Below are 129,581 nucleotides of genomic sequence, written 5' to 3' on the forward strand. Positions count from 1 at the left end.
CAACTTATATCCTCCTTTTCCACGCGCATGTTTTTCAATCTACTAAATGGTGTGCTTTTTAAAAAGAAATCTATAGAAAAATTACTTTAAAAATCATATTAATCATTTTTAAGTTAGTTTTAGCTAATAATTTATTAATCATGTACTAATGAACTGTCCCCTTTTTCGTGCCAAAGGGAAGGTTCTCAACTCAGAGCAACAAACGTGCAGCCTTAGGGCATGCCCAACGCTCCACCGTGGAGCGTGGTCTCACACCTCCCAAAGCGAATATTCGCGCCACGTTGGAAGGAGCTGCGCGCCTGCAGGGGTGTGCAATATTGCAGGAGGTCCGCGCACCTTTGTCAAAGGCACCGCACTTTTGCCCGGAGGAATCGACGAGGATGCGCGTTGGGTAGCTGTGTCGCCCCATGCCGTCGCTTCAGCTCGCCATCAACTCAAGCTCCCGCGCCATTGCCATCACAGTCAAGGTCGAGGTCATCGCTGCCGTGCGGATCCGGCGAGCTCGAGGCCAATCGGTGGGGGAGAAGAAGCACGACTGCGCATCGGTCCCGGCCATTGCCGCGTCGAGACCGGCCGCCGCCTCGTCAATCCCCGCCATCGCCGCATGGATCCCGGCGGCCGCCGCCGAGTGGATCCGCGGCCGTCGCGTCGATCTCGGCCACTGCCAAGTGGATCCGCGGCCGCCGCGTCGGTCCCAGTCGCTGCCGCTGCTCGATCCGCCACCGCGCCGCTTGATATGCCACCTCCTCCTCCTCGATTCGCCACCGCACGGCTCGATCTGTTGCTTCCTCCTCGATCCGCCACCACCGCCGCTCGATCCGGCGGTGGGGAGAGCGTCCAGGCCGAGGAGAGGCGGCGCCGCCTCCGGATAGAGAGGAGGCACTGAAGAGATTGGGGAGATGGGGGAGGAGAGAGGGGTTGATGTTTATATATGTCAGTGATTTATAGGGTATACTGTAAATAATGAACGTATATGCAAATAAAAATAATCCAAGGGTTTAAATGTAAAATGTGACTGACTGACAGGTGCTGCAGTGTAAAAGTGAGATGAGGGTATGGCTTGCGCTGTGTGAGACATATCTCTAGATGGGTGCTTGATCACTTTTGCTTATGTGGATGATGGGGTTGTATCCTGTATTGGGCATCCCTTCGGATCCTACCCAATCCTCGAAATTCGTGGGACCCTGGCGCTCTCACCCGCGAATGAGAATTCTTCACCGCCCCATGTATAGATGATCCCAGCCTCGTCATCAGCCCTAACATGAAAATTGCCACCTCTAATCGGTCGGACAATAAAGTTAAGTTTTCATTTTGTGTGTTCTACACAGAAAATGCAGCAAAGCTGCTATTGTAGTCTTGCGTGCAAGCTACCATAGATACGTAAATTCAAATCGGTACAAAGAGTAAGGGCCCCTTTGAATCAAAGAAATAAAAAAACAGAGGAATAGAAAAAACATAGGATTCTGATAGGAATATAGGTATAAAACAGAGGATTGCAAAACACAGAAAAAATATAGGAATGACCGTTTGATTGAGCCGCAGGAAAAACACAGGAATTTAAGGAGAGATAAAGACTCAATGGATTCTTAACATGAGGTAGAACCTCATACTAAATTTCCTGCAAAACTTACATGGGAAGAGGCATTCCATAGAAATTTTATGGGATTACATAGGATTCATTCCTTTAATTCAAAGAGCTATATAGGAAAAATTTCTATAGAAATAAAATCCTTTAAAATTTTTATGAATTTTCTTTGAATAAAAGGGGGGCCTAAAGAGAGCGTGCAAGAAAAAACCCAGTAAACACAACACACGTCAAAGAACAAACACGGTAGCACACCGACACCAAACAGGCCCGTTGCCACTCGCCCACTCCCCAACGGCCTTTAGAACAAGCAAACCAGGCATCTCTCACCCCAAAAGCCCGGCCGACCCGCTGATGCCCACAGGTTGTCGCTGTCATGCTATTTTTCTCTTTCTTTTTTTTTTCACCCCCACCCAAACTGTCCCTTTGCAGTGCTAACACGCATCGAGATTCGCGACACGGCACGGTACAGTCATTAACAAGGCCAGGAAAACGATGGCATTCTCGTGGTTATCGTGAACAATCAGGGGCTTTGTTACAAACACCGTAGGTGCCCCTGCCTCCCTGCCAGATCTCGCTGCCTGCCATAGTGCCATGCCACTACTACTACAACTACAACAACTACATAGAGCCAGGCAGGCCAAGCTGAGCTGCGGCGCCCCACCACCATACCTCTCCGACTCCGCGCGAGCATCGCCACCAGCCCACCACCGCACCAGTAGTAGTGAGTGCTCAGTGCGTTCCACTCCACTCCGAGCTAAGCAGCGAACAGCTCGCCGCCGACGCTCTTTCTCTCTCTGTAGATATGGAGCTGCTGCTGCGGCGGCTGGCGGTGGTGGTGGCGGTGGTGGCGTTGACGGCGGCGACGGCGGCGGAGGGGTACAACATCACCAAGATCCTCGGGGACCACCCGGAGTACTCGCAGTTCAACAAGCTGCTGACAGAGACGCGGCTGGCCGGCGACATCAACCGCCGCCGCACCATCACGGTGCTGGTGGTGGCCAACGGCGACATGGGCGCGCTCTCCGGCGGCCACTACACCCTCCCCACGCTCCGCCACATCCTCGAGATGCACATCCTCGTCGACTACTACGGCGCCAAGAAGCTCCACCAGCTCGCCCGCGGCGACACCGCCTCCTCCTCCATGTTCCAGGTCAGGGTCACCTGCCTCTTTCCGTTTCCTATCCTAATCCTTGCCGGACTTATATTTTCCTACTGTAGTAGATCTGCTTGCCTCGCTACTCAGCTTCAGCTCTCAACCTCACTTTCATCGTTGATGGTTTTTCTTTTCATATAAAAGAAATTATATACACCTCAAGTTGGAATTATATGCCTATAATTACGGGTTGAAATGGGAAGTTCCTTTTTCTTCTTGGTGTTCCGGACCTCTGCATAATTGTTCGTAATAATTGCATGCCAACACACTGAACACAGGCACTGCCAAAGTAGGTGGGTCTCGGATAGGATAGTGAAGCTTCCATTGCAGGGAAAAAAAAACTTTACTACTTTTTACCTGATTACTTTTCCTTTTTAAAAAAGCAAAAAAGCAAACTAGAGTATATATCCTCCATCGAAAAATCAGTAACTAGTAAATTCACGCTAGTAATGAGAGCTCAATTCATTTCAAAATGCGTCGCTTTCGAAGGGAGGCCCCAGTTAAGTGAGTGAGTGCACATGCATATGTCTGCCACGGCCTACTTTCTCAGTTGGCAAAAAAATAAATAAATAACACTAATAATAATTGCTGACTGTGCGATTATGTGTTGTTGTCCACACGGTTATGTATGCTTGGTCGTTGATGTAAACTTGTGTCGGTGGCTCGGTGCCTCTTTTATCTGCTCTAAATTGACAAATTTGGACTGTTTTGAGAAAAAATTAGTTATGGAATCCCTCGATTTCTGGGTCATTTGAAATTCCCAAGGCAAGATCTCGGCGAGTTTAAAAATTCTATACCTTCATCTAAACTTTGGATTCACATCACGTTTAGGGGGACTCATGTAGTACCATAAACCCAATTTGCCCCACGCGAAGAAATTAAAAAACAAATGCCAATTTGCTATTTTGTATATACTCGTATGGTCAACAAACCCTCTCTGTTTCTGTTTTCTTTTTTGTGGGAAGTGTACTATTTGATTAGCTGTTAAGCAGATGAATTTGGTACGGGAATTCATTATCTTTAAGACTGGTTAAACGTTGCTTGAGTGTAATACAGGCATGATTTGAGCCGTGCAACATTGAAGGCATGTCCTGTCTGTACAGATTTTGTGCGGTACAGTAAAAATTTGCAAAACCTTGTCAACAAAATGAGGCATAAATATAATTATTAATCTCGTGTGAATTTCAAAAAGTTCTTGCATTTTTTTTAAATTAAATCAACCATTTTGCAGGAGTCCGGGTCGGCCCCCGGCACGACGGGGTACGTGAACATCACGCAGCACCGCGGCGGGCGCGTGTCGTTCACGGCGGAGGACGCGGCGGACAGCGCGACGCCGTCGAGCTTCGTCAAGTCCGTGAAGGAGATCCCCTACGACCTCGCCGTGCTCCAGATCAGCAAGCCGCTGTCCTCCCCTGAGGCGGAGGCGCCCGTGGCCCCGCCGGCGCCGGTGAATCTCACCGAGCTCCTCTCCAAGAAGTACTGCAAGAACTTCGCCGGCCTCCTCGCCTCGAACGCCGACGTGTACAGCAACATCAACGCGACCAAGGACAACGGGCTCACGCTCTTCTGCCCCGTGGACGCCGCCGTCGACGCCTTCATGCCCAAGTACAAGAACCTGACGGCCAAGGGGAAGGCGGCCATCCTCCTCTACCACGCCGTGCCGGACTACTACTCGCTCCAGCTGCTCAAGTCCAACAGCGGCAAGGTCAGCACGCTCGCCACCGCCAGCGTCGCCAAGAAGGACTACAGCTACGACGTCTCCAACGACCGCGACAGCGTCCTGCTCGACACCAAGGTCAACTCGGCCTCCGTCACCGCCACCGTCAAGGACGCCGACCCGCTCGCCGTCTACGCCATCTCCAAGTTCCTGCAGCCCAAGGAGCTCTTCAAGGTCACCGAGGACCTGGCACCGGCGCCCGCGCCGGAGGGCCCCAAGAAGAAGACCAAGAAGAAGAAGCCGTCCACCACCTCCGCCGCTGCCGCCCCCTCCGACGACTCCTCCGCCGCCGACTCGCCCGACGGCACCCCCGCGGACGACGTCGCAGACAAGGCCGCCGCCGCGCCGTCCGTGCTCGCCAGGTGGGTTACCGCCGCCGCCACGGTCGCCGCGGCGTTGGCGTTGGCAGCTTGAGGTGGTGGTTTGAGCTTAGTGCATTTTGTGTTGAGTTCTTCAGCTCCTCTCCCTCTTCTTCTTTTGTCCAATTCGTGTCCCTCGTTGGTGCAAAAAATAAGAAGGGCTATTTATTTTTATATCTATATATTTATCGCTGCAGTTCCCAGGGAAAAAATTGAAACAAAAAAGAAGAAACTTAATTAGAGGTGTGATTCTAGAGTTTTTCATTTTCTTTTGTTTATTGGGTTTGTGGTGATCATTTTGTAATGATAGTGGTCAATGAGATTGGACAGTGTGTTTATATATGATTAAAGACATCATCAAGTTTAGAGTTGTACCCCATATCCTTTTTTTGCTTTTCTTTTTAAGCTGGTCATGATGAACTTTCTCGATCACGTGTTTTACATAATCGACTTTGTGCTCGCTGCTCGACTGCTCGTCGTGAACAAGCTTGCAAAGTTGAACTTGGCATGTGGTGGCATTGCTTGTTCAGTTTGTAAAGGGGCTGGGATGCCCTGGCTGTGATTTATTAGTCACTTTAGCTTTAGCTTTCGTTCCTATGGGCTTGTTTGGATGCTTCGGACTATTAAATATTCCTCCAGAATCTTACTATTTAGGAGTATTAAACGTAGATTACTAACAAAACCAATTCCATAACCCTTAGTCTATTTTGCGAGACGAATCTAACGAGGTATATTAATCCATGATTTTGCGGAAAATCATGGATTAATATACCTCGTTAGATTCGTCTCGCAAAATAGCTTAGGGGTTATGGAATGGGTTTTGTCAGTAATAAACGTTTAATACTCCTAAATAATAAGATCCAAACAGGCCCTATGTTACTTTTTGCTTGTGGACTGTCGGCTGTACAACCTCACTCATTGTTGAATATATAACGGGAAAGTGTTTAAATCCCGAGGATCTTTTGGTTTTTTAATGTCATCATAGTTATTTATTTTTTTTAAAAAACATTGATAGATTAGTATAAGATATATACTCCACAAGAATTCAAATACAAATTCGACTTCTACAAGTTAACAAAATGACAAATATAACTATTAACGTTTATATTTAATTTGTTCTTTTATTATAATTACAGAAGTTGAATTTGAACTTTCATATTAGCATGTTAGTGAAGTGATATATATCTTGTCAATTATTTTTGGATAATGAAAATGGTTACATCTCTAACCTCTGCCAACAGTCACACAACTAATGAGTTAAGCATTGACGAAAAAAGAAAAACAAAAATCGAATGATGGGACAAGCTCCCAACTCCTTAAAAAAACACACCTGAATTAAAAGCTAAGACAAATCACATATATTCTAGCCAGTAATTCTATAGATACTATATCATTCAAAACGGAACAAAAGATCTTTCACTACCAATTCCAGGAGTGTAACACCACATATCATGCTCCTCCTATGAATGATGTGAGATAACCTGGATATAATTAGCCAATTTCTTATTATCTAAATTTTTATCATTTCGGCAACGCGAAATTGATCAACAAAGTGCACTAACCCCAAATAAAACTATTTCTTTTTGGACCTAGGTATTCCCATGAGCCAATTTCCAAATAAATTTTGGGCACTACAGGAGGGGGATATTAAAAGGAAAAAAGACACATCACCAAGCAATTATACATGACATTCAAAAAAAATGTGTTGAATTGTCTCTTTGTGCGTTACAAAAACAACATTCCTTATCGCCTCTCAATTCCTTTTTGTAAGGTTATCTTTTGTTAGGATTACTTTTTTTTTGAAAGAACCACATATATACTTCAATTTTTAGTGGCATCTTCACCTCCCATAAGATCCTCTTGTGATACCCACATTAGAGTTCACTATCGTACTATACATTGATTGAACCGAAAATTGGCCATTCTTATATAGCGACCAAATGAAGCAATTATTTTCATTTGATGATGCTATACTAGCTAGTCGGCATACCAAATCATCCCACTCAACTGATTTGGGACCAATAATTGCCCACCTAAACGAGATATTTATTGGTGTTGTGCTCATAACATATGCCAAAGAGCAGTGTTTCTTTCAAGTAACATTATGCAAAGAAGGGTATTGATATTTGAGAGGACATGTCCCAACCTTGAAGCTTCCCAAAATCTTACATATGTCCCATTGTTGTGTCTAAAATAACCAAAACGAAAAAACCGGGCTTTTATTCGCTTTAAACCAGCCCAAAATTGGGATATCCCAGGTTTATGAGATATTTGGGTGAGAGGTTTTCCCTTCAAATATTTGTTTTGCAAGAGGTCCTGCCATAGGCTTTCACCGTTGACTAGCTGGAATAGGCATTTGGCTAGAAAACATCTATTTTTGATATCAAGGTTCTGGACACCAAGTCCACTTTCATCAATTAATCTATACTTATCTTCTGATTGTCACTACTCAAAAAAAAAGTGTGATCTGTAGAAGTCGAGTCTTTGCGGTACCCCCGAGGTATTTCAAAGAATGACAACATAAAAATGGGAAGATTCGACAGAACCGAATTAAGAAGGATTAATCTTCCACCATATGAGATGTTTTTTTCTTTTCCAAGTGCTAAGCTTTCTCTTAAACCTATCTTCCACTTTTTTACAATCAATATTCTGGAGCTTTGGATAGTGAATAGGTATACCAAGATATCTAAAAGGAAAAGATCCTAAATTACAACCAAACAATTGTCTATACTTATCCTCTTCTTTCTTGGATTTCTCAGCGTAGAAATTTTCACTCTTTTGAAAATTGATTTTCAACCTCGAGAGTTGTTCAAAGACACATAAAATAACCTTCATGTTTTTTGCCTGTTCAAAGTAATGATTAAGAAATATAACCATTTCATCAGCATATTGAAGGATGGATAATCCATCATCCACCAAATGTGGAATTATCCCTCTAATCTAACAATCGGCCTTGGCTCTCTCGATAAGGATTTCTAGGTATCAGCAACTATGTTAAAAAGAATCTGGGACATTGGATCCCCTTGTCGCAATCCTTTGAAGGTCTGAAAGTTAGGACCCACATTATCATTGACTTTAATGTGGACATTTCCTCCTTCAACCCACATTGGGAAATCCAATTACATCACCTTCAGGAAAATCCCTTCGTATGTACAACCCCATCGTTTGGCTTGTTCGAGGAATAACCCAAACAACATATTTGTAAACGAAAAGTAATTTATGAATAAAAATTTTATATACGTGTTCTTGATGATCTAAAAGTAAAGGTTGAAAAATAAACTATGATGAAAAACCCCCAAAATCAACTCCAAATTTAAGGTTGAAAATTTAAATTTTGGCTGATAAGCAAAAGCATAAGCGAAAAGATGAGATCGGTAGTGTTTGTTGAAGGAATTGCCATCTGACTTATCATTAGCCTTTTTCAAAGATAATTTTCAAAATGATCCCATCCATATTTTTTTATGCAACTCATGGATAGTCTCATGTAGAATTACCACCCCCTCCATGATATTTCTTCCGGGTAGAAATATTGTTTGAGTTGGGAGAATAACTTTGTGGGCAACAAATATAAGTCTATTAGCGCCAACTTTTGTGAAAATTTTGAAGCTGACAGTTAGCAAACAGATAGGCCTATATTGTTGAATTTATTTTGCATCGGCTTTCTTGGGAAGTAGCACAATAGTTCCAAAGATCACTCTAAACATGGGAATAGTACCTTTATGAACCTAAATAGAGCATTCAGGTCATCCTTAATGACCTCCCAGAAAAATTGATAGAAGTCTGGAGGAAATCTATCTGGACCAGGGGAAGAATTATGTTCATTCTGTTTAACTTCTCTTACTAAAAGGCCTTCGCCCTTGTACATTGCGCATGCTTCCTTTAGAGGAGAATGGAGACGTACAAGATCTACATCTTAAGATCTTGAGCCAAGGGGAGCCTGGATCATGGCTAGGTCCGGGATCCTAGGCTGCCGAATCCTTGTAGGTAACTCAGTGTTCCTGGAGAGGATCGTGGAGACCTATAAGATCTACATCTTAAAATATTAAACTGAGGGGAGCCTGGATCATGGCCCAGTTCGGGATCTAGGGCCATCGAATCCTTGTAAGTTGAGCAGATCTCAGTGAAGTTTACAAGAAATACATCTTAAAGATGATTAGGATAGACTTGGGGACTGGCTTGTCCCAAGACCTGGGTCCACTTCTATCTATGTGTATCTCTCCTTTTATCTAAAGAAGAGTGTAGAGACGTATGTCATATTCAAAAGTAAATTTCATGTATACCCTTGAAAACTCAGTCAATCCTTTTAAACCCCTGAAATTTACCCCATCCCTTCTGTACCCTTCAAATTTTAACTTGATCCTTCCATGCCCCTGCCGTCACATTTTCCTTCAATTCACCGTTAAGTTGGTGACAAATTTCTTTAATGCCCTTGATGATTTAGGTTTGAATATAAGCTTGAAAAACGATTGAAAATTTTGTTTAATTGCACAATATGTGCATTTTAGGTAGAAAATGAGACTAAATAATTAGTGCGGAAAATTTTGACAAAAACTTTGAAAATAAAAAAATGTAAAAAAATTAAATTTTATTTGAAATTTAATAGGACAATATATTTTTTTATCGTGAGAATTCATTAAAAAAATATGGTGAGCACTCGTAGTCCTATCTTTGTATGAATACTCCTCATTTTTATGACTTTTTAAAAAATAAAATAAATACATATAATTTATTTCATTATCTAAAAGTAAATTTTGTCATAAATAATGTATCACACATCAAACTCATAACTATAATAGTCTAATGTGACAAACTTCTACATTTCCAATAATGTAATTCATAAATTTGTATGTTCATCCAAAGGGTAAAATGGTCATTTTTATAGAAATTAGACGGTCAACTGACAGGAGGGGCATGGAAGGTATCAAAATCAAATTTTGGAGGTATACAAGGAAGTAAGCAAAATTTAGGGGCATAGAAGAGATTAGCTAAAATTTTAGTGGTACACAAGGGATTTTCAATGACTCAAAACTCTGAGTATAAGGAGTCCGAGCCCCGGCTTGTAATGGGACCCAGGCCCTCCTTATATCCTTGTGAGATGCGTCTATCTCCTTAAAAAGAGCGTTGAGACATATAAGTTACAATCTTTATTATCTTTTCATCAATGACATCTTCGAGAAAGATGAGAAAGTGAGAGAGAAAGAGGATAATGATGAAGGGAAGACAGATGTCACGCATGCACAAGGACAAGCAGAATGGAGAATGCCACAACGGGGACATGCACAGCAGCAGTTGTCACTGCAACGTAACTGACAACACGTCAAACATGCATGTCAACAAGTGTCCACAGATAAAGCTGCTGAAAAAAAACAGAGAGAACAGAGCACAAACGCTCAGGTAACCGGTGAAACCGGTAGCTCTGGTCCAAACGAGGAAGGCAAAAGGGAACTGTAGACCCCCGTTTTTATAACAGAAATCATTCGTGTAAACAGTACCATTTCCCTGGATCAAGTAGTCTGGTACACACGAGTTCATAGCTGAAATACCAAAAGCACATACACGAGAGTCTAGTGCTAATTATTACATCATAAGCCCGCAGGCATTGTCTTAAATCATCGGACCGAGCGGTCCGGAATACATCCAAAAGCAGAAATAGATAAGGCAGCGGAATTCAGGCAGCGGCATGCCATTGCCACAGGCAACGACTGTATTAAGACCTACTGAGCGCCATCGTCTTCATCTCCCTCCTGGTAGTAGGCATAGGGATCCTCCGAAGCTTTATCTCCCGCTTCTGATTAATTTTATATTTGCAAGGGTGAGTACCAACCGTACTCAGCAAGCCACCACAGCAACAATGCATATGAAAGGGGTATTCAAAGGATGGCTATGGTTCCTTTGCGCAAAGCCAGTTTTTGTAATTCTTTTCACAAGCCTAAGACCTAGCACAGACTAATCAAATTTTAGTACCAGTGTTCATATTAAACAATGACGGTTCTGTCCACCATCCATTGTGATCCCAAGGATAGCTTCCCGCCATTGAGTCGTTATGGTTTTCTGAGGACGTCCACATTCCCGCCTCTCAGGAAGTGGCTCCATCAGCATAAAAATCATCATGCAATATCCCATCCCACACAAGTTAAGAATTTAGAGTCTAGCCAAGTGTAATACATGTCCCGGTGCTCAATAACCGCGAGCACGGCTATTCGAATAGATTTGGTTTACTCACACTGCAGTGGATGTACACTTTATCCGCACTCCGTGACTGCCCAACACATGAGCCTCGTCCCAACACATGAGACGCGTCACGGCAAAGCTTTTTGATAACCTCGCATTGGCAGTACCCGCTCCATGAACTTAAATCCTCATGCACTCTAGGCGTCCATGTTTCTAGCAGTGAGAGGAGTTCTGGCGCTCCCGGGAAAGAGAAGTCTCACACACATATTAAATTATGGTTCAAGTTAAGTTCTCTCTCACACACACTCATGGCAGTCCTACCAATGGCGGCACCGATGTAGGGCACGTCTCTCGGCCCTACCTCAACGGCTGTCCCATCGTAGCGCACCTGCCTCACTCAGGGGTGAACCATCTATGCAGGGATACTGCCTCCGCTCGGCTATCTAATCCGCTAGGTCTATACCCATTCGAGAAGTACGGTTGTACGGGGGTCGTTTCATGCTTAACTTCATGGCTCGGTCCTTAATTGACCGGGGACGGTACTAGCCTTTCCCAGATACCACCCAAATCCTCCGTCCGCCCCAGTCGAAAACAATTGTTTAATTTTATTTCTCCTTTCACAAATCATGTCATCAACATCATGGCAATGTGGCGCTCATGTCTCCACATGCCGCATCTCAATTACCTTCCCAAAGGTAATTGCCCAAGGATATAGCATTTGATAAATATGAGTATGCATGATTCTAGAATAGCATTTCTAAGCAATTGTCATAGTTGACTAGGGACTCATACGTAAACATAGTTACAAAGATTTAAGGGTAAACAATAATCAAGGCATGGCATAATCACAAGTGGGATGTTCATATTGCATGCAATTTTATTTGTAAACAAAACAATTTCGCAATTGGGATCAACATGTTCAAGGGATAGTGATGACTTGCCTTGCTCAAAGTCTTGCGGGTCTTGGTCCTTGCTTGGATCCGCAGCTCCCTCGGGCTCTAAAATTACGTGCGAAGAAACGATTTGAATTCGGTTAGAATTCAAATAAAAATCCAAATAAATCCAACTGGAAATCGAATGCGAAAGTTGATTCTTTTATATTAACTTTACTATTCGCAAACTAGGGCAAACCCAATTTCGATTTTTAATATCCTAAACTATTTTGCGGGTATAAATATTTTGTTATCGTAAGTTTTTAACTTAATCTATCCGAGCATTATATCCATATAATAGGTTAGAAATTTCTATCGTGAGCTAAATGTCGGACGGAACCCTAAAATTATCTTATAATATTATACGTTTTAATTTAGTCTATGACTAACGATTAAATATAATATACGTCTAAAAATTCCTAGCGATTAAATCCGAATTTCTACCATGAATCGATTACTTATAGAGATTATCCAAAAATGATCCATAATAGTCTATAAAAATTCATCTATTTGCTTAGTTATTAATTACATCTAAATTACTACCGCGAATTGATTTCTTATAGAAATTACCAAGAATAATCCATATTTTATATTAAATTTCACAATCCTACGACTATAACTAATCTATAACTAAATTCTAATTATTTTAGATTTTCTAAACTTCCCTAATCATCCTCTAATTTCCTATTTATTTCCTTTTCTTTTTCTCCCTTCTTTTTTTTCTTTTTCTTTCCTTTCTTTTTCTTTTCTTTTTCTCTTCTTCTCTCTTTTCCTTCCTTCTTCCTCTCTCTTCTCTCTTTTCCTTTCTTCTTCCTCCTCCCGGCTCCTCCCTGCCTCTCTCTCTCTCTCGGCTCCCTCTCTCCCTACCCGAGCGGCGACGGCGGTGGACGCGAAGGGGGAAAGGTGGCTCACCGGCAGTGGCGGCGACGATGACGATGGCGGCGGCGACGCGGACGACGGCGGCGCAGGCGGCGCGGTGGCTCAAAGCGGTGGCGCGGCGGCGTGGCGACGGTGGCGTGTGGAGGAGGGGAAGAGGGAGAGGAGGAGGGAATGGAGTGGGGGAGAATGGAGAGGGAGGGGGGTATTTGTAGAGAGGGGAGGAGGAGAGGGGGAGGGCGGCGGCGTATGGCAACGCGACGGGCGGCGCGCGGCGCGGCAGGCGGCGATGGCGATGGGCGGGTGGTGCGGCGCGGGACGGCGACGGCGAAAGGACGATGGTGCGGCGACGGGACGAGCGCGCTGCGCGGCGACGGGATGGGCGCGCGGCGGCAGGCGGGCGCGCGGCGCGGGGCGCGAGGCGGCGGTACGGGGCTCGAGGCGGCGGCACGGGGCGCGAGGTCGACGGCGACGCGACGGCGATGATGGCGACGGCGGCGCGGCGGGCGAGCGGCGCGCAGGCGAGCGGCGCGCGGGCGGGCGGCGCGCGGCGAGCGGCGCGCGCGGCAGGGGAGGGGGCGGGGCTAGGGGGACCGTGTCGAGCACCTGAGTGCAATGAACAGTGACTTTTCTATTTTATCCGAATTTTAGCCCATTTTCTATTTAAATATAGCCCTATAAATTCCAATTTTTGCATAATTGAAGTTTACTCCATATTTGTGTTATCCTAATTAAAAATTTACCCTAATTTAATATCACCCATATTTCATTTATATAATTTATTTGAATTTTTAATTAGGGTTAATTCTTATTTCATCGTACGAAAATTTGATTATTGCTAATATGGTCGCGACAATATTTTATTTGTTTCCAATCTCACCTCGACCTTATTTTAAATCATATTCTAGTCATTTATTTTACTTATTTAATTTTGGGTTTTATTCCTAATCAATTGTTCTTTATTTGCGATTTATGAACTCCGAAATCCGAATCCAACAAAATAGTCGAACAAAATTGGCATGATGCAATTTATTTAAAAAGTTTTTGAAAATCCATATTTTTAGTGTTTTGATTTCATCGGTTGAATTTTCAGGGTGTTACAGGAACAGACACTCGTTAGAAAAAAAGGCATGGTTTAGCCTCCAAATTTTTTTCTAAAAACATCACATCGAATCTTTAGACACATGCATGGAGCATTAATTATAGATTAAAAAAACTAATTACACAGTTAAGAGGGAATTCACGTGACGAATCTTTTGAGCCTAATTAATCCATGATTAGCCATAAGTACTACAGTAACTCATATATGCTAATGACGGATTAATTATGCTTAAAAGATTCGTCTCGCAGTTTTCAGGCGAGTTATGAAATTAGTTTTTTCATTCGTGTCCGAAAGCCCCTTCCGATCGATATCCGGTCAAACATCCGATGTGACACCTAAATATTTTCTTTTCGCGAACTAAACAGGACCAAAGCAAGGAGAAAAACAATTTGGAAAAAAAAGGAAGAGTACGATACCCTACGTACTTTGATTATATTATGATGATGTAGCAGGATTTTCTTACAAAAATATATGTGTATGTACGTGGCATGCATGCAAGCCAACTGGTTAATGGCTTAATGCCACCGGGACACGCGCGAGTCTGTTCGATGCTGTTATTTTTTCTGAAAAGGGTATTCGTTTTTCATGTTTACATCGCTACCCCTAGAAGCGGAATTTTCTTTTCTTCGTATTGTATTTCTATGAAAAACAAGGGGTTTTCCGTAAAAAACACGATAGGGTATCAGAAGTCCGAGGACATACGATTTTCTGTGCAAATACGAGGAGCTTTTTGCAAAATTGCCAACTGCGTGTCAAATTCTCTGAGGAGCCAAAAAAAATTCTGAAAAAGGAGAAAATTCGTAGCCTTACGGCTTTAAATGATTGATGATTTCATGCATTAGGAATGAGAAGCGGATGAAACTGTAGACAATCTTTCTAAAGTACTGCGTGAAAATATGAAGTGTATCAATATATAGGTTCTTAATGTGCCGTTCCGTTAATCAATTTTGTTATATGGGGTACTAACGTACACTACTGGCAAAGTGATGTTTGCTGGGTCGGCTGATTTCCACAATAGCAAAATTGTTTTTAGTCCCGGTTAAAAAATATTGATCTTTGCTGGCGCGGAGGGAGGGCGGCGGGGCGATGCGGCAGGCGAGCACCGCCCTTAGTTTTTTCTTTTCTTTTTTTTGAGATTTTTGATTCGGATCTGAGATGTACTATTTGATTTGTTTGTGATCTGATGAATGTATTATATATTTGTGATGAATTTTTTAGAACCTGTGATGTAATTTTTTTTTAAGAATTTGTGATGTATTTGGAGATGATCGATTTGAGGATTTGGGAGGATCTTTTTGATATGTGATGTGATGATCGATTTGGGACGATTTGGAATGATTTGGGAATGGGATGAAATCAATCTTCAATGTTAAAAATAATGAAAAAAAAAGCAACCGGACCTAGCCTGTCTTTATTTTTAGTCTCGGTTGGTGTTAGGACTAAAAATGGATTTTTACTCCCGTTTATTTTAACCGAGACTAAAGAATAGTCATCGTTAGTCCTAGATTCGTGGTCCCGGTTATATAACCGGGAGTATAGAGGGTTCCTGATGAACCCTGAGTTCCTCTCGACACTCAAGGCTGTTGTTGGCCCGATCTTTCGGTGAGTTGTGATAACTACGATTTGGGAGAAACGTTGACGATCCGACTACAACCGTACTAGACGTTGTGTTGCGCCTTAGCGATCGATACACCTCTCCGTGGGTTGCTGATCTTGCCGGTGCAGACCAACCCTATTACTGCAAGCAATCGAGAACAAGCAAGAACAAGATATAAAGCAACTGAATTGCTAGATAGACAAGACACACAAAGATAAATTGATACACTATAAAGTGGGGTTCCGAACAAGCAGACGGACGGTCTAGCCGACACGCGCGCTGCAAGCGAAGTAGCAATGGCTAAACTTACAATTAATCAAAACCCAAGAAACTCTAAAGGGGTACCTAACTATTTAAGGAGGTGGGAGGACGACCTAAGGGAACCCTAGGGTCGTGCTCCACCTGGTTGGGGCGCACCCCACATGGGCCCCACTTGGGCCGGGGTCCCAGACGAAGTTAGAAGCCCATAGGCCCATTATAGGTGACGCAGCACCTTGTTGCTTCAATTGCGGCTCCATAAGATGGAATTTCGCAATGAGGCTGGATCCATTGGAAAGAGGACTCCATGAGCTTTCCATCAAGTACTCACGGGCCGAAAACGGAGGTCGTATGCAGATTCGGCGGCCGTTTGAAGTCAGCAGTGTAGTAGGTGGCCGAATCGGATTCCAGCACTTGGAGGACTTGATCTTGATATCTTCTTGTTCATCCATGATGTGAGCAATGGTTGCATCCGTGGTAGCCATGGTCACATCATCCTCCCCTTCTTCACGGAAAACCGTCCTCGGTTTTTCCATATGGTGCTCTTTGCGTAGTCCATTTACAACAACCTGTTTCTTCCAATCAAAACAAGGCAAACTCGAGACAATTTGGTTAGCAATAACATTTCGCTCTAGCTTGCATGTTTTATCCACATGTATAGGAGGTTCTAAATCTGAACATATGTAAACTCTATGCACCAAATATATTCCTCTATCATCAGATTCGCCAAATATATGAAAAATAGCACTAGTTGGACAAGGCAAATCAGACTTAGCAAATAATTTCTTCTTCAAATTATCGAGCTCACAAAAATCATCAAACTGAACATAGCCCAAAGTTTTTAAAGAAGATAGCAATTCACGTTCCTGTACTTCATTAGCAATGTGAACAACATGCTTAAAATTGGCACACAAAGAAACACTGGAAATAGCATGTTCATTCACCAGTTGTGGCATGGATATAAGTGAAGCATTATCGCACAACTCTTCTTTATCACAAGGAACAGCAAGTAAATCAACTTGTGACAAAGGCAACTCAGCAATTGATTCCACTAATGGTTGCTCTACTATAGCATGAAAAGTGGACAAGTGTAGCTCACCTTGAGAATACTCACCTTCATTTCTCTCAGCACCATTTAATTTACCTTGTGAACTTTCTTCAGACATCGCAGGTGCTTCATCCTCTTTCTCCTCAAGTATACCATTCTCCTTTTCTTGGATGTGCTGATCTTCCTGCAAAACGTTAGTAAGAGGGGAGACAAAAGATTGCTCCTCCAATGTTTGCACATCATCATTACATAAGTATATTGGGAATTCAGAAATAGGAGATAAATCACATTGGTCATGCATCCTCGCCTTTGATATGATCTGACTCTCAATGCTACGAGCAAGCATGAATAGGTGCCCAATATGATTATATGTCACATTATCAAGCAAAACCTGAATTTCAGAATTAAGCCCATTGAAAAATCTACGCATTGTATTTTCATTGCACTCTTTGAGACCACTGTAGATGATACAGACCTTAAATTCATGAATGTACTCCCTAACAGTTCTATCACCTTGTTTCAGATGTTCTAATTTCTCCCGAAGAGTACATTTGTAATAAGATGTCACAAAGCGTTTTCTCATCATGGTTTTCAATTCATCCCAAGTTTCAGGTTTATTACTAACATAAGTCCACCAAAATAATGCAGAAGAGGTAAACTTATTACTAGCAGCCTTAATCATTTGAGCATCAGAAAAATCATATATATCAAATTCATTGTCTACTGCTAGCTCCCAATCAATGTATGCAACAGAATCATACTTCCCATCATAGAATGGTAACTTAGATGCAACTTGTTCAAAATTATAGTCATGTACCTCATATGCATCACGTGGAGAAGTCGTCATATCTCGTCGAAGGTGTAGAAGTCGATGTTCTCTTATTCCCTTACGCAATCCTGCCATGGTTAGTTGCAAACAAGAAACACACAAAAATATGCACGCTCCTATCAACTACTAGGTAGTGGCAGCTCAAATATCACACACACTCAAGCTTTTAACCAAGCTCTTACAAATTCTTACCAAAGCAAGCGGAATGGTGATGTACACCGACTTAACCAAGCACCCCAATGGAGGTTGGATGTATTGATGCCTTGGCAAACACTTGCTGTACGGCTGCTATCAGATCTGTGGAGCTCTGGGTAGGCTTAAATATGTAGCAAAGGGATAGCAAATGCTCAAATCAGAGAATGCAAAATTGAATAATGGTTCAAAGTCAAGTACCGTGCTGGTCCTAGGCTAGAACGTACTAGAGACGCGAGCCTAGACACAAACGATACCACAAGATAGCACTAGAAACAACTCAAGCATGCTCTGATATATAAAAGAAATCTCAATGACACAACGATTTTCTCTTTTCTTTCTTTCTTTTCTTTTTCTTCTTTTTCTTTCTTTTATTTTTTTTTTCTTTCTATTTTTTTTTTGGTGCGGCTTTTGTTTTCTCTCTTTTTTAGCACCTTTCTGCCTTTTTTTTTCTTTTCTTTTTGATTTTTTTACCAAAAACCGACTCAAGGACCTCAATGTAAGGTCAAAGGGACTCAAATGTAAATATGAAAATTACAGGGACTCAACTGTAAAAGTCCAAACCAAAATTAAGAATTATCCAAAAATGGAATGCTGAATTTATGCCGGTTCCGTTTTTCCAAACAGATCTCGAAACCGACACCAAACAAAAATTCGCCAAGGTGTTTGACACAACTCGGAACCGTGAAAGAGAGGGAGGGAGTCGGACTCGGCCAAAGGGGCGAGTGGGACTCGGCCAGGAGGTGGAGTGGATGGCAGCCGAATTTGGTGTATGGGATAAAAAGGAAACTGATTTTTAACCAATCCAATCTACTATATCTTTCCAAAACAAACTTGACTACTTCCAAAATCAGATATGGTAATTCACCTTCCTCCTCTCGTGCACGACACAGGCACGGCCAAAACAAACACACAAAAAGGATTGGCAAACTCTAGATGCAACTCAAGAACTCCAAAACTAACCGACAGAAACTTCTGAAAACTACAAAAATAGAACCGTGGCAGCGAGCCGATTCCGTTTTCGTAGGTCCCGACAACAACAGAGACACGGTGGCAGCGACGACTGTGGTACAAAACGTGACCAGAACTCGAAACTCTAAACGAACTAGACGCTAAGACCAGCAACACGCCGTGACGATGCAACACAAAATTCAACAAAGCAAAAACTGAAAAGAACAATGCAATGGCACAATATGGCTAGGTAAATGATACGAATTTTTTTGTATGGCTATTTTCTGGTTATAGGAAGATAAAAACTCACCGAGCAACGAAAGCTCTGATACCACCTGATGAACCCTGAGTTCCTCTCGACACTCAAGGCTGTTGTTGGCCCGATCTTTCGGTGAGTTGTGATAACTACGATTTGGGAGAAACGTTGACGATCCGACTACAACCGTACTAGACGTTGTGTTGCGCCTTAGCGATCGATACACCTCTCCGTGGGTTGCTGATCTTGCCGGTGCAGACCAACCCTATTCCTGCAAGCAATCGAGAACAAGCAAGAACAAGATATAAAGCAACTGAATTGCTAGATAGACAAGACACACAAAGATAAATTGATACACTATAAAGTGGGGTTCCGAACAAGCAGACGGACGGTCTAGCCGACACGCGCGCTGCAAGCGAAGTAGCAATGGCTAAACTTACAATTAATCAAAACCCAAGAAACTCTAAAGGGGTACCTAACTATTTAAGGAGGTGGGAGGACGACCTAAGGGAACCCTAGGGTCGTGCTCCACCTGGTTGGGGCGCACCCCACATGGGCCCCACTTGGGCCGGGGTCCCAGACGAAGTTAGAAGCCCATAGGCCCATTATAGGTGACGCAGCACCTTGTTGCTTCAATTGCGGCTCCATAAGATGGAATTTCGCAATGAGGCTGGATCCATTGGAAAGAGGACTCCATGAGCTTTCCATCAAGTACTCACGGGCCGAAAACGGAGGTCGTATGCAGATTCGGCGGCCGTTTGAAGTCAGCAGTGTAGTAGGTGGCCGAATCGGATTCCAGCACTTGGAGGACTTGATCTTGATATCTTCTTGTTCATCCATGATGTGAGCAATGGTTGCATCCGTGGTAGCCATGGTCACATCAGTTCCCAACCGGAAGAGAAGAGCCATTCTCTCCATTAGTGATGTGAATACTATAAACATGTGAAAATTATAAATATGTGACATAATTACTATTAGTTCTATATTAAATATTTTGTTACAGCTGATTTACACTCAATGATTATTTACCATCATTTCACTTGGTGTGAATTTTCCCCGTTGCAATGCACGGGCATACTACTATCTGTACATGTGTGTGGCGTGTGAATAAAATATATACTAATATATTTGAGCACATTAATATATATTTGCGTTGCAATCTACGGATTTCTTTGCTAACATAAAATCTTAAAAGTTCTTAAACATAAATAGAATTGCACCGTAGCGTTTAGTACGGGTATCTTACTAGTTCTACAAATGAAAAAACCTAAATAGTGCATGCGTACTATTTAGTCTTATACGGAGTAGAACTGCTTTTGATAGGTAACCATGCGTGAGAAAAGTATCACGACAAGCTCAGCATTTGTTTTTGCTAGCTAGGTCATGCATGTTGTTTTTTTTGTTGTTATATAATTTTCTCTTAAAATACTTATCCGATTTACAATTCAATTACACCAATATATTCATTAAAAAAACTTTATAATAAAATATCACATAATTATGTTGTAATAAAAATATGTATATTTTAAATTACTTTTATCATATATGTAAACTTTTTAATTACTTTTTCATGTTAGACATTTATAAAACTAAATTCGTTAAACCCTAATGTAATTCACGTAAATCATATCATAAAAGTAACTTAGTCCAAAATAAAAAAAAATTGTTACTGCATTAATAGTAATCCGTTGTGCGGTAAAGACAAGTCTTAAGTCTATTTAGAAATTAAATTTAATAAACTTAAATTATAAAACTAACAAAGATAACAATAAAAATAAAGAACCCATAAGTATATAAGAAGTAATTTATTCAAATTTAAAATTAATTTAAAATATCTATCTTTTATAAATACTTAATTAGAATTAATGCAATGTATACATACAATGTATAATCGGAGTAATTGAAAACAAAGTTTCATTTGAAGCTTAGTTTGCATCTCCCACATAAAAGAGATGATGCATGCTATTTTTAGCATTTGTTAAAATAATAGTTAGTTAAGACTAATCTACAAATAGATTTGGATAGAGATGAATATACCCTTCACTTTTGATTCCGAGGATGTGTAATAGCTAGGCATATATCCCGCATCAGCCATCGGCCATCAGTGTACTTTTTCGTTGTCATGCACGGCACGGATACTAGTGCCTAGTATTCGCAGTTACTATACGGGCTTTGGGATGATCATGATACACGACCGTATTATTCCAAATTCCAAAATACAGATGTACTGGAGTATATGAAATACACACTTGTCCATGTATACATGTTACTCCTTTATAATCGCTATATATATACTGGAGTATTATACTACTACACCACAAGCCAGAGTAAGAGATAAGCAGCCATCACGTAATAATAATAACCAACGGCCGCATGAGCGAGCAGCACCGGAGGCGAGGCAGCGGAGTTGTTGTAGTACGGGGCGTAGCCGGCAGGGGCCGCGTAGTAGTACGGCTGCTGCGGCGTGTACTGCCCGCCGCCGCCGCCGCCGCCGCAGCAGACGACCGCCGCCGGCGGGCACGGTGGCGTGTGCGACGACGGTCCGGCCGGTTGAGACGGCGGCGGAGGCGAAGGGTAGCCGTAGATCGGCAGCGGCTGCCCCGGCGGCGGCTGGCAACCTTCGCCGCTGCATATGGTCGGATTGTTATTGTTATTATTGTTCCCGGTGGCGCCGTCGCCGCTGCCGCCCGTGGCCGTGGCGTTGTCCGCTGCTACCGCCGCCGCCGTGGCCGCACCTGCCAAAAGCAAGAGGCGTAGCAGGAGAAGCGGCGCCATGGCTACACGACGTTCGCTAGCTAGCTTGTCGTGGCAACTGGGAGAGGAAGTGGTGGAGCAGTAGTGATAATGATGCATGCGATCGAGGTCCGCGTAGTGTAGATATGATCATCTCCTGGGGGAAACGGTGCATCCTCTGCTGCGCATGCAGAGTGACACATGGAGAGCCATGTGTTGGAAGGCTTGCCACCGCTACGGGAGATGATCAGATGAAGACACCAGCCGCCGGCCGCTTAATTTGTTCCCTTTGCCATATATCGTCGTCAGAAGTCAGAACCCAGCCTCAAGGTTTTGATTTTTCTTTTTATATATATCATCGATAGGAATCTGGATTCTATATCTTAACTCAAGTAAGCAACAGATGACACCTCATAAGCAGGTCACTGAAAACAGTATCACACACGTCATAATAACCACCTTCCCCGAAAAGAAGTCAATATAAATTAATAGCCACCTTGCTGAAACCAAAGGTCATATACAACAATACAAGGGTAACATCTTACTGAATCAAATTATGGTGCATGGCTCAACAGCTTGTTCGAACTTCAGTATAAAAAACAACAGCTTTCCAACAAAAACCATTTTATTCTGATAAACATGGCTCTTTATTTTTATTTGCACGTTCAATGCAGAAACATGGAGTTAAAAGTCAAAACAATGTTCTCCTGACAAATTGTGCACCGTTCTGGTTAATTGACTTACATTCACCGGGTACATGTGAATGAAATGCAATGAAACATAGTTAATATCCAATGATGAATAGTTGAAGAAAAGAAAAAGAGAAAAGGCCAGATGAAGAAGCAAGAACTATTACAACCTTTACTACAACTCTATTTTGGACGACTGATTGCACACAAATATTAGTATATGTCTTGGGGATCCAACTTCATGCATATTGATTTTTCAGATTAGATAAGTAAGCTTAATGCTTACACATCACTAAATGATAGTTCAGTGGAGCATGTTAATCTTAGCAAGTGTTTACTTTAAAAGTAATATAATTAACATTCCTAATCGACTATTTTAATAAACTAAAAAGATTATAACAAAAAGAAGACAAAAAAAAAACCTCAAATAGTTTCTGGGAAAGGAATCAGTAAAACTTTCTCATCATATATATCTGTCGATAGTTTCTTACGTGTAGAGAGCATCTTCATCCTTGGCTTCATGCTCGTCTCCCGGAGAAAAGGCTGTTGCAAGAGCACCAAACCGCTCTTCAGGATCTTCAATATTCAATAGGTACTTCAGAAGCTTCATCTCTGGAGGTGAGATGCTCTTGAGGCTTTCCTTAGTTGTTGTATAGATATGATACATTATATCTTTAACCTACGTCAAAAATGATAATTATGCATAAACAGACATGTTTACAGGTATGAGACCAATATTATACATTTAACTAATCAAAAGCTTCAAACAACAATAGTTACAGCATAATTTTGGATAATGGAATAAATAGCCTCTGCATCATAAGATGAGCACAATGGTTTATTATTACAAAGTGGCCCTAGTGTACCGCACCGTAAAGCAGTAAATGGTCCAATTGAAACAAACTTAATTATAGGAAAACAGCAAGAACATATCCTGTTAATTAACTTCCAACCATGCTTATTCCATACATCATATTCTCTACTACTTAAAATACAGAGTGTAAACACGTGCAACAACATGGTAGGAGGGTGCAAAGATCATGGCACTACTTATTTGCTCCAATAAGTGGTAAAAGTTATGCAGTTCTTAGTAGGGTGCAAACATTCATCTCACCAACCTCAGCTTCTCTCCCTCTTTCCCCCAACCATTCTTTCAGTCTCCCTCTTGTCCTTGGCAGCATGACCTTTAAAGTGATCTCCACTTGCACTCTGCTCCTATGAGGACCTCAAGTCCTCAATGCTATCAAGCTCACTGACCTCCTGAATGGTTAGTAAGTTGTGACTTGCTGACTCACATGACTAGGCAGAGGGGTCAACTGGTTGCAGGTGCCTTCCCTGGTGACAGTGGTTCTCTATAAGAGCTCTCTGAAGGTATTTTTATGGCTGAGATCATCATTTTTATATTCACGAGAACTATTAGGTGGGATCTGAGCAGATAAGAAGAACTCAACAAGGAAGCATAAGAAAAAAAATGAGTATGAGTGTGCAAAAGATTGCCCAAACCCATTCAGAGGTTGAGAACTTGAGATGAAGAGGGAACATGAAGCCGCAAAGTGTGTGGTCGGGTGTGATGACTGCAGTAGCTAGCAGAGACGAAGAGCTTGCATGTATCACTCTGCTCACACCATAATTGACAGAGCTTGTGTAGTCTTTGGCAGGTTAGAGATGGAATAGGAGATAAAAAATACTTTGAGAACTAGGGGTAGTAGAATGCAAAAAATATGGTGTATGATACCAAGTTAGTGCCCCGTGTGCCCGTGTGTTTTCGTGACTTGCTATGCACACTTCAAGAAGTCGTTTGATTTGGGCAAAATACACCTCTATGACGCACTTCAACCTGCCTGACAAGTTGAACCTAGTGGTAATATGTAGTACTTTATAAATTATTTGGTGGAAGAAGGGAATATAAATATTCCAGCTACTTCATCTATGATGCACAATATATAAAGCAATGAAAGCATTAAGGTTTCACGCAACATCATTGGGCCATGTCATCTGAAATGAATGGAGCTGTCAGATGAACTAGTCCAGAGATGGGCTAGTGATAGTAAAGATTGAATTCGCAGGATGATTATTAGCATGGAAAAGAAAAAAATTGCAGAATAGAATAGAACATTTTTCATTTCATATCTATGTAGAATTGGAACACTTTTTTCCTACCAACTTATATAAACTGTTGGAGATTGAAGTATACATATATTCAGCGAAATGATCCATATTGTTTAAGGTAGGTCGAGTTGCCTAAGTATCCCCAAAACTCAGGTGGGGAAACAAGAAATCATGATCAAAACATAGAATAAATATAGAGCTTTGTTTAAATTTCACAAAGACCAACCTCATTTTTCATAGTTGTAGAGTCTTTTGCAGCAGCCCACGCTCTGTTTATTAGAAGAATTAAGGATGAATCGAGTTCTTTAGTCTTGGCTAAGCTTTTAATCTTGTCACATGCATCATCCAGGGAAGAAGAATTCAGAATGTCATCAAAGGCCGTGTTTAGTTCCACCCAAGCTTCCCCCCAACTCCTAACTTTCCATCACATCACATCCAAAACTTTCCTACGTACACACATAAACTTCCAACTTTCTTTTCCAAACTACCAACTTTCCCCAAACTTCTCCCCAATTTCAGGAACTAAACACAGCCAAACTTTGATTGAGCAGAATCAAGGTCCAACTGCTCCAGTGTGCAGTCATATGCATGGATTGCAGACAGGCACCTAGCCCAAGCCTGGCAATTGCTGCAGTATTTAGAGACAAAAAAAAAGTATTTCTTTTAGCACACACAAGAAGTGCAACCTCATGCTGGACTGAATATCTAGCTTTGCCAATTATTCATCACAAAAACCTAGATCATCTCCACATGGTCTTACAACTCATCAAGTGGTACTTGGGGACAAAAGTTAAAACTAAAGGCGAACGTAAGCTTTTGTTCGCCAATTCACACTCTTGATATGCACTTAATGAACATGCTCGATAAAACAGATCGATTGGATGTGAAAACAAGTCAAAGCAGTAAAAAATACTAAATAAATGTATTGTTTTAAACTGGGAACTAGATAAGTAGCTTCTAAATTCCAGGTCAAATCTTTTTTCATTTTCCATTTCCAACTGTTGGAAACTAGTGATCATGCTAAAGCAATTCAAGGTGGTCAAAAACCCAATGTTCAATTAATTCACAGTGAATTCTTTGAGTTGTTTGTTAATCATCTCAATACTTGAAAAATAAAGTAATTAGATAAGCACAATTTGGGAATGAATAATTGTTAAAAGCGTATAGTTACCATCTCTCTCATCAAGACCATTATATGCATTTACAAGAAAATTAAGATGTTGGAAGAACCCTCCATTGAAATCCTTTCGTCTTCTTACAACAATGGCATTAATATCAGTGGGATTCTCGTGGAGCTGTGTGAAGAGTTCCATGTGCTTCTCTATCTCATCGTCAATCTGAGAAGTAAATTGCAAACATGAGGTAGATTCGCAAGTCACAACATTATGATTGATATAAACATATATGTTTATTATGAGTTTTGTGACCTACTGTCCAATATATTGTGTCACAAAAAATCTTAAGTTTTCATGGTGGATTTCTAGCAATCATATTATGAAATAAATCTTCGTTCAAACAGATTTACAAAAGATAAGGATGCATATAGAGAGCAACCTTCTTAACTTTTCTAGCAAGTACAACCAACTTTTGCTTCATTGAAGAATCATTTTCCATATCTATACGTGCTTGAGAATGCTTGTAAAAGTATGGTCTGTATCTTTCCCACTCCTCTCTAAACACCAATAATTTTCTCCAGTCCTTTGTTTGTGGTTTCTTGTACATGAAGAACTCAATAAACTTATCACAGATTTGGGTCATTGTGTACCCCAGTGCACCTTCACCTTCAGTGCAGTCATCCACATTAGCAATAGTAGGACTAGCCACACACCCTGCAATTTCATGTAAAAGAAACTTGTGATGCAAGAAACATTTTTGTAAGTGAACAAAGTTGTACACATGCTATTGGAAAACTAGAGTTCAACTGTATACAATTACAAAAAAATTGTTCAAGTCCACAAAGGTCCCCCTCCTAAAGCCAGAATGAATTATCATAATAGAATAAGTTTAGCAAGCCCATAAAAACAGATATTTTTTTTCTGGGGAAAAAATAGCTGTCTATGTGCCACTTCCAAGCTTTGAAATTCTGAATAGATTACATAATCTCAATGCTCTTTAGGTAATCTAGGAAAAGTAGTTCAAATAATTCAATACACTATTCTGTTTGGGATAGTATGAAGGCTAACATTGACTTCCCTTCGAGATTCAGGGCCAGGGCCCTTAACTTCTCAAATTTTTGTTCTCAATCATATTAAAAGATATTCTGACTTTCCTGAGATGTCTCAATTAAAGGACTGCAGTTAACCTCAATCAGATACATGCATCTCGAAGTCCAAGGATGCCATATTGAAGGCAAATTCACAAGGCCTTTGCAGCCATAAAGGATGAGGTAGTAATATGGAAGGAAGCTAGTATGTTGATAAATAATGATGTTTAGCTAGTTTTCTTGCTTGCTTTGTGTGAGTAGTTTGGTCCGCTGGACCCTGTCATTGACAGCTACATTCGATGTTGTGTATTCTTTGTAATTTGTTCACATCCTATCTTAATGAAATTTGGTCGGCCATTCTTTCCAACGGCCCGGCAAAAAAAAATGCAATGGCAAACCACGATGGACAACAGAGTTGATGCCAAATCCACCGGGTGGAGTTGGTGCCAAATCCACCGGGTGGATTTCAACAAATCTGAACCATTAGTTTCTTTCTAGGAGCTAGATGTAGCCACGTCATCTTCTTTTTGCCAAATCTCATGCGCGAGAACTGAAGCATGCCAAGAATTTTCTACCAATCTCTTGATATGACATTAAGACATAGTATACTAAAAATTTTCCTTCACGCAGTTCAGAATGATTAATCATGGCGTTTTGATTTGCTATCTCCGTGCCAATGAGCTATATACTTAAAGTTAAATAGCATAATGAATGTATCATACATGTGCCATGTTTTCAATCAACCGGTGGTAATATTACAGTATCCATTCCCTAGGAAATATGTATCTAACAACTCATATTATTCGATCTGCTCCTGACGTTTGTTATATTCTAGAAAAAAAGTAAATAATTGGGATGTGGTGTGCACTCGTGTAGATGGGGAGAAGTAAGTAACTTGCTTAATCTGATCCGTTGAAATCAATCAATGGCTTGGATCACCTGAAATCCACACGGTGGATTTGGCACTAACTCTAGGGGATCTGCACCCAAGGCAGGGGCGGTATGTGCGGATGGGGCGCGAAGAGTAGAGAGGAGGATGCCCGGGCTCGTCATCGACGAAATGAGGTGACGGGAAGCTCCGGTGCCAACGGCCCAAGTGTCGAGTGCTCTAGAAAAGAATTTTATCCATTATTACTTGGAATTCTGCTGTCTAGTACTTAGGCAATTCACAGTGCACACAACAATGTTGGGGCCACGTCAAAAAAATAAATATAGACGGGATGTATCACAACAAATCTAAATAATACATCCAATACTAAATTCGGTTTTTATGGGACAAAGAGAGTAGACAAATAGCTTGCCTGGAGGAGAGAAGGGATTGGGGACTGGGACCGTGATTTCACCGGGTTCGCGTCACCAAAGTTGGTAACGAGAGCCTCGCGGCAGTTTCGTCATAAAAAGGAATCACATCCGCTCGAGACAAGAAAGCTAGAGAGAGAGAGAGGGAAGAACGGTGTCCGAGCTAGATTTGCGCTGGAGAATCTCTCCTGAGAGGGGTGTGGAGGTGGTGACGTGATGGTGAGCCTGACCCCGATGACGGTGCCCTTGCCGGGGACCTCACCAGCCCACACCTCCTAATATGTGCCGGAGGAGGGGAGAGGAGTAGGGGCGCTGACGCCGCTAGATCCGCCCCTAGCTCAGGTGGTGGTGGCCGGAGCGAGGGAGGGAGCCAGGGAGGGGCGGCCGTTGGCTCAATCTGCGGGGAGCCCGTCGTGTCACATCCTGATTTTCGTTTCAGGATTTAGAAATTATTTAATAAATTATTATTAGAATTTATATTAAATGTTCATTAATTTACAAGTGAAGTTAAATGTGGGAAATAAAATTTCCTAAATATAAAGCATGGATGGATTTAATTTTTATTAAATTCTCCATGGTTAATTATACTCTCTGGAATTTTCTCGGATTTTTCGGAGCTCAATTCTTAATTTTAATCATACAAAGAACATTTTAGTAATTACCCACATATTTAATTAATCATTAAATGGTCTGTTTTAATATTGTTAAGTACTTTGAGTGTCCAATTAGTTTCAGGATTTTTCTTGAAATTATTTGAGCATTGGAAGTATTTTTAACAATTCAAAGATCATTTTGGTGATTAATTTAATTGGAGAAGTAATTAAGCTTGCAGCCCTCTCCCTCTCTTTTCCGAAGTCCATTTCATGTCCCTCCTTCAATCGGGCCAAGGAAAAGGAAGCCCAGCCAAAGTCTACTTTACCTCCCACTGTTCATCTTCCAGCTCCAGACACAGCCCGAGCTGCCGTCCTCTGCCTGTAGCCGACGCCGCTTCCTCCACCAAATCCGGCACATTCGTTGATCCCCTTCCAAAATTGATTGCAAAAACGGATTCCTCTCTATCTACACTACCTAATCCCGAAGAAACCCCATCAAATTCGTTATCTATCTCACGAATTTTGGCCGTTTTTATTCGGGTGAACTCGGATAAATCCTAACTTCCTTCACCAAATCCATCCGTTCCTGAGCCGATCTCCTCCACCATGCCTATATAAAGCATCCCCTAGTCGTCCTCTTCCGTTTACCCCAAGTCCCGAGCTCTACCGTTGCCCGTAGCGCCGCCACCGCGTAGCCCTAGCTGCCGCCGTCGTTGTTGTCGTTCCAGCCGCGCCGCGCCGGGGTTGTGGTCGCCGCCGCCGCTTGGCGTCGTCGCTGTCGGGTTTGCGCGGAGGAGCACCTCGGCCGCCCCTTTGCAGCTGCCGAAGACCGTCGGAGAGCCGTCGTCGCCATCAAGTCAAGCCGAGCCGCCGTTGGAGTTCGTCGCCGGCCGTCGTTTGTCGTCGTCCGTCGTTGTTCTTTGCACCTGTGAGTTTGCGTCGTCGTCCTCTTCGTGTTGGTGTCTTTGGATAGCCCAACCGAGCTCTCTATCGCCGGCAGAGTTGTGGTCCAGTGCCATGGCTGCGATGATGTCGTGATGACATCATAAATCATTTATTTAATTCGTAATAATTATCTGGATTAGATGAAAATCGATTAAACTTTAGAAATTCATAACTAAATCATCGTAACTCGGATTCGAGTGGTTCAAGTTGCTAAATTCATCTAAAATCGAGATCTACATGTTAAAAATGTCCACATGTACTGTTTTATGCTTGTTTTTGTACTGTTTTGTTGATTTTGTTTATTTGCTTTAGTTTCCGATGTTCCGGAGGAGAGCGTTTACATTGAAGAAGGTTCAGAAGCGTTTGCGGAAGCTCAAGGCAAGTCACACAGATCCCAAACAACCCTTTGAGCATGTTGAACCCGTTTAAAGCTAATGTTTTATTTCAACTTATGCATTATTTTCGAATGTCATCGGGTGGTAAGCCTTTCCCAATTAATTAATGGCTGAAGATGACATTATTTTTCCTATGGGTTATAATTTGATTAGCTAGAACCTTATATATTGGTTTAGTTCAGCTAAATGCTATATGTATAATTGCTTAGCCATGCTTAGAAACATTAACTCATTAATGGGATGAATCATATATACTACATTATTATTTATGATTATATTTAATGATAGCTCACGATAGTTAATCGTGTTATGATAATTAATTGATAATTAAAACCTGTCAATGGTGGATTGTGAGCACATGGTTTTGAAGGTCGTGCTCATGGCAATTAAGGACCGGTTCGCGAGCTACTGTTGTGAAACATTAACCGTGCCAACCACAGGCCAGCGTGGGCAACGGCTTTACCTTTTGTATAGCATGATTCATTATGGGGTGCCAGACTGAGAAGCGGCGAGAAGTCCGTGGGGGTCGCTGGGGAGTCCATGCCTCTAGTAATATTTATAGAGGGGGTGATTATGATCCAGGAATGGTGCACTGTGGTGAGTTGTGTTGTGCAGGGGGTACTGTCACAGCCTCTATTCGGGTACTTTCCAGTATTGCGACGCATGGTAGACATGATGTTGAGGCTGTGTCTTGTGGGTACAGCGGTACACCTCTGGCCAGAGTAAAACTATTTGAATAGCCGTGCCCGCGGTCATGGGCGGGTTGAGCAATGTTTTTCGTGATTAGTCTCACACCTCTCACAATATTTATTGATGCTATAACTGGTAATAATTTGTTTAGCTCCTGGTTTGGAGTTAGATCTGTGCAGCCGGGTATGGTTGTTCAGGGTGGTTGGGCCTGTGCAGCATGGGTGTGCTGTGCAGTGTTGATTAAAATTGATGATTAATTACTCTACTATTTCACTACTCTTAAATGTTTGCTAAATGCTGCTTTTGCAAATGAGCCTATGTTATGCCATCCTTTGGTATCCTTGTGCACTTGCATATTTGTTGTGTGGCTTGTTGAGTATGTCATATGCTCACCTTGCAATAATCAATCGACCTCAGTTGAAGAAAAAGGATCCAGAAGGAAAAGACGTTTGGCTTATACCCCAGTTGAGCTGCCTGTGGGAGTGGAGCTGAAGCCATCGCTAGACCGTTAATTCCGCTGTTGTTTTTCTTTTCTTTTGTAAGTATGTAACGTTATTATTATGATGGATTTGTATATTAAATTGTCAGTTTGTGTACCTCGGCTGATTCCTGGACGAGGGTATTATGCACAAATAAGTTCGGAAATTACTAGTGAATTTCCGGGCGTGACACGTCGCCCGCGCCGTCGGGGGGCTCCTCGACCACCGCCACTGCATGGATTCAGGGTAGGCGAGGGAGGAGGCCGGAGGGGGAGAGGAAGGGGCGGTGCCACGTTGGTGGCTGGAGCGGGGAGGGAGGGGCGGTTGTGGAGGGCGACAGCTCGATCTGCCCCGCGCGGCCGCGCCGCCGAGGGGAGAGGCCAGAGGGGGAGAGGGAGCAGAAAAACGAAGGAGAGGAGACCATCGGTTGAGGTTGAGAGACCGACAGAGGGGAAGACCGACAAAAAGAGGACATTTAACTTTTGCCACTTTTAAAAGTTGGTCTTTAAGAATTTGCCACTCGCTGCCTATAACATGTGTGCTCTTATGTGTACATATGGATTATTGCTAAATTCTTTATCACCACTTGTAAAAGTGGCAAATACTTATTCTTTAAAAAGGGAGAATTTTATTTTCATGGAGCAACTTAAGGTTATAGGCTCAGGGTTCACAATTACGACGAAAACCGGTCGAATTCCACGAAATTTCGAGGTTTCGACAAGGCTCGAAAGTAGAAGCCGTCTGAGATTTCGATGAGTTTCATTCAAATTCAAATTTGAATTGATAAAAAAGGAAACAATCAAATAAAATCTTATAAATGGTATGATATTCATAGAACCTATTGGGATATAAATTTTCAAAAGAATTAATGTATTTCGTGTATTTACTGAAATTTACAGTAGGAAAGAAAAGAATAACGAATTAAAAAAAAAGGAAAAAATTCAGTTTCCCTCCTTTTCTAATTACTGATTGAAATTTTGATGATTTCGCTCGGAATTTCGCCAAAGCCGACCGGTTTTCGCAAGCTTATCGGTAAATTCAGGGAATTTGTATTCAAATTTTGATTTATCAAATGTGTTCGGAATCTACCGGCTTTCTAGCGGATTTCGCAAAAACCGTCATTCCGCCAAAGCCCGAAACATAAGGCCATCTCGGAATTGTAAACCCTGTTACAGCACTGAAACTTGTGTCTAACATGGTTATTCAACCTATGTGGCATGTGAGGTCCAAGAATTATATGTGCCGCACTACTACTGCCCTTACAGTTTCATGGTATTATCTTTGTTGAAAACAACTCCATCAATCCTAATTACTCAGCTGATTTATACATTTTAAAATTTATCTTGAAATAAATTAAAATTTTAGCTTTTTTTCCTAGGGAGTTGCTAAAAAAAATTGGCACAAGATTTTATAGCTAAAAAACTTTCAAATATAATTATAGTACAATTACACAGTTTAACTATAAATGTAACTATTATTATAATTATAATTATAGTGTAACAACATTGCAACTTCTCTATATAACTTATGTATAAAGTTACATGCACATTTTTAATACTTAAGTTATATAAAATTTATAATATAGTTGTCAAAAATAATTAATTATATTATAGTTACATTTGAAAGTTTTTCCTAGACAAGTGTTTTATAGTCCATTTACCTAGTATCATCCATAAGATGTTCTTTTAATACACTTACCTATCCATCCATTAATATTTTTCTATTAATAAGAGGCTCTTTGGTTTTTTATACTCATCGTTAATATTTTTCTCGATATTTTAAGAATTTATTTTTCTCTACTACTGTAAATGTAAAAGTGAAGTCTTCTCCTCCACCACCCTCATACCTCCCTCGTCACATAGAAAATTGACCCCATGTACAAAAATACAGTGTTTCTATTAAAAAAATCAACCCAACATAAAAAGATTCTGTAAAATCAAAGGTGTTTTTGATTATTATTCTGTGATGAACAATTGGGCATTGGAGATTATTGGTTTTGTTATTTGGAATTTATTCATGAAGTGGTTTTGGAGATGATTGGATTTCACAGGTGATCGTAGGATTCTATCATTTTATGTGACCGGTCGGACCGGGCAGTGTGTGCCAGTCAGACCAGCGGTGATCGAGCGGTCGGACCGGCCAGCCCGCGGTCTGACCGGCCAACGCTGTGTCGGTTTCGGTTTCGGGTTGTTCGTTTGGATATCCGTGATTATTTCATGATTATGACTTCTAGATGGATACTATACGTATGTAATACTGTTGTTTGCTACTAATGAGTCAAGTTGGAGATAGCTTGGTCTCGGAATATGGTTTCTTTGTTTATTTCATGTGTAGGTGACTCGATGTCTCGGGATAGTATTTGCGGTGATGGACCGGGAGTCGGCTTGGGGATAAGACGACGTCCGTGGTGGTCAGAGATAATGCGGGATACTAAGGCTAGAGTTGATGCACATGGTTGATGGAGATTCCATATGGTATACGATGGAGGTATTGTGTGCGTATGAGATGCAGAGTCGAATTTGGAAGGAGTCCAAATTTGGTATGATTGGTTATGTAAAGTTTGTGTCTTGTACTAGAGGGTTTCCTAAGGTGTTTAGAACTTCTAGTATGAGTTTGGTCCGTGGCTTTAGGTTGCCTACCTCATGTATAAATAGAGGGGGAGCGTGAGGCTTCCCGGTATCGCTTTTGAGAGCAATTGAGTTGAGTTTTGAGTCAGGGTTTCGAGCTTAGTCGAAATTTTTGTAAGGAGTGTTGTTGGTGCACTTTGTAAACACAGAGAGAATCAATAAAGTCGTCATCCACTTTACGAGTTCTTCGATTTTTGTTTATCGGGTTTTGGCGGTCTAACCAGCAACTCACCAGCGGTCAGACCGGCGGGTACACGGCGGTCAGACCGGCGGCGACAGCAAGCGCGGCAGGTGACTTCGGCAGTTCGACCGATCGATCTACATCAGTCAGACCGACGTTCATCAGGCGGTCAGACCGGCGCATACACTTCGGTCAGACCGCGATCCGTTGAATTCGAGGGCAACTTTTATTTCCACTAAAAGTTTTCGGTTTTTGGGTATACCAACCATTCACCCCCCTCTGGTTGGCTTAGTTCTTGTGATTCGATCTTACAGATTCTCCTTAAAAAACTATAGAGAAAATCCATGAATTGCCATCGACAAGCACCCTAATCCCAGAAATGCCATCAACAAAAGCAACTTCCTAGAAATGCCATTGCACAAGTCTCTTTCTTCCCAAAAATGCCATCACAGTCAAACTGCTATTAACATATCTCCATTAAGTTGTATGAAAAGACAATCTTACCCCTATGCAACTATTTGCTCACACAACATCATTTTGCAGTGTTTGCTCACACAACATTATTCATATTTCTGTTAGCACCTAAATTCACAGACATTATTATTTTGCTATCAATCAAATCATTTCAGAATTAAATTCACAGAAATCAGATTCAAAAAAAATTTCACACATTCGCCGCTTCCGGACTCACTGCACCTCAACACGAGGAGAAGGATGAGCAACCAGCGAACACCACTGCACATGCAGCAACTCAGCATTTCTGCATCGTAAGAGAAATCCAAAAGAAACTTCACCTACCACTGGTCGTCGGCGAGGAGCGTCGATGCGGTGGGGAAGTGAGCACAGCGAGAAAGAAAAAACCCCGAGGCCAATGTCCACTGCTCCCGGTTCGCGAGGCAAGAACGGCGACAGCGCCATCTCCACTCCGAGGTCCGGTAGCTATTCTTTGGGAGGAGGAGCAGGGATGGAGCCATCGGTGGGGCTTCCGCCGCTGGAAACCCGCCTCTCCCCCACTACCAGGAAGGCTGGAAACCCACCGCTGGAAACCCGTCTCTCCCTCGCCTCCGCTGTGGACCGCCGCGCCGCCACCGTGGACTGCCGCCGAGCCCCGCGCCACCGCCGCTGTGGACAGCCGCGCCGCCGCCTGCAACCTCCTCGTCGCCGCTGTGCACCGCTGCCACGTCGCCGTCGCCGAGCCCCCGCACCCCGCTGGAAACCTGCCTCTCCCTCGCCACCGCTGTGGACCGCCGCACCGCCGTCGTGGACCGCCGCCTCGCCGTCGCCTGCAACCTCCTCGCCGCCGTTGCCGAGCCCCGCACCACCGCCGCCGGGAGAGCCGCCTGGATTGGGTTCGGTTTAGGGTTAGGGTTAGAAATTTTCACCGTTTCATCTTTCTTTTTCTTTTACCGTGAAAACTGGTATATCCTGCACTGAGGGTAAAATGATCATTATCAAAAAAAAAATAACGGTTGTAACGGTGTAGAGTTGACTATGATAGTATTTTTGGGAGAAAGAGGCTTGTACAATGGTATTTCTAGGAAGTTGCTTTTGTCGATGGCATTTCTGGGATTAGAGTGCTTGTCGATGGCATTTCATGGATTTTCTCAAAACTATACAATTGTTACTATTGGATATATATGAACTTGTAGGTTTCGTTCGGTGACCGCTACTCCCTCTGTCCCAAAAAAACTCAACCTAGGAGGGGCACAACGAATCCTTGTCCAGATTCGTTGTCTTAGGAGAGGCCACATCCCCTCCTAGATTGAGTTTTTTCGGGACGTAGGAGTAGTGCACTAAGTCAAGTGACACATTTTGTCGTTCCATGTGTACGGGCGCTATTAGGGCACTCACAGTGTGTTGTGAATTTTGTTGAATTCCGTTTGGCCTCGGCTGCCAAACAGGACTCAAGAACTCCAAAAGACACAAGGTCAGCATTGCGTTTTCGCCTCCAAAAGACGCCTGAGACGTTTTCCCCAGTCTCGATCGAGGCAAAGCACGAGCAGCAAACTTTGGTCATACGCGCTTCAATTTCGTGAGCCCAACCAATAACATGGCAGCGAATTTTTACTGTTTGCATACGTGGAACGCTCAGGCCGAACGCCTGCGCACAGCACTGTTGAATGGCCTTACCATGTACTCCCTCCCTCCCACCCCTCCTAGTATAATGAATTAGGACTACCCTTTATCCAGATTCATTGTTCTAAGAGGGGTCACGTCCCCACCCCTACTAAGTTGAGTTTTTTTTTTGGGACGGAAGAAGTATACGGCACAGAAAAAAAGAGCACGTACAACACAATATACAGGCGAACATTATTTTTATTTTGTTTTCATACCATATACTAATGCTAATAATGCTCACATTTTATTAATCTTCTTCCAGTTCAGGCTAACAACAAACAGCTGCTACGCTATACCAAAAACATATACGAATTTGTTTCTCAATGCAAAAGTTCTTTCCCGAAGAGCCCAGCAATGGCTCGTCCAGGGTCGTCTTGCTTGACCAGGGATTCTCCCACCAAAACCTACAGCATCAACAGACACGCTTAAATTTTCAGCGAATAGGATTTGTAGAAATGCGAATGAATTTTAGCAGGAACATGCAATTTTATATTGATATATTGTAGCATATTTCCTTCCTATAGCATATAATTTTGGACGACCACAAATCTAACATTGACTCTTGTCATTAAGGAAAAATTCGAGGTAAATTGACAAGTGAAAACCGCACAACTAGTGAGAAAAGGGAAATCTGTACTAACTAACCCAATTTCTCAGATGTTTCAACAAGTTTGTCGAATACTGAAATCGTATAGGACTAGTTTACATTAATCCACAAGTAATTTGAAAACTTACAGCGGAAACTCCAGCATTTTGCACATAAGCAACGTCATCTGGGTTGAACAGCCCTGATTCGCCAACAACCTGAAAACCCATCATAAGTTGGATAAAGACCAGCACAAACTAGCACCCTAGGTGTTTCAGCAAACCTAACTATCCAAGGAACCAAAAGTCAAGTCAATATCACTACAAAAATTTATGGATAACACTAAACCCTAACATTTCCTTTGATAGTAATGTCATGTGCATGTACATTGTTACGAACAATTGGAAAATCTCATCCTGATATACCAACAAAAATCACTTATTTTTTCAATACTTCTAGTAGTTCATCTAGAATGCACAACAGAGTACATATAATGCTGAATAGACAAACAGGTCATTTCAATCTTCTATTGAACAGAATATGTGCTTGCTGGAAAGGCTACCATTAAGGATGCATGATCTGTTACAATACTAACAGGATATAATTTGAATCTAGTCTAGACTACTAGGTTACAAAGATCCGACACAATAAATTGTTTGTGTATGGCAGGATATTGAATGAACAATAGCTATTGACTGAAGTTGTCTTCTTTTTTTTTTTTTTTTTGAAACCGTCAGCTATTGAACGAAGTCAATCATAAGGTTATGAATTCTTAGCATTTGTAAAGATTGTGTTGATGTACCAAAGAATCCATTCTCCCATATCATTTTCCTCAGCAGTATACATAAATTGCATAAAGTTTACACCTAAATATATCTGACATAATTAATTTTCTATTTTCCATTTGCTGTAAAATAGACTGTCGCAAACATTCAGTCAGTGATAACAGTAGATGCGAGTTAAGAATTCAACACAATAAAAGAACAGGCGTCCAAGTGCCTACTTGTCATACAAAGTCAGTAACCATTTACCTAAGATTCCAATATAAAGAATAACAGTACTAACATTTGATTGAGTTGAACAGATGCATGAAAATACAACTAGTGAATTGTCACACATTAGCATGGGATATTACCAATATTCCCTTCTCCCTGATGGTATCACCATGCATATCTAGCAACATCTTTGTGTTTGAAGTATCGACAACAAATGTTTCTGCAGTGTAAATATTTTTGGAAGTAAGCAGGAAATACTATTTTATCGAATAGTAAGGAAAACATTGATTTTTAGACAATGAAAGTGAACTTGCTTGCTAAAGATTGCAACATGTTGGGAAAAAAGTGAGCACAAGAAAAGTATCATACCAAGGCTGCGGTTATTGATGCCAATAAGCTGAACTCCACTTATATTCAGCACACGCTCCATCTCCCTTTCATCATGAACCTAAAATAACATCACCGGATAATAGAATAAAAATTAAGCTTGGATCTGTGCAGATTATTAGAGTGTAATCATTTCAGTTATTAACTCAAATAGTACATGTTAACAAAAAAAATCTGAAACATCATATAAGTTATGGGATTTGTTTTCCATAGAAATGTGAATATGAGACTTATCTCCACGAAACATGCTTCACCACCACTCCATAGGCCAGTTTAAATCCCGTTTAAATGATGTAAGCTAGTTTTCAATTCATGGGACCCTCCAGAATTAAAAAAAAATCATTGTTACAAAATATAAAGCAGTGACTAACCTCAATAAGAGCTGTCATTCCCAACTCCTTACATATGCGAAGGAAGTACTTTATGTCGAGATCAGGTAGCACAGCGGCAATAAGCAGAATTGCATCTGCGCCCTGAGAGCGGGCATAATAGATCTGCCATTTATCGATGACAAACTCTTTGCATAGGAGAGGGCACTGCATTTACACAAGATATTTACATCTTGAGAAAAAAAATGGTAATACACAAGCATTGTCTTCATGTTTAAATAACACATATATCAACCAATACCTTCACTCCTGACTTCCGCACCTTTGCGAGATTTTCAAAACTTCCCTATCAAATAAAAGAAAGAATTAGCTTAGACCAGTAAAAGTACATGTTCCAATTCCAAATCCATTAACACATCCAATTCCAAAGCCACCTGAAAATACTTCTCATCGGTCAAGATGCTCAAGCATGCAGCACCATTCTTTTCATAAGCCTGAGCAATTTCAACCTGCAACAAATTTCACACTAGTTATGTAACCAAGCTTTGAAGTAGCAGCGAAAATGACAACTAAGAAGCCAAAATCTCACAGGATTGAAGTTCTCCCTGAGCACACCCCTACTTGGCGATGCCTTCTTGACCTCAGCGATCAACGCTGGCATACCATTGCGCTTGAAGGCTGATGCTAAAGCACCGTAGAAGTCTCTTGCAGGAGGAGCCTGCCCTGCAGCCTCAATCACCTCCTTGAGAGGCTTCTTGGCATGCCCCTGCACAAGACCAGTAACAGCAATCAGCCATTGTACGAAGTATCAAGAATGAACTACAGAAATCGTTTCTCCAAACAATATTAGAAACAGACACAAGCATGTCATTTGGCGTCCAGGTACACAATTTTATTTTTAGGTAATATTCCCTTGCCATTAATTAGAAGAACCACAAACTGACCACATCTTCCGAGGGATATCAAATATTAAGATGAAAAAAAAGAAAAGATTAAGCATCAAAAATTCTCATGCACCTTGATCTTGAACATCAAGTATCAACAGCATAGCTAATGAATGAGTGTGATTTGTACCAAACTAAATTATTGAGGTAATTGATTTGGGTTTATGGTTATATACATACCTCGGCTACCTCAACCTCCTTGTCCCAAATGATCTTCTCCAGGATGTTACGGGGAGCACCCAGCTCCTCCTCGATCTCCTTCAAGGGGACATTGGGACGGCAGTGCCTGCGGATGCGGATCCCTTGACTAGCCGCTATGTCGTTGATCGACTTGCCGTTCTCCCACTGCGCTAGCTCCACCGCGTTCACCATGTCGTCCTGCGCTAGCTCCTCGAGTATGGAGTCCTTAGAGAAAAATGGAGGAGCATTTCAAGAAACGACGGATATAAACAGGAAACAAGAAATACTCCGAAATGGCGCTCAAAAGAGGGCAAAAAAAACACCATGTAGACTTCGAATCCGTGCTCAAGAAATGGGGAAAATAAAAAGAAAAAGAAAGAACCTACGTGGGTTGGATTACAGCAAGATTGAGGCTAGAAAGGGGGAAGAAACACTTAAACCTAAGATGAAAGGAGATCAGGGGTACTCACCTTGGCCCCGCAGCGGAGGAGCGAGCGGGCGCGGGCGCGGGCGCCGGCGCCGGCGGGCGTGACGGCGAGGCGAGCCCGCGACGGGGAGCGGGAGGCGGAGGAGGCGCAGGGAAAGGAAGCCCTGTAGACAGAGGGCGAGGCAAGGAGGGACTCCATCGCACGAGGAGCACGAGGTGGGTGGGTGGGTGGGAGGGTTGGTGGGATACGGATACGACGACGGGGAAGAGCCGGCGGCGATGGGGGGTCTCTCCTCGTCGCAGGAGAATGGGGTTTTGATTTTATAAGCCAAGGCGGGGGAGGTGGCGACGGCGGTTAGCACAATTCGCAGAGGCAGCGACGGTCCGAGGCCGGAGCTGACCGACGTGACGGGGCAGTGATGAAAGCGATGCCCACAAGACACGGACCCGTTCCCAACTTGGCCTCCCCTGGGCCTGCCTCGTGTTCTCTCGCTCTTTTCGTTCCTTTTTTTCATATCATTTCATAAACAAACAAAATACTAGTAAATTATTTTTAAAAGGTCCTACATCTATCCTAAAATATACAGTCAGTATTAAATTTTAAAATGAAGGTAATTTTGTCTTTTACTCAGTCCATCCATCAAGTTAGAAATATTGTATCCTCAAGTTACAATATTTTAAAATGTTGATCATAAATAACTTATGAGATGCTTTCTCTAAAATTAAATAAAATGCATGTATAGATTTATCTTAAAAAATTATACTATCATAGTATGATTCACTTATTTAATTTTATAAACTCGTTTTAATATCAAATTATTGGTCAAATTTTAAATGTTTTCATTAAATTTTATCCTAAATAATAAACATTTATGGGAAGTATACTATATTTTTCTGCAGCATAAATATTAACTAGGAAAGCTAGATTTTTTGTGTAGGTTTCATCCCTATATATAGTCATAGCTTATTCATCGGGTTATTAAAATGAATTATTTGCTATATGCATCGAAAAATATGTTTTCTAACAAAATAAAGCATAACAATAATAGTCGTGAAACGGATTGTTCATGTTTGCATTATAATATGCTAAAAGTGGATGTTGTAATATGCTACGTACTCCAAGCCAACCCTAGGATGCAAATCAACATATTGGTTTATTGAACCAACGTGGTACCTAAGAACATGGCCAATAGAGACTATCAGCGGTCTCAACATGTCATATACTAGGTAATACCCCGCGCTTTGCTACGGGATTTATGAATGAGTATATGTTAAATACTATTGAAATGATAAAAGCTGAAAAGTTGAGAAAATAATGTGAGGAAGATGATTAACACATACTTGTTTATCTCTATATAATATAATACTGTAGATGATATGCCATACTTGTATGGGATTTAAAATATACTAGAATAATAGTAATTAGAATAATAGTAATTGCTAGTGAGTGAAGATGTGGCATACTTGCATGGGATTTTAAATGGGCTAGAATAGTAATTGCTAGTGGGTGATGATGTGACATGTTTGCATGTTGAGCTTTAGCTTCTAATAATTGTTAATGGGTACCAACTATATAGAATGTATAGATAGGATAAAGCCACAATAAAGACCACTTAAAGGTATATTTTGCGTTTTAGTCCTTAATTATTTTTTGTCAAACCTTATAGTACTATTTTTATTACCAAATCAACTAAAAATTTTATATTTTAGACCTTACAACAATAAAAATATATATATATACTCCTAACCTCTATATGGACCCAGCGCAAACCTCTCCCCCCATCTTCTTTTTCTCTCCCTTATCCCACTCTCTTTCTATTCCGCCACCATCCATGGATCCTCTTCTCTTGACAGTAACATCTTCTCAGCCACTAATGTCACCTTCTCTTCCACCGTTGTAATGCCGCCTCTCCCCCATCTCCTTATCTATGAGCGATGGCAAATGATCCTCACAGCGACGGCGGATCTGGCCGCGAGCTCACTAGCCTTTCCCCCCTCCCCTTCTCTACAAGCGGTGGCGGAGGATCCCCACGGCAGCGACAGACTTGGTCGCGAGCTCACAGGACCTGCAGTGGCGAGGAGCAACGACTATCTCGCTGAGAGTCCTCAACAGTAGTGGTGAGCGGTGACAACCTCGGTTACAGCAAGCAGCTACAACCACAACAAGTCCGGTTCTGTTTCTCTTTTCTCCCAAAAGCGTGTCGCGGGGCTCCGGACTTGCCCAATACGTGGCCCCGAGCTGTGTCTTTGTAGCTCCCGACCCGAGGCACGACAAGGCAACCAGAACCTCTGTAGGTCGTGCATGGTGTCGTGAGACCTTGGTCCCTACCGCCACGAGCGTTTAGGTCCGACATGGAGGCTCGAGACCACTTTATACAGTGGTGCATTGAGTATGGCCTTAAGCATGGAGGATCAGAGGAGCTCAGCAGTAAGATGAGTATTAGCACATGATTGATCAGCAGTAAGATGAGTCCTTCTAGCACATGATTGATCACAGTGCTTGGTGAGAACCTGCGGTTGTGCAACACATATAAAAGAGTAAAGTACATGTTCGACAGAAATCACTCGTATCCTCGTACTCATAAAATGCAGAATAAGCAAACTAGTGTTTTTCTGTTCAGCACTAGTCCAAATTAGTAGTCCTAACCCATTCTGTGAGCTGAAATGGCATTGCGTAATTTGGTGATTGATGAAACATGTTCTTGCACCATAGTCCATAAATATTGGTACTTGGTAAAGAGGAGTTCCCAGCCATTCACCATGTGGTTTTTTCAGGTAATCTCAGATCATGTGTCCATGCTTTAATTTGTTTGTTCGTGGGCAGACAAGGGATGAGGCGGCCAGGCTGCGTTTGCAACCCCTTTCCCAACCGCTCTCCCACGTTTTCCACGCGCACGCTTTTCAAACTATTAAACAATACGTTTTTTTTTAAAAAAAATTCTATACAAAAGTTGCTTAAAAGAATCAAATTAATCCATTTTTAAAAAAAAATTAGCTAATACTTAATTAATCACGCGCTAATCAATCGCTCCGTTTTTCGTGCAAGGTGTTGGTGTTGGGAGCCAGGGGTGGTGAACACACCCGGCCGTGTTCGGAAGAGTAAATTCCCAACACTCCCCTCTCGTTTTCCACGCGCACGCTTTTCAAACTGCTAAACGGTGTGTTTTTTAAAAAAGTTTCTATACGAAAGTTGTTAAAAAAACCATATTGATCTATTTTTTTAAAAAAATAGCTAATATTTAATTAATGACGTGCTAATGGACTATTCTGTTTTCGATGAGAAAGTTCCCATCCACCCCTAGCGACCACAGCAAGGGAATATTCGATCCAGCCAATCAGTCGCATAAAGCCATCCATATCTTGCTCCGGATGACGTGGCCACTTCTGATTGGTTGCGGTGAGTTTAATTTCTTGTTTGTAAGCTTCAAATGATTTTCTCATAAATCATTTTCTAATTAAATCCGATTAACACTGTTTTATTCATTATAGTTAAATCATCTTCGGTGATTATATTTTACTGAAAAAAAATTAAATCATCTTCGGTTACAAGTGAGCCGCATAAAATTTTAGCTTATCTCAACCATGTTACATCTCTCCAATGAATATAATCTACTCTGGATAACTTCATTGACAATGTTCTAGCTTATGCAATTTAGTATCTCTTTCCACTGGTAGACGACTAGACGTCATCAATATAATCTCGATATGAAGTTGTCAAACTATCCCAAAGCAGTAACATGTATATAAGCATTTTACAGTGTGTAACTGTGGCCATTACGCACTACGGACAAGTTTAGCTTAGATCCATGGCTTCGCCACCTAGTTCTACCTTGTACTCCAATCCGCAACGGCATTTTACTGCATCAGAAACTCCCTACAGGACAAGGAGATGATCAGCTAATCACCACTGCTCAAAGTAGCTTCACCACTCCCTATCGGCAGCATAGTATGGATAAGGTAACCAAACTAGATAGCATCAGCGTACCTTCATTTCATTTATACGTTCTTCAAGAGACTGAAAGTACTCAATTTCTCCAGCTTTATCAGCTTGTAGAGCTTTGTGTTCCTCCTCTAAGGATTTCATATCCATCTGTTGTAGTGGAGCCTGCAAGCACCAGAGTTATACAACATCACAAATGAGAGTTAAAAACAATGTTAGAATGGTAGAAGAGCGTGCCTAAACATACAAGAAAGCCAGAAATTGCATTTTTCTCTTGCTCTATGACCTGCTTACTCTGAAAAGTAAAGACATAATCCTTTCAGTTTCACCCAAAAATAGGCATAATACAACTTGCAGATGTCATAGATCTAAGGATGGGTGTCAGAATTGGAGTACTTCGCTGATTTCCGTAAGAAGTGCTGATTGTTTTTCTTTGATCTCGTCGATCTTATGTTTAGTTGACTCCAGTTGAATCCTGAGTTCTCCTTGCTTGCTTCCAATGTCATTTCCCTGTTTATTAGTTAGTGACACTCTGGATCATTTTTAAGAGGATGGGATGAGATATTAATCACCTTATCTAGGCTCCCACATGAGTTAAGTATTCCATGGCTTTGTCCTGCATACAAACAACACAACCAAGTCAATGTAAAGTTGTAAAAATTGTTCATCATTATAACTTAACACAAGATTTCTCTATGTCATCCAATGTTTAGACACGCTACAAGGCAGAGACTGCTAATCTAACACAATGAAAAAAAATTCTCAATTTTAGTGATGCAGCCCAATCAGTTCTAACTATATCAATTGGTGCTTTTAGATTAACAAAGGTTGGCACTGTACTGAGACTCTGGGAGGGAGGGTGGTGAGGAAGACTGTCCAGAAAAGAAGATTGCAGAAACTTCTACTCCATGCTCGCCAGTTAATCAAAAAGGAGGAATTAGTTAGATATGTAAATAAACATTATATGATTTTGTTATAGCCTTTGTAAAGAGAGCATATGATGCAAAAATGAGTGGGGGAGGACCTCATCAATCAATGATTTCTAGAATAAACAGTGGTTTGGCCAGAAAAGGGCAGGTGCATATGCCTGAGCTGAATACATAGGAGAATGGACTTCGCTATTCCTTCTTGATCAACACTTAACCTGATCCCTCTTTATACAAGGTCGGCTTCCTAATAATCTAAGCTACGTATAGTAATCAAATATTAATTTAGGTATCTAAATTTCATGCCAACTTTTAGATAGAAATGCTATGCAATTTATAGAAGTCTCCAGAATCCAGATATGATTTCTAGAATAAACAGTGGTTTGGCCAGAAAAGGGCAGGTGCATATGCCTGAGCTGAATACATAGGAGAATGGACTTCGCTATTCCTTCTTGATCAACACTTAACCTGATCCCTCTTTATACAAGGTCGGCTTCCTAATAATCTAAGCTACGTATAGTAATCAAATATTAATTTAGGTATCTAAATTTCATGCCAACTTTTAGATAGAAATGCTATGCAATTTATAGAAGTCTCCAGAATCCAGATATCTTCTTATCAATTGGTGCCACTTCCACACAAAGCCTGAACTGGTGCAGCTGCACATCGGCTCCTCCTTTGATACTACCAAAGTCAAAGTATAACAGCTTTTAGTTCTAATCCACATGTGCATAATAAATCTACAAGTCTGAAATTTCACAGATTGAGCCAGGAAGTGTAACTCATGCCCCCAACTTCCAAGAATTGCAATCAGTGCAAATGCATTTGTCATATGTCATATGTGTACTTGTGTAGGGCATGCACATATTAAAAGCATGCAGTCTGCTTTGCTTCATGGCCTTCCTCAGCACCTTTCATGGTAGCTAACTCAGAAACACAGATTGATGCAATTAGAACTGACTGGACTGCACAATAACATGTTTCAACTATATAATGAAAAAAAAAACTGCACAATCAACATACCACATATTGACGCTTACCAACATGGATACAGAAAACCCATGAAAGGACTTAAGTAAGATAGGAAAAAATAGCATTGGAGCCACTATTTATTTCACTTCATATTCAGAAGAGCTGTACCTTGAAGGTTTTGCTTGCTCTGAGACGCTTCAACCTGAAAGTGTATTATAACACACTAATTAAACAGTAGTTGCTTCATTGTAACAGGGCATTGAAATGAGGAGCAGAGGTTACAAGATGATATCATTGAAAAACAAGTGATCCTATCTGCTCGAAATACTTGCAGACTACATGTTGAATATCAAGCGGAAGCTCCCTGATTTTAATAAGCATGGTTGAGATAAGGGCCCTTAGGCCTGATTGAGGTGTATCTGGACAGCTGGACCCAAGTAGCGACAGCACTAAGGGCAGGGGAGAAGAGGGAGAGATCAAAGACTTGTCTGTTGTTTTGGTTAATATATAGACACGAGCCTACACTTACCAATATAAATGAGATCAGTTGATCCTTGACAACTTACCTGTAATTCAACTCCAATCTGAACAGGCTTTGTGAACAGTAACCACAAGTGAACAGTACCATGGGTACTGATCATGTACACATTGTTGCGGGCCCTAGAGAGATTGATTACCTCTTAAATATGGGCCTAATGGGTGACACATGGCACTGATAAAATTAAGATAACTTGATAATTTGTCCAAATATTCCAGAATTATTTTCCTTTTACACAAGACTTGGGTTGTCATTAATAAACACAATGGTTATGATGCTCAAATTAACTTTTACTTTGGTAAGTGGTTGCCTTATGGTACAGAGAATTTTTAGTTACTGGTGTTCCTGGTGGGGCATATATACTATATACCCCATGCAACTTATTAGTAGCATAATTGGTGAAGTGAATTTATAAATAGTCCACCCAAGTATTAAACAACATTTGTTGCTTCTGTTCTCTGAAGTTCTATTGGAAATTTGGATTTTGGGTAGGATACCAGTACTGGAATAAACTGGCTAATATATTTTTGAATTTGAATTTAAAATTCAAATTTGAAATTTATAAAATTGCTATAGCCTCATGTGTCACCTTTATGCCATCACATATGCAATAGCCAAAAGAAAATTTATTATGTCTTCAGCTCATGCTAATTGTGCAATGACCTCTAGACATATATATATGTGTGAAAATGTGTTATATTTGCGCTATGGACTCTAGTGATATATGTATCTATGTGCTATATCATGTATAATGTTCATCTCTAATTGGCTCATGTATTATGTTGATCTATAATTTGTTATGGATTCATGCATCATGTTCATTTGGAACTATAAGATTGCACTAATTACTATACACAATTTTCCAGATGGATACTGTTTTCAAATTAAATGTTTGGACCTGAATTTTTCTCCGAGTAAATCTGGTAAATGGACGATTACTAATCCTAGTCATGTGACCTCAGTTCTGGCGAATACCAGTATTTCATACCTTGTCATTACTAGCTGGCTCGAAACAAGTACTAGTGTACCACAGTATTAAACAAAAGGGCAATAAGCAATAACAGAACTTATCTCCCTCCGTCCCAAAATGTAAGCATTTTTAGCTATGAATCTGGGCAACTGTGTGTCCAAATTCATAGCCAAAAGTTGCTATATTTTGGGACGGAGGTAGTAGTAACTTGCACTAACAGTATACATATAAGTTTCTTTACTTACATAAAAATAATCACAAGAAAGGAAAACAATTTCTTCAAATTACAGTAACATATGCGTAAGGCTTACAGATGGTTCAATTGTAATCACCTTAAGCTTAAATGCACCAAGCCATTCCTGTGAAAGAATGGAAAGTGTTACAGCAATGGAATGATAAATCTGGTATACTTCCTCATGGAACATAAAACTGACTAGAAAAGATAAACATAGGACTAAAAAAATATGTTAACCTGTTGCTCTTGTAATTTGACCGTCAGGCTTTCTATTGTCTTTGTGTAGAACAATCTGTCATGAGAGCAGAATTAGCGTAACTACGATTTACAGTACATCCTTTTGAGAGCACAGGCTACACCTTTTCTCAATGAGTTTTGAAGAAGTACTTGCGATTTCCTGATGGAGGAGCTCCAAGGTCTGCAAGTACAATGGAGGAATGAAGACAGAAGTCTGACTGAGAATTTATGAAGTTAGATAGACAAAAACAAAAACAGCAAACAAAAAATGTCTAGATGATAAGAAAGATGCACGGCATACAGAATTTTGGATTATACTACTGTTACAAAAGTCTAATATCAGAGGGCCTTCTGGGGCCTTCCTGCTATATGAAATTTTCATGTGTTGTGGGACTGGGCTAGGGTAAGAGTCTAGGCTGTTACACCCTTTTGATGAGCTATAAAGACCCTAAGACTTATTGGGCGTTTGGAGTTTTGGACTATCCGTAGAGATTGATTGATTAATGGAAGTAGATATATATCCATCCTTATATGGCATATCTTTAATATTACGGAAAAGATGATTCTAACCGATCTAATCTTATCAAAACTAATTCGTGGCATAGTAATTACATAAACAATATGTGGTGCACCGATGTTACACTACACATGTGAACAATACCCGAGCCCATACCTTAGGCCTCTTCTTTTATAAGCTCATCACAACACGAAAATCAATGGGAAATTTTACATAGGATACAATAAATACCAGTGTTCTAAAAGACAGCACTAGGCGCCAGGTAGCTGCCACTATTAGGCAATAGATGGTGCATTAGGTCACTGAACTACCTTGGGAGGTAAACATGTTTGAACTGGTAGCAGTAACAGTTGGTTTTACAACTTATCCCTCCTCTCATATCCTGTTCTCATATCCTGTCAAACAAAACAAATCGCGCTGATAGGTTGGCTCTTTATCCTCTCCATGGATATAAAATACTTGTCCAGTTAAAATGGCATAAAAACTCATGCATGATCAGAAAAGTTATTCAATATGCTCCAATATATAGAAAATCAGAAAAGTTATTTCTGGGGAAAGTAATGCTGTAGAGTTAGAAAGAGATTTTCAGTATATTTTTTCAGATTAGAAGCAAAATATAGAGAAACGTGGTTTGAGTTTTCAAAACACAATCTCAGTACACAAAATACTTGTCAAACCAAAGAAAATAAACACTTATCATCATTGTCATTTCCATATGCCACAAACTTTTTGTAACTTCTAAAGAAATATGCCTCATAACGGTTTATGGTAAGCTCACTAATGTAGTACTGGGTATTGTGAAAGATTGTAGAAGTATTAGCATATGTGAGAAGTGTGCCAAAGTTAGTGACAACAAAATTTTTCCCTTGTCTCTAACAATTGGCACATTTTGTTCAGATTAAACTGACAACTGTTCACAGACAGATCTAACTAGTAAATGTAGCTCTCTATTGGTTAGGAACGAATAGTCATATGACGAACAGAGCATGCAAGTATGGTGGAGCTCCAATGCATCTGTTTATGTATGAACTTTATAAGTGTCATTTAGAACATTAAGCACAACAATGTTTACCACATTCAATTGAAAAGGCAATAACATAAATACTTGATGACCAGTTTCAGAATCACCAAACATCAAATTATCTTGCTTGTCATTCATTCTACACGGCTAAAAATTTGGGCATTACAAGAACTATAGTTTTGTAACCTCCAGGAAAGTGATGCACCAAATGGAATCAAATATTAAATTAGAAAAGCAGGAAATTCGTCCCAAATGGGATAAAATTTCGACTCTACAGCAGGCAGGTGAATAAAACTTTCAGCTCTCTAATGTTAAACAGCATTTAATTGTATAGACCTAAAATGGTTTATGGACGTTTCATCCACGATAGACGAAAATTGGTACTACATCCAAGGCACCAAAAAAACTCATTGAATGTGAAACGACTGGCACCAAGCAGAGCACTAGAATTAGAATGATCAGTACCGGGACTAATCACCTGCTTCAGCGTGGCGCACTCAATCTCCAGCGTGGCAATCCTGCCCTGCTTCTCGGATATCTCTACGCAGAGCTCCGCCCTCGCCTTCGAAAGCTGCTCGGACTCCTCGCTAGCCTGCTTCGTCTGCGCCCTCACTACCCAACCAAAAACCCCATAGCACGAGAAGGCGTTACCGGAGGAAAGAGGCAGAAGCAGGGCCAAAGGGGCTGGGCGCCCTAGGGGTGGGGGGACCTTGGGCGAGGTCGGCGCCGTGGGCGTCGATGGCAGTGCGCTGCCGCTGCTCCTCCGCCGACCGCTTCGTCGCTTCCTCCTCCAGATCTGCAAGACCAACAAAACGAAACAGGCGGAATTCAGGGAGGGATGTGGATTTTGGGGGATCGCAGCGCAGGACGCACCGCTCATGTAGGAGCGGAGGGTCTTCATGTTAGCCAGGTACTCCTCCATGGCTGGTCCGCCGGAGTGGTGGAGCGGAACGGAGGAGAATACGACGGCGGCGGCGGCGAGGAGAGGATGGAGACGCGGCGGAGGAGAGTATGGGCGAGCGAGAGAGCGCTCTCGAGGTTTCCGTTGGAAGTGAGGTTTATGCTTTTATCCAACCCTCGAGAAAAGAATTTAAGATCATGTACTTACCTCCGTTTATGATGTATAGCTTCATCAGGAGATCGCTTAGTATTTTTTTCCACCACTTTTTTTTCACGATATAGTTTTTCTTTTCGGATAAGATTATATACCTAAAGTATATACCTATAAAATTTATACATATTTTATAGGTTAAAAGTTTATATACCCGATCAAATTTAAATTTGGATTTAAATATTCTTATATAGAATATTTCTATACATAAAGTTATATTATAAATCAAAGTCTATACACATAAATATATTTTTAAGGGTATTAGATTTTATTTACTCTTTTTTATATATATTTTTAATATTTTAAATTTATGATATAATAGGAAGGGAAGAAGGAGAAGTAGCGTACGCACCAGGAGGGACGGGGGATGATTGTTCTGGGTTATCACCCACCCATTAGCCCTCCCCGCTTCATCATCTTTTTTCTCAAACTATCCTTAAACTTTGATTAACACATCGTCCTATTGAGTACAATTTTACATTTGACTATTCATATTTTTTTAAGAGAAACCATTTATTGATGAGCTCGATGTTTTATATTTTATTATTGAGACTAGCAATTATGTCAGTGTGTTAGAACGGGAAGAAAAATCAATAAAGTTAGATAGAGAAAGAGAGAGAATTGTTGACAAAAAGCCGAGTATAATAAGTTGATATAATACAAATTACCAAAGACTAGTCATTTAAGAATTAACATATGCATGTCTTTAGCATGCTAGTAACAATGCTAACAATGTGGGGGGATAATGCAAACTACTACCACCTTTTTTAATAAATGACACCGTTGACTTTTTGTCACACGTTTGACCATTTGTTTTATTCAAAACATTTACGTAATTATTTTTTGTGAGTTGTTTTATCACTTAAAGTACTTTTAGCATGATTTATATCTTATAGATTTGCATAAATTTTTTAAATAAGATAAATAGTCAAACATGTGACAAAAAGTTAACGACCGTAATCTATTAAAAAATAGAGGGAGTACTTGTCCTTTTACTTACAATTCAGTGGCTTAAAAATAACAAGTTTGGTAACTGGTAAGTAGAATTACCCCTGAGTCTTTTCATAAACTAAGGGTGTGTTCGGCACCACATGTTCCCAACTCCTCTCCCTCGTGTTCCGCACGCACGCTTTTTAAACTATTAAACGATGTGTTTTTTTAAAAAAGTTTCTATACGAAAGTTGTTTAAAAAAAATCATATTGATCCATTTTATTTTAAAAAAATAGCTAATACTTAATTAATTACGCGCTAATTAAAAAAAGAAAATGCTAACTGGGAGAGAGAGAGAGAGAGTGAAGAGAGGAAGGGGAGGTATGACAAGTGGGTCCCATATTTTTAAAAAGAAAATACTTACTAGATTGCCACGCGTACGCCACGTAGGACAAAACCGCTCTGGATTAGGTCGAGGGGAGTGATTCGTCCGGTATTGAAAGTTCAGGGTGAGCAATGTCTGTTTTTCAAGTTTAGGGGGTAATTCGGTCGACCGCGATAGTTCAGTGGGTAATTCATACTTTTTTTTTAAAAAAAAAAACACATGATAGATAACTCTCGTACTCGTATTATTCTGGTTGTTCACGGAGTACAAAACTATCTATAGACAGCAAAGCTATATATAGCTTTTGACCGTTAGAAATATGTGGGGTCGTACGAGATTCTCAAGCAAGGCGAGCAGAATTTCAGAAGCTGACGAGGAAAACAGAACAAAACAGGGGAGAAACAAGCCTACAGATGATGGCTCGGTCTATCCCGCCGGAGTCCGGTGACGAGAACGTCTCGGCTTCTGCCGATGGTGTGTATGCCTCCTTGTTCATTCTCTGCATGAATTGCCTTTCCTACACTGGGAATGCAAATGAAATTCTCTCGTGGTAGAAGACCGAAATTAAGCTACTAGCTAGTTTCTCTTGGAGAATGAAATCAACAACAGTTTTCTTCCACTTCCCATTTGTTCGTGCAAAATTGCTGCTAAAGTATTTAACGATTTTACTCATGTTTCTTTTTTTTCCCCAATGGAATCTGAACGGCTCAGTGTTGCTTTGCTAAAAACATGAGGGTTTGAGAACTTCTCTCGCAAAGACATGCAGGCAGCCTATTTTAGGGACAGAAGATGACAAAAGAACATCAAGGAAGAGGGCGTACGTGTAGAGAAAGACGGTGAAATATTTTGCCAGCCAGCCGGGCGGCCGGAGTCCGACGATCGAGCACATTCCGATGGACACTGCAGGCGGTACAACAAACCACGCCTAAAACCTCCTTTACTTCTACCACAAACGAGTGAAACGCATTGATCGTCAATTTCGTAAAAACACTTCAAATGCATAGATCATAAGCTTTCAAATCTCGGTTGCATATCGTTTGCTGGTTAGTTTGTTAGCCATAGTCAAGATTTGAATTTTGAAACTTTACTTGGGAGTTCTTTTTCATCGTAATCTATTTTTAGCATTAGCTTTTAAACTGCAAACAAATAGATATAAAAAGTTGTGATTAGTTCATTTTGGAATTTGGGATTATTTCATTCAATTTTGGGTCATTAGAGGAAACACTTTTAATCATTTAGATGGACATCCACCCATTTGTTGCCTATCAAATTAAATGATTATGATTTTTTTTAAAAAAAATGGATAAGATATATTAATACTTTCTCTATTTCACAATGATAAGATATATTAGGGTGCCATCATTTGGCATATTGGTGGAATAAGCTAAACGGCATATTTGCAAACGAAAAGTAATTTGTGAATAAAATTTTTATATATGTGTTCTTAGCGATCTAAAAGTAAAGGCTGAAAAATAACCTTCAATGAAAAAACCCTAAAATCAGCTTCAAATTTAACGTTGAAAATTCAAATTTTGGCTGATAAGCATATGAATATGCCAAACGATGGGGACCTAATACGTTCCGTTCCACAATGAATCTAGACATATAATATTGCCTACATTCATATAGATATAAAGAATTTAGACACATATTTGTCTAGATTCATTAGAGTATCTATATGAATATGAACAGTGCTAGAAAAGTCTTACAATATGAAATAGGGGGAGTACATAATATGTCACTTCATAAACATACAAGTTTAAATTTGACTTCTATGAGTTCTAACAAAAACATAAAAAATTAACTCTAATTAGTATACGTATATACTCACAGTTAAATTTGTTTTTCTTACAACTCGTAAAAGTTAAATTTGAACTTGTTTGTTAAGTGAATATTCATATTAATCTATCTTATCTTGTCAATTGTTTTGATTTATTATTTTGTAATTATCTAGTTGACATGTAATAAATATATGAACATATCCAACCGAATGATTAAAAGCCCTCTCCGGGTTATCAGCCATAATCACGATCAGAGTTTTGTGTGTGTGTGTGTGCACTGCAGAGGAGGGCATGGAGGAGGAGGTGAACGACCACCCGATCGAGGAGGTCCGGAACACGGTGCCGGTGACCGACGACCCGTCGGAGCCGTGCCTGACGTTCCGGGTGTGGGTGCTGGGGCTCTCGTCGTGCGTGTTCCTCGCCTTCGTCAACGAGTTCTTCATGTACCGGACCACGCAGCTGAGCATCGGCACGGTGGTGGTGCAAATCATCACGCTGCCCATCGGCCGCCTCATGGCGTCGACGCTGCCGGCGAGGCGCCTCCGCGTCGGCGGCTGGTCCTTCTCCCTCAACCCGGGGCCCTTCAGCCTCAAGGAGCATTGCCTCATCACCATCTTCGCCGGCGCCGGCGCCAGCGGCGTCTATGCCATGAACATCATCGCCATCGTCAAGGTGTTCTACAAGCGCCAGATCAGCCCCTACGCCGCCATGCTGCTCGCCCAGACCACCCAGGTTGCCACTCATGCATTGGTTGATTAGTAACAAATCGAAGACCTGATCAAACACACATTGATTAATCCAAAAATGGCCTTTTATTTGATTTCATACAGTTGCTTGGGTATGGATGGGCCGGATTGTTCAGGAAGTACCTGGTTGACTCAGCCTACATGTGGTGGCCGTCAAACCTCGTCCAAGTCACCCTCTTCAGGTAATGGTACTAATTACCAGCAGTTATTTTGTCGAAATATTTGTTTCTGAAAAATATATGATGCAAATGGGGAATGGGCAAACACAAACTTTATTTTGAGCATTTTTTTTTTCGGGGAAACTTATAAGCAAAATTTGGAATGTTTGTCACGCAGGGCGATGCACGAGGAGGAGAAGAGGAACAAGGGGCAGCTGACGCGGCTGCAGTTCTTCATCATGGTGATGACGTGCAGCTTCGCCTACTATATCGTACCCAGCTACCTGTTCCCGGCGATCAGCACCATCTCGGTGCTGTGCTGGCTGTACAGGGACTCGGTGACGGCGCAGCAGATCGGCTCCGGCGCCTCGGGCCTCGGCGTCGGCTCCTTCGGCCTCGACTGGAACACCGTGGTGGGCTTCCTCGGCAACCCGCTGGCGTCGCCGGCGTTCGCCATCTTCAACGTCATGGCCGGCTTCGCGCTCAGCACCTACGTCGCCGTGCCGATCCTCTACTGGACCGACACCTACAACGCCAAGCGCTTCCCGCTCGTGTCGTCGCACGTCTTCAACGCCGCCGGCGGCCGCTACGACACCGCCCGCATCCTCGACCCGGCCACCTTCACGCTCAACCTCAGGGAGTACGACGCCTACGGCCGCATCAACCTCAGCATCCTCTTCGCCATCAACTACGGCATCGGCTTCGCGGGCCTCATGTCCACGCTCTCCCACGTCGCGCTCTACCACGGCAAGCAAGTTTTCCCGCACAAGCTCTTGCTAACTTAGTACTCCCGTCAGTCATAAATATTTGATGTGTTTATGACAAGATTCAGCTAACCAGCTTGCAAAACTTTTGACTTCAATTTGTTCGAGCAGGGACATTTGGGGCTTGTGGCGGAAGGCAACGGCGGAGCAGGCGAACGGCGGCGGCAAGGAGCGCCAAGACGTGCACACGAGAATCATGAAGAGGAACTACAAGGCCGTGCCACAGTGGTGGTTTCACTTGATGCTGGCCATCGTGATGGCATTGTCGCTGTACACCTGTGAGGGGTTTGGCCGGCAGCTTCAGCTGCCATACTGGGGTCTCCTCCTTGCCTGTGCCATCGCCTTCACCTTCACGTTGCCCATCGGCGTCATCTCTGCCACGACCAACATGGTCAGCACAAGTAGAATTACTTTCTCTTTCAGCCTTGAATTAACGTTAACTAAGCTAGTATAGTAGTAAATTGCATTATTGTTGGTTGGTTGTTTCTTTCAGCAACCAGGGTTAAACATCATCACAGAGCTCATCATCGGGTACCTGTACCCGGGGAAGCCATTGGCGAATGTGGTGTTCAAGACCTACGGCTACATAAGCATGACTCAGGCGCTGACGTTTGTGTCGGATTTCAAGCTGGGGCACTACATGAAGATACCGCCCAGGTCCATGTTCATGGTGCAGCTGGCAGGGACGGTGGTGGCGTCGACGGTGCACTTCGCGACGGCGTGGTGGCTGCTGACGACGGTGAGGAACATCTGCGACGTGGACAGCCTGCCGCCGGGGAGCCCGTGGACGTGCCCCGGCGAGGACGTCTTCTACAACGCCTCCATCATCTGGGGCGTCGTCGGACCGCTCCGGATGTTTGGCCGTCTCGGCAACTACTGGCAGATGAACTACTTCTTCCTCGTCGGCGTCCTCGCGCCGGTGCCCGTCTGGCTGCTGTCGCGCCGGTACCCGCGCAGCGCGTTGCTCCGGGACATCAACCTGCCGCTCGTCCTCGCCGGCGCCAGCGGGCTGCTCCCGGCGAGGTCCGTCAACTTCGTCATGTGGGGGCTCGTCGGGTTCGTGTTCAACCACGTCGTGTACCGCCGGTGCAGGGCGTGGTGGATGCGGCACAACTACGTGCTCGCCGCGGGGCTCGACGCCGGCGTCGCCTTCATGGGCGTGCTCACCTTCGTCTCGCTAGGATACTTCGACATATACGGGGTGCAGTGGTGGGGTGGCGCCGCCGATGATCACTGCCCCTTGGCGTCGTGCCCCACAGCACCTGGGGTGTTTGCCAGGGGATGCCCGCCTGTACCTTCTTGATTGATCAGGACACCGCATCTACATGTATATACTCCATATGACAGATGGTTACTCAAATGTATATATTATATCCTCTTGTCTTCCTCTCTTTTGCCCCCTCCCCTTCATACACTGTAGATCCAATGGTCGCCACTCGCCAGCCGGCAGTGGTCACGGCCTCACCGGTGCATTACACCTGCAATGCAAAGTGGCTATGAGCCTATGAAGGTGTCAGTTTCTTAGACAGCGAGCCATGCTCGCATGTGCCTCTTTCCGCCTGCCTGCTTGGATCCTAATCTGGTCGGTCTTTGTGCTGTCCTCTGGTCTCTGGTTGCTATTGGCACAAATTGAGGACTTTTGGTTGTGTGTTGCAAGGCTTCATGTGAAAATATAGCTCAAAGCCAGTAGGGATGACCTCGAGAGGCATCGGTTCCTTATGGGATGGTTAATAAGGTTCTCTTTGATCTTGCCCCATTATGTCTCATTGGGTGAAAAACAATGATTCAGCTTATCAGAACGAATGACGACACTAAGTAATGGACGTACATCAGCATAGGTTTTTGCTTAGCACGGTTTTAGATCCAATATTTCTTGAAGCTAGGTATAACTCTAAAAATCCATGGATCTCGATTTGTGATTACACTTAGCTAAAGTACAAAATTTTAAGCTCCGGTCCAACAAAAATACCTCGAGGTATCAGTACCTCACGGTACCAAATTGTTTCCGTGGGTGAGGGCTGGATCGACAGAGGCGGCGGTGTGCAGAGAGAGGGGAAGAGAAAAAGGAAGGAGGAGGTGGCTACCTTGTGACGGCGTGGGAATTTGGATCGGCGGCGATGGCAGTGGGAGAGGGGAAGACAGAGAGAAAGAGAAAAGGGGGCATCGACGGATGAGGATTTGGGAGCGGGGAGGTGAGCTTGGGGTGGTGTAGCGAACAGCGAAGCTCGTCGGCCTTTTTATAGGCAAGCGTCGGCGCTACAGACGTGGGAGAGGCGGTTGCGCAGCTCCCAGTGCGGCATGGATGTGTTGGCCGTGGCAGCGACGTAGTGAACACTTGGTGCAGGTGGCAGCACCATGATGTTGCGGGGCAACACGGGGAAGATGGGACACAGGGAGGCTGCGATGCGACGTGACGAGGATGGGTTGAATTTAACGGCGCCCTTTCCGCCGCCCAATTGGCCACCACCAGCTATTTAAGTGACGCGCCTCCAGTGGCATCACTGTCCTTCTCCCGTCCTTCCCCCTCCCCCACACAAAATCCAAGCCGTTCACATGACTCCTATCCTCCACTCTTTGCTCTAGTGTCTTCCGTTCACATCGCCGGAATGCGCTCGCCTGCCTCCACGTCGCGTGGCATCGGTAGGAGTTGGTCGCCAACCGCCACGCCGCGCTCGACATGCGGCTAATCATGGGGGGAAACCTCCTCCAGGCCGACCTCGAGGCCACCAAATAGCGCGCATCATCGCCAACCCCGGTGAAGGCAGCGACGCGGAGGCTATCGATGAGTAGACCCGGTCATCGTTTCTCTCCCGCAACAACACGGCCCTCCGCCGTCGCTCGGCTCCTGCTCCCATCCCTCTGCAAACGAAGAGAAAGGAGAGGGAAAGAGAGATAGAAGGGAGAGAGAGAGGAGGAAGAAGGAAATGATAGAGGATGGCATGTAGGGTCCCAACATGATACTGTGTCCCACAATTATTTGTGTGAACAACAAATGGGTCCTACATATTCTTTTAATTTTAATACCACATAAGTGCCACGTCAGCGTCACGTTGGATGAATACTAGGTCAACACCGCCACGTAAGCGCTACATAAGCAAAACCGCCCTCTAAAACCGTCAAGGGGGTCAAATTGCACCAGTTTTAATAGTTGAATGGTCTGAGATATCCAGTATTGTGGTTCAGGGATACGAATCAGATTAGGCCACTAGTTAAGGGAGTCAAAGTGGACTTAGTCCTGGCGTTTTTGCATGAGACGTCAGAGTCGGGCCTGATAAACGGGCCCGCATGCAACCAAACAAGTGCTCGCTTGCACGCACCAAGCATCTAAACAAGGGGGTTGCTAGGGCGCGTGCGCGCTAGGAAAGGGAGTTAGCGAGTACTTCCTCCCTTTTAGTCTTAACTACATATATTAATTAATACACTTAACACTAATGATAGTAATTAAGAAAATATTCTGGAGATTTTTTGGGAGATTTTTTTACTTAACAGATTGAAAATTTTTGAAGTTAGATTTGAATACTTTTGATTTAAGTTTTAAATTTTAAAGTCAAATTTTAAAAACTTTCAACTCAGATTTGAAAACTTTCAACTTGATATTTGAAAACTTTCAACTCAGATTTAAAAACTTTCAACTCGAGAATCGAGATTCAAAAACTTTCAAGTCCAGATTTGAAAATTTTGAAAACTTTCAGTTTGAGATTTGAAAACTTTCAACTTGAGATTTGAAAACTTTCAACTCGAGAATCGAGATTCAAAAACTATCAATTTGAAAATTTTGAAAACTTTCAATTTGAGATTTGAAAACTTTTAACTCGAGATTCAAAAACTTTCAAATCCAGATTCGAAAACTTTCAAATCTAGATTTGAAAATTTTGAAAACTTTCAACTTGAGATTTGAAAACTTTCAACACAGATTTGAGAACTTTCAACTCGAGAATCGAGATTCAAAAACTTTCAAGTTCAAATTTGAAAATTTTGAAAACTTTCAATTTGAGATTTGAAAACTTTCAACTCGAGATTTGAAAACTTCCAAATCCAGATTTGAAAAAATTGAAAAATTTCAACTTGAGATTCGAAACCTTTCAACTTAGATTTGAGAACTTTCAACTTGAGAATCGACATTCAAAAATTCCAAGTTCAGATTTGAAAATTTTGAAAACTTTCAATTTGAGATTTGAAAACTTTCAACTCAGATTTGAGAACTTTCAACTCGAGAATCGAGATTCAAATACTTTCAAGTTCAGATTTGAAAATTTTCAAATTGAGATTCAAAAACTTTCAACTTGAGATTTGAAAACTTTCAACTCAGATTTGAGAACTTTCAACTTGAGAATCGAGATTCAAATACTTTCAAGTTCAGATTTGAAAATTTTGAAAACTTTCAATTTGAGATTTGAAAATTTTGAAAACTTTTAACTCGAGATTCGAAAACTTTCAAATCCAGATTTTAAAAATTTGAAAATTTTTAAATCGAGATTTGAAAACTTTCAAGTCGAGATGTGAAAACTTTCAACTCAAAATTTTAAAACTTTCAAACTCAAAACATGATAAAAGATTTAAAAAAATAAGAAAAAAGTGAGGAAAAAAAGGAAAAGAAAAAAAAGAAAAAAAACATGGAGAAAAAAATCATAAAAAAGTGAGGAAAAAAGGGAAAAGAAAACGAAAAAAAAGAAAAAAAAAGCGTGGAGAGGCGCGCGCGCCAGCGCAACGGCGCTGGGCCTTATGGGCCTAAAACGCGCGCCGCCGGCGCATGCGCGCTAACTAGCGATTCCGACCAAACAAAGCTTAAAAATCTACTGAATTTGCTATCAATCTGTCGACAGATTTCCAGTCAGAGATTTGTCGATTTTTAGGCCGTATGATTTGCGTGGAGATTTGTGCTAATATAGTGGTTAAAAAGCGCAAGTGCGTGTATAGCAGGGGATCGATTCGAGGAGCTCTTGTCCTGTTAGCTTTATACCAAGTACTAGCAGTTAAGCTAAATTAGTTGAAGAGACAAAATAAAGTTTATACTGAAGTTACAGTGTTAATAAACTAAAATTACAATGTAGTAACACTGTAGTTATATGTAGATACAGTGTAATTACAGAATAACTACAATGTAATTTTTAATAGATGGATTGGTAATATTATTTTATGCACAAATCTAGCAAATAAACTATGCAATATATCTACTAGATATCACACTATAAAATTACAGTCCTATATAATTAAAATTACATTTGTAAATTCTGTTGATATGACATGTAAGTGCACTGTAATTTTGATAGAAATGTTGTGTAAGTAAATATGTATTTTTTTTATTTTCTTTTGTAGTCCATTGGATGTAAATATGAGGGTAGAAAAAAATCTAGGTGATTTTTTTATTAGATATCACCTGACAAATGGATAGGCAGTGTAGGCCTTAAAAGCTTGCCATTTTAGACCCTCTATGTTTAGCCTTATAAACCAATTTATAAGTTGAAAATTCTAAACGTACTCCCTTCGTTTCATATTATAAAGCTTTATAGCATTGCTCACATTCATATAGATGTTAATGAGTCATACATACATATATATATATATATATATATATATATATATATATATATATATATATATATATATATATATATATATATATATATATATATATATATATATATATATATATATATATATATATATATATATATATAGAGTAAATTTGTTTGGTGCTCCATGGTGCCCGGGTACCATTGTTGAAATTGAGTACATACCTAATTCAAATGAGTATGAAACTTTTTCAATTACTTAGGTATTAATATTAACTACTTTACTAACTAGTTTAAAGCAAGTTTGAACTGAATTTGAACTTATTTTTGTTAGATTTTGATTCTAGGTATATAGCATCCATACATATAATTAGTTAGGTATGTAATCATGGATTGTAAAATAAAGTTAAATTTGAGTTGTTTTGTTGATAAGTATAGGTATGAATCAAATTATTATAACTAGGTATATACTCACAATTTGAAAATTTTGAAAAATTTGAGTGATTTTGTGCATTAGATACCATGGTGCCCAGGCACCATGATGCCCCATATGAGTGTCCTATATATATATATATAAAATATGAAATATGAAACGGAGGAAGTAGCTATTTTGTTTAGCTTTTATAAAGCCATAAAGCCACTCTTCCTGTCTTACAATGTTTAACGAAAAGCTAAGCTGAAGAAGTTTTTTTTTTCTCTTATGTGATGTAGAGATATATTAAATCCACCGACTTATAATCATATAAGCTCATATAAGCCAATAAACATAAGGCTAAACAAAGAGACCCTTAGATGCTATATTATTCATTTTCTATTTGCAAGACAATGGATATTTGATTTCCTCTATTGGTAGGGTTAGAAACATGTGCTGATGCAGCAACCTTGCTTTGAGGACTGTTGGATACCCTACTGTAAATGTTTCGTACCGTCTAACTAGGAAATTAGGCAAGGCAGGGAGCGCCATGCGAAGTTACAACTGGACATGCAAGACAACATAGATCAATGGAAAGCTGACGACTATAGCTATAGTAGGGGAAGTAGTCTATCTTCTCCACCAAGCTGATATTTTAGGGTTTTGCTGGCTATAGCAATTGATTACGCAACTACGTACAAATACTTAATTAATCACGTGCTAATGGACCGCTCCGTTTTCCGTGCGTACATTTTAGGCGGGGAACCGACTAGAGCGAACACAACCTAAGAGCAAGTAGTAATTAGATGAGTAGTGAAGATCAGTAGAAAAAAGTGAACGGTCGAGGGTTATGATTAGTTGGACAGAGAATGTTAGTGGAGAAGTTATATTTTAGAACAAATACTATGGGCTAAAAGTTATATTTTAGGATGGAGTAACTACTATATGAGTTGGTTGAGAGGTTATCAGATTGTATAACTGCAGACACCTTATAAGATATTTCCTCCATTTCATATTATAAGACTTTCTAGCATTGTCCGCATTCATATAGATATTAATGATCTAGACATATATATGTATAGATTCATTAACATCTACTCTTCGTTTCACAATGTAAATTATTCTAGCATTTCGTAGATTCATTAACATCAATATGAATGTGCGAAATGCTAGAATGATTTACATTGTAAAACGAAGGAAGTATATAAACGTGAACAATACTAGAAAATCTTATAATATGAAACGAAGGGAATAATCTATACTTGGGTCCTATAGTGTATAGCTTGGTTCAATTGGTACACGTGCAGTGTGAACATCTTTGGAATAATAGTGTATTCTGCATCTCACCATGTCTCCAGTTAATATAGTGCAATTTAAATCAAACCAGATACTAATGAACTACACCGGCTGAAAATGCAATTATACCAAACTAGTTTATCCGAAGACTACTGAGCCCTGCAAGGAAAATATGCAACGATATATGGTAGCCATATAGCACCCAAGAAGTCAGCATTCATTAGCCTATAGCACCCAACCAACCTACAAAATTGCCAGCGCAGAAAATTGATACGCATACAAATTAAGATGCAAGCTGACCTCAATGGACACTAATGATTACGAAATTTTTAACTAAGAACAGAAGAAAAACGATGATATACTACTATGAATTCAAGATACTTCATCGCCATCATATCAAGCCTATGATAGGAAAGATCCACAGAAAATATGCTCCAGTTGCATCTCAAATCGACTAAATACGAGCTCAACTAACAGCCATAGTGACTTTGCTATCTAATCAAAGCACATGTGCGATCTCTTGAATTCTAAACACTGAAAAAGTGATTTTAAATTCTACAAGCCAATCTAACAGGAGTCAGGAGTGGTACAGCAACCTTAGCAGAGCCAATCTAACAGGCGTACATAAACCTTAGCAGAGCCAAATCTAGCAGGAGAGGTACATAACCTTAGCAGATTAAACTTCAACTCTTCTTTTCTAGCTGCAGATAATTTATCTTGCCTTGTCTAGTACCGACCTTCTGCAAGCTTATCTAACACACACATGGCAGCATCTGAAGCTGTCTACCTTGCATATGGATGATAACGACCAGAAGCACCAGCACCACTGCTACCATAGCCTCCTCTAGCACCATAGAGTCCACCCGTGCCAAAGCCAACACCAGCACCAGGACCTGAAGAAGAGTCATAACTAGGGCCATAGCTAGAACCACCAAAACCCCCAGCATCACGCCCATATGCACCACCTAAACCACCAGCATAACCACCACCAAAGCTTCCTCCATAAGTGCTACCAAAGCGACTAGAATAGAGAGATGATTCTCCACGATATCCTCCTAATGCTCCACCATAAGCACCATAGCCACTACCATAGTCACCAGGGCCATAAGAACTACTGTAACCACCAGGCCTAGTGCCAAAACTTCCAGGTGATCTATAGGGGCCAAAGCTACCACCATAATTATAAGAGTTGCCCAATCCATCATAACCATCCGCATGTGGACGGCCCCTAGGTTCACTATCAAATGAACGATGAGGTGGGTTAGAGGGTTTCTTTGGTTCGGCCTTCTTGATCTCCACCTACAGCAAAGCAAGAAAGTCAACCTATATTCTCTTAAGACCTTTCTACTTCCACGAAAATGGAGTGCTAATAACCTGCAGCCTATATAAGACAACGAATAAAGCAACAGAAACATAACAGCAAATCAGCAAGGGTTCTCCCAGAGGTAACTGGAAGAACACAGTTTATTAACATGTGCAGGCATAGTTGTACCAAACTAGAATTACAAACTTCAAAAAGCAATACACCGAGTCTCACCTGAGAACCATTTAGATCAATCATATTGCCTTTCTTAGCTAATAATTCATCTACAGTTTTTTCTGCATCAAAGACTACAAATCCAAATCCTCGTGACCGGTTAGTTGAATGGTCACGAATGATTTCATGTTCCACCACCTTTCCAAATTTCGAAAAGAACTCCTTGAATTCATCTGTCAAATTATCGCATCAACATGTTCAGTATACTTATAAAATAATAATATGAGCTAGTCCATGGTTAGGCAAACAATATATACATGTAATACCTTCTTTCAAAGCAGATGGTAATCCACCAACAAATATTTTCTTCGTCTTGAAATCTTTTAGGGGGGCAGCACCCTTTGGAATAGTTCTCTTAATTTCAACCTGCATGTTTCACGTTGAATCATGTTACGATATAAACAGAGTGAGAGAAGCAATAGGCAATGCCTATTTTTTGCTAAAGGAAGTTGGACTAGTATATTAACTTATAAACTTATGACATACTCTGGTAACCGACATTCATACAACCAAGCTCAAAGGATCAAAAGAAGTCAGGTAGCAACAGGAATCAAACAATTTACCTCCTTTCCATTAATAACATGGTTGTCCTCAATCACTCTGTCAACAACAGCAGGATCTGCAAAGGTAATAAATCCAAATCCTCTGGGTTTCTGGGTAAAGCGGTCCTTCATTATGACGGCATCAACTATCTCCCCATACTTCTCAAAGTATTCTTTGAAAGTACCTGCATGTTCAAGAGCATAACGAAGAAGTTAACAGACAGCTAGAGTAAATCTGAATAAAACAAGCAATAAAAAAATAGCCTCAGATTTTTTACTTCTTATATAAATCTTAGAATACAAGATACAGACCAATGAAAAAATAATTTCCGAGGGCCACACGAAGATCAGTACAAAAAAATTTGACCTTTTGTATGATAGGTAACAAGTGCACATGAAACCCAATTAAATAATTCACAACATGAAAAAGGCAAAGCATATTTGGTAGAATAGAAGTATCAGACATCTATTATCAACAAATACATCAGCTATTGCTTTACTAAAAGTTTTAAGCTATGATGATACCAACCTAAAAGATAAGCAAATACAGTTGATTCCATAATAAAATATCACAATTTATCTTCGTATAATATTCATGGCTCATTTTCTCCCGAAAATTAGGCGGGCCCTAACAGTGCACACAAAACTTCCGTTTCCTATATGTATGGGTGGCAACGGGGTGGGGCAGGGTGGGGCGGGGTGGGGCAGGGCCGGGTTGGGTTGGAATGCCCCCGCCCCCGCCCTCATGAGGGTATCCCTGCCCCCACCCCCACAAAGGAAGTCGGGTGAAAAACATCACCCGTCCCCGCCCCCACAGGGGACCCGGCGGGTGATCGGGGCCCCGCATCACCCGGATGGAGTTAATACTTCATAAAAATATTGCAATACACTAAATAATACTCCCTCCGTATTTTAATGTATGACGCCGTTGACTTTTTGACAAACGTTTGACCTTTCGTCTTATTCAAAAAATTTATGTAATTATAATTTATTTTATTGTGAATTGATTTATCATCAAATGTTCTTTAAGCATGACATAAGTATTTTTATATTTGCATAAAAATTTTGAATAAGACGAGTGGTCAAACGTTGGTTCAAAAGTCAACGGCTTCATACATTAAAATACGGAGGGGTATGGTAAAATTTCAATAGCCCCCGACGAAGTGGGTTGGTTGAAGGAAGGAAAGGGATTACAGTTGAGGAGAACTAGGGTGTTGAGCTTTTATATGTCAATTTTGAATGGGCTTGTTGGGTCTATATTATTGTAATGGACTACTTTTAGAGAAGTTTCTCACATATGGGGCCCCTCCAGGTCACCTGCGGGTTAATTCTGATCCCCGCCCCCGTCCCCATCCACCCGCGGGTGAGAATCCCCCCCCCCGCGACCCCGACCCCGACCCCATAGGGGCGGGTCCCTGGCCCCAACGGGGAAATTGCTACCCCTACCTATATGTCTGGCACTGGTTGCAAGGAAAGGATTAGTGCAGGACCTCTCTGCCATCCTCACTGCCACATGCCAAATTTGTAAAAAGGTTAATGGAAGTCCCTACTGTTGTCGAGCAGTACACCTTTGAAAGACGCTATTCCCTTTGACTTTTTCACAAATCTTGCTGACAAGCCAAATTTGAGCAAGATGAGGTCGACATGACAAATGTAGGTTCAAAAATATTGTTTGGTCCAACCACAGTGCCAGTACCCTATATCACACATATATTAGTTTTTATTTGGTGCAGCATGAATTGTTAACGGAACAACTGTATTTGTCGCTACGTAGTGCATCCCAGAATATGCCAAAGCATGCCACCAAAGCTAAGGTCGCAAAATTGCCATGCTCTTAATCAAGAGAAGAGCTATTCTCCACCGGGCCAACTAGACCAGATCAAGGAAATTATTACCTCCAGAACTAGGTCAATCGCAACATATAAAAGCTAAAAACATGAAGATCTGAACAAGAACCGAACCATAAATAACTAATCAAGCATACGCCAAAACAGCCAGTAAACACGAGGGAGAGAGTGAATCTATAGCAGATCTGGACTTACCCATGGTGGTGTCCTTAGGCAGCCCGCCGATGAAGATCTTGCTGCAGGAAGAGCAAACCAAAGACAAAACCACACGAAAAAATACATCAGAAAAATAATGCCGAAAGATTTCGGAACCGAGCCACCGTAAGGAGCGAGGTGGGGATCTGGGGAAGGGGAGAAGGGCGAGAGGACTGACGCTGGGCTGGCGCCGTCGTGCTCCTTCATCTTGCCGCCGGCCATGGCGATAGAGAGAGATTAGACGGGCTAGGGTTTCGCGTTTCGTTGGAAGAGGCGGGTGGAAGGGGAGGACGCGTGAGATTGGGGATTTTTATCTGCCAGTGGAATTGGGATCCGGAAGCGCCTAAGTTATGTCGGTTTCGACTTTGGACTTTGGACGATGATGGCCACTGACCACCACGCGAACGTTCGCGCGGAACGTGGTCGCACGAACGCAGGGCTAGGCTGAGTTCGGGAGTAACTCACCTACCCCACACGTAAAACGGAGCAATACATTTTCTCATGATTAATTAAGTATTTACTAATTATATTTAAAAAATAGATTAATATAATTTTTTAAAACAACTTTCGTATATTTTTTTTTTGCAAAAAACACACCGTTTAGCATTTTGAAAAAAGTGAGTGCGGAAAATGAGGGTGGTAAATTGGAAAAGTTGGTAAAAGAACTCAGCCGAATACGTAAGGAGTGGGCATAAATAAATCTCTAGCAAGACTAGCAGATTGGAACAGAATTAAGGCTTCTTGCAATCAGTTAACTTTAAATGATAAAAAAGATGTGGTTGTGTGGAATCTGACAAAAAATGGATTGTTCAGTGTTAAATTCTTTTATACAGCTCTGAAACTTCAGGAAACATCCTCCATGACAGGGGTATACATAAGAAAATCTGGAAAATCAAGATTCCTTTAAAAGTTAGGATTTTCATGTGGTTGATGTTAAAAGAGAGTATTCTAACAAAAGACAATTTGATAAAAAGGGGTGGAAAAAAGGAAACAACTTATGCCAGTTCTGTGAACAAAAAGAGACAATCCAACATTTATTTTTTGAATGTCCAATAGTAAGGTTCACCTGGAACATTGTGATTTGTGCTTTTGGAATGAAACAGATCAAAGACCTGAAACACATGCTGAACTCTTGGATTCGATCTTGTGACAAAACCACAAAACAGTTAATATTGGTTGGTGTGGCTGCTATAATTTGGGCCACTTGGAAAGCTAGAAACAAAGCTTGTTTCAATCAAATTTTACCACATAATCCAACTGATATTTTATATAATGCTTGTGCATTAATGATTGACTGGTCTATTTTACAGAGTTCGGAGGAAAAGTGAAGAAAGTTGAAGTGGGGAGCTTAATTGCTAAAGCAAATAGCAAGTGAAGTCTTCAAGTCTCAGTTTGGATGGCGCCTAGGACAGAGAAGATTACTGAATAGCTGATATAGAGCAGGAAGATCTGGAGAACGAAGTTGATGAAGGGCCTGTTTGGCACAGCTCCAGCTCCAGCTCCACCCCTCCTGGAGTTGGAGCTCAGCCAAACAGTTTCAGCTTCAATAAAACTGGGAGTGGAGTTGGGTGGAGCTCTCTCACAAAATGAACTGGAGTTGTGGAGCTAGGTTTAGGCAGCTCCACAACTCCACTCCAGACCCAATTCCTGGAGTTAAATTTAGGAGTTGGAGCTGTACCAAACAGGCCCGAAATCTTGTGTTGTGATCGATGGTCTTTTTGGCTTGCTCTACATAGCAGTTGAGGGGGGTTTCCTGTAAAAAACAGTTTGTTGTTTCGGGCATTTCATGCTGTTTTTTTTCTTTCTTCTTTGTTTGCTCCATGTGAGCCCCAGGGGAGAGTTTTCTCCTCGGGTTTAAGACCTTAAATTTCCACATTTCTTTAATGGAAATGGAGGGCTTTTTGCCCTTTGCTTAAAAAAATAAATCTCTAGCAAGAAGATTTGGTATTTGGTAATACTTTGATTTTTTTATAATAATAAATTTGTTTGGTTTGTAACCTTGCCAAATAATGACAAGTAATTTTGAGAACCACTATAGCACTTTGTTTAATAAACGATGTATGGCATATGACATTTCCTTTTCTTAATCCGGAAAATGGGAAAATATTGAGAGGATAATTTTTTTTATTATTTTTACTTCCTATCTTAGTTATGCAGTACAACGGTTTCCAAAATGAATCATCATTACATTCTCTTTCTCCACGAGGGCGGTGACCTCCCAACTCCACTACTCATTGTCGATGGATTGACACCTCTGGGTAGATCTGCACCCATGCGACTGAGGTAGCCCCTTCCCCCCTCCCCCGGCATATGTAAGTGTGATGCACCCCCTACATCTCTTTCTCCCTCCTTTTCTTACACAACGTCCTCCCATTTATTCCATCTCCTTCCCCTTTTCTTGCACTACATCCTCCCATTTATTCCATCTCCTTCCCCTTTTCTTACACTACGTCCTCACATTTATTCCATCTCCTTCTGTAGCAACCTGATTCTCCTTCTGGAGACTAAACTCTCCAAGACAATGAGAAAGAAGAGGAAGATGCTAGACAAGGTGAGAAAGGACACCTTCCCCGGATCGCAGTCGAAGTGTGAGATTTTGATAGCCGATTCACGGCTCCCGTCCTTATTAGATCCAACTCTTGCATCCTTAGAACTAACTGAACATAGGGATGCCAAGACAGGAAAGAATTTGTCGAAGACATCACAAGACGATAAAGCAAGCCGATGACGATGAGGAGGTTAGTTGTTTTTCTTTTTGTCTTTTATGTGTTATGCTCTAATAACAATGTCACCTTGCGATAGAAATTTATACCTGATGAGGCTCACGCCAAATAGGGAATATACTCTCTGACAAGTGAACATTCTATGGTTTTCTTTGCCTACTATCTTTGTTGGGTTGGCCCCCAACATATCACATGGATGCATTCGTGGATGAAATCTGAGTTCAAAATGAAAGACTTGTGCAAAACTAAGTATTGCTTAAGCTTGTAGCTTGAGCATATCCCTGAAGGGGTCTTAGTGCACCAGTCAACCTACACATAGAAAGTGTTGGAACAATTTTGCTTTAAAAAAAAATCCTTCGAAAACCCTCATGGTAGACCAAGAGAAGAGGAGGAGGAAGTCCTTGGATCAGAATTTCCATACTTGAGTGTAATAGGAACGCTCATGTACCTTGCAAATTGCACAAGACTGGACATAGCATTTGTCGGCAACTTACTTGGAAGGGCATCAAGGATATCCTTCGTTATCTTCAAGGAAGCAAGGACATGGGACTATTCTACAGAAATAACCAAGACCTCACCTTGGTAGGATATGCAGATGTTGGGTACCTATTACACCCACATATAGCCAAGTCACAGACTGGTTATGTTTTCCTATGTGGAGGAACAACAATTTCCTGAAAATCATCAAAACAAAATATTGTAGCAATTGCGTTGAACCACTCGAAAAATCTTCGCACTATACGAAGCCTCTTGCAAATGTGCATGGCTTTGTAGGATGATTCACCACATTCAACAATCATGTGAATTGAACACCATCCAGACCCCTACAATTATTTATGAAGATAATGCAGCGTGTGTCGCACAAGTGGAAATGGGTTACGTGAAAAGTAATCTCACCAAGCATATCAACCCCAAGTTCTTCTATGCTCACGAACTGCATAAGACGAACGAATTAAAGTATTGCATACCAAGTCCTGTGAAAATCTTGCAGATTTATTCATTAAGTCATTACCGACATCCCTTTTGAAAGATGCATCCAAGGGATTGGGATGATGAGACTTAGAGAAGTGCAAAAGGAGAATTTTGCTAAGTCACTTGCTAAACTTAATCCAAATTCCAGAATGACAAAGTACCCAATAAGAATAATGGTGTGGGTTGTACTCTTTCTCTTATATAAGTTTTCTCGCAGTTTCTTATTAAGGTTTTTAATGAGACAATATATCCGTGCAACACACAAAATGTATGCTATGTACTCTTTCTTCAATTATTTCCCACTAGGTTTTTAAGAAGTTTTAATGATGCATAAGCAATACGTGGTGAAGATCCAAGGAAGAATGTGAGAAATTTGGACTTTGGCCCATGAAGGCCAGTCCAAATGTCCAATACATCAATTGTCCCTCACCCTATTTTCTATATATAATAATTGACTATATATAAAGGGAGGGGGACACCCTATTTTTTATATATAATAATTGACTATATAAAGGAAGAAGAGCTGAGGCTTCGTGTGCATACGCAATCCTTTTAAACTGCTGTACGTAGTAGAGCAGTTGCGTAATAAAGGGATGGCCTAGTTATGCGTACTTATTTTCTAAGTATAACAAAAGTTGCTAAGTTTATCTAGGAGTCTAAGAAGAAGTCTAATCGTAGTTCACAACCAATTTGGGGGCTGCTAGCTGGCGCATGCGCGCCAGCGGCGAGCACTTCCCTCCTATAACTACTCTATATTAGTTAACACTTAACACTAATGACGGGTAATTAGGGAATATTCTCAAGATTTTTCTTTCTTTTTCGGGAGATTTTTTTACTAACAGATTGAAAATTTATAAGTCAAATTTGAAAATTTTCGATTTAAGATTTAAATTTTAAAGTCAAATTTTGAAAACTTTCAGCTCGAGATTTGAAAACTTTCAGCTCGAGATTTGAAAACTTTCAACTCAGATTCGAAAACTTTCAACTCGAGATTCGAGAACTTTCACGTCCAGATTTGAAAAATTTGAAAACTTTCAACTTGAGATTTGAAAATTTTCAACTCGAGATATGAAAACTTTAAACTCGAGATTCGAAAACTTTTAAGTCTAGATTTGAAATATTTGAAAACTTTCAACTTGAGATTTGAAAATTTTTCAACTCGAGATTTGAAAACTTTCAAATCCAAATTTGAAAATTTTAAAGTTAAGATTTAAAAATTACTAGTAAAATAATCACTAATAAAAATAGGAACTTAATCTAAACTAATTACTATTTTTTCCCCTATCCGTAGGGCAGGAATGGCAAAAACAGCAAGCAAAAAAAAAAAAGGAAAAAAAAAGAAGAAAGAGCGGCGTCCCAAAAAAAAGAAAAAGGAGAGAAGAAGTGTGCGCGCGTGCGTGAACCTTGTGAACCAGAAGTACGTGCCGGCAGCCTTGTGGGCCGGAAGTACGCATTGGCAACACGTGCGCGCCAACTAGCATTCACGCCAATTTGAAATCCCAACCAATCAACAAAAAACATGTTTTACTTTTTTTTTTCCCATTATGCCTCCATACATAGGTTCCTTTTTTTAGCCTGAAAATAGGTCGCTTCCCCCTCGTAGTGGATATGTTTTACGGTTCACAGGATAAACACAGAAAAATGGGAACAGATAAAAAATAAGATACTAGGAAGCAGCCATATGGGTGATTCACAAGTCTACAAAGATAGGAGTACCACATACCAGCTATGATTCCCACGTAAACAGTGTTTCACCAGTTCTTTTCACAAGGTTAAGATCACAGTGGTTGCGTAGAACGTCTGGAATAAAATCAAATGCATTTCCACCATATGTTTGCACTTTGCACTCGACTTTTGTCTTGTCAAATCTATAACATTAAGGTGATCATGAACATTCATTGCACCATACTGATAAAACGAGATTGGGTATCTGACAACTAATAATCTAAACAAAGTTTGTGCAGTACCATGCAATGGTTGCTCTGCAACTCAGTACATAAAAAAACAAAAACAAAAAAATGGCAAACAAAATTCCTCCATTAAATATTAGGTTCATATGGTTCCAAAGTAGCCATAGAAAATATCCAGGTAGATCAATAGGACAAAGATGCTTGAACTAGTTTCCTCCTTAGTTGGTTACTCTGTACTTCTGCAAATGGGAAAAGTTCAAATTAGACCTTAGCAATTGATCCATGTATGCAATAATTATTGTCAACAGCTGAATCAAACAGAGTAAATGGAAGTTCAACCAGATTATCTTAAGAGCAACTGAAATAAAATTGCAAATTCAAGTCAACAGAGATGTTTCCCATTATCTTGTGGTAAATGAAATTCTGCGGAGTTACACCTGCTGAGTCAAAGCGCCACTTACAAAACTCCTAAGACATGAAAATGCAATAATGCATAATTTAAGCTATATCAATACTGAACAGATCATAAATTGCCTTTAAACTCGATTTGTGACAATGCATTGCACAGTGCAAGCAAAAGGCATGGATGGAAGTGGTTACTACAGTATCTTACAGTGTGAAGAAAGACCATAAAAGTTTAACCACAACAGTCAGAGATGGATAATAAAAAAATATACCTTAACAGTGTTAAGCAGAATCTTTGCTTCACTGTTGTTGTTGAAGTGGTCACGAATAGGCTGAAAATAGAAAGGATAACATTATTAAGACAAGATAAGCTATTGGAACCATACCGTGCAAGGTCTTGATAATAAACACCACATCATTATCCAATGAAAACAGGTCAATACAAAATACACTAGTGCGAAATTGATACCACATCAATAAAAATAATCCATCAAAACTAGAGAAAATGACAATAGTCAAATGAAGCAAACAACAAATAGGCACCATATTATTGAACAGAAAGCCAAATGTGGGAAACTTTACCTGCAATATTTGGTTTATTGCTTTTGCTAGAGCTGGCTTAACATCAGCAGGATGCAAAGCACCAGTCTTATAATCATCGATGAGTTCATCCATGTTTGTAAATGTCCTGTTTAACATCAATATGCAAAAAAGTTTAACATCGATGCTTTGCCTTGTCATGTCAGAAGATCAATAATAGACTAACTTAATGTGCTCTGATTAACAGACTGGTGGCATAGGCAACTAACTTAATGATTGAGCCAATTGATGGTAAATAGGAAAAATTCCAAGTTATGTAGCTCAGAACAGAACATTTACTTGTTACCGCCATTTGCTTCCTTCCGAACCACCTCAAACATTTCAAACCAAGGGAAAACAATATACTTGATGTACTCCAAGCATGGGTTCCCATCAACCACGTTGGGAGGGCAAAATGCTTGTTTTATCTTCAAATTTACCTGAGCCTGCAATAAATTAAGCCATGAATAAATTTAGAACTAGTTTGGGTAGTGATGAATACATGCTCTGATTACAAGTACATAACAGAAGCTGCTATAGAAGACCAAAAAGAAAAGAATTAACAAATTGTAGAAACATACTCCCATCTTCCTAAATTGATCATCATATATGTTTATACACCAAGACCAAGGATAATTTAAATCACATCAATCAGGACATCATGCACACATTCTCCCACAATACATGCATCGATTAAAACACCATGCCAATTACACATTAGCATGCTCACATTCTCCCATGCTGCACTAATTGTATTATGATGAAATCCGTGTCTATGCGGTTATATGATGATCAATTTGAGAAATTTTGAGTTCCACTATATGATGATCAATTTGGGAAGGAGGGAGTAAATGAGAATTTTATTTATCCACTAGAATAAGCAAAAGGAAAAGAAAAACTGCAAATCAGCATGTAAGGTTGCCATAGTAGCCATTCAAAACAACATAGGTGTCTATCAACCCGCATCAGGAAACTAAAACCAAAGTAAAATCACCAGAAAAAACATAAAATTATAGCACTTAGATGATGACCTCTCCTAGGTAAATACCCTTAAAACATTCCACTATTTCTTAGGAAGGGTCTAGCTTGCCCAAAGATTGGGATGGTCCCGAGTAAAGGCACAGTTTTTTTTTTCACAAAGCATAGTCAATGGGGTCACCTTTAGTTGTTCCTATCTCACTTATCAGTTAGTACTTTCTTTCATCCAAGTTAGTGAACTTTCAGCAGTTATCCAACACTGAAAACAGAAGGATACACTACTATTGGACAGCCCTTGCTGCCTAAACTTGTGTTATGAAAGGCATACCGCGTAATAAATATGTTCTTTTATATTACAATAGTGGGTGTCACAAGGTTCAGAAGTTATAGAAATTGATACTTGAATAACAGGAAAACCTCGTCATCTTCCATAAAAATGGCTGAGGATGGATCACTCTTTGACATCTTTTCCTGGCCCTCCTTAAAACCAGGAAGCATGTCTGCAATTCACGTTAAGGGAGTAATACAATTTTTGACAATGTTTTTTTTTTTTTTTTTCAGAAAGAAGGCTTAGCATCCCAATTAATTTGACAGACCAAAAGAAAAGTGTCCCGCGCTGTTTAATTACAGAAGATAAAGGTTTAACCAACATGCAAGGGCAGATTAGGATACGATGTGACAAAATAATCGGTTTGTTTTTCCTTTTGATGTCGGTACAGTACTCCCTGGCTAGCACATTGACCTTCCTTTGGTCCATGCCCAACTGGCAAATGTCTGCCTACAAAAGGAAGGGATAATTAGAATAAGCTTCATGCCTATATGAAATTCTGGATTACAGATTCATGTACACACGCTCTCTTTACACTGTGACTCAAGGTAATTCTCAAAAGGCATGGTGTGCAATAGCATAAATTTACTAACCTTCAAGAAAAATATATCAGCACACTGCATACAAGGATAGAATATTTGGGCAGCTGTCAACTCGTCCGAATCATTTCGACCCATAATCTGACAACATCTGTGAGCCAAAAATATATACTCACTTGCAAGTTATAAAATTGCAGTTACACTTCAGGCTTTGGAAGTGAAGAAACCATTAGACGCACATATGCAATCCAAATGTGGTTACCTCATTATTCTTTTGACATTATTTTTACAGGCAATGTCCATTACAAGTGGCCAATATTCATTTGCACGATTATTGATTTCTTCTGAGGACCACAAGAATTCCACACCATCAAGATTCATACCAGCTGCTCTCCAAATCTCAATCATGTACCGTCCAACAGTCTGGATTTTTTTTAGATCACCCCCCATCTTATTGTTGAGCTGAGCAAACCAGTCTGCTATCCAAATTTTTACTTTGCATCCAGCCCTGACCATCTTGTTAACATTGATTGTCTTCACAATGCCCTGACAATATACAAGATGATCAATCAAAACAATCATTTGTTCAAATATTGTAAGCCTAAAACTTTTGCACATCTAAGCTTCATGCATCACTAAAAAAAACAGCCCACAATGAGTCATGGCAGAAGAGGAAGAACACAACAAGCTCATGTAGTGAATGTTGTAGCCAAAGATGAGGTAATGCAGCATGTTTTCAATTTGTGGAACAAGAATAAACCTCAAAGTATAGGAACAGTGAACTAGAGTATTCTTCTTCTCTGGTCGTGGTTCTTAGAAAAATATCACCATCATAGTTGTTTACTATCCAAACCAATGCACGCACCGTCTAGCATATATCAGATTAACATATGCACCAAACTTAGTTTCACCCATCTGGTCCATACAGTGAATAAAGCAAACTTTATAGGTCTATAGGTACATCCAACCCAAATTTCAAATTTATTTGCACAGAGAACTTAAAGCAAGCATATTAGTGCAAATCTCCACTCCCCAGCTAGGTGAAATCATGGTAATTCCGTTGAATCTTTATGTAGAGACCAAGTTAACTTCTCAGTAAGTAGCATTCCAGAGAAAAACATCATGTACCACATAAATTATCAGGTAAAATCCATTTTTATCCCTTGAACTTTCACTAAATTCCTATTTTCAACCTCAACTACGAACCCATATATTTTTCAACCCCAAACCTTAAAAACCGGGTCAAGTCCCAAGACTAATATTTTAATGGTGTTTTTTACCACATCTAAAACAACAAAAATATGTTAAACTATTCTAGTTGCTAATATTATAGTGACTCAACATGCCAAACATTTCCCGGGGAAATCCACCCCCCCCCCCCCCCCAAATCTTCAATCCTCACACAATGTAGTGATAAGAGAAGGAGATGCAAGGAAGAAGGATATAAAGCATATGATATGTGAAGCAATGCCGTGCTAGCAACCAATATAGCATAGCAATGTGATTCTCAACATGGATAAAACCACAACTAAAAACAATCATGGGAGAAGTTTGTCTGGTTTCAAAAGTTTAGGCTGTTTTATAGTTCAAGGTGAAAGATGAACTTTGATGGAAGTTTGAGGCCTAAAAATGGACTTTACCCTAAATGAACTCGGTAGCCACATAGGAGCACATTTTGATGATAATAATACCCTACAAAGTACAAATGTGCATATCCCTTCAAAAAATTGCATTGAAGATTGAAACTTTGGAAGAAAAATTCTATATTTCACCTGTCCTGATAAATTTATGCTGGTACTTTTTAATTTCCCCCATGATGAATTGAACTCTAGTCTCTAGGCAACCGATGTGAAATTCGATTTCTTCTACAAGAAACTTATAACTATTTCAGTTCAAGTTGCAACATAAGTAGCAACACAGATAGTTGAGACCTTGCGCCTCCGTTTGGCTACGCGGTGGATTCAGATAATCCCAATAGCTTTACAAATTTTGGTGTCTGGCAAACTGATTTTTCCTTTAGTTTGGTGTTACAAAGGGTAATATTATTACAGTTTGAAAATATAAAACAATTGAGGGAATTATGAGGGTTAGATAACATATTTTAAAACAATTCGATCGGCAAAACAAACAAAGAAAGATTGTAAGTTTTAGTTTGCACACCAATTTAAAAAAGGATAAGCACAGGGCAGCAACCACAAACCGAGCCTGGGAATTAGATCGATCTAAAGGGGGGAGAGGCGGCGGATTCACCGAACCTGGGCAATGTGCATGCGGCCGGAGGGCTCAAATCCGTCGTAGCAGATGGGGACGGGCTTTTTCTGCAGCAGATTCATGAGCTCGTCCTCCTGGATACACTCCTCGCCGATGCCCCGCAGCAACTCGAACCGGTCTTGGAGGCTCATGGCCGCCATGCCCGGGGCGAGGTCCTCTACGGCGGAAGAAGAGGAGGACGCCGTGGCGTCGGCGGAGCTACCGGACGGCGCCGAAGGGTCCATGTCGGCGGCGGCGGCGGCGGCGGGCCTGCGTGGGCTGGCTGTGTCCTTCCTTCCTGTAGTATGTGCGAGGCGGCGGGCGGCTACCACTAGGGGCACTAGGGTTTTTATCCGTGAGCTCCGGACCTGGCTCGCGTCACCGACAAGTGGGCCCCGCAGTACTCACCGTGGCCCAACGCTAACGGAGCTCTCCCTCCGACAAGCGGGCCCAGAGCAGATTCTTCGCTGACCTCATCATTCGCCTCGCCGCCGCCCGCCTGTTTTCTCGGTCGCGTGCTAGTCGCCCTGCGAAGAAGACCCGCTACAGTAGGGCTCCAAAATCCAATCCTCCGATGATGGCTCATCTGGCGCCGCTCTTCCTCCTCCTCCTCCTCCTCCTCCCGCTCCACGCCGCCGCCACGCCGTCCGCCCACCCGGCCTACCCCAACGAGCCGCCGTCCTGCGCGGCGGCGGCGGCGGCGGTGCCGGTGCCGGAGCGGCGGGAGGCGCATGGCGGGGGGCGCATCCTGGACATAACCCACTACTACCGGGAGGACATGCCGTCGTGGGAGTCGGACGGCGGGGTCGGCCAATTCCTGTGGCTCCCCGCCTCCATGCGCAACGGTTCCCGCGCCAACAACTCCGAGATGCGCCTGCCCACCCACACCGGCACCCACGTAGACGCCCCGGGCCACGTCTTCCAGCACTACTTCGACGCCGGCTTCGACGTCGACTCCCTCGACCTCGAAGTGCTCAATGGTTGGTTAGCTCAAGCACTCAATCGCATCATGGATTGATTGGATTCCTTCCTTTTGCTTATTTTGTGATTTTTTTTTGATTGTATACTAGTATGTGGGAATTTTTCATTGCCGATCTCTGAGAGAGAGAGAGAGAGAGAGAGAGAGAGGGGGGGGGGGGAGAGGGAGAGGGAGAGGGAGAGAGAGGGAGAGAGAGAGAGAGAGTTAATTGAAAATGTTAAGGATTTGAGGTATTATTACTAGAAACTATTGGAATATATGGCGTGGCTTTGAGCCTTCGGATCTGCGATGCAAAGTTTGTAGATTAGATGAATGACAGCTATGAGATTCGAGCTTTTCTGTGACATCCATGAAGCAGATTTCAACAGGAGGAGAGGAACAGTCCATGTGTTCCTTGTGTAAGTGAGTGAAGGGAGTTTGGGGCTAAAAACCTACATGACATCAATGAAATTAGCCTAATGAAACCCCTCTTTCTAGTTCTTCCTACTTCCAGTTCTCGAAGCATTCCCATATTTCTTGTTTCGTGTCTCAGTTTGATCTCAGATCACCATAATCTTCCCATGGACAATCTTGACTAGTTAGTTCGGTGGTGGAGTTCTCATGTTGTTGCGATTCTTTTGCAATAGGAAATTTGTGCCAGCTATTCTGGATAAAATGAACACATGGTATTCTGTTGGTAGCAGATTTCCATCAGAAGTTTCCCCAATTAAAATTGGTGCTACCATCCAAACTGTATTTTAGTGTACAAATTACAGTGCTATTCTTTTGGAGAAAGACGTGTCATGGTATGGATATGATGTCTTAACCTCTAATTCGGCAATTCGAATACCCAAGCTGAAAATCCAATGTCCACAACTGCATAATCATGTCTTATACTGACATTGGAATCATTACATGGCAACCAATTAGATCTACATGAGAATATATGGAATTGCATTACATTAACAACTGATTTTCTGTTACAGGTCTGGCATTGTTAGTTGATGTTCCAAGAGATGATAATATTACAGGTAACTAATTCTTGTTGTTTAATCCATCAAGATACTGTTAGCATAGTAAAATTGTAGTTATTGTTTACTTATCTCAGCATGTGTTAGTCAAACCTAACTATTGAATTTATTGTATTCGATGCAGCTAAAATGATGGAATCATTACATATTCCTAAAGGAATTCAACGAGTGCTATTTAGAACACTAAATACTGACAGGTAATGGACTCCAGCATAGTTATATGCTCATTTGTGGTAAGCATGCCTAGTTAACTGTTATGCCAAAAAAAAATCCATTATATATATGAGCACACATATAGTTCAAAATCTTCTGCTTTATCTGTTCAGCATGGTAAAGGCATTCTTTCTCTCTTCCTTAATCTATGTCTACCGACCCTCTATATTTCCTTCTGAGATCCACCCCATTGATTGTTAAATCTGTTGGCAGTGGGTCCTACTGTATACTCCTTGCATTTACATTTAGTTTACTCACTCTTGTTTTCTCAGATATTTTAACATCATGATTAATTGAGCTCATTATGCTACTAGAGCCACTAGCCAAAATCACCACCTTTTGGTTTCTATATGAAAACCCAAAGTGCGTGGAGTTTTTTTAGTTGCTGCAACGGCATGCCCTTTTCATGTGTTTCTCTATCTATTTAGAAATGATGCGCTGCTGTTTACCCTATTTCTTCCTAATTGTGTATTTTGTGCATCCGTAGTCTACGGATAGTTTTATTGCGTATTCTTATAATCTATCTATTATGGAATTTCCTGAAATACCGCACTTAGTAAAGCTGTCATCTTGCAGGCAACTAATGTGGAAGAAAGAATTTGACACTAGTTATGTGGGTTTTATGGAGGATGGCGCACAATGGTTGGTAGACAACACAGATATTAAACTTGTTGGTGAGTTTGAAGTAGCAATGCATCCTTTTGAGGTTCCTTCACTATATTTGTAACCGACTCTTATATTATTTAGCGTATGCAACTATCCGTACAATTGACTCTTATCTTAAGCTTGCTCATGCAAATGATTATTGTTTTGGCATGGTTTGCTTTGCAACTTTTTGTTTTTACAAATATATCTCCAATGAGACTTTTGCTAAAAATGGACCCTAAGCAGAGAGAAGTGACATTTGGCGCTGTGTGTACATAGCACAACATAGCAAGATTTGGCATCGTGTAGGTTTCTGTATGGATGTTGCGTGGAACCTTATGGTGTGTTTGGTTGGGTGTATGAGACTGGATGGGAGATGGCCGCCCGAGTTTTTGTGGTGTTTGGTTGGAGGGCATGATGGATGGGGCGGCCCGGAATAGGGAATATTCCCTCAATATGCTGGATGAGTGCATACGGCCGATTTGGCTGGATGAAGCCATCCAGTTTTGGACTGGGTGATGTGTCCTGTTCCGATTTGCTGTGGTTGGTTTGATTTCGTGTTAAGCAAGCTCCAAATGATTTTTTCTCGTAAACCGTTTATCTAATTTATGATTTGATTACACCATTATATTTGTTATAATTAAATCTTTAAAACAAGATCTCGGATGATTATATTTTGATAAAAAAATATATATGACAAATGGGTCCCACTAACTTTTGGTTTTTCCCATCCATGCTATATCCCTCCAACCAAACAAGAAATTGGATCGCCATATCCATACAAACCAAACAAAAAATTGGATCACCATATCCAACAAAATATGGATGGCTATATCCTATCCATGCATGACCGTGAACCAAACACACCCTTAGTGGCTCCACTGGCCATTTTACATGCCAGCCTACATGTTGTTCAATCCTGCAGCATCGTGTTATGAACAGACGGCACCAAATGTCATAGCACCATTTGGAAGGGTTCTATTTCTGTAAAAAGTTTTTTCTAGGGGTCCATTTGTAAAAAAATGTTTTCCGAAAGGTCTACTTTGTGAAAATCACTAGTCTATTCCTGTTTTTTTTTTGGGTACCATTTATCATATTAGATTAAAATTACAGTGTCTTCCTTCCAAAAACATATTATTGTTTCTTGTACTTACGGACTTACCCTCCCTTGATAATCATCTCAATGTCTAGTTTGGTCCGATGAATAAGCATTTAGCTGGAAGCCTCTTCTCATGTTTCACAAGTGTGCATCCCCATTTTACATGTCTTCCTGTTTGAGCAATGTAATTGTGCAAATTTGCACTTCTAATGTGATGATCTTCAGAAATCATGACCTTAAGGGACTTCAAAGAGTTTTTGTGTGTTATTTCATACTAGTATACTTGAACTCATCTTTCAGGATATTGTGTGTCTCAGGCAGAAGCAGACATCAGCTGACCTTCTGTTCAAGGATGATATTAATATTGAATAGCACGTTTGCAGGTTTAAGTTTGTGTCACGAGATAGGTCTTGAAACATATAACACCTATGGAAATGGTATACTGATCTAGTATGGTTGCCTGGGGGATGGGGTACTGCATGCTGTGTATACTCCATGCGACATAGCATTAGATCCTGTGAAAATCCAGAATTATTATGTACTTGTATATAAAAAACATGGGCCAAAACTAATAAGTTTCTGAGTACCCTGGGTCAGCTTTATCTTTTTTTTAATATTGAATGATTTTTTTTCAAATAATAGTGTCTGGAGCATACATGACATGCTAACTAATACACATTTTTCTATGAATCAATGCTGAAAAACCAGAGAAAAAAATTACTTAGGAACAAAAGATTTTTCTTGACTTGTGACCCTCCACTTAAGGTCCTATTTAATCAAGTAGTGATGCAAATGAATAAGATTGAAAGCATGGTAATTAAAGTCAAGTAGGAAATGTCATGGTCTGTTTTGACACTTTTTAGTAGATAATGCTCCTTTTTTTTGTTTTTTAGTTCTTTCATTCACTTTATATGTACTATCAGGGCAAACTTCTGTATTCTTGTTTATTTAACCTTGGACGATAGTGCTCTAGAGGTAATATTTTTATCGTGGTGGTGTGGTGCCCTACACTACAGTTATTGTTCTGTAATTTCTCATTTCTGTTGTCATTTTCAGGAATAGACTATTTGTCTGTTGCAGCTTTTGATGACTTGATCCCGTCACATTTAGTTCTTCTCAAAAACAGGGTATGGACATGTTTCCTGGAGTAATTTTGTTATGTTCACATTCACTTTCAGAATATTTATGGCTCTTTTATCTTTGTTATTCATCTTACGTTTGTTCTGATGTTCTGAACTTTATCTTGCCTATCCTGTATTTCCTATACTCGGTCACTTACAACATCCAGCTTCCAATAGAAATCTGATAGGAATGCGATGTAGTTAAGAAATAGTTGAGTGTTGATATATATTGTCCTCACCTAAAATTTTCTTATTCTTCCTAGCTTGGCTATGTTGAATTCAATGTGCTAATATCCTGTTAGGCTTCCTGATGACATTAATTTCTAAACTGAACAATGTAAAGTTGAAAAAGTTGATTGACAATTCGGTATGATATATCAAAGTATCCAAGGATACCAGTAGTCACTCCTGAAATTTGTTGTGCCATTTTTTTTCTACGAAGACTAATTTATGTGTGGCACTCTGCCCAAAAGAAAAAGTGAGGCACTGTTGGCACAGCACGATATATTACACAAACTGATATGTGCCATATGGCAGAGTCAAACTTGTCCATACACTTGCAAGATGCGGATAAATCACCAGACTCCAGTGTGCATATAACACAAGTGAGCACCTCTAGATATATGGAATGACAAGAAAAAAAGTTTGGTAGCAGGAATACCCACAATCTGGTATCAACTTAATTAGGAGTACCATGTTTTTCCAAGAAGCTGATGTGCTTATGAGTGTTGCAGCTCATATTCTGCCGTATGGAATGTGAATGTTACCCTACGGGTATGATCGACGTAATATATTCTATTTTGTTTTTCAGGATATCATTCTTGTCGAGGGCCTCAAACTGGAAAATATCATGCCTGGGATATACTCCTTGCACTGCCTGCCACTTCGGCTGCGGGGTGCTGAAGGTTCACCAATCAGATGCATCCTTATAAAGTGAAGGGGACTAGGATCAGTGCGTTTGCTAGTATCAATGCAACTTCAGTTGCACTGGATCACTGCATGGTGAGAAATCCATTTCATAACAACGTGTTTCATACTATATCAACCGTTCAGCCTCAATGCTTATTTCTGAATTTATCCGTTGCTTATGCCCAGATGCAGGTCTGCCAAATAAAATTGTGTCATGTCGGTGCTAAGCTCTTGGACTTGGAAGCTGTACAGCATAGTCGTAAAACACACAACTATCGATGAACTGCACAATGGGCACATTCTGCGACTTCTCTTTTGAACAAACTCAATTGAAGTTTAGGGCCCCTTTGATTTGTATGAAAAATGTAGGAATTTTGGAGGATTTCAATTCTATGAAGGCCTTTGAAATAAAGAATTGAATCATATCCAATTCTTTAAAATTCCTATGGAATATGTAATTCTATGTATATTTTGAAGGAAAGTTAGCAAGAGGTCTAACCTCCAAGTCTATCTCTCTCATCTGATTCCCGTGTTTATTCTGTGGTCCAATCAAACGGTTATTCCTGTGTTTTGCAATCCTCTATTTTACAATTGTATTCCTGCAAGAATATTGTGTTTTTCCTATTCCTTTGTTTTTTTATTCATACAATTCAAAGTGGCCCTTAGTCATATCATTGTGGAATTATTAGTGCTTCTCAGCAGGCATGGTGATGTTTTTCCCCCTCAGTTCCGTGTCAAGTGGTTGCATCAATTGGCAATTATAAACTTCATACCTAATATATAATTTCGTATGCATATGCATTTTCGAGTTGGATGAGATTCAATAGAATGTTTGATTCAATAGAATAGGATGAGATTTAATAAATGTTCCCTTGAAATTTGTTAAGAATTTAGGTGATTTGTTAATGACTCACTCTAATATATATACTTGACTAGCAAAGATGCCCGTGCATTGCAACGGGACAAAACAAAGAATAAGTAAAGAATATAGATATTGTTGTCAATACTTAGCAGAATGAGATGTTGGCATAGAAGAAAGGGGTGGTCGTTCTAAAAAGACCCGATAGTTTCACATGCAAGCGGAGTTTACTCGTAATACAAAACAAAGCCTTAAATAAAATTTCAGGCCTTAATTATGAGTTACATGCAATATATCGAGAAGCACGGAGAATTTGGTGTCTCAAATAAATATTGGAGAAAAAAATTGGCACTGGTATGAGATCATCAGTGCCGTTATTTAAATAAATCGGCACTGATGTATTTAGTATACATTTTTCACGGTTTTTCAAGGGTTAATTGGATCCACACCATTACAAATATAGTGTATTGAAAAAATACCATTGCAAATAAATCGGATGGATGCCACTACAATCTTCTAAAAATAGAACCATACCACTCCGTCACATCGTCGTCTTCATCCCCGTCCCCATCCCCTCAATTATTGCATCCATCATTGTTGGCTCCAATCTCCTCCCTCGCTGACGGCCAACTCCTTCCTCGTCCCTCGCGCCTCCCTCGCGCTACTCCCCGACTTCTGCCGCCGTATGACCTCCTCTGTTTCCATCCCTCGCGCATCCCTCTCCTTGTTCCCCACCATCAGTCGCCGCTGACTTGAGTGGATCGGGGGCCTTGGGGCTAAGGCGGACTCCGCGAGCTTCGCACGTCGAGGAATGCTGCTACCAGCGTTGACTTGAGTCCCTACGGTGGAAGCTGATGAACACGTGCATGCGGATGCTTGGGACGAGGCACTTCTTCTCACCCTTCCAACATTGGACCAGCCGACCAAGTTGCAGAAGTTGGATGTGTGTACTGCACGTCATCGAAACCAGCGTAGAACAGGTGAACGACAAGTTGGGTGAGGAACTCATATTGCTTGATCCTACCGTGGAAGATGTCGTTGAGGCTGAAGTGGTTCGTGCTTTCGTGGTGTACTAGCCCTCGTCGGTGTTCGCGTTGTCCACCGACTCGCCGAGGTCGCCGTTGCTAAGGTACACGCACATGTTGAATCACTAGTACAGGTACCACTCATGGCAGTTAGGTAGCATGTTGTCATTGAACTGTGGTGGCAGGTCGTGGATGTACCCCTTGCAAGCTCCGCATCTCCGGTGCCTTGTGCCACGACTGTCATTGTGACATCGCATGCAGACGAACGCCTTCTAAGCTGCTAGGAAAAGCTGAGTGTTCTCGCCGTCGGACGAGCGATTAACGCGGTAAGCTGATTGGAGGCGCGTTGTCGAACTATCACGGAGACGGAGACGGCGATGTGATGGAGATAACAGAAATCATGACGGAGTGCCACATTGTTCTAATTTTAGAAAAATTGCAGTGACATCCACCCGATTTCGTGAATAGTAATAATATTTTTCTAATAAGTTGTATTTGTAGTGGCATTGATCCAATTAATTTTTTCTTACCTACCATTGATTAATTAATTAACGTATTTTTTTAAAAAAAACAACGAATTAATTGGAGCCGATCCTATCCATCCGGCTGTTTTGTTCCAGCTCCATTGTCGATCAAGCCGAATAAAAAAACAACGAACAAAAAAGAACAGGCATCGAAGCCGATCCTTCCTATCCATCCGCCCTCTCGCTCTCCGTCCGTCCTTCGCCTTCGCTCCCCATCTCTCCCTGCTAGCGACGCCGCTATGAGCCCACTCCCGCCCCCGCGCCACCACCGCCGTCGCGTGCCGTTTCTCTCCAGTGTGTAGGCCGCCGGATCTGGCCGCCTAGAAGCCGGGGGCCACCGGAACCAGCCACCTTGAAGCCAGGCACGGCCGGATCTGCGGGGAAGCAGTGGCAGTGGTGATGGTCTCATCTTCCAACGAGCATCAGCTGCCTCCCCCATCTCCTTGATAAGCGGGTGGCGATGCGGTTCGAGGGTGATGATGGATGAGAGGGAGATCGACCATGGCGCCACAGGTTTTCCCCTCTATTCCCTTCTCTCCTCAACCCAATCCAATCCCTCGTACCTGTTATGAAACAACATGGTGATCTAATGGATCGCAATTGAAGGCAACCGCGCCTCTTCTCTAGGCGCTCCTTGGCAACAGACGCGATGCCACCCCTTCCCCATCTATAAATTGTACCGCACTGATCAATAAAGAATTCCGCTCATTCATTCCCTACATTCTTGTGTTAAATTCTCTCTCGCTCAATCTCTCAATCTCTCGCTCAATCAATTCTATCCACGTTCAACACGTTATTAGAGAGCGAAGGCGAAGGAGATCACGAAGTGAAAGAAGGGAGAAACATCGCTTTTGATCTAACAGAAAAGTAAACAGAAGAATCATCAGAGAAGGTACGATACCTATCTTTCATTGGATCATGGATGTCGTTCTCGGCCTCCCTCGCCATCAGCGCGCATGCCGGCTCTGCCATTTTCTTCGTCGACCTATGAGGAGCACACGCCGGGGATCACGCGGAGGCAGGGCTAGGGTTGGTGGCCGCCGCCACTACCCTCGCCGCCGTGTGACTGCAACTCCGGTTGTGGTTCCCCCGCCCGTCCCTGTTGCGCCTCCTCCTCCGCCTCCGGTTGCCGAAGCACCTCGCCGGATCCTCGTGCAGGGGGTGCAGTACTGCACCCACCACAGATGGACGGCAGTGGTGACACTACCCGGCGAGCCATGTGCTCTTCCCCCCGGTGATGGAGTCGCAGCCGCCACCATCAATCGCTCCTTCACCACCTCCACCGACACCAAGCCGACGCCAACGCCGTTCCCCCACTCCCGCGCCACCGGGGTCTGGCCGGACCGGTACCCTGGCTGCGCGCAAGGGGGAGCCGCCCTTCTTCAATCCGTCCTCGTCTCGTCGTCACGCCGGTGAAGCCGCCGCTCGCCGTCCCGGCCTCCGCCACATCTTCATCGCCGTCCCCCATGGCTCTTCTAGCCGTACACTCCCTAACGGGGTGCTGGGGAATGGCGTCAGGGCTCGGCCGGCCTCCGACTCCGACGAGGATTGGGAGCCGTCAGCCTAATCCGGCTGGCAAACCGCCAACGGACGGAGGGGCGGTCGGGGCGGTAGTGGATGGTGGATGGCGACGGCGGTGGATGGCGGATGGCGACGACGGTGAGGCGGCGGAGGAAATGGATGGAGACGGCGGTGGACTCGGTGGCGGTGGCGTCGGCGGCGCACCTCGGCTGCGTTGGCGGCGTTCCCCACGGCGACGTCGGCGGCGGATGAACGGCGCCCCCCTCCTGCCTTTTGCGGCCGGGCCGGATAGGCCGGCCCAACGCCCTCCACTTCCCCCGTTGCCCGCCGGCCCAATGCCGCTCGGTGGTGGGCCGAATCCTTTAGATTTCGGCCCACCACCCAATTTACCATTTAATTTTAGTTTTTAATTTTATTTTCAGCAGCAATTACATTTTAGTCCCTATGTTTTATGTAATTTAGTCGAAGCAGTTCATCAGTTGTACAAACAATTATGTAATGGTCATATAGACCACTAATGTTATGTGTTTATTAAATAGGTGTTTATTTAAATACCCTATTTCACTAAATTTATTTATTGTCTTAATAACATGCCTTTTGCATATTATTTCAAGACACGCTCTACTTTCTCGCTTTATTAATTTATAAAATTCTATAAATTTTGTACTTTGATTTAGCAAATTCTCTTAATTATGTACAACATAATTAATGGAGGATTTAATGCATGTTCCACTTCACATTTTGACTTGGAAATTAATCACATGTCGATGGAGTCCTATACTTTGGTCATATCGACCATAACTTAGGCAGCGAGTGTCTCGCCCATCATCAAGTGGTCTACATTTTGAGATGATTACCCGATGGAGTCCTACAAATTGGCTGCACTGGTCATAACCTATGCAGCGAACAACTCGCACATCTCACAGAGGTCTACATCTCACGATGATTACCCACATGTGTTATTTTCCGAGAATATGTTTTGAAAAATGAGATTATTTGAAATTTGGTTGAGCACAAGGTAGTGGAGTCCTAAACATTGGCTGCGGTATATTCACCAGAATATATTTGCCTGGAGACCGTGTTTTAGGCAGCAAGTATAACTTGCCCACTATTAAGAGATCTACTCCACTGTTTAATTACTTGGAGATTATCCACATTGTGCCACCTAATTTCGAATTCTAACTCAAAATTGCCAGGTCTATTACTTGCATTTTTTCGAAACATTATAAAATATGAAGTTTTACATTTCGCATTGAGATTACAACCTTAATATCATGTTTTTATTAATTTACCTCTGTAAATTGATAATGTTAACCATGATTGTAGGGACATGGCAACAAAAGAGTTCGACGAAATCACCCTCGATGGGACTAACTATCCCATCTGGGCTTCCGATATCAAAATCAATTTTGCCTCTCGGGGGATTTTAAATACAATTGAGGAACCCAATGACGGGGACCCGCAAATTGAGCCCAGGAAGCTCAATACAACCCTTTTTCTTTTAAGACTCTACATTCACAAGGATCTCAAACATGAAACATGTTAGAGACGAGCCCTCTCAACCCTTGGAAAGCTCTAAAAGAGCGTTATGATCAGCAAAAGGAACTCATTTGGCCTGAGGCTAATTATGAGTGGGTTCATTTACGCCTACAGGACTTTAAAACTGTGGCAGAATACAACCATGCTGTTCATAACATTTGTTCCAGGTTGAAGTTTTGCGAACAAGAGCCAATGGAGGCAGAGAAGATAGAGAAAACTCTATAAACTATGCTTCCGGAGGACAGGATACTGCTCAACAGTATCGTGCTAAAAATTTCCAGAAACATTCTCTGCTTATACATACATTGACTCAGGCAGAAAGACACTATGAGCTTTCTTTAAAGAATGCCCAACAGCGCCCATCGGGCTCTGCTCCACTGCCTAAGGTGCACTTCAATGTACAGAATAATGCTGAGAATAAGAAAGGATTCAAGGGAAATTCTTCGAATAATCCTAAGAATCTGACTGGAAAGCGCAAACGCAACAACAACAGGCGCAAATTCAAGGGTCGAAAGAAAGGAAAAGGGAAGGGTAAGGCACCACAACCTCGTAGCAATGGCAACAAGCATTGCAACAGGTGTGGATCTGACACTCATGTCGCTAAAGACTGCTGCATCCCGAAACATCTTGTTCTCTTGTACCAAAAATCCCTCAAGGACAAAAAGTCTTCTGAGAACCCAAGATTTGGAGCCCACTTCAATCTTACAGATGAAGAGCGCCCTGAGGTTGCAAGTTCTCACCAGGCTCCTATTGAACCAGAGAGCAACCTCAATGTTCTCCCAGAAGATGTCGCTCCACTCTCTGCGATGGACGATATGTTCATCGAATACTGCTCAATGGACCTACTTGGTGATTTGCAATAATCTCGGTGCGTCCCACTTAGAGATGAAGCTACTCTTATCTCAGTGTGCTTGAAACAGTATATTGATATCCTATAAGTTTGCCAAACAATATTGGTTGTAATAAGTAGATAAGTACGAACTCCCTTATATTGTAAGGTTGTATTGCTTGCTAGTCATTAGAGTATGTACTTTTAACATATGTAAACGTCATACTATGTATTTATGTATTTGATGTTTTAATTATTGTATGTATGTATATATATTGGATAAAGAATTCTTAATCAAGCAATTCTTCTTTCATTGATCCATTTTTGAAAAAAAAAAAGCTAATACTTAATTGATCACGCGCTAATGGACCGCTCTGTGTTTTTCGTGCGGAGGAGATGGGTTCCCAACCCCATGTATCGAACACATCCTAATTGTCGGTCAAATATTTTTCAAGATAAATCTAAAATCCGTGTTAGCATTATATTATGCAATGAAGGGAGTACTCCACGGCCACAATGCATGCTTGCCGCATCCCAATCCCTATGCTTACAAAGGGTGACACTACCGTCCCTTTACAGAAATTCCGAAAAAAAGCAAGGTAAGTGTAAATTCTTTTATACCCATCGTTTCATATTATAATTCACTTTAGTTTTATCATAAGTTAAATCTCTTTCAAGTTTAATTAAATCTATAGAGAAATATATAACATATACGATACCAAATTAATTTGCATTAAATCAGTGATTAGTTTTATTTTTATCGTTCATTTTGTAGCTATATTTTTTCTATAAACTTGAAAAGGTTTTACTCAGCACAAACCAAAAGTAAGTAGGAGCATTTGGCGGTGCAAATTCTGGTCCCAAAATATACTGCATATTTTTGGAACTTTTCATGGAGATGAAGTAAGTAAGTGTAATTAAATAGGGAGGGTTATGAGGGTTAAAACGAGGAGATATGTAAACAAACTAAATACTAAATAATAACCATCCTAGAATATAATAACTTCTAACATTCAAAATTTATCCTAAAATATAATAACTTCTGATATTCAAAATTTGTCACAAAATATAACAACTTCTCCACCAACACTCTCTCATTAACCAATCAAAACATTCCACATTTCTCTCCCTACTTTCTCTTCTCAACAAATCATTACATTTTCATGTTTAATTTCACCTACTTTCTTAATACCGCGTCCAACCTCAAAACTTATTCATTGTGATTGGTTGACATGAGAAGTACATAAAGAAATAGCTATGGATAGCCACATTTTTAGGATGGAATAGTAATGAACCCGTATATCAAAATGGTCTATTTTTTTAAAAAAAAACAAAATTCTAGTATAAACATCCATACATTCTACTAGCTCTATCCTAAGAGAGTGTTTATAAGATTTACAAACTCTTTTCGGGACGAGTAAGTAGTCTGGAATTCTGGATTATAAAATTCCTAGTGATATTTTAAAAATATCATTAAGGTCTAGCTTTTGGCTTACTTTATTATTTGTTATTTGTTATGTACTTTTGTGTAAACTCGTGTACTGAAAATTATTTTCAGTCAAACGTTCTAAATGATAGACCCAAATTAACTTCTTGGGGTAATTGCTCATTTGATCCTATTATGAAATTTAACTAATAATATGATCTTACTTTTTCAAGTTTGCTTATTTAATCCTGCTTTTCAAAATCGGAATTCAAGGCTAACCTTATTCCAAGGTAATATAATGGCGTTAACTAAGCGACAAATTGTCTGTTTTGCCCTTGCTCATTTGACCATGTTGTATAAAAGTTTTTTTTTAACAATTGAGCATAGATTGAAATATTTGAGATAAATATGATAGATTTGGGGCCTGTTTACTTTGATGCCATTTTCAATCATACCATTTTTTTGGCAAAGTTATCAAAAAATGTCTACGTTTAGTTTTTTTTGTCAAATTTGTCTGCCAAAATTTTAGCAATATTGTCATCTTGCCAAAATTTGGTAAGGTTTATTTTGGCTACAATCTGAACAGACTCTTGGCTTCAATTTGACAAAATTAAAGGGATTTATTTTTTGCAAAATTTGGACATCATGTTCTCTCATTTTTGTCCATCCAAAATTACATAGAGTGCAGAAAAACACATACAGAGCTCCAGGAAGGAGATGCTCGGCCGACAAAACCCATTTTCACCGCCTAGCCACCCCACGGCTGCCCTACCGACCTTGCCACCTCGCTTACGCATCATGAGGACCCGGCTAGATCTGGATGGAGCAAGCCAGAGGTGGACTTTGAGCTTTGATGCGGGAGCCCACCTACCGCACTGTCGTCGCCATCGCCACCGTTGCGCCATCACCGATGTCGTGCCCCTTGATGGCTCAATTTCCATGCACCGCCATCCTGCCTCGCTGCGCAGTTATCCGCCACCGCCGGTCTCGCCGCGCATCGCCACAGCCACTGCCTCCGAGCACCGCCGCTGACCCTGCTCCCGCTGTGCACCACCGTTGCCGATCTCACCGCTCGCCGCGTGTCCTCCGCCACCGCCGATCTCGCCGTGCTCTGCCCCCACTTCCACTTCCGTGGGCTGCCTCTACCTCTGCTCCCTCCACTCTCACGGCGCGGCGTGCCGTCGCTCGCTTTGTCTTGGCCATCATCCACCTCCTGTGATGAATGAGTCCCTCAAGAGTGGATGAGAAAGAAATTGGGGTGGGGATAGGTGTTGTGTAATTAAATTAAGGGCATTATGGTTAGTTTGGCTTGTAAATATTTGTTTTTCTTTTTTTAAATGAAATCCTAACGATGCCGTGTAAATAGGGTCAAAAGGCAACTTCGATTTTGAAAAGCGGTGTAAAATAAGCAAACTTGAATAAGTAGGGTTAAATTGGTAGTTAGACTTTAGAACAGGGTCAAACGAGCAATTGTCCCTAACTTCTTTTACCTGCTTTCAAACTACATCTTTCAGAATATCTAATACGGTATTTTAAACCATGATTAAGTGATGCATTCGAAATTTTCAGCCAACACACTGACTTCTGAACATTGATAGTGAAATCCAACAGCCCAGATCCAAAGTGTTATCTCGCTATTCATCCTGTGATTCCATCTCCTATCCCCGCCGCCTCCCCTCCCATTTTAGCTGTAGAATAGAAATTAAGACTAAGTTTTCACAAATAATTTTGTAGCATTCAATTATATATTTTGAAATCATTTCCTCAAGCAAACGGTCGTTTCTAGGGCTTGTTAAGTACATGCATTTACAAACTGAACATCACATTCATATAAATATAATTTGTATAATTGGTACATTATTTACTCCTACAACATAATATGGGTCACGATACAACATCACATACACAAAAAGAAGTTCGGTAGTGGTGCCTCATACCACCCCACAGGCAACTGATAAAGGCAAAGTCCTAAAAAGACGCTGATAACCCGCCACGAACAGCAGCGATACAATCATATTCAACATGCCCCCCTCATTCTCTAAAACCACATATTAAGTAATCTATGTCTACTATTATAAAAAAAATGAAGATGCTTTTGCCGGTATTTTGGTACGTCATTCATGTATAAGTCGATTTTTAAGTTCGTTTGTTTTTGAAAATGCATAACCGTATTTGAGTCGGTTTTTAAGATCGTTTACTTTTGGTAATAAAGAACCATATAAGAAATCTGTTTAAAAAAACTCACATGCTAACTTAAGACGATCGGACTCCTAACTGCAAGAAATCTGTTTAAAAAAACTCGCATGCTAACCTAAGACGATCGGATTCCTAATTGCAGCTCATGATTTTCTAAAAATATATATATCCAAGCAAACTTCCACAGTGAATATCATCTTAATTAAACCACATAACAACAATAAGATTAAAATAGACTTCACACGTTGAACGCACGGGTATTTTTTCTAGTCTTACTATAAAGTTATAACCCACTAATCCTAAAGCTCAACATGCAAATATCCCACCTCATCATCCACTAGCAACCTACTCCCTCCGTCCCAAAAAAAACCCAACTTCTAGAGTTTAAATTTTGTCCCATAAAAAACCAATTTCTACCAGGCACATAAAACAAGAAGTTTTCTCCCTTAAATAATCTTTCAACATTACTACTTTTTTCAATAATGAGGGGAAGTGGTTTTGATAGTTAAGGGATTCAATACCCGATTTGTAGTTGATAGGTGATTCTTTAACAAACACAAATAGTTGAGAGGTCAATGGTCAAACCATCGAGGTGACATATCCCTTAGAAAAATATTGTTATTACTTCTCTTTTACTGTGAACAATGTTTATAGTAAGAAAAATCAGTGGTTAACTCATCACACACAATGTCAAAGATTGTTCATCTTTCGACTACATTTTAAACCACAATTAGCTTTATCTGTTTTGCTATACGATGAATGATTGCTTGCATATGGACGGTTTAAGAGTTGAGAGATATTTAAGTATTTGCCACTCTTAGATGTTGCATTTAACAATGTGACACCCTATATGTCTACTAGTGAATGTGCACGTGCAAGACACGTTGTGATCAACATAAATTGAATTGAGCATATTATAAGTATAAGAATCTGTTTATCTACGTGTATTGTGTAAATATGACCTAGGTCTAGAATATATATGTAAGTCCTGGTAATTCATAATCTATAATGATTAAGAAAATATCTACAACACAAAATACTTTTGATATATTGTTTCCCATTGCCAAGTCGATAAGGCAGTGACAACACAGACAGTGATTGAGGAACAATGTTGAGCTGGTAGCGCGGTTTGTTAATCTCGCTATCACTAATACTTGATACTAACATTCACTCATCAACAATGAAAAATGGTAAATACTCAAAATTCAAAGAAAAAACTCCATACACAAAATTCTAATTGATTTTCATCCTCGGACCACCAACCAACCAAACTGGGAAGACCAATTGTTTTGTGGCCTTAGGAGGAATTATTCAAATCATGCTGCCAGCCCACACCCCTTGCCATTCAAACTTAAAGTTTAATGCCATAAGTGGCAGTAATTCTGATCAACCTTATAACTTGCTGAACTCACCCTAAATTCATGAAAAACCAATGACAAAAATTACAGCAAAACTTTCATGATTTGCATTGTACAAGCAAATGATACAAAATTATCTAAAGGTATGGTACATGTTGACTTACCCCTTAACACATTTCCATTATAAAAATATACTACTGCAATATATGGGTGTGCCTCAACCCTTTAGCATCTAAGCTGCTTCATCAATACCTTATCTACTGAACAGGCAGAAATCAGATTCAGTAAATCTCCTAACTCATCAGTTAATAGATGCAACAATGGGGGTAAATCTCTAAATTGATTCGTATGTGGGTGATTCAGTAAAAAAAAGAGAGAGATTCAGGAGAGGGTCGACGGTGTCGAGGAAGCCCGCGTGGTCGGCGGCGCGGCCGTGCTCTGAGGGGATGACGTTGGGGATGGCACGGAGGCGGCGGCGGAGGAGGAGGAGGAGAGGAGGCCGAGCCGAACTGGCGCCCCGCCGCAGTCGCCGGCTTGTGGTCGATCTGCAGGCTGTCAATGCTGGGGTAACTTGCTGCTGTCCAGAAGCAAAAAAACAACAATTTTCCAGTGTTGAAATCAATGTCATCCAACAATCCAAGACCGATTTTGCTATATATTTGTCGACAAATTTTCTCCCAAAAATTTGACAGATGTAATTACAGTACAATCGTAGTGTAATTATACTGTAACTTACATGTAATTACACTGTAACTATAGTGTAACTTGTATGAACTTTCAAAAATCTCTATGTGATATGTTATTTCGGTAAAATAGAGGTTGTGGGAACAAATTCTTACACATATATGTGTGCTGTGATTTTATTTTTCTTCCTCACCAAAACAAATCTTGTAATAGATCTAAAGATTCAAAATTACATGAAACTTATATACAAGTTACGCTGTAGTTACGTGCAAGTTACAGTGTAATTACACTAGGATTGTACTATAATTATATCTGTTAAATTTTTAGGGGAAAATTTATCGACAAATGTATAGGTGGACATGTAAAACGTTACCACTGGATGAATGATGCAAGAACAATGGTAAATGTCAGATTCAATTCAGGGTTCTCGTTCTTGTGGAGTCACTCACATTCAGATGATGCGGCTGCGACGAGGGCACATCACCCAGCTTCTGCTGCTGATACTTGCTCCCGTTCGCCTCTTGCAGGAGATCACCATTGAAGAGGCTGCGACAACCCTAGCTCCTCCTCCTCCTCAGACCATTTCCTCCATGATAGGCTCCCTCCGTGGCCGCGGCCGCCGCCTCCTCGCCGCCGCGTCCGCCCTCGCGCTCCTCCTCCTCCTCCTCCTGTCCCGCTCGCCGCGTCGTCGTCCCCACGGGTATGGCGTCGTCATCGACGCCGGTAGCACGAGGAGCCGCGTCCACGTCATCGCCTACCGCTCCCCCGCCGCCTCCGCGGCCGCGGCCGCGCTCCCGTGGATCGACTGGGCGCGCACGGCATCGATGAAGGCGGCCCCGGGCTGTTGTCCTTCGCCTCCGATCCGGGCAGCGTGGGTCGGTCGCTGGCGCTGCTCGTGGAGTTCACTCATGGTCGGCGGCGGCGAGGCCCGGCATGGTCTGGTGAGGCAAGGTGGGAAGTCACGCGGGCGGCGGGTGAGGCTCATGGTCAGCGGCGGCGGCGAGGGCCGGCATGGTCGGGTGAGGCGAGGTGGGAAGTCACGCGGGCGGCGGGTGAGGCGGGAGGCGGAGATAATCCTCTTTGGCGTGCGTTCTTTTTTTCGTTCTTTTTGGCGTGCAGTTTCTTTTTCCGGAGCGAGACGCAGTATTAATCCGGTGCTAATTGCAACCACAGGATTAATCCAGCGCTAATTGCAATCGCGGTGTTAATTACACTAAACAACTCATGCTTTTTATATTAGTCTAGATAGATTTGGCGTGCAGTTTCTTTTTCCGGAGCGAGACGCAGTGTTAATCCGGTGCTAATTGCAACCGCAGGATTAATCCTGCACTAATTGCAATCGCGGTGTTAATTGCACTAAACAACTCGTGCTTTTTATATTAGTCTAGATTTATAAAAGTCTAGATGACATAGGGATGAGTGGCAAATTGTTAAACGCCATATCTGTGGAGTGATAAATAATATAAATGCCCCCGGACGAGATGGGGGGAAAAGCAGCACAAATCAGTAAGCCCAGTGAATACTCAGAGTTGAAGAGCTGACTTTTCCCTTGCAAAATGTTACTGCTGGGTGCTGGCCATCCCGTATATGCTTTCCATATGCTGATCAACATCCTGATGTTGCAAATCTTTTAGTACCACAGTGTTTCATGTCCATAACTGCACGGAGAAGCTATTCACCTGATGAATAGATGATAACAAATTTGGACCTGCCTAAATTTTACCTGGCCATATAGTTAACGTTTAAACTTATCCTCATGGTAACCGTTGAGAATCCAATGCGGCAAATCCCAATTTGATTGGATATCAATTTACCAACAAACATGGAAATCCATCACACAGCGTGTTCTGACAAAGATGTATAAAGTATTACATAGTTCATCTGACGTGACAATTTTCGCTTCTGTTCTTTGAGTCACCCTCCGGCGCTTGATACCTGCAGAGGATTCAGAAAATATCTTTAGAGATGTATCCAAATGAATGGTCAAGTCTCCGGGGATAGTGCTAGCGAGGGTATTGGGGCATAATTAAATAATGAGAAGTACAAAATTGCAAATAATTTTCTAGGTGCAGTTTAATAAAATAAAATTCACATCAACTGCTCCACGTTGATGGGAAGTGAACGTTGACAAAGATGCATAAGTTACAGTTAAAAAATTGTTTATCACTGGATTCCACCCCAAAATTGATACAGGAAGGAGACATCTTAATCCAAAAGCACAAGAACACAGTTCAACTTGACAATTACAAAGGTCACCAAGAAAAATTAGCAGACATACTGTACAAGTGTTAAGATGAAAAAAACGAATTGCATTTTGAAGCTCCGTATTGCTTTATTATATTCCTAGGTGGCATCTCTTGTTGGCTCATAGCAACAATCCAGAACAGAGTAACATGGTACCATGATGCAGGACGTGAGCAGAGTAATGGTAGTTTGTACATGTTACAAACAACCTCTCTTTATTATACTATGTTCAGATTATCAATGCATATCAAAGATTTCAGCATAGCATTTCATTTGGAATAGAACTCAATTCCCCAAATATAACTTCTTAACCTATCACACGGTACACAAAAAGGGACATTTAAGGCCTAGACTTTCAAGAATTGAGACAGTACCCCCTTAGAACAATATACTATCATTAGTTCTGTAGATGGTTTTGCAACCATGCAATAAAAGCCATAAAATTTATGTAAGCCAGCACCTCATTCAAAACAATACACAAGCTAATTCTCCCTAGCAGCTGGGCAGAGTTGACTAGCAGTAGTTATCGGCACAACAGTGCGTGGTAGTGGAGGAATGGTGCCTTCTTACAATACTAGCAGAGCTATTTTCTGGTGGTTTCACCAGTTCCTGAGGTTTGAGACAAGGAGGCACACAGCAGGGTCTTTCTAACTTTGCTGAATCTGATAATATCTCTGACCCTTCTTGCTTACCCTGCAACCTGCAGTTCTCTTCTACTTCCTAAGCTGTATAACAATAACTTCATCTCCATTTTAGCTGAGCCACAGGTGGCTCTAGTTCAACAATCTCTCAGATCCATTAGAAATATTGACCTAATTTCTTTTTTTTATGAGCACTAAATTTAACTTTGCGAACAGAAGTAAAGTAATATCATCAATGTAGTCTTGGTGAGTTTGTCCACACACCTCGAAGTAATTCTACATTTAATGAGCCGAGCTGAACATGCAGCTGTCAAACACACCCACCATCTACCATGCAGTCGTGATTAGTGAGTGCTGCTACTCAACTCTGCCTAGCTGCTAGGGAGAATTAGCTTGTGCATTGTTTTGAATGAGGTGTTGGCTTACATAAATTTTATGGCTTTATTTATTGCATGGTTGCAAAACCATCTACAGAACTAATGATAGTATATTGTTCTAAGGGGGTATTGTCTTCGTGAGCGGAGACAAGGAAAACACTATGCAGCCACTGAATATCAGGAGGGTGAATGTGAAAGATCAATGATCTTGTTCTCTTGCATGATAGAACAAGATCACAATGTTACATGAGATAACAACGGTGTCAATTGGTGGATGCTAGTGACAGTTGATTGAGGGGTAAAACTTTAATATTTGCTCGCTCACTCATCATCTGGAAAAAGAAAATTAAGAATAGCCACAGCATCTCCACCTAGGCTAACCCTTCTTGTGAAATAACCATGGGGTTAAATTTGGTTCAACAATAATAATAATTAGGGCCTTCTTTGGAACACGTGATTGTGAGATGGGTTTTATGGTACTTGAAATGCCTTGTTCATTCTTTGTACCTGCATAGTTGCATACACTCATTCTGGTACATAACATCGTAAGGCAAAGCACGTATCAAAACAGTTTAAAAATCAAACTAGTGTTTATACATAGCATCTGTTCTTACCCAAGGGAGCATATTCCTTCGAGTAAATTTCACAAAACCCCAGGTTTTGGGGCACCCATAACACAACCCCAGGTACTACGATTTGTTTCAAAGAACCCTAGATTTTGGGGCGAAATGTTTCAGGACACCTTATGTTTAAGCTTGTATCATTGGTTTTCCTAATATAGTTATGCATAATAATTGCAAAAAAAAAAGAGATATTCCTGAGTATATATACATGTTAGCATCATTTTAACGAGCATCAGTTATTGGTAATATGATTGTTTACATGTATAACTGGTTAATGTGTCATTACTAGTCAGGTTGTTGTGCTTTTTCAATCGTGCAATGCAAGAGTAAGGAGGAAGATAAATTGCATGTGAGTGATATGTATTTTGAGCCTACTAATGTGAACACATACTAACAATATGAGTATTTGACATAAACATGGGGTTTCTTGAAACATTTTGGCCCAAAACCTAGGGTTCCTTGAAACAAATTGTAATACCTGGTTTTTTGCGTTACAAGTGTCTCAAAACCAGAACGATTTTATCAGCCATTCATCTGTCATGACACATCATTCAAATCAATTATTGAAATGTTTGTTCGTATCAATAATTGAAATGATCATGTTTATAGTAGTTTCAAATTTACCATGTCCAAGTAAACATAAAATCAGATAATGCACTCCTAGCTTAGCTAGCTACATAATTTGCATGGACTGATAAACATGATTGAACAATTCAGTTAAGCTCTTGAATTTTAATGCAGACAATCACGGTCATCGACAACCATTTTTAACATTCAACTAAACTCTAGGTTACGCTCCCACCCCACCACCAGACAAAGGGAATCTTTCCTCACCTACATGATTTCATGACAATGAAAATCTTCACTTCTGCAACCCATAATGAACTTAATCGTTTCTTAACATTTTATCGGTAATTTACGTTAGGCTCCCCCTCCCAACAACAGACCCCAGGGATGCTTCTTAGAACAGGTATAATGAACCTTAGTTCACAATAGGATAAATATTGTGCAGAAGTCTGGATGATAACTTAAAAGGGGATGGATCTTAGGAGAGATGAAAACATAGAGTTGGCGATGAACTTTTAGGAGAGAAAACAAAAAGACTAATTCATTATACATGCTTGCTTGGACAATATAACACCTCCTTATTTATCTATTTATAAAGAACTCCTAACAGATTAGATCTAGAGATACGTCAAATTAAACCATCCAAAAATATGTTGCGCTCTAATAAAAACTACTTATCTTATAACAAAACAATTGATCCACTAAGTATCAACTAACTAAAGTGTTTCAAAAGCCATGTGCTACATGATGAGCCCTGATGGGCTTCATGTCACATAACAGTTGAAGTCATTTTTCATATCATTACCTGGAGCTGCTTGCAAATAACGTCTACTATGACTGCACCTAGCAATAAACTGCAGTTTGAATAGTAATAGTGCACAAGGACTGGATGTTACAATACTATGAATGATTTATCTGCATATTAACTAGCCTGCAACCTACTAACTTACATCAATAAAGCCCATTCAACAAAAAATGGATATGGTATATTGGTGATGAATTGAAGTGAGTGACCATGTGTCTTTAAGGAATTAAGGGGAGTGGACTACATAGTACATACTTCTATATTCATTCTTCAATTAATGAAAAGGATGGCAATACCTCCATGTTTACAAGGGCATATTAACAGATTATATATGTACTATGATAGAAATAGCTAAAGGAAGCCCAGAATACACGTAATTGCTATCTATAAAACCACTAGCTAGACATAGTGGATGCTATTGGTGGTTATACAAGTGAATGATAGACCCAAGTTACAATACCATACCATGCCACATGAATACTCACATATAAAATAATTTTCCAAATCTGATTGGACAGAACAACAAAACCTTAATTCAACATTTCAGGCCGCTAAGCTCACATAGTTTTTTTTTTTTTTTACTTCCATTACCAAGCGATTGAATCACAAAACATCACAGATGATGTACAGTTAGAATTTTACCACAGGAAAGTTCAGAACATTTGAAAAAGCAAACAATTAAAATATGAAATATAATTCATAAATTTTGGAAAGCTAGACTGGGTAAGGGAAAAAATCACCACAAGAGGACATGGTGAAGAAAGCAATTAAACTCACCAATCACTGTGAACACCGTCATAAAAATGCATGCCCTAAACATTAGGCAAAAGAGATTACCTTAATTTGCAGCAGGATACAATCATGCAGAACAAAGCAAAATACCCCCGACAGAACAAAATACTTCTGCTCTTAAGCATTTTCAGGAGATCCATTTCTCTGTACTAATTGAAAACGCCAACAGTCACAAGTCACCAAACAAGTCATCATTATCATCAGCTGAATTTGTATCCATATTCCCACTAGACTTCTTTTCATCAGCAGCTTTGACTTTTTCTGCCTGGTCATCCGACCTGTATGCCCAAGATGGGCCCAATAGTTGTGGAACAGTATCCCCATAAAGATCATCATAAATTCCACCTTTTGCTGTGCTTTTAACTTTGGTAAGAACCTGTTGTAGCTTATCTGTTACCCCACTGGGGGATGCACTTTCCTTTGGTGAAGGTTGCTCCTTTCCTTTTGGAATGACAGTAACCTGTACAAGGGATTCATATTTCCCAACAAGACTGCCTTCCTTCACCCCTACTGGACCTGGTTCAGTTTCAACATCTGCGCCATCTGAAATCCCAACCACTTGAATAAGTTCTCCTCCAACTTGATCTCTAAATGATACTCTTAGTTTTTTACTTCTCTTCAAGGGCCTTCCAGCTGGCTCGTTATCATCATTTGCACCAGAGGCATCTCCCGAAGAATCCTTTGATCTGGATAAGTCTGATTTACTAATACCATAGCGGTTAAGTATTGTGTTGTATGCGACCACAGCATCTTCATCATTGGGGTCTGGTGGAGATGGCAGACTGACATCTGATGGAAGACTATGAGTTGGGAAAAAGGCAGCGCTATTCTTTCGTAGGATATAGGTTCTGGTTGATGCAGCAAAGCGAAGTGACTGACCAACTTCAAGTTCAACAGGGTTGTCTTTAGTTAGTCTCTCATTTGCAACAAATGTGCCATGAACTGATCCTAAATCAATAACATATATGCTGAAATACAAAAAGGATGGAAAAAATGTCAGTGATGCACCAAAGCAGCAGTGTCAATAAAAGTAGAAATGTTTTCCATTTGAGGCCCAGTGGTTTTTCTGGCCGACAAATTCTGAGCAAGGCATGCCTTAAGGTTCTTCAAAAAGAAAACACATTGCAACATGACATAGGCAACTGTTCTGAAACTAAACTTGAAATTTAGGTGCATCCGAGGGATTGATTTTTTTATTGATAATATGAATGGTGTTGTTGAACCACATTGTTTCATATAGGTTGTTGCTTATGAATTATTAAGCTCAATTCCACTGCTAGCATGCGTAGCATTCAGTAACAAACAGCGGCTAAAAAAACTACCATCAAAGACAAAATCAACAAGTGGAATCACAACTGTGTTAACATTAGCATTATTTTTAGTCTAACCTTCCATTTCTGTGTGGAACAACAGCAGCATGCTGCCGCGATACAGACTGATGGTCCAACACGAAATCACATGCAGGTACCTGCCTCCCAAATATATGCCTCTTCTTCTCCAGATTGATCCGATCAATGACATCCCCATCCTTCAACACCTCAAGATAGTAAACCCCAGGGCGCGGCTCTATCGCCCAGTCAGGTGGCTGCCACGCTGATTGCCCACCACCGACCTGGGTCCCAGCATGCCCCGGCGCCCCGGTCTCTTGCCCGGCCACCCTCAAACTGGCACCTTGCGGACTCGGGTGACTCTGGCTGGTTCCAACATGTGAATTCTGTGGCAGTGTCAATGGAGCCGGCGGTCCTTTAGCTGTTCTCGCCGCTACAGGTACATTCTTGGCCGCCGAACCGGATTGAACGGAGAATGGCTCCAAGGCCTGAGCCTTCTTGAAGCGGTCAAGCCCGCCACGGTACATATCCCGAAAGCCACGCTGGTATCACCACCACTTCTGGTCTCTTAATAACACAACAAATCAAGCAACTGATGGCCCTGGCCCCTGCGCACCTGCAGCGTCCAATGAACCCTAGTGAAATTTCGCTAGATTGCCAGCGCAAGAATCTCCGGCCTAAAAAATCAGTAACAGCAACAAACTCAGCACTGGATTTGGATAGCGAATGGAGTACACTACAGACAAAAAGGATTCGATCGATCGATCGGTCGGTCACGGGCTCAGGGCGCAAATCAGGAAAAAGCGAAATCGTTAACAGCTTAGGGCTTACCGAGAGCCGAGAAGTGCTAGCCCGGATTCATCTAGGCTCGGTTGGAAGCTTCCGAGGAGATCGAGGCCGCCGGGGTGCTTCGGTTGCGGCGGCGGAGGGGTTGGGGATGATGGGGATTGGGGTTTGCCTGGTGGCGTCTGCGGACTGCGGCTGCTCGGGCGCTGGTCCGGATGTAGCGGTGGTGGTAACACTCCCCGCCTCGGATCCCCGACTTTTCTCCCCACGGCGGGCGACGGAGGAGCGGCGGCGATGGGAGGGAGGGAGGGAGGGATGGCGGCGCGGGTGTGAGGGGAGCACGCGAGGGAACACGGGGAGCGGGCGGCGCCGCCGGCGCGGAGGGGAGCGGGCGATGGGGTCGATGCGATGCGACTGGCGGCGTGCGTGCGGGGAAGGATCCGGGGATAGGGCTGGAGGATTTGAGCGCCGTGTTTCTTTCTGGGCTGGGCTGGGCTTGGTCGGCTTCTTTGGACATGGGCTGTCACCTGAACTTGAGCCGACCCACGTTGCCATGCCTCCCTGCCACCCTCCGTCCAACTAGGTCTAATCTGATTCCTATTTCTCAACCACAATACCGGAGTAATTTGATTCACTCGGTGGTTTTGAGAGCGGTTTTCGCTCACATATCACGTGAGGCCTACTTGTTAGTCATCTTTCTCTTTCTTCTCCTTCTCTTGCCATGTCTTTCTCCCCATATTTCCTGTTGCCGGCGGGATACCGGGCGACAGCGGGTGGTAGCAGGATGGTCCTCTAGGTGCTCGCCCACGACGAGCGAGTCCACCACCGAAGCACACGTCGCCCACCCATAGCAGCATGGCCATCTCGCTACTTGTCAATGTCCATCTTCCTCTGATCCTCCCGACAACCAATGAGCTAGCTCGAGATAAAGAGAGGAGAGAAAGAGAGGGGAAGGGGAAAGGACTGAGGGACGGTGGTGCTCCTCTGCCCAGCGCGACCTCCCCTGCACTGATCTACGCAGCAGAAGAAAGAAGGAGGTGGTCGATAAACCCCACCGAGCTGCAAGAAGCAGCCAAAGGGAACGAGATCTGGAGGTCACCGCCTCTGCTTGCCCTCTTCAAGTTCCCAGGGGTGGATAAGCCGGCACCACCCATCTCCCTCGTCTTGCTGCAGCCCCGCGCCCAACTGGTTCTACCACCTCCCAGCTCCCTCGCCTTGTTGGCTCCCACCATCCTACTACTGCCAAGCCATCGGATCAACATGTGCCACAACAGCCAAATAGTGGCGATATAGCCGGTTTTGCAGAGGGATGCCAATCAGATTCGGCCGAAAATTGAGGGCCTGAAATAGACTTCTTTTTGACAACCGAACAAAATCATTGACCCATCATAAAAAAAATTGTGAGTACATATAAAATTAAGACAATAAAAAATCTATATGTATTCACAATTTCTTAATTTCTCCTTTGGCTTTCCTCCACCGTTGTGGTTGAGGAATTGTCGAGTTTGACTATTTATCAGCTGGAGCGTATACACATTTTTTTTCTTAATTTCTCATTTGGCTCCACTGTTGTGGTCGAGGAATCGTCGTGTTTGACAATTTGTCTGTCAAAGCATATGCACAATTAAAAATGCTTTAACCTGACTGGTGTAACGCACGGGCATTTTTACTAGTAGAGATAAAGATAGCGATCATGTACCGCCATATAGAACGATCATCGGATCAGCATGCGCCACATTAGCCAAATAGTGGTGATATAGCCGGTTTTGTGGAGGGATGCCAATCAGATTCGGCCGAAACTTGAGGGACTGAAAATAGACTTCTTTTTTGACAACCGAACAAGGAATAAGTCCACTTTGACTCCCTTAGAAGTGACGTGAATCTAATCCATAACACTCAACCACAAAACCGGATAGGACGACTCATCGAACTATTGAAACCAGTGCAATTTGACTCCCTTAGCGGTTTTGGAGGGCGGTTTTGCTAATATGGCGCTGACGTGGCAATGTTGATCTAGTATTCGTCCTACGTGGAACTTACGTGGCATTAGATTTTTTTAAAAAAAAAATTTGTGGAACCCATCTGTGATTTACACAAAAAATATTGTGGGCCCCACTGACATATGGGGCCATATGTCATCCTCTCTCTTCTTCCTCCTCCTCCCTCTCTCTCTCTTCTCTCTCTTTCTCTCCCTCTTTTCTCTTCACCTTCTTTCTCGTGGAGCAATCGACGGGTAAGGGCGGCGACAGTGGGCGGGAGCCGGAGAGGCGACGGCTTGCGGGAGGGTTGGCGAGCATGCGCTAGAGTGTGCGCGTGGAAGTGGCCTCCTGTGGCAGTGGGGTGCGCGGGAGAGGTGTGCGACGAAGGGGAGGAAGCCGCGGTGGCGGAGGGCGGGGCGGTGGGCTCGACTAAGCGAGACTTAAGCTTGGTGAGCGACAACCGGCGGTGGAGTAGCGCGGCCGAGGCATGAGGCAGCAGCGGGCGCGAGGACAACACGTAGGGGCTTGAGGCGGTAACGGTGTTTTGTGGAGGCTTTGCAACCTCCGACAACGGCGTCGTCAACGTTAACAGCGGCGGCGGCGCAGTCGGAGATCCTCCTTGGGCCGGGGACGCTCCCGAACAACATCGCCTTCAACGCCGACCTCGGCGTGGTCGGGGAGGTCGGCGGCGACAGCGGTGACGATGACAAATATGAGGAGGAGGATGACAAGAAGGAGGAGATGGAGGGGGCATGTGGCAGCCGAATGGTCCAGCCCACTGCCGCCGCCACTTCAGCTTCCGCTGCCGCTCCAGCTCCCGCTGGCCGCTGCTCCAGCCCGTGCTCTCCGTGGCCGGCCGAAGGGGAGAAAAGAGAAAGAGAAAGAAAGAGAGATGGGAGAAAGAAGAAAGAGAGATAGGATGACATGTGGGGCCCACATGTCAGTGGGCCCCACAATTTTTTATGTGTGTGAATGACAAACGGGTCCCACGCATACGTTTTTAATTCAAATGCCACCTAAGCACCACGTCAACCCCACGAACTAGGTCAACAGCGCCACACCAGCGAAACCACCCTCCAAAACCATCAAGGGAGTCAAATTGCACCAGTTTCAATAGCTCGGGGGTCGAGATATCCGGTTTTGCCGTTTAGGGTGTGGATTAGATTCGGGTCACGGGAGTGAAAATGGACTTATTCCACCGAACAAAATCATCGACCCATCATAGAATCCATGGCCCAAAACCCAATACCCAAATCTTTTCCTTCCCACAAGTCCACAACACAAATCCCTAACCCTAAAATCCATTATTCCCCCCACCCGGCTACCCCGAGCGTCAGCTAGCCCGCACGCGATTCGCTCGCCTCGCCTCGCGTCGCGCGACGGTGAGAGAGGTGCGCGGGCGGGAGGTATCGGCGGTGGAGGCTGGTCGGCGGCGGAGCAGCGCTGGTGGCTGGCTGGTCAGGGGCGGAGCAGGGCGGCGCTTGAGGTCGACCGGCGGCGGAGCAGCGGTGGGAGTCGAAGGCGCGCCCGACGAGGTTGCCCACCGCCGGCGTCGGGTCGTCGTATGGTTGTGAAGAAGCAGGTTCGGCTCAGTTCCTTTGTTCTTCTCGCTAGCTAAATTGGGTTGGTTTTTCTTAGAATTCCAAGTTTCACAAAAACTGAGAAAACCGTAGACCTAATGCCCACCCCACCCCACCCCTGGATGGCTAGATGGGATTGTCACATCAAATTCGGTTTCGCCTAAGTAAATTCCACCTCATGAAATTCAATTAGTAATTAGCTAGCCGTCGCTGCCTCTTCACTCAGCTGCATCTCCCACAAACGGAACAAAACTTTGAAAACGCTCGCTGGAACCGGCCAGGGAACCTTAGGGGTAGGGGTGGGGCTTGGATAGGTACTCCAAAGGCATTGGTTATTTCTTGATCGCATTCGCTAATTAATAGTAATTTTTAGCTAATTACATGTGCCCATTACATAACTTTTGCCTATCGTACTTCTTCTAATATGGACTTGACTACTGTTACCTTCCTTCAGCGTAGGAAGAGAGATTTCATTATATGCCACTCCTAATTGGTTTGTAGGGTGAGAGGGGGAGAGGTGGCAATGGTGGCTCCAAAGGAGGGCACTTTGCAGGCGTTGGCGTACTTCATAGTTCCCAGTGAGCTCCCTTCCGGGTAAGGCCATAAAAAAATCCTCATCTCCATTATTGTTCAACAGGAGGAGCAAGAAACTAGGTCAGAAGCGATTTAGCAAGCAAACTAATGGTCTTCCTCTTTTTTTTGTTTTTCCTATATGATAGGATCGATCCTGATGCGGCGTTTATTGTGTGTGTTCGGTTTGGTCAGTACACAGCTAAGCTTGATGATGGTAGTAGTGTTCATGTGCCAAGCACATACGCTGAATGGGTTGTAGACTATCGACAATGCACATTAGAGAGCTTGGAAAAGGATTTTGCAGCCAGGGTAAAATGGGGTAGGTGCCAACAGGTTGTGGTGTATGGATATGACAAGAGAACTGGCGAGGAAACAAAGTTTTTGGATAATATGGATCTAGCGCATGCATTATTTGATTGGAAGAGGGAGAGGAGGCTGATTTTATTTGTGGATGTGGAGGATAAATCTGGTCAATTAGTTACTAGCTCTTCTATTTCAGAGGTAAATGAGTTAGTCATGGGTGAGGTTGTGACAGCCAAGCAAGGTGATGCTCTAGACTCAAGCAATCAACATCTCATTGATTGGGATAGTTTCAAGATATCTCCAATTCTAGAGGAGCAAATAGGTTCTTCAGTGCCCATGATGAAGGAAGATGAAATGTCAATTCCACAAGAGCAAGTTCCTCAGCATGTCATTGATTGGGATGGATTGGAGATAGCTCCAATTCCAGAGGAGCAAATTGGTTCTTCACTACCTGTAATGGAGGAAGATGAAATGTATGATTTTCTTGGACTCAGAGCTGAGGATGAGAGAGCGGATCAAGCTAGGCTTGAAGCTGAAAAGCAGAGGGATTCTGCTCCTGGTCCAGCTCCACGTCTTGCACAGCGGGACTTGAACCTTGATGAGGCAGAGATAGATGCTAGGCTTGAAGCTGAAATTTTCTATGATAGGGATGACCCTCCAATGATAGTTGGAAGCTCATATGGAAGTATGGTTGAGTTTAGATCAGCTGTGAGGCAACACGCTATAAAGGGGCAATTTGAGCTTGGGACAGAGAAGTCTGATCCAGAAAGGTTCAGGGGCTATTGCAAAGCTGAGGGATGTCCATGGGCTATTGTGGCAAGGTTGATGCCTGATGGAAAATCTGTGAAGGTACTAACAACTAGCTAAGAATTGTCTCATATTTCAAATTTATGTTTGTTAGTAAGAACTGTCTTATGTTACTAACTAATGGATTTATGTGTTGTAGGTTACTTTGAACAGATTTGCACATGCTTGTACATCTATTGAGGGAGTTAAGACAAAGATGGTATCATATAAGTGGGTTGCAGAGAAGGCAATTCCTTTTCTAAAGAAGGATCCAAATATGGGTGCAAAGAAGCTAAAAGAGGAGTTAGAGACCAAATACAATGTCACAGTAGGATACTCAAAAGTGTGGCAAGGTAGGCAGAAGGCTGTGGAGCAGATATTTGGGTCATGGGAAGAGAGCTATTTGTTTAACTTCAAGGCTGAGGTTGAGCTGAAAATGCCTGGAAGTGTTGTGGAGATAGATGTACAGGAGGATGATGATGGGATTTATTTTTGTAGATTCTTTTGTGCATTCAAACCTTGCATTGATGGTTTCATGAATGGATGCCGACCATACTTGAGTATAGACTCCACAGCCTTTAATGGGAAATGGAATGGTCATCTACCTTTTGTTACATCCATAGATGGGCACAACTGGATGTTTCCAGTTGCATTTGGATTCTTTCAGAGTGAGACCACTGACAATTGGACTTGGTTTATGCAACAGCTTCACAAGGCAATAGGCAAACCATCACACTTAGCAATAAGCTCAGAAGCTTGTAAGGGGCTAGAGAATGCTGTGAAAAGTGTTTTTCCTTGGGCAGAGCATAGAGAATGCTTTTGTCACTTGATGCAGAATTTCGTAGAGAAGTTCCCAGGTCCGATGTATGGGAACATGTACCCTGCAGCTAGATCTTACATGCAAGATAGGTTTGAGCACTACATGAATATAATCCATGAGACTAATTCAGATGTGAAGCCATACTTGGAAACCTATCACAAACTGCTTTGGATGAGGAGCAAGTTCTCAGAAGAGATAAAATGTGACTTCATCAGCAATAATCTGGCAGATTTATGGAACAAATGGATTAAGGATATGAAGGATCTTCCAGTTGCTGAGCTTGCAGATGCTATCAGGTCAAAAATAATGGATCTATTGGCGAGGAGAAAGAAGATAGGTGAGAAGCTAGATGGTGAGATGCTCCCTATTATAGTTCGTCAACTCAATGCAATGACTAGATCCTTGGGCCACTTGAGGGTGGTTCAAGGTGATAGAGACCAAGCAGAGGTGGCTGAGATCACTCCTGAACATGAGATTATTAGGCATAGGGTCAATCTTGCAAAACATACATGCACCTGTAGAGAGTGGCAAGTTTCTGGCAAACCATGCCCACATGCATTAGCTCTCATAATATCAACTAGAAACCCCAGAATGGCTGATTATTTGGATCCTTGCTATTCGGTGCAAAAGTATAAGCTTGCATATGCAGGTGTTATTCATCCACTTTCAGATAAGTCCCAATGGCCAAAAGTCAATCTTGGTTTCAATTTGTTGCCACCTCTGACTAAGAAAGACGTAGAGAAGCAAAGGAAGAACATGATAGTTGGGTGTCTTGATAAAGAACAAGGCAAGCTTAGGACCAAAGGCAAGTGGCAGGTTCAGTGCAAGAGCTGTCTTGGCATGGGCCATAGGGCAACATCTCCAAAATGTCCTTTAAATTCCCAGAAAATAATGTAAGATCACACATTTACTTGTTCTAGCATATTTATTGTCCATTTCCTTTTGAAAATATATTTACTTGTTTTACATTTTCAGGAAGAATAGTGACAAACAAGGGAGACCACTAGGTTCAACTAGTTGTGCAGCGGGTGCTAGCACACCCAAAAGACAAAAAGTTTCAAGAAATGATTCCAGCAATGCTAGTCCTGGACCTGTCTCTGAAAGGTAAGATCTTTCTATTTGAATGGTATTGTTGATCCTGCCTTATGTTTTAACTAACACTCAATTTATTCAAGGCAATTGGCGTTGACCAAGGCTGCTGGAGAAGACAATTTTTATTGTGCTTGATCAGCATGCTGCTGGAAATTTTTTGTGTGTGATCAGTATGCTGCTGAAGCTTTTTACTTGTACATGATGCTAAAAGTTCTGTAAGCTCCAAGTCCTTGATCAATCCTGCACAGGTATGGCACAAAGCAGTGAAAAACAGAGACGAAAGACACCAAAATCATCTTCTTTACATTACATAGTATTTACATTACATGGCAAACGAACCAAAATGAAATCTTCCACATCAATTGATCTCTCATAGTCTGATATGTCCATTTTGCATGACATCAAATAATTCCTGCTACTGCTGCTTGTAATTTCCATCAAGTAATTCCTGCTACTGCTACTGCTGCTGCTTTGCCAACTCCATCAAATAATTTGTTCTCTTCATGCTAACGCTTTGCCTGCTTCTGCTGTGCCGTGGGGCCTGCCATCGGGGCGGTAGTGGCGACCCACGGTGGTGGTGGTGGTGCTGTGCAGTGGCAGGGTATGGCCATGGTTTTGGCGGCCTGAGTGGTAATGGGCCCAACATTTTACACTCGAAAATTGGAGGGCTGGGTTTAAAAAGGGGCTGGGCTCAATTTTTATACATTTTTGGCTTAAAAATATTTGAGGGCTAGGGTTGTGAAAGAGCCCATGGGCCTTGACCCATTACCACCCCTACGTGGCGATGGTGAGGCATGGGGACAGGGGTGCTGGGCCTACCGATGCGGTAGTAGTGGCAATGAGGCGATGGAGTGCGTCGGCATCGAGCGAATGAGACGAGCCACCAGGGACTTGCTTTGATCGATTGATTAGATTGATCTATTTGGTCAGCAGGGGCAAAAGTGTCCTTAACCCTAGGAGAGAAGAAGAAAATGGAAGGAAAAAGAAATTGGGGAAAATGGGAGTCTGTTCAGTTTGTCGGTTTCACCGAGTAACCGAGAAAACCCACCTGTATGTGCTACGATGCCGAGGGCTGGAGTCCTGCGAGCAGCATGGCAATATATTGGGCTGCGGTGGTGGTCGGATGGGTTTGATAGGCTACGGCGATAGGGGTTGTTAACAGTGATAGGGGTTGGTAACGGCAATAGGGGTTGGTAAGAACTGATGGTATTAATGGGCTTTTCCACCAGTCGGAGGGCCTCCACGATGTGGTTTTCATGCAGGAGGATGGGGTCGTGGAGATTGATTGGTTGTGTGGGTTCTTCGGTTTTCCAGAGATGAGAAACCGAGAGAAAAGTCGAAGATCGAAGCACCATAGAAATAAAACCAAAGGGATAATTGAATACCCAAAAAAGGACACTATGATTTGGTTCAGCCTTTTGTTTTCAGTGATTTTATGCCCACCCCTATCCTCCATGTTGAAAATAATTGTCGTTTTGGGCAAGACTAATGTCAAACTTTAAAAACTTTGACCATGTACAAATTCTAAAATATTTTCCTTAAAAACATGGAGACCATAGTATAGATTGATCTTAAAATGTACTTTAATAAAATCATATTATAATAAATACTAACGAAAGGAAGAAACTTTGCCACACCTCTAGAAGGTCCTCGAATCGACTATCTGCCCTCCTCTTTTCATTGGTTTGTTTGCAACGGTTTCCCATTCTCCTATGCCCCTCTAGGTTAAAAATAGTTGTTGTTTTGGACAAGGACATGGGCACGGTCTCCAAAAAATAACTTTGACCACTACTTTTTCTTACTATATATATATATATATATATATATATATATATATATATATATATATATATATATATATATATATATCAAATTACCGTCCTGCACTCCATTCTTCAGGCCACCTAGAATAGAGATAGCTAAGCTAGACGACAGGCATACAAACCAAGGTTTCAATGTGTGACTATATTTAATCACTCCAATTTTCTTTTGACTCGACTATTTGATTTATGAACAAATTAAACTGATATGCTTGTTGATCAAACAAGCATACCATGCATTTGGCTCTAACTACTGCCATCATTGGATAAATGAGAAAACTGCTCTCTTGCCCAATCTTTAGGTGGGATTCCCTCAGGTATCCTAGTGTTTGTTAGATTTTCTCAATTCCCCCATAGTTTAATGGAAATCTGTGTGTTTTCCTCAAAGTCTTCTGAATTTTCTTTGTTTTCATCTCACCTTCCCGTAGATTATTTGTAATTGCAAGTACTAGGCTATTATTTTCACTAACAAAAGCTGATCATACCTCAACTAAATTAAAAGACCTAGAAATAGCGCAGGGGCTACGGTCACACGAAGGTGTGACTAATGAACTAGTGACTGTGATTGTTCTTTGTCAGATGTACACTGTTAAAAGACCATAATTTATTAATCAACACAGAATCTACTGTTTTGTTGGAATTGTTCCATAAGTGAGTTGTCAGTTATGAACACTTGCTGTTTATTGTTCATTTTGACATGCATGAAGCATTGAACACATGTTGCTCCTGTACTAACTGCCTTATTATTCTTTTTCTTTTAGCTCGTAGTTTGGTGGTGCAGCATTTGGGGATAATGCGGATCCTGCTGTAAAATGCCTTCTGCGGATACAACCATCTTAAGAGTGCGTGTCAGTTACAGGATACGAGGGCACAGCAGGCCCGCTTGAATTCCTTCTCCATGTGGTGGAAAATGCACCTGCACTGGAGATTTTAACAGTAGATGCAGCCTGTGCCTGATAAAAGGGGAACTTTTTAATGCTTTTTGTCAGGCTTCTCGACATCACCTCGTTCGGAGGCTGCCGCCTAGCAAAGTTGGTCCTGCTGTGAGATAAAAGGATTTATTTGTACTCAGGAAGTCAGGATATGCGAGGTTTAAGTAGCAGGTCATTAGTCAATTACTACTACTACCTCCCATCTGTTGCTAGGTTTCTATATATTGTGACAGAAGTAGTAAAATTGCTTTTGCCAATTTCATTTAACTTCACTATGTAATGCTGAATGAAGTATGTGTATGTTCATGAAGCAATCCCCCGAGAAATGCTAATCTTGAAATTAGATATAACTACATCTTCCGTTGTATGCTGCCAGTGAACTATTTGCCATCCCTTGTGCAATTTTTGTCCAATGTGTCAACACATACTGTCAAAGCGTTTTTCCAGCTTGGAAAAAGTCCACTTTGACTCCCTTAAAAAGTACGTTGAATCTAATTCGTGCCCCTTAACTAGAAAATCAGATAAGACGACTCTCTCGAACTATTGAAACCAGTGCAATTTGACTCCCTCAGCTGTTTTGGAGGGTGGTTTTGTTGATGTGGCGGTATTGACCCGGTCTTCGTTCCATGTGGCGCTTATGTGACGTTAGAATTAAAAATATATGTGGGACCCACTTGTCATTCAAACAAAAAAAATGTGGGGCACACATGTCATCCTTTCTCCCTCCGACCCTTCTTCCTCCTCACTCTCTCTCTTAGTGCAATTTGACTCCCTCAGCGGTTTTGGAGGGTGTTTTTGTTGACGTGGCGGTATTGACCCGGTCTTCGTTCCACGTGGCGCTTATGTGGCGTTAGAATAAAAAATATATGTGGGACCACGTGTCCTCCCTCTCTCTCTCCCTTATCTCTCTCTCTCTCGTTCAGCATGGCGGCGGTGGGCGATGGGTGCGGCTGCAGGAGGAGGCCAAGGATTTGGGGGGAGGGGAAGGGGACGGGCAGGATCGCTGGGGATGACGGTTGGTCTGCACCGCCGGTCACCACCATCATCCATTTCGGTCCACCACCGCCGGTCCACACCTGCACGCGGCGTCGCCCGAGGCGGCCGATGCAACAACGACGGCGATCCCATCTCTTCCCCTCCTCTCCTGTTGCCGCCGCTCGTTGATGTTGCTGACGAGGGATAGCAGCGACTCCGTCTCCATCTCTTCCCTCTCTCTTGCTTGGTGGTGCCAGGGTCAAGCCCGTCCCAGTCGGCGTCGAAGTTGGGGGCACGCTCCGCCTCGGTCTTGTCTCGGGCGGCGACGTCCACTTTTCCTGGTGGCTGCGGAATGGGTAGGTTAGGAGCTCTCTCGCCCCCGCAGTCGGCTGCCCGGTCGACTCCCTGTCGGCAAGCAGTGGCAGCGGCAGTCGCATTGGGGGACTAAGAGACAGATGGTGGCGGTTGAGGAGGCCGGAGGCCCTGGAGCGGCCGCTTTCGCTCTTCATTGACGGTCGGTCGTCCTCACCTCCTCGGCAGCTACTTGAACGGAGGGAGAGAGAGTTCACGGCTAGCGAGTCGGCTACACGCTTCGGTGCGGGCCCAGGTGCAGACACCGGTTCAACGCGGAGTGCACAGAGCGGTGGCTGCGGGTTAGTGCCACCTGCCCAGTGTGCCGCGACATGCCGTCGTCGTCGCCGATGGCCACACCGCTCGCGGAGGCCGTGCCGCCGCTGCCATGGCCGAAGTGGAAAAGAAAAGAGTGAGATAAGGGAGAGAGAGGGAAGAGGAAGAAGCGTCAGAGGTAGAAAGGATGACATGTGGGCTCCACATGTCAGTGGGTCCCATATTTTTTTGTTTGAATGACAAGCAGGTCCCATATATATTTTTTAATTCTAACGCCACATGAGTGCCACCTAGAACAAATACCAGGTCAATACCGCCACGTCAGTAAAACCATCCTCCAAAACCACCGAGGGTTTCAATAGTTCGACTCCTTTTTCAGTTAAGGGGTACGAATTAGATTCGGTGTACTTTAAATGGAGTCAAAGTGGACTTTTTCCTCCCAGCTTCGCTCCTGTGAAATCAATGTTTGTAACTAGATGCCACCTAGAAAAATTTGTATAATTGTTAGGAAAAATAGATAATTGCAGTTCACATGTTGTGTTAGGCTTGTTCGTGTCCCCCGGCCCACCTGCCAGTTGGGACGTGATGGACGTCTTTGGCTTGAGCTGGAGAACAAGTTCCAAGTGCCAGCCAAACCCAATTTGGCCGGGTTCAATTAATCCCCATGAGAAAGGCAGGGCAGACGATTGGCTAGGACGATTTTTTACTTGTGATATAAGTTTGCTAATTCGTGTGTAATTTTAGCGTTTCCATATAAAGGCTGTGTTTAGTTGGATCCAAAGTTTGAATTTTAGTTGAAATTGGAGATGATGTGACTAAAAAGTTATAAAAGTTGTTTGTGTATGACAGGTTGATGTGATAGAAAAGGACTGAAGTTTGGATCCAAACTTTGGATCTAAACACAGCCAAAGTTCTTTTTAGCTCTGAACAACTATTTAAGCTATTCCGTAGTCACTTCGCTAAAACAGGAATGAACAACTATTTAAGCTATTTCTTAGTCACTCCGCTAAAACAGGAACGAAACAAAAAAGTTTTTGAAGCACGGTTGTACTAATTGCATAGTATCCCAACATGGTCCGGTGAACAGAGAAGATATGAAACCAAGACTCAGAAAACCACAGCACGGTTGTACAGTGCTAATTCGAGTTCCTCGTCAAAATCTGACTGAAATGAAACTACAGGAGCTATAATTTAGGTCATCCGCTGGGCAGCCTCCTTGGCGAGCAGCTTTTCCCTGGCCTTGGTCTTCGCCTGCGACTTGGATCCCATGACGCCGCCTCCCCACTTCTTCCTAACCTCGTCGAATTTGTCGTTGAAGTTCGCCTAGAGTAAGATGGTTTGCAGCGTTAGCGAATGAGGTGCTAAAGGGTGGCAGCAGCACTGGATAGTATAATATGATGATTAAATGCACGAGGGATCTCGTGGTTTCTCACCTTGATAGCCTCCAGGATCTTGCTGAACTCAAGCTTGTCCTCGTTCTTGACAGTGGTCAAGCAGAGGACAGATGCAGTTTTCTTGTGAACAATCTACAAGTGATTATTTGTGAAGAATGAGACTCTTTATACTAGCACCTATACCTTCAACAAGTACAAACAAGGTTCAGGAGGAAATATACCGATCCAAGACGGGCTTTTCCTTTCACAATGCAGTAAGGGACCTCCATCTTCCTGCACAGGGCTGGAAGCCACACAACCAGCTCAATCGGATCGACATCATGAGCAATGACGACCAGTTGGGCCTTGCTCTGCAAGAAAACCATTCACTTATCTCAACAATTTTGTTTGATTGTTTGTTCCCATAAAGATACGCCTTGATTGGTAACTAACAAAGATATGCATAGGTCACTTAGGTTCTGTACCTGCTCAATGAGGTATGTGACATGGTTAAGACCATACTTCACAACAATTGGTTTCTTTGCCTCAACGGTTTTACCTTCAGCCTCAGCCTGGGCCCTCTTCAAAAGCCTCTCCTTCTTAGCAGCCTTGTCCTCAGGGCGGTACTTGAGGAGCATCTTAAACAGATTGGTTGCTGCAAACAACTATGCACATAAGATATTTTTGACACCATGAATTGTAAAATATAACAAATGCCGCGTACAGAGCAATTCAAGTTGAACTGCATGTAAGTCCTGTTACTTTGTTTTGAAGTGGTACTATGAACACAATAATACTAAGAACACACCAGCCACATTAGCAACCGACATCCTACATAACAATGGTGTCAACGTATGCTACGTACAGTGGACAGATGACCAAACTATACTAATACTAAAGAAGACTTTAGTAGTAATACCTTAGCATTTCCTGTTCTTATTTTTCATTCACGGACAAATTTCCTAGACACTAGCAAACAACAAATACTAGTGGTGAAAAGCTTCGTTCAACTGAAAGAAATCTACCCTGCTAACCAGAAATGTACTACTAAGCTAGTAGTAAGCCATAATCAAGAACATTACATTACTTGGGCACTATATACAAACCACCACAATTCAAGGTTCGCAATGAACATATATACAGGTGGATTTTCCTAACCATCTCAGTGAGCCAAGTAGCGTTCCAGGTGCAATGCCAAACCCGACAAATCTGACTGATGGGACGATGAACGAATCAAGGCGAATTACATACCGAGGTTCTTGTCGAGGGTGCGAGTGAACTGGTTGAGCGCCGGGGGCACCTTGAGGCGCTGCTTGAGGATGCGGCGCTGGCGCTGGATGCGCACCACCTTGGGCCACTTGACGAACCGGTGAAGGTCCTTCTTGGGCGGCAGCGCGCCGCCGATTCCGAACTGCTTCGGCCTCTTCTCGAACAGCGGGTTCGTCACCTTCTCCTGCACCCATCAACATCCCAAATCAAACCACGCCCCCCCGCAACAACAAAGATTTCAAGCGCGACAACGGAGCAAGATATAGATGATTGCGGGTACCGTCTTCTTCTTCGCCGGCACCGGCGCCCTGCCGCCTCGCTTCGGGGCCTGCGAGATTTACGATCCAGACGCATCAGCGCATATACATGATTCATATGTAAAGTTGCAACCTCCAAGCGAGGTCTCGAGATAAGCTAGCAGCCGCTGCGAGAATCCAAGACAGCGTTCACAAGATCCAAGGAAACCATACGAAGAACACCACAGAAAAAAGTATCACCAAAAGATCCGGTTTCTTCGCAGAAAGGAAACCGCTGGAGCAGCTGCGATAGCACTGGCACACAAAAGACGCGGCGGCAGCGGCGGCGAGAACGTACCATTTCGCCGGAGGGGGGGCGCTGGAGCTTGGTGTTCCGAACGGGAGACGGCGAGGCGGGAGGTGGAGGGGGAGGCGGCGGCGGCGGCGAGAGGTGGTGACGCGAGGCGAGGTGGTGATTTTATAGAGGAAGAATCGGGACGACGTGGATGCTTCCAGCTCGTCGGATGGCGCGAGCTTGAGGGGCTCGGGACATCTTGGCCGGTCATAGGATTAGGGTTTAGGAGGCGTCACTTGGGCCGCGGCCGTCCATAGGCTACTGGGCCGTCCCGGTTGCTTTTAAAAGTGAATAAGTCTGTTTGCCTCCCTCAACTCATGTCCTTTGATTTGCAACACTCAACCGCAAAACCATATATATATATATATATATATATATATATATATATATATATATATATATATATATATATATATATATATATATATATATATATATATATATATATAACCTATCCCCAACTCTCAAAATTGTTGCAAATCTACTACCCTGGTGGTTTCGGAAGTGGTTTTGTCCCACGTGTCATCTTTGGCCACGTTGTCTAGCACTCTAGCTGAGTCAGCTTGTGGGACTTACATGTCAGGGACAAGGATAAAAAGGAAAAACGGTTGGGCCCACTGTCAGACACACTTCTCTTCTTCTCTAGGCCCTTCTCTCCCTCCTCCGGAAGCTCGATGGTCACTGCCCCACCCCGCCGATAGCCGTTGAGTCTTGTTCGCACGCACGAAAACAACAAAAATCTAGCGTAAATAAAAGGGGATGGGAGTAGGTAGTAGTGACAGTTGAGGAAATCAAGAAAAGTGAGGATAATGCAACGGGAGATGGGGGCAATCGGAGCGGGTCATTTTCCCCGCCCACCGGAGAGGCGGTCCCTCAAACAGCGGGGAGTCGAGACCCCTCCCCGAGAGTGGAGATTCAACCAGGGGGTTAGTCGGCGAGCGGTGCGAGGTATCTGCGATCGTGATGGATTCGCGGGGCCCGACCACCCCGTGAGGAGGAGGAGGTAGGAGGTTATACAGGTTCAGGCTACCCGGAGGTGTAATACCCTACTCCTGTGTTGGTGTTCGTTGTCTTCTCTAGATCGGCTAAGTACAAAGGAGACCTTTTCAGGCTACAAAGCGATAGTACTCACCTGAGAGAATCCAACCCTTCATTTGTATCTAGTCCCCTTCCTTTTATAGTCCAAGGAGGGGCTCACATTATTACAAATCTACTCTTAGTGTTGTCTCATCAGCCGTCTTGTCGCTGCCAGCTGGTTCCCTAACGCAGCCCTCAAGAAACCCTTCAAGTCTTACGATTCATATTACCCCGGGCTCCTAGGCTCTGTCTGAGATAGTTGGGCATTCGCCAATGTGCTCACCACGTGGTGCGTGGTGGGCCCAACGAGGCCCGATCTGCCTGAAATAGCGCCACGCTTGCTTCTTTGCCCATTTGGTTAAATCAAGTGGCGCGGGGCATGTGCGACGCGTGTCCCAGGCGCCACCGTCCAAAGTGACTCAGCGTTGGCGTCTTGTCCACGTCCTTTCAACTCAGACTCCCCCCATAAAGCTGTTTCATTTATGATGAGGCGTGCTACCTCACGGCTGGCTGTGGAGCATGCCCAACTTCCTGGAAGTTTATGAGGTAACGCCCTCCCGTGCTTAAAGAAGGTTGATTATTCTTGGATGAGCTTCTTGAAGGTATCGTTGATGGAAGAATATCTCAAGATTATCCGTCTTATATATTTTGACGCCCCTCTAAGCAGAGGAACGCAAATTATACAAGGACTAAGGTGAGTCCGAGGCCTAGGACTAGACCGGACCTGAGGCAGACCTTAGCTTATCCTCTTAATATATAGGTCTTGCATGTTTCTATGCCTTTCTTGCTGAGGACCGTAGAACCTTTAAGGGCTAGGGTGAGCCCGGGGCCCGGGACAGAGCCGGGCCCGAGGCTGACCTTAAGGCAGAGGAGGGGCATTTTTGTGACCCAAGCCAGGCCCCAAGTTACTTCTATACACAGAGTTTTGAGACATATACACAGGATCCCTCCTCAGCTAGAGAGAATCCCATATATGAAATCTTAGGTGGGCCCAGGGCCTTTCGGAAGGGGTTCCTAGCTACGTCACCCTAGGGTTACCTTTTTATTTTTAAATACATTCTGAGCATGCTATTTATTTGATAATGATCCTTTTGCCGGATAAATGAGGACCCCGATTCCCATTTCACTGACAAACAGCAGCAGATTGGATGACGCTCACGCTCATCGCCATCCTTCCCCGAACCGAGGCAAGCTGTCTCTCATGCTCCCGAACATGAAGAGGGGTTCTCCATAGGATGACGCCACTAGAGGCTGCTGACTCATAGTGGGAGCGGCACCGCCAAACACGAAGTCGCCGTTGGTGCCAACACCAACACCGCTCGGCCCAATCTCCCCGATCCCATCCTATCCTATGTCGTCCATACCGCCGTCGCCGCCGCCAAACGGATTCCACGACGCCGTAGTGAGTGACGCCGGTGGCTGCTGGCGGGAGCGGGAGGAGTAGGCGGGCGCCACGTGGCGCAGCTTTGGCTAGATGTGGGAAGGAGGAGGCAGTGGTGCAGCCATGTGATCAGAGGAGGCAAGGGTGAGCCCTAGGTTGGGGTTTCCCATGGCGCCTAGGGGGGGCTGCTGTTGAGGGGTGCTGCTAGGGTTTTGGCACGTGGGGTGAAGGTTGGCGCTGCTACCATTGGCGTCATCCCTAGGCATGGCAACGGCTGGGGGAGGGGATTGCAGGGGAGGAGAGGAGTGTGTTTTAGTTGGTCCGATTTAGGGAGAGAAGCGGAGGAGGAAGGGTTGCATAGGGAACGCGTCGACGATGGTGGCCACTGATAGTGGGCCTCACAATTTTTCATTTTATTCTTGTCACTGACATGTGGGTCCCACAAGCTGACTCAGCTAGTCTACGAGTCAAAGATGCCACGTGGGACAAAACTACCTCCGAAACCGTTCGGGGAGTTGATTTTCATCGGTTTTGGGAATTAGGGGGTTATACCCGGTTTTGCGGTTGAGGGATGTGATTCTTCTACCAGGGACATGAGTTGAGAGGGGGGGAGGGGCAAAATAGACTTATGCCTTTAAAATTCTGCTTGGAAGGAGAGGGAGGAGGCAGTGCAGGAGTAGATGTCCACCTTCGCCGGGGGAGAATGGCCACCTCCCAATCGATGGGCGTGGGGTGGAGATCCTTGCCGCCGCGGAGGCCATGGCGAGGGTTGGGGAAGGAGTTGATGTCCACCTTCGCCGGGGGAGAATGGCCACCTCCCAATCGATGGGCGTGGGGTGGAGATCCTCGCCGCCGCGGAGGCCATGGCGAGGGTTGGGGAAGGAGTTGATGGCGACGTCGCGGCCGGTGAGGAGGTTGTTGCCGGCCTCCCTGGCCCCCACCTCCTCCGCGCCTGTGGCCTCTACAACACTGTGTTACCCATCACTGGCGCCGACGCCCTCATCCTCTCCCGCCTCGCTCCGCTGACCTCCACCTCACCTGCTGGCCGGCCTACCTAGAAAAGAGTGAGAGAGAGGAGGAAGGGAGAGAAGAGGGGAAAGAGAGGGTGATGACATGGCCACCCTGACATGTGGGGCCCACGTTGACTCAGTTGCCACGTCGGAAATAACCAGGGTCAAAACTGCCTAAAGACCCAGAGTAACCTAGTTTTGTTAGTTGATAGATGACATATATCTCGTGGTTTTGTAATCCGATGACAAGATGAGGACCTCATATGTACTTTTTTTCCCCTAAACACTCCCAATGTGGAAGTAAACGGCCCCATTGTTATTCGGAGAATAAGCGAAACGACATATTTATAAAAGAAAAATAATTTATGAATATAATTTATATATATATGTTCTTAGCAATCTAAAAACAAAGGTTGAAAAATAAACTTCGATGAAAAAAACCCTAAAATCAACAATAAATTTAAGATTATAAATTTAAATTGTGGCTGATAAGTATAAGTATATAAAAAAAAAGACGAGGCCGAAAAATCACTTGGGCCTGTTCTGTTAGTCCAGCCCACTAGGCAACTCCAACGGCAGCCGCATCAAACATGGCGTCGGCCGGAATCGCAGCGCCAAGCCCCCAGTCTCCTGTCCCCAGTCGGCGACGCAGAACAGAACGCGAGCAGTCGAGCCGCCCGACCACCTTGACCACATCAGCTGCCAGCATAGCAGGAGCTCTCTCCTCTTTTTTGACTTCAAACTTGCGCTCGCTCGGCGACAAGCTCACCACCACCCCATCCTTTTCTTTTACCTTCTTTTTTTTTTCTTTTCCTTTTTTGCTCTCCATGGCTTCCACCTCCTCATCAGGCATCACCTCTCCCTTTGCAATTCTCTACCAAAGCGAGCATCACTACTACTAGTGCTCCTTCCACTCTCTCCTCCTCCTTACACTGTCCCTCCATGGAGGAGGCCCCTGCAAGAAGCGCCTAAGGATCCCTCCATTCGGGTTCACCCCACCACAATGGCGGCGGCCAACGCCGGCGCCATGGTGCGCTTCGTGGCGGCGTTCTTGGCGGCGGTGCTGGTGATGATGGTGCCATGCGCGCCGCGGGCGGCGGCGGCGGTCGGGGTGAACTGGGGCACCGTGTCGGCGCACCGCATGCCGGCGCCCGTCGTGGTGGAGCTCATGCGCGCCAACCGCATCGGCAGGGTCAAGCTCTTCGACGCCGACCAGGCCGCCCTCCGCGCGCTCATGGGCAGCGGCCTGCAGGTCATGGTCGGGATCACCAACGAGATGCTCCAGGGCATCGCCGCCTCCCCCGCCGCCGCCGACGCCTGGGTCGCGCGGAACGTGTCGCGCTACGTCGGCCCCGGCGGCGCCGACATACGGTGAGTCCCCGCCGCGCTCCCTCCTGTAATTTGGGAAAAAAATGGATTCCTTTTTTCCTTGAGTCTCTCGCTGCAATGGAAGAATCTCTGCGTTCTTGCATACCTACATCTTGCTGTATTGTGTTCGTTGGATTCTTGCTGGCACTGTGTTTGTGTTAATGCCTAGTCAATGAGATATTGCTAGTCTACTGACTCGGAACAGTGTTAAGTGCCTCTGCTTGTTTTCTTTTTCGGAAGGTCACTGTTCGTTCTCTTCTCTTATGTTGATTGATCTGGGGTTATTATATTAATTTAAGGTGTATCTGTCTCTTGATGACTGGAAGTTTGTTTATAGATTGTCAGGGGATGCAGTCTAGTGTAATGCTCCTTATACTGATTCAAGTTGAATTTAGTTAGTGCAAGTGCAATGCAGACCCGATTGCCTTTTATGGACAATTGCGCCAGTACATATTTGTGTCGGACTTGGACCACACAATTGCACTGTTATTTATGATGAACTTGACTTAATGGACCCTGTGATTCTGTTGTAGTCGCCTTCGTGTCTGTGGTTTCAGTTTAATGGTTGAACTGAAATTTTGCTTTGTGCAATACACGTCCTTGCCATTATGTAGATTATGAAGTTACCTGCGTTTCCAATTTATTTTCAGGCACATAAAACAAGACACGATTTTCTTACAAAACTTAAATGCACGTCAAGATGTTTTTGTTCTGCTCTGAGAGTTGGCATTAATAAAAACATAAATAACACTTGGTACCTTCTGTTCTGTATCTTTTAGTCACTATGAAGCTTCTACTTGTCAGAGTAGGTGGTTCTTGTCAGAGTAGAACACAAGGCATGTAAAGATGGTATTTTCTATGATACACATCCTGAAATTATACCATGTGTATGGTGATTTCTAGATATCATTTGGCAAACAAAAGCTCTGTCAAAATTCTGAACGATCATTGAAAATACAGTATTGACATGCCAGAAGCCCAAAGCAATGTATAGCCACCAGCCTTATTTTTGTTAAGCAAGTGCTACTATGTTTGAAGTTATTTCTGTTACTTTTTAGAACATTTCAATATACAGGATTCCTCAAGGATTAAAATGTGATAATTATCCTTGCAAAGCATAGTAAAATGTGTTTCAAGAGACAGTGTCTTTTGCCATCTGCTAGATTTCATTCATTGATGCACGTGTTAGATGCCAGAATATATCTGCACATCATGAGTCCAATTTAGCGTTTAATTTTCTACTGCTTTGGGATGTCAAATTTAGCTTTTCCATGCAATCCACCGGATGTCAATAGTTGTATATTCCACTATTCCTCTATCTGATGGAGTATACACTGGAATAGAACTCAACATTTGTTGGTGCTAACACTTATCCATTTTTTGTTCATATCCTAGGAAATAGGGGTATCTAAAGTAGCCTTTGAGCTTGAATGGCCCTGCACTTTATTTGTTTGTGGTCATCTATATTGTATTTTTAAGTCATACTGTATTAGTGTTAACATGCTACCCACACAAAAAGGTGCTGGCATTCAGAACAGGAAAATGGATAAAGAAAGATTGTGGGTAGCAGACATTCTTTCCATGTCAAAAGAAGGAAAATGAGAGAAAATAAGTTGTATGAGATAGCTTTTCCTGCCGACCTTAGCCATGATAGCAATCTAGCAAAAGCTTTACACCCATACTCTGTCTAATTCAGTCACATAGATGTGCTAGTGTACAAAAGCTTTTGGTGCAAACATCACTGCAAAGCTGGTGAGAGGAAGCAAATAATTTCCAAATACCAAATATTAAAGCAAGGAAAGGAAATAAACATATTTATCTGACATATAAACAGGAAAGTGGTTCTTACTACTCTGCTTACTCTCTATATCTGGTAACTGGCAAGGGCTTACCGTTGCATCACTTGTTGTCACTTGTCTCTCGAATTGGATAGTTGCTGAGTCAAGCTTATATGTTCTAACCCGATGTGCATTTGGCATGATTAATCTTCTACTATGTTTGTTATGGGTTGCATAGGGGGTAAACACCACTGGGAGGATAGCTGAGCGGCACGGCTGCTAGGGATGAGAGAGGGACTTGGGTACTGTTTATGTTTTTGTTGTTTTCTGTGGACATGCCTGCATTTGTTTGCTCAATTTCAGAACACACAGCAGTTGGCTGCATTTACATGACTACATTTTTGTTGAAACAATTTCTTTTGTAGGTATTGAATAGATGAACTATTGAATATGTACTGTTTCTCTATTTCATGAAAGTTTTAATCGGAGTAACCAAATGGGTCATCCCAGCAACGATCAAATGATTTGATCATGAGATAATCCATTCTATGCCATCGTCAAAGCATGAATTCTACAATATGCCACTGACAAAACTTAGTTCAATAATATACCATCCAACAACTTGTTTTCTTTCTTATATGCCATCGCCACTAGTCAACCATTAGTCAAACTCCGTTAAGGGAGAGAAAATATCTATTTTACACCTAGGATATCATGCTACATGTGGATTTTATTGGTCATGATCCACTATTTTTTCTCATTGATGAACAATAGAAACAGCATGTCTTTTTATCATATAAGACTATTTGATGTGATATGGCATTGTGCAAAATCTCAATTTTATCCTAGGGGTAAAATTGTCATTTTCCTTCCCTTAACGGCGTTTGACTAACGGTGATGGTATATAAGGAACAAAACGAATTGTTTGATGGTATATTGTAGAATTAAGCTTTGTCGGTGGTATATTGTAAACCAATGACATAGAATGGATTGTTGTGATCATGGAACATAATTTTTGTTTTCATTTAAGGTGGTCAGCCTGGTAGGACTGTGAAGTGTGAACCGAGTGGAAAGCAACATAAAATGCATGCTTTTCTAAAAAAAAAATACTAATGTTGAGTATGGGTTAAATTACAGGCTAGAGAATCCTTTATTTCAGAATATTTGCTGGGAAGTTAATTTATGTGCTTATTTTTTTTTTGTTGTACCTATATTCCTATGGATGTCTATTCGAGCTGTTTTTACTTGCTTGAGAATTTTCTTTCTTTTCTTTCTGAAATCTGTTATGTTGCTTACTTTCTTCCTCTGCTAAATTTGTTTATGACTTTACTTTATTCATTTTCTTATACTTGTCCCTAATTTAAACAGGTACATTGCTGTGGGAAATGAGCCATTCCTGACAAGCTATCAGGGGCAATTCCAGTCATATGTTCTTCCAGCAATGACCAATATTCAGCAATCATTGGTGAAAGCTAATCTTGCAAGGTACATCAAACTAGTTGTCCCATGCAATGCTGATGCATATCAGAGTGCATCTGTTCCATCACAGGGAGTGTTCAGACCTGATCTGATTCAGATTATTACCCAGCTCGCTGCTTTTCTTAGCTCAAGTGGTGCTCCTTTCGTGGTCAATATCTATCCATTCCTCAGCCTTTACCAGAGCTCTGATTTCCCACAAGATTATGCCTTCTTTGATGGATCTAGTCACCCAGTTGTGGATGGCCCTAATGTGTACTACAATGCTTTCGATGGCAATTTTGACACATTAGTTTCTGCTTTGAGCAAGATTGGCTATGGGCAGCTACCAATTGTGATTGGCGAGGTGGGTTGGCCAACTGAAGGGGCACCAAGTGCAAACCTGACTGCAGCAAGGGCATTCACCCAAGGCCTGATCAGTCATGTTTTAAGCAACAAAGGAACTCCTCTACGTCCTGGGGTGCCTCCGATGGATGTATATCTTTTCAGCCTTCTTGATGAAGAGCAGAAGAGCACATTACCTGGCAATTTCGAGCGACACTGGGGAGTTTTCTCATTTGATGGACAAGCCAAGTACCCACTGAATCTTGGATTGGGCAGTCCAGTTCTGAAAAACGCCAAAGATGTGCCATATCTTCCTCCACGGTGGTGTGTTGCGAACCCTGGTCGAGATCTTAACAATGTCGAGAATCACCTAAAGCTTGCTTGTACTATGGCTGATTGCACCACCCTCTACTATGGTGGCTCATGCAATGCTATTGGGGAGAAGGGCAACATCTCATATGCTTTCAACAGCTACTATCAGCTGCGGAAACAGGACGCCCAGAGCTGTGATTTCGATGGACTTGGCATGATCACTTACCTTGACCCATCCATCGGTGACTGCCGCTTTCTTGTTGGTATAGATGACAGTAGAACATCTACAATCTATTCTTCAGGTGACTGTTCTCGGAGGCGCTTTGGATTGTGGATCTTGGCGTTCTTGGTAATTGGGTTCCTTCAGATTGGGGTTTATTTGTGATTTTGGTTGTCGAGACTCGACTTTAAACAGCTCCCTTGGGCACACTTCCCATGTCCTTGTGAAGTAGCTTCGTCAATTGGTGGCTTCTAGATGTAGGAAAGGGGGGACACTGTTAGATGTACATGATCACTAGCTTGTTCTTGGGATTGTGCTGTCCAATTCTGCAACTTCCGATCTTCATGCTAAGGTGGCCAAAAGCTTTCTCTAGATTGAAATGAAGATGGTAGATGTTGTTGCAACCTGATTCTGCCATTCTTTGGTACCACCATTTTGATTTGGGGCGAATATATTTCTTTTGTAGGGGGTATATGAGGCTATGGTATTGCTGTGGTCTTAAAGATACCTCATGAAACCGCTGAAATTCATACTGGTGGAATCACGAGAAATTGTTTTGTTTGACTAGCTTTGTCCACTGGAAATACATTAGGGTTTTTGTGCAATCTCAATGCCTGACATCCATTATATTGTGCTATATGAGAATGTCATAAAAACGCCATGTTTTGCTGTTCCCTCGTTCACAAAAATACAGGTACAAGAAATGGCAGCCATGTGCCCATGTCATTTCGGAGTTGCATCAGGCCTCTTTTATTACTCCTAGCTTAATGCCAGGTCAAACGTTGGTTGCGTTCCTCAAATCAGATCAAGGAATTACATCAAAGGCCTCACAGTCAAGTTCCTCTTCCACAGCAACTAGAGGTGCTTAAAGGGTAGAGTATTTCTAAATAATAAAGCATCTTTATAAGCTTCCTTTTCTCCAATGCAAGCACCTTTTCATGAGTGCTCAACTGGTTGCAAGAACAATTAATCAGGGATGGTTATAAGCTTAAGCAGCTGCTAAGCACCAATGCAGTAATCTTCCAATCCAATTTTAAAAATATTCAATGTGAAGTCTTCAAAGTTTTTAATCGAAGTTTTCAATTTGAAATATAAAACCTTTATGTTCAGTAACTTTCAAGTTGATACTTTCTATTCAAACTTTCAATTTGAATAGCAAAAACTTTATGATCTAAAACTTTCAACGGCAATCTCAAAAACTTTATCGTCAAAACGTTTGAATCATAATTCATCCAATTTTAACCTATTCAAAACTTTTACTTATAACTTTTCACTCTCAACTCAAGTCTCCTAAAGTTTCACTCATGACATCAAACATTTTGCCCAAATGAACAAACTTTTATCTCAAATAATAAAAAACTTTCAATCCAGGGATGAGGTCAGCTTGTGGCCAGGTCTGAGGAAGAAAGAGGTGCAAGGCCTCATCGATGTCACGGGGATTAGGCCTAGGGGCTTGTTAGTAAGGAGGAAGAAAGGTACTTTGAGCTCATAGGGGAGTAGGGAGAGGGGTATGGGCGGCATGCCAAGGAGGAAGAATGTGACTCGAGGCTCACTTACACTAAGACAAGGAGAATGAAAGAGTGGTACAACATGATGATTTGACAACAACATATTTATGTGTAAGTAAGTTCGCGTGTCAATACAATTGGGTGACTGTTGGAATAAGTCTTTTCGCCATGTTGACAGGCGAAACGATTTTGTGCACCAACAAGTTATGAGTACTACTTTGTGTAAGAGTGTGATAACCAATGGCACAACTTTCCTCATATGATCACCAAAACAAAGTACAAGAGTGCTAGGGCAAGGTTAGGAATACAAAATTAGAGAGCATGAAAAGACATAGCATTAACAAACCAAATCTGATATGGTACATGTGTGTGAGGTGGGCACAAAATGATCTTTTTGCTATGCATGACTAGGAACTCCATTGGAACAAACAATATTTTCAACAAAACCCAATAGGATTCCTAGTGGGCTCTTCGAGACGTAGGGTGGAGAAAATGGAGGAATGGTAAGAATATATAATGACTTTGATAGGAATGTAAGTGTAAAACAGTGGATGACATGAATGCAAGTGCAAAAAAAAATGATTGCAAAAGAAAAAAAAATCTATGAGTGATTGTTTGATTAGATTTCATGAAAAATGCAAAAATCAAATGAGAGAGATGGACTAGAAGTGAAAATTTTCAAAAGGTTAGAGCTCTTGCTAACTTTTCTTCAAAATTTATATGCACTAAACCATCCCTTAGGAATTTTGGAGCCCCATTGAATTGGAGGATACAATTTCCAAAGAAAATTTTCCCATGGAAAGCTTTTGATTCATAGGAAAAGGATAAAATTTTTTTCATAAGACCTTCATATGGCTCAATTTCATAGGGAAATAAGCCAAGAAATCCAACCTCTCGGGAACTATAATTTGCTTTGTTTATTTCCTATGATGGTATTAAAGGGACCTTCTTGAGCTTTCCCGTGTTTTCTATTCATGTAGGATTAGAGAAACATATTACTTTAATTTCTACGGTTTTCCTATCACACGTTTCAAAGGAGTCACTTTAATTTTTTCCTAGAAGTTGTTTGGCACCAAAAAAAAAATGTTATAATCTTTTAGAATGGTTCCCA

General features: G+C 42.2%; 13 protein-coding genes and 1 pseudogene across 21 annotated transcripts; 6 read left to right on the top strand and 8 right to left on the bottom strand.

Annotated features, from left to right (window-relative positions):
* The first annotated feature begins 2,201 nt into the window (after positions 1-2,201).
* LOC127782379 (fasciclin-like arabinogalactan protein 1) lies at positions 2,202-5,191 on the top strand. Its single transcript, XM_052309557.1, has 2 exons — positions 2,202-2,738; positions 3,973-5,191. The coding sequence occupies exons 1-2, from the start codon at positions 2,391-2,393 to the stop codon at positions 4,870-4,872; spliced, it is 1,248 nt and encodes a 415-aa protein (XP_052165517.1). The 5' UTR covers positions 2,202-2,390; the 3' UTR covers positions 4,873-5,191.
* A 16,148-nt stretch (positions 5,192-21,339) lies between these two features.
* Positions 21,340-21,882, bottom strand: LOC127781568 (uncharacterized). Its single transcript, XM_052308537.1, has one exon. It carries the CDS (start codon positions 21,880-21,882, stop codon positions 21,340-21,342), a length of 543 nt encoding a protein of 180 aa, XP_052164497.1.
* A 1,056-nt stretch (positions 21,883-22,938) lies between these two features.
* LOC127783041 (uncharacterized protein At4g37920-like) lies at positions 22,939-35,907 on the bottom strand (annotated as a pseudogene).
* A 363-nt stretch (positions 35,908-36,270) lies between these two features.
* Positions 36,271-40,174, bottom strand: LOC127781109 (indole-3-glycerol phosphate synthase, chloroplastic-like). The gene is made up of 10 exons (XM_052308015.1): positions 39,982-40,174; positions 39,512-39,736; positions 38,977-39,153; positions 38,822-38,896; positions 38,689-38,733; positions 38,430-38,594; positions 38,041-38,119; positions 37,812-37,891; positions 36,826-36,894; positions 36,271-36,494 (listed from the first exon to the last, which is right to left on the bottom strand). Exons 1-10 carry the CDS (start codon positions 40,135-40,137, stop codon positions 36,411-36,413), a joined length of 1,155 nt encoding a protein of 384 aa, XP_052163975.1. The 5' UTR covers positions 40,138-40,174; the 3' UTR covers positions 36,271-36,410.
* A 3,004-nt stretch (positions 40,175-43,178) lies between these two features.
* On the bottom strand, positions 43,179-50,363 carry LOC127782581 (uncharacterized). 4 transcript variants are annotated; one of them, XR_008019206.1, is made up of 12 exons: positions 50,168-50,363; positions 50,004-50,090; positions 49,773-49,906; positions 47,879-47,937; positions 47,757-47,811; positions 47,596-47,643; positions 45,945-45,978; positions 44,451-44,494; positions 44,275-44,388; positions 44,116-44,173; positions 43,924-44,043; positions 43,179-43,812 (listed from the first exon to the last, which is right to left on the bottom strand). XR_008019206.1 is itself a non-coding variant. In XM_052309846.1 (12 exons), the coding sequence occupies exons 1-12, from the start codon at positions 50,214-50,216 to the stop codon at positions 43,732-43,734; spliced, it is 873 nt and encodes a 290-aa protein (XP_052165806.1). In that variant the 5' UTR covers positions 50,217-50,363; the 3' UTR covers positions 43,190-43,731. The 4 variants fall into 4 exon arrangements, 3 of the variants coding, with proteins under 3 accessions (XP_052165808.1, XP_052165806.1, XP_052165807.1); XM_052309846.1 differs by having other exon boundaries at positions 43,190-43,812; positions 44,126-44,173; XM_052309847.1 differs by having other exon boundaries at positions 43,195-43,812; positions 44,126-44,173; positions 47,617-47,643; positions 50,168-50,362.
* A 1,718-nt stretch (positions 50,364-52,081) lies between these two features.
* Positions 52,082-56,724, top strand: LOC127782449 (oligopeptide transporter 1-like). Of its 2 annotated transcripts, none has more exons than XM_052309639.1 (7): positions 52,082-52,195; positions 52,433-52,630; positions 53,786-54,234; positions 54,333-54,430; positions 54,585-55,157; positions 55,282-55,561; positions 55,664-56,724. In XM_052309639.1, the coding sequence occupies exons 2-7, from the start codon at positions 52,615-52,617 to the stop codon at positions 56,471-56,473; spliced, it is 2,226 nt and encodes a 741-aa protein (XP_052165599.1). In that variant the 5' UTR covers positions 52,082-52,195; positions 52,433-52,614; the 3' UTR covers positions 56,474-56,724. The 2 variants fall into 2 exon arrangements, with proteins under 2 accessions (XP_052165599.1, XP_052165600.1); XM_052309640.1 differs by having other exon boundaries at positions 52,488-52,630.
* A 6,054-nt stretch (positions 56,725-62,778) lies between these two features.
* LOC127782450 (uncharacterized) lies at positions 62,779-66,849 on the bottom strand. The gene is made up of 6 exons (XM_052309641.1): positions 66,691-66,849; positions 66,513-66,553; positions 64,492-64,655; positions 64,195-64,294; positions 63,929-64,101; positions 62,779-63,690 (listed from the first exon to the last, which is right to left on the bottom strand). Exons 1-6 carry the CDS (start codon positions 66,732-66,734, stop codon positions 63,175-63,177), a joined length of 1,038 nt encoding a protein of 345 aa, XP_052165601.1. The 5' UTR covers positions 66,735-66,849; the 3' UTR covers positions 62,779-63,174.
* Positions 66,850-71,999: 5,150 nt separating this feature from the next.
* Positions 72,000-77,528, bottom strand: LOC127781747 (tyrosine--tRNA ligase 1, cytoplasmic-like). The gene is made up of 9 exons (XM_052308759.1): positions 77,202-77,528; positions 75,209-75,492; positions 75,001-75,097; positions 74,752-74,857; positions 74,497-74,579; positions 73,402-73,547; positions 73,105-73,210; positions 72,795-72,854; positions 72,000-72,356 (listed from the first exon to the last, which is right to left on the bottom strand). The coding sequence occupies exons 1-9, from the start codon at positions 77,439-77,441 to the stop codon at positions 72,336-72,338; spliced, it is 1,143 nt and encodes a 380-aa protein (XP_052164719.1). The 5' UTR covers positions 77,442-77,528; the 3' UTR covers positions 72,000-72,335.
* A 149-nt stretch (positions 77,529-77,677) lies between these two features.
* On the top strand, positions 77,678-83,922 carry LOC127781748 (cyclase-like protein 3). Of its 2 annotated transcripts, none has more exons than XM_052308761.1 (7): positions 77,678-78,176; positions 79,141-79,185; positions 79,310-79,382; positions 79,975-80,072; positions 82,199-82,269; positions 83,075-83,265; positions 83,365-83,922. In XM_052308761.1, the coding sequence occupies exons 1-6, from the start codon at positions 77,771-77,773 to the stop codon at positions 83,198-83,200; spliced, it is 819 nt and encodes a 272-aa protein (XP_052164721.1). In that variant the 5' UTR covers positions 77,678-77,770; the 3' UTR covers positions 83,201-83,265; positions 83,365-83,922. The 2 variants fall into 2 exon arrangements, with proteins under 2 accessions (XP_052164721.1, XP_052164720.1); XM_052308760.1 differs by having other exon boundaries at positions 77,680-78,176; positions 83,359-83,917.
* An 11,660-nt stretch (positions 83,923-95,582) lies between these two features.
* Positions 95,583-96,471, top strand: LOC127781804 (uncharacterized). Its single transcript, XM_052308854.1, has one exon. The coding sequence runs from the start codon at positions 95,589-95,591 to the stop codon at positions 96,321-96,323; it is 735 nt and encodes a 244-aa protein (XP_052164814.1). The 5' UTR covers positions 95,583-95,588; the 3' UTR covers positions 96,324-96,471.
* Positions 96,472-96,579: 108 nt separating this feature from the next.
* Positions 96,580-103,720, bottom strand: LOC127781803 (protein phosphatase 1 regulatory inhibitor subunit PPP1R8 homolog). Of its 4 annotated transcripts, none has more exons than XM_052308852.1 (5): positions 103,342-103,720; positions 102,571-103,187; positions 101,228-102,150; positions 96,857-97,068; positions 96,580-96,746 (listed from the first exon to the last, which is right to left on the bottom strand). In XM_052308852.1, exons 2-3 carry the CDS (start codon positions 103,035-103,037, stop codon positions 101,352-101,354), a joined length of 1,266 nt encoding a protein of 421 aa, XP_052164812.1. In that variant the 5' UTR covers positions 103,038-103,187; positions 103,342-103,720; the 3' UTR covers positions 96,580-96,746; positions 96,857-97,068; positions 101,228-101,351. The 4 variants fall into 4 exon arrangements, with proteins under 4 accessions (XP_052164812.1, XP_052164813.1, XP_052164811.1 ...); XM_052308853.1 differs by having other exon boundaries at positions 96,580-96,791; XM_052308851.1 differs by having other exon boundaries at positions 96,580-97,068; positions 102,571-103,126.
* A 2,865-nt stretch (positions 103,721-106,585) lies between these two features.
* Positions 106,586-113,534, top strand: LOC127782233 (uncharacterized). The gene is made up of 7 exons (XM_052309335.1): positions 106,586-106,857; positions 107,357-107,449; positions 107,575-108,580; positions 108,678-110,230; positions 110,313-110,441; positions 110,513-110,677; positions 113,011-113,534. The coding sequence occupies exons 2-6, from the start codon at positions 107,379-107,381 to the stop codon at positions 110,562-110,564; spliced, it is 2,811 nt and encodes a 936-aa protein (XP_052165295.1). The 5' UTR covers positions 106,586-106,857; positions 107,357-107,378; the 3' UTR covers positions 110,565-110,677; positions 113,011-113,534.
* A 2,280-nt stretch (positions 113,535-115,814) lies between these two features.
* LOC127782994 (60S ribosomal protein L7a-2) lies at positions 115,815-118,156 on the bottom strand. The gene is made up of 7 exons (XM_052310289.1): positions 118,020-118,156; positions 117,706-117,753; positions 117,408-117,609; positions 116,642-116,811; positions 116,399-116,527; positions 116,217-116,309; positions 115,815-116,106 (listed from the first exon to the last, which is right to left on the bottom strand). Exons 1-7 carry the CDS (start codon positions 118,020-118,022, stop codon positions 115,975-115,977), a joined length of 777 nt encoding a protein of 258 aa, XP_052166249.1. The 5' UTR covers positions 118,023-118,156; the 3' UTR covers positions 115,815-115,974.
* A 4,096-nt stretch (positions 118,157-122,252) lies between these two features.
* Positions 122,253-127,730, top strand: LOC127781462 (glucan endo-1,3-beta-glucosidase 5-like). Its single transcript, XM_052308416.1, has 2 exons — positions 122,253-122,855; positions 125,999-127,730. Exons 1-2 carry the CDS (start codon positions 122,488-122,490, stop codon positions 127,125-127,127), a joined length of 1,497 nt encoding a protein of 498 aa, XP_052164376.1. The 5' UTR covers positions 122,253-122,487; the 3' UTR covers positions 127,128-127,730.
* Positions 127,731-129,581: the final 1,851 nt, after the last annotated feature.

The sequence above is a fragment of the Oryza glaberrima genome, chromosome 8 (genome assembly GCF_000147395.1).
Source record: "Oryza glaberrima chromosome 8, OglaRS2, whole genome shotgun sequence".
NCBI classification, from domain to species: domain Eukaryota; kingdom Viridiplantae; phylum Streptophyta; class Magnoliopsida; order Poales; family Poaceae; genus Oryza; species Oryza glaberrima.

Excerpts from the sequence above, each read along its gene's own strand:
- LOC127781462 (XM_052308416.1), top strand. The coding sequence starts at position 122,488 with ATGGCGGCGGCCAACGCCGGCGCCATGGTGCGCTTCGTGGCGGCGTTC. Across the intron at positions 122,856-125,998 it reads CCCGGCGGCGCCGACATACG|GTACATTGCTGTGGGAAATG; the intron begins GTGAGTCCCCGC and ends TAATTTAAACAG.
- LOC127782450 (XM_052309641.1), bottom strand. The coding sequence starts at position 66,734 with ATGGCCGGCGGCAAGATGAAGGAGCACGACGGCGCCAGCCCAGC. Across the intron at positions 66,554-66,690 it reads CACGACGGCGCCAGCCCAGC|CAAGATCTTCATCGGCGGGC; the intron begins GTCAGTCCTCTC and ends CTCTTCCTGCAG. Across the intron at positions 64,295-64,491 it reads ATGTTATTAATGGAAAGGAG|GTTGAAATTAAGAGAACTAT; the intron begins GTAAATTGTTTG and ends TGAAACATGCAG.
- LOC127782581 (XM_052309846.1), bottom strand. The coding sequence starts at position 50,216 with ATGGAGGAGTACCTGGCTAACATGAAGACCCTCCGCTCCTACATGAGC. Across the intron at positions 50,091-50,167 it reads CCTCCGCTCCTACATGAGCG|ATCTGGAGGAGGAAGCGACG; the intron begins GTGCGTCCTGCG and ends TTGGTCTTGCAG. Across the intron at positions 44,495-45,944 it reads GAGCAAGCAAAACCTTCAAG|GACAAAGCCATGGAATACTT; the intron begins GTACAGCTCTTC and ends GTTTGTATGCAG.
- LOC127781803 (XM_052308851.1), bottom strand. The coding sequence starts at position 103,037 with ATGTACCGTGGCGGGCTTGACCGCTTCAAGAAGGCTCAGGCCTTGGAG. Across the intron at positions 102,151-102,570 it reads GTTCCACACAGAAATGGAAG|CATATATGTTATTGATTTAG; the intron begins GTTAGACTAAAA and ends TTTGTATTTCAG.
- LOC127781109 (XM_052308015.1), bottom strand. The coding sequence starts at position 40,137 with ATGGAGTCCCTCCTTGCCTCGCCCTCTGTCTACAGGGCTTCCTTTCCC. Across the intron at positions 38,897-38,976 it reads TCAGGGAGAACTTCAATCCT|GTTGAAATTGCTCAGGCTTA; the intron begins GTGAGATTTTGG and ends AATTTGTTGCAG. Across the intron at positions 36,495-36,825 it reads AAAATGCTGGAGTTTCCGCT|GTTTTGGTGGGAGAATCCCT; the intron begins GTAAGTTTTCAA and ends TTGATGCTGTAG.
- LOC127782994 (XM_052310289.1), bottom strand. Across the intron at positions 117,610-117,705 it reads TGCCGGCGAAGAAGAAGACG|GAGAAGGTGACGAACCCGCT; the intron begins GTACCCGCAATC and ends TGATGGGTGCAG. Across the intron at positions 116,812-117,407 it reads CACCCTCGACAAGAACCTCG|CAACCAATCTGTTTAAGATG; the intron begins GTATGTAATTCG and ends AGTTGTTTGCAG.
- LOC127781568 (XM_052308537.1), bottom strand. The coding sequence starts at position 21,882 with ATGCATCATTATCACTACTGCTCCACCACTTCCTCTCCCAGTTGCCAC.
- LOC127782379 (XM_052309557.1), top strand. The coding sequence starts at position 2,391 with ATGGAGCTGCTGCTGCGGCGGCTGGCGGTGGTGGTGGCGGTGGTGGCG. Across the intron at positions 2,739-3,972 it reads CCTCCTCCTCCATGTTCCAG|GAGTCCGGGTCGGCCCCCGG; the intron begins GTCAGGGTCACC and ends ACCATTTTGCAG.
- LOC127782449 (XM_052309639.1), top strand. Across the intron at positions 55,158-55,281 it reads GTCGCGCTCTACCACGGCAA|GGACATTTGGGGCTTGTGGC; the intron begins GCAAGTTTTCCC and ends TTGTTCGAGCAG. Across the intron at positions 55,562-55,663 it reads TCTCTGCCACGACCAACATG|CAACCAGGGTTAAACATCAT; the intron begins GTCAGCACAAGT and ends TGTTTCTTTCAG.
- LOC127782233 (XM_052309335.1), top strand. The coding sequence starts at position 107,379 with ATGGTGGCTCCAAAGGAGGGCACTTTGCAGGCGTTGGCGTACTTCATA. Across the intron at positions 108,581-108,677 it reads CTGATGGAAAATCTGTGAAG|GTTACTTTGAACAGATTTGC; the intron begins GTACTAACAACT and ends TATGTGTTGTAG. Across the intron at positions 110,442-110,512 it reads CCTGGACCTGTCTCTGAAAG|GCAATTGGCGTTGACCAAGG; the intron begins GTAAGATCTTTC and ends AATTTATTCAAG.
- LOC127781804 (XM_052308854.1), top strand. The coding sequence starts at position 95,589 with ATGATGCGGCTGCGACGAGGGCACATCACCCAGCTTCTGCTGCTGATA.
- LOC127781748 (XM_052308761.1), top strand. The coding sequence starts at position 77,771 with ATGATGGCTCATCTGGCGCCGCTCTTCCTCCTCCTCCTCCTCCTCCTC. Across the intron at positions 78,177-79,140 it reads CGACCTCGAAGTGCTCAATG|GTCTGGCATTGTTAGTTGAT; the intron begins GTTGGTTAGCTC and ends TTTCTGTTACAG. Across the intron at positions 79,383-79,974 it reads AGAACACTAAATACTGACAG|GCAACTAATGTGGAAGAAAG; the intron begins GTAATGGACTCC and ends GTCATCTTGCAG.
- LOC127781747 (XM_052308759.1), bottom strand. The coding sequence starts at position 77,441 with ATGGACCCTTCGGCGCCGTCCGGTAGCTCCGCCGACGCCACGGCGTCC. Across the intron at positions 75,493-77,201 it reads GCCGCATGCACATTGCCCAG|GGCATTGTGAAGACAATCAA; the intron begins GTTCGGTGAATC and ends GTATATTGTCAG. Across the intron at positions 74,858-75,000 it reads CTGATATATTTTTCTTGAAG|GCAGACATTTGCCAGTTGGG; the intron begins GTTAGTAAATTT and ends TTCCTTTTGTAG.